This window comes from Micromys minutus (assembly GCF_963924665.1).
Source record: "Micromys minutus genome assembly, chromosome: 15".
NCBI classification, from domain to species: domain Eukaryota; kingdom Metazoa; phylum Chordata; class Mammalia; order Rodentia; family Muridae; genus Micromys; species Micromys minutus.
The window spans coordinates 31568860-31713038 of record NC_137984.1 but is presented as its reverse complement, the minus strand read 5'-3'; the positions used below and the strand labels follow the sequence as shown (position 1 = coordinate 31713038).

At 43.1% G+C, this 144179-nt stretch overlaps 3 protein-coding genes and 1 pseudogene across 9 annotated transcripts; 2 read left to right on the top strand and 2 right to left on the bottom strand.

Moving 5' to 3' along the window:
- Positions 1-9287: 9287 nt before the first annotated feature.
- Positions 9288-21393, top strand: KCNMB3 (potassium calcium-activated channel subfamily M regulatory beta subunit 3; the record flags this gene model as incomplete). Its single annotated transcript, XM_080929348.1, has 4 exons — positions 9288-9349; positions 18063-18236; positions 20477-20675; positions 21109-21393. The coding sequence occupies 4 exons, from the start codon at positions 9288-9290 to the stop codon at positions 21391-21393; spliced, it is 720 nt and encodes a 239-aa protein (XP_080785474.1).
- Positions 21394-26985: 5592 nt separating this feature from the next.
- PIK3CA (phosphatidylinositol-4,5-bisphosphate 3-kinase catalytic subunit alpha) lies at positions 26986-89448 on the bottom strand. Of its 4 annotated transcripts, none has more exons than XR_013975339.1 (22): positions 89138-89448; positions 54189-54616; positions 53407-53616; positions 52723-52973; positions 50855-51100; positions 50142-50227; positions 48053-48158; positions 47290-47442; positions 47071-47205; positions 43083-43207; positions 41603-41684; positions 41170-41334; positions 40881-40984; positions 40144-40315; positions 38096-38202; positions 37538-37659; positions 36059-36137; positions 32391-32561; positions 31229-31346; positions 30977-31128; positions 29207-30345; positions 26986-27966 (listed from the first exon to the last, which is right to left on the bottom strand). XR_013975339.1 is itself a non-coding variant. In XM_080929281.1 (21 exons), the coding sequence occupies exons 2-21, from the start codon at positions 54538-54540 to the stop codon at positions 30075-30077; spliced, it is 3207 nt and encodes a 1068-aa protein (XP_080785407.1). In that variant the 5' UTR covers positions 54541-54616; positions 89138-89448; the 3' UTR covers positions 26986-30074. The 4 variants fall into 4 exon arrangements, 1 of the variants encoding a protein (XP_080785407.1); XR_013975340.1 differs by having other exon boundaries at positions 26986-29359; positions 30024-30345; XR_013975341.1 differs by having other exon boundaries at positions 30024-30345.
- Positions 71303-82588, bottom strand: LOC308430435 (annotated as a pseudogene). Its single transcript has 2 exons — positions 82561-82588; positions 71303-71612 (listed from the first exon to the last, which is right to left on the bottom strand). The product of its transcript is annotated as an uncharacterized misc_RNA (transcript).
- Positions 89449-116933: 27485 nt separating the features above from the next.
- On the top strand, positions 116934-143611 carry ZMAT3 (zinc finger matrin-type 3). Of its 3 annotated transcripts, none has more exons than XM_080929475.1 (6): positions 116934-117129; positions 121160-121486; positions 133420-133539; positions 135153-135319; positions 135437-135537; positions 137099-143611. In XM_080929475.1, exons 2-6 carry the CDS (start codon positions 121217-121219, stop codon positions 137308-137310), a joined length of 870 nt encoding a protein of 289 aa, XP_080785601.1. In that variant the 5' UTR covers positions 116934-117129; positions 121160-121216; the 3' UTR covers positions 137311-143611. The 3 variants fall into 3 exon arrangements, with proteins under 3 accessions (XP_080785601.1, XP_080785599.1, XP_080785600.1); XM_080929473.1 differs by having other exon boundaries at positions 137096-143611; XM_080929474.1 differs by having other exon boundaries at positions 116934-117470; positions 137096-143611.
- Positions 143612-144179: the final 568 nt, after the last annotated feature.

Below are 144179 nucleotides of genomic sequence, written 5' to 3'. Positions count from 1 at the left end.
GTTTTTGAGCACTTGGGACTGGACCTGTAGCATTTGACATTCTGAGCATGTGGCACTGAGCTACAGACCAACAGGCCAGACCTGGGTCTCATTTTCCCCACAGAACACAGCTCAGATGTAGCTGGTGAAAATGTTCCTGTTGTAGACAGTCCCTTGTCCCTGTGGCCTGCATCTCTCTGCCCTTTCAGGGACTCTCAATCTGGGACCTGGTCATGGAAATTTATCTGATGAGACAATCAAGTTTAATTTGGAAGTTCAAGCACAAAGGAAGATTTGTCCTTGGGGATACTTCCTCTGGGTTCAGAAGCAGGAGACTAATTACGAGGGAACACCTCAGCCAACTGAGAGGAGACGGAACATATTGGGTAATTCGCATTTCCACCCTCGGGGAAGCATGAAGAAGTCTCATCTGACCTTTGTGAACTAATGTTCCCAAATCTTATATCCACGTTAGTACTAAAAAGATGAGTCTAAAGGATGCTCAGAGCACATGAGAGACTAAAGAGGGATCCTCCACTTGGCTTCTCAGAACTGTGTACCCGTTGAATTGTATATTCTTTCTCCTCAGACTCTCTTTATGTGTCTCTGGTTAATCTGGAACTCACAATGTAAAGCAGGCTGGTCTTGGATTTGTAAAGACCGTTTTGCTCCTGCCTCCTTAGTGCTAGAATTATAGGCATGTGCATGTCTTTAGTGTGCATGTCTTTAGTGTGCATGTCCTGGCCCTATTTCAGAGTCTTCTGATGAGAGGATTTGGGGCAGCTCTCAGCTGCCTTAATGTTAGAATGGAAACTCTGAAACAGGGAACTACTACAAGACACGTGCATGGGCAACATGGGCATCGGAAACAGTACCGAGACCTGACAAATGGATTTTAGGAAACCAGGAGCAGAAGGAACAGACCCCGCCACATGTGGGATGTGGGATGAACTAGCACACTGTGAATGATGCCATTTGTCTTGGTCCACATGCTATTGCTGCGAAGAGACGCCGCAACCACAGCAGTGTCGAAATACAAGCCAAGTAAACCCTTCGCTCGCCAACATAGCGTTTTTTGTCACAGCAGTTGACACCCCAAGACACGAGGGCTTGCCTTCAACCTAGTATCTTCCTAGCATTTCGAGTGTGCACAGCCCTGACAATTTATGTGCAGCCGGAAATGATGGAACCCAGGGCTTTCTGAATGCTAGGCAAGCACTCTACTAACAGAGGCCACCCCTCCCCAGTACCAACATTCTAGTAAAAAAAAATTATTAATTTTATGTGTGTATGTGTGTTTTGACTGTTTGCATGTATATACACCACAAGTGTACAGTGCCCACAGGATCAGATAACATAGAACCATGTTGGTGCTAGAATCTGGACCCAGGTCCTCTGCAAGAGAAACAGATGTTCTTAGCTCTTTCTATTTACAAATGTCAGAACAGGTCATGTACATGCAAGGTCCTCAGGGGAACCCAGAGGATGAACATTGCCTTTTAGTAGCTTTTTGGATTCTGATCCCAACATGCTGCAAATCAGCCCAGAGTCAGCAGTGGCTTTTGCCTGTTGGAAATAATCCCTAAGCAGAAGTGGGTGGAGGAGGAGAGCGCCTACTGTATTCAGCTTTAGGTACCTCTGCTGCTCTTAGTCACTCCTCTACTGCTATGACAAAACATGACCAAGGCCATTTATAGAAGCTTACAGTTTCAGAGGGTGAGGCTGTGACCACCATCATGGGCAGGGAGTATAGCGGCAGGTAGGCAGCCAAGCAGGCATGGGGTTGGGGCAGTTGTGGAGAGCTTTGCATTCAGGTCTACAGGCACCAGCAGGCAGAGAGAGGGAGAATGGTCTTGAAGTGGGCTTTTAAAATCTCAAAGCCCACCCTCAGTGACACACCTCCTCCAAGTGTGGCAGCCAATGGAAAGAAAGCTGGGGCAAAGTACAGAATGTTCTTCCCACACTGTGGCCTTCTCGAAAGAATTGCATAGACCGTGATAAACTAATGTACTTGAAAGCAAGAGCATAAAGAGGATGCCCAGCACACCCATATTATCCCTGTTGCAAAGGCAAAGAAAGGCCCAGGAAGAATATTCTTGGCTTGTTCACATGACCAAAAATGATAAGATGTAGCACCAGCTGCATCCCTCCAGCTCTTGCATTTACCTACATTTATAATAGGTTTCAACTCACGTTTTGCTTGCTTTATAATAAAAATGGGAAGTGATTAGCTTCGTACTATGTCTTAGGGCTTTACTGCTGTGAACAGACACCATGACCAGGACAACTTTTATAAGGACAACATTTAATTGAGGCTGGTTCACAGGTTCAGAGGTTCAGTCCATCATCATCAAGGCAGAGCATGGCAGCACCCAGGCAGGCATGGTGTAGGCAGAGCTGAGAGTTCTACATATTCATCTGAAGGCTGCTAGTAGAATACTGGCTTCCAGGTAGCTAGGGTGAGGGTCTTAAAGCCACAGTGACATACCTACTCCAATAGGGCCACAGCTCCCAATAGTTAAAAAATGAACAAAAAAAAAAAAAAAAAAAAAAAAAAACCCTGGAGTCCCCTGGTTTGTCAGATCTTTAGAATATTGGTCCTCAAGACTTAGACTTAGCCTTGCTGGACAAGGGGTGGGGTGACATCCAGGGAAGCCATACCTACTCCAGCAAGGCCATGTCTCCCTTCTTAAACATTCCATCTACTGGGACCCAAACAGTCATTCAAAGTGCCATTCCTGCAGTAGCACATTATACTACATAGACCTGGGTCACATCCACTGACTCTGTGAACCAACCCAGCAGGATTGGACTAAAGACACGGACATCTTTGGAAAGGGCGTAGATTGCTCGCTGTATCATGAACCTGTGGTAGGAGGTGAGCAGGACACCACGGGTATTTCAGCAGAGAAAACGTAATCTGAACATTGATGTTTTCCAAGGCATCTTATGGCTGCCTCCTTTCTTTTTTTTCTTTTTAAAGATTTATTTATTCTATATAAGTATACTGTTGCTGTCTTCAAACACATCAGAAGAGAGCATCCGATCTCATTACAGATGGCTGTGAGCCACCATGTGGTAGCTGGGATTTGAACTCAGGACCTCTAGAAGAGCAGTCAGTGCTCTTATCCACTGAGCCATCTCTCCAGTCCACGAACATGCTAAGAAAGGAAATTAGCTATGTCCTTTCTGTTGGAAAATGGAGCTAAACTTAAAGTTACTGGTATATAACACTAAGTTTTGTATTAATGGGAGTATTATTTAAATCATTACCTTTGACTAGTATAGTCATATGTGTGTGCGTACAGATACATACATACACATATATAAATATATGGAGAGAGAGTCTTAAGTAGCTCAGACTGATCATAAACTAATTGTGTAGCCAAGAATGACCTTGAACTTATGATTGTCCTTTCCCATGCATTGGAATTACTGGCGTGTGCTACTACAACAGGTCAATTCAGCTCCTCCTCTTCCTCCTTCTCCTCCTTTCAATGTTTTGAAGACATGTGCACACCTGTAATCTCATCACTTCAAAGATGGAGGCAGGAGAGCAAAAGGCCAGGCTCTTCTTGCAGACAGTTTGAGATAAGCCTGGGTGGGCTATATGAAATCCTGTCTCAAAATACTGTAAACTAAGATAGTGGCTACCAGTTAAATATATCATCCGCACTATCTTTTCCTGAACTGAAAGGAACTACTATCTCAATTCCTTACCAAGCCTCCTGTTAGGCTCATGTCTGAGTGGTGAGATTGTAAACTTGTGTGGCTGAAAGTTCTTCCCAGGGGAAGCACCGTGTACCCTTTTCCTAAGGTCCCAATGACGAACTGAGGCCCGATTCTGCCAAAGCTCACGCTAGAGAACCAGAGAGTTGATTGGACTTCCTTACAGAGCACAGATGAGGGATCATCTACAGGGCTCTGCGTGGTACTTTTCCAATAAGCAGCACCCGAAAAGCTTTACCTAGCAGGTCTAAGGGTCCCCCACAGCCATATAGATAGATTTCCCCCAACCCCCGGCCAACATACTTAGTCTCTTTCTGAACCCATGTACAATTAAAGCAGAGATGTACACAACAGGTACTCGGTAGGGGCTGGATCCTTGGGTGAGGGTCTAGTCACCCTTCCCACCCCTCGAAGAGCGACATAAGTCAAGCTGGGATGATTTTTTTTTTTTTTTTTTTTTTTTTTGTGCAAGGGGTCACAGGTAAATGCCCCAAGGTGGCAGCTGCTTGGCTCACTCACAAGAACTTCCAATTCAGAATAATGCCTTCTGGCAAGTGTCTTAATTTCATGGGGTTCTACTTTCCTTCTGTGAGGAACATGGGAAATCATGAACTTGGCACTTCAGCACTCAGGAGATAGCCAAATGGTAGAGTGCGTGAGGCTCCACATTTTGATCCCCAGAATAAAGGAAGGGTCTGAGGGAGGGAAAGAGCTAGACTGTGGTGTTGTACCGTGAGTTGGTTATTTATGTATTTTAAATGAACATATTTTACTACAGTTGCAACCTTTTGTATCTCAGATGGGCCTCAAGCTCTATATCACAATGCTGGGGTCACAGGCATATATCTGACACCCACTTAGTTTTTGTTGATTATTTTTCTGAGACAGTTTTTCTATTAGCCCTGGCTGTCCTGGGAAGTCACCATATAGAACAGGCTTGCCTAGAACTCACAAAGGTCCACCTGCCTCTCTGCCCTTCTGCCCCTCTATCCCTCTATCCCTCTGCCCCTCTATCCCTCTGCCCCTCTATCCCTCTGCCCCTCTATCCCTCTTCCCCTCTGCCCCTCTGCCCCTCTATCCCTCTGCCCCTCTGCCCTTCTGCCCCTCTATCCCTCTGCCCCTCTATCCCTCTGCCCCTCTATCCCTCTGCCCCTCTATCCCTCTGCCCCTCTACCCCTCTGCCCCTCTATCCCTCTGCCCTTCTATCCCTCTGCCCCTCTATCCCTCTGCCCCTCTATCCCTCTGCCCTTCTATCCCTCTGCCCCTCTATCCCTCTGTCCCTCTGCCCCTCTGCCTCTCTACCACTGCCTCTGCCCTGTGATAAAAGGCTTGGGCCACTACATCCAGCTCACTTAAGCTAGTTTTGATGTTAAATACTAACAGGATACTCTTCTGGCTCATCTTCAAGGTCATAAATGTGGCTCTGGAAAATAGACTGATTATTTCATCAGTATAAGCATCCTCAAGTTTTGGTCAAAGGATATTTACAGTATGTTAGTGGAGAAGGAATCTGGCCTCTTGTGTGAGGTGAAGGGTGAAGCCTGAGGTGGGAGGCTGGGTAGGATGAGGGTCTTAAATTCTTCCTGTTCCCAGCATCTGTGGCTAACTACTGTGTGTTTGCTTCTGCAGAGTTCTTCCAGAAATCCCCCTAATAACCTCACACAGGCTGTGTCTCTTCCTTCTCCCTGGGAGGGAGCTTAGATGCACAGAGTCTAGAGAACCTGCTACACACTCCACACAACCCCTAAACCTGCGATTAGCCAAAGCCAACTGATGACAGTCTAGCCCCTGCCCTGGCCCTGTGGGAGAAAGGTTGGCAGATCAAAGGGTTACCAGCTGGCTATAGTGACTCACAACTGTGGGTCTAGGGTAGTAAATAAAGAGACATGTGGTTCAGCCTTCAATTGAATGCAGGGAAACACTAAAGCCACTCATTAAGGCAGAGGGCAGGAGAACTGAGTCCAGCTAAATGTAACTCTCTGTTAGTGATGGGGTGCTCACGCGCTGTCCTCTTCTGAGACTTGGTCTTTTGAGCAGTGTCCTGTTGACCACATGAGTCTTGGACTCCTGATCCTCCTTCCTCTGCCTCCCCAGTGCCAGGAATCCAGAAGCCATGGCGTTGGATCTTCTTGCCAACCAAGCTCTTCCATCTGCCTAGTTGTGGGGTCTTGTCCTCTGTTCCATTGGCTGCTCCTTGCCCCTCCAGCTCACTCCGCAGGGCCTGGGGCTTCCCTTGGCTTTCTCCAAGCTTGTTTGCTTTCCTTTCTCCTCCACACTCAAGTATCTGGATTTACTGTGCTTGGGTCTCTATTTCTTTATGTCTCTGCAACCAGAATAAAAGGGTCCAGTGGGCAGGGATTTCTCTGCTTTTGCTCACAGTTATTCTGAGTGCCTGAAAAGTTCTGGCCAAAGCGTGTATTCAATAAACCCTTTCTGGAATGTTACTGTTTGGTCTGCGTTGCTGAGGCCACAGCATGTTGTGCTGACCACAGCCCCAGGGAGTGTGATGAATTAGTTATGCTGACTGAACTGGAGGCTCCTTCTCTAGTACACTCTGTTTTGTCTGTGGGGCAGACTCTATTCAGACCCCTCTTTTTGCTGTCCTAACATCTTTTGGGGGAGGGGGACAGGGAGCAAGGTCTCTACATAGCTCCGAGTGACCTGGAACTTGTTATGTAGACTACTCTGGTCTTGAATTCAGAGATTTCCTTGCCCTTGCCCTGCCCCTGCCCCTGCCCCTGCCCCTGCCCCTGCCCCTGCCCCTACCCTGCCCCCACTCCAGCCCCTGCCAAGAGCTGGGATAAAAAGACTTGTGCTACAACAGCCAATGCTCTCCTGACACTTTTGAGCTTTTAATTTTCCTCTTGTCACAAAGCACTATAAGCACTTTCTCCTTGCCTGCTTCCTCCCTTCCTGAACCAGTTTGCATTAGCAAGAATTTGGTGAGTCTGTCTCTGAGTCTTTGATACAGAGCTATAGTTATTTTTTTTGATAGTGAGCCTTTGGTTTATGTGTATTTTGAGACTTCCTGTATCTTGAACTGGCCTCCATTTGCTAAATACTTCCTTGTTCCCCTGACTTCCACCTTCTAGGCCCTGAGATTATAGGCACACACCACACCACCGCACCTGTTATAGGCACACACCACACCACTGCACCTGTTATAGGCACACACCACACCATCGCACCTGGGATGACAGGCACACATGACCACACCTAGTATACGTGGTACTGGAGGTTGAACACAGGTTTTGTGCGTGCTAGGCAAGCACACCCGAGCCACTTCCCCAACTCCATTCCAGACTTACTTGTGTGGGACTGTGTCAGTTGAGTTCTTCAGGAATCTGAATGTGTGACTGACATACAGGCATCAAAGCTCTGGCTTGTTGTCAGCAATAAAACTCGTGGATTTCAAAGCTATTCATAGGTTAAAAACCAAAGAAGAAATGCAAGGGGCTGAAGACCAGAGCCTTTGAGATTGTGGTTGGTACACTCATTAGTCAGGGTTCTCTAAAGAAACAGAAATGATAGAATGCATGGGCTGCATCAGGTTGACTTCCAGGGTGTCTGTGAATACCTTGGCCAGAAGATGTCATGATCTAAGAGAGGCAAAAAGGCAGTTTGGTTCAACATGACTCAGTAGCCGGTGATGCATCAAACTTCCAAAGTCTGACCTGGATTCATTTATTTTAGGCACATTTAAACACCTCACAATTTAGTTTCCTGGTGATAATTAGCTCAATCCCACGTGTACAAAAAAGTGACTATATCGAAACTTTCTGTGACGTACGAGTGACATCTTCCATAAAGATGGAGCCTACTGATTAACTAGGAAAATAAGCTCAAGTTAAGGGCCTCGGGGAGGATCTGGTGTGGCCTCTGCTACACAGGGAATGAAAAGGTCACAAGGCTTATTGACCACATCTGCTCCCGTCTTCCGGGCAGCAAACAGGTTACATGGCTCCCTTTGAAGAGACAGCCTGGAATGTTTAACATTCCCGGTTCTGCAAACGCTTATCTGTGAGCACATGGGTTGCCATGCCGTCCAGGGAGTCCAACAAAGACCGTCTCACACTGGCAAGGTTGAAAATCCAGTAGTTGCTTGATCCGCAGGGCTGGAAGTCTCAGCACTCCCAAGTCTGGCAAAGCTGGTCTTCGGTCTACACTGGAATCTCGGAGAAGTCGGTCCTCATATCGGCAAAGGAATGCCACAGTAGCCGGCTGGTGAAGGCCATCAAGAGTGAAGGCAAGCAAACTAAAAGCAAAGTTCCTTTCTTGAGTGTCCTTTTACTCGGCCCACCTCCAAAAGCACCACCAACACTAAGGGTGTGTCTTCCTCTTTCAAGTAATCCCTTACAGCAGAGCCCAGCACTTTGTGTTCTAGTTAATTCCAGATTCAATCAAGTTGACAACTAAGATTAGTGTCACAGTTGGTCATGTGCACAGGAACCCCCAGCATTCTTTATGGGCTGTTTCCTTAAGTTTATCTGTGCCCTCCCACCTCTTTGAGGTCAGTCTGAGCATTTGCTGCCTGTCTCTTTAAGCTGCCTCAGAAATCTAACAAATACACTGTGATACATCAACATGACCAAAACCAACCTGGGGAGACAGGGTTTATTTATACTGTCTACACTTGGACATCACAGTCTGTCACTGAGAGAAGCCAGGGCAGGAAGTCAAACAGGACAGGGACCTGGACGCAGAAAGGGGCCTTGGAGGAGTGTTGCCTACTAGTCTGCCTCCATGATTTAGCCTGCCTACTCTTTTATAGCACCCAGGGCTACCTCCCTGATCCTCCTGCCTTTAACTTCTGAGTGGAAACTATTATGTCTTCTGTAAAACTAATTTTAAAAATTAGACAAACTAATATTTCAATTACTGTGTGCACAGCCTGTTCCTGTCTGTGTGTGGAATTCGAAGGACAATTTTGTAGACTTGACTCTCTCGCCTTCTCCCTTCACCAGTGTCTGGACATGAAACTCAGGTCACCAGGCTTGGCCAGATGACCTTTGACCCACTGAGTCACCTCACACGTTTTGAAAAATATTCTTTTATTCAGAACAGACAGTTAACCAGAAAAGGCTACTCTATTAAGCCTAGCATAATTTTTGAAAAATGAGAGTATGTCTGGGACAGAGCATTTCCTCTTCTCATATGTTGTGTATTAGGTATGTCTGTCCCCAATTACACAGAGTCCCTGGGGGCTCAAAACTTTCCACAGCCCTTTTGGTCTCTATGACAATGCACCTGGTGGCTTCAGAGGAAACACAGGTGACAGGTGGAACAGACGCCAGGGAGGCAATGCTGGGGGAGAATTGTTTGGCTACCGAACCACCCAAGTCCTCCATGAGCATCTACTCCTGAGCTCTGCTCTGCAGCAGGCTGTCTGAGTTCCCTCCTCTCTAGGAAACTTCTAGAGGTCCTGCAGTTCTGGATACAACAGGGGTCTGGGCGGCTTTGGCTAGGCAGGGAGTTGGGAACTCCCTCTGGGACTCCACTTCCGATGACGATGACGCTTCCTGAGCTCTAAAAGGGACAACTCGGGCGAGGAGCATCTGAATCAGCTAGCCCCTGGCCCCATGCAGCCCTTCAGCATCCCGGTCCAAATCACGCTACAGGGTAGCCGGAGGCGCCAAGGGAGGTAAGTCCCCACCTGAGTCGCCCATCAGTGTACATCCTGCTGAACAAGGCCAGTGCTGAAAGCTGAGTTTGGTAGGTGCTTTGAGGAGGCCAGCCTGCAATGCCTCCCAGGTACCCCTACCACCCACCTCTACCCCACACCCGCCTTTGGTTGCTGTTTTGAGACAAGCTCTCACGTAGCCCAGACTGGCCTCATGTTCTCTACACAGTTAAGAATGATCCTCCTGCCTCCTCTTCTCCAGTGCAGGAGTTCCAGGTGTGGACCACTGTATCTGGATGCACAGGTGAGGTAGGCGGTATAGGCTATGGATCCCAGCACTCAAAGCAGTGCTCGGCAATATATCTTTTGTATGAAGGAACAAAGAGATGACAGCAGCTTTCGGTCCTATTGGTGAAGACTTACTGGTCCAGACCAAGATTCGGGTTTCAGCTCCCCATCTAGGCAGCTGAAGGGCTCTGGGTCTTTGCCCCTCATCTTATGTTGCTATAGAGATGCTTATCTTTGTGTACTTTAGTCAGTGGTACCTTCCTGGAATTCTTTATAGATAGGTCTGCATAGTTTATACACATTTTATTATTATCACCAGCATCATTACTATTACTATTATTATTATTATTTTGGGTTTTGTTAGTTTGGAGGTTCTGCTTGTTTGGGTGTTTTTTTGGTGTTTTTTGTTTTGTTTTGTTTTTTTGTTTGATTTTTGTTTGTTTGTTTGAGACAACATCTCATGTAGCCTGGGTTGACTGAAAACTGGCTATGTGTCAGATGCTGACTTTGAACTCCTGATCATCCTGTCTCCACCTCCCAAGTGTAGAGATTGCTGGTGTTAACCGCTATACCGAGTAAGCTGGAAGTGAAAAAGATTATTTTAGGACCCTTCTCCCCCAGCGTATGCAAAGCAGAGGGATTTTGAGGTTCAGGGAAGTGGGGGCCTGAACTCCTGTGCTAGGGTTGGGGCAGCAGGGCAGTCAGAAGTGGGTAGAGAAGAGGACAGCCATGCCAGGCTTGTGAGATAAGATGTTAGAAACGTCCTGGCATGTTCTCGGGAGGGGACACCTCGAAGCCAAGCTCTCCCACTATAGAACACGTGGATGGCTTGTTAGCACTGTAAAGAGAATTGGGAGCTGTACCCACTAACCTCCGGTTCTAACTGCCTCCCTGAGTAATATTTTAGGGCATGAAGGAGAAGAAGGAGAGGCATTGGGTAGGTTGGGAGTGGGCTCCAGGCTGGTAGAGGGGCCAGATCACAAAGTAGAGAGACTCCCCTAGTTATGAACTAATCCTTTTTATGCGCAGACCATTCCAGTGAGTCGCTTCATGGCAGGAGAACGAATAGCAACCAAGCCAGCAAGTGAAAGTGAAGATACTCCTCATGACACAGACAAGATGGAAGACAGTCCAGTCTGTCCCCAACACACCCCTAGTCTCACTTTCACCTGAGAGGCAGAGTTGAATAGCTGCTCTTTGCACCCACCCTAAGTTTGGTGGTGGTCTTTATCAGCCTCATTTACTATTTCAAAAAAAGTTGCTGAGCACTTTTGTATTTACAAAACAAATACCAGAAAGGTTTGAGCAATGACCAAAACCTCCTTTCAACGGAAACAAACTTCAGGGAGGTAGTCATTGAACACACATGCCCAGTGTTGCAAATGCGCAGGGATCCTCATTAGGTGCATCGTGATGCATGCCTGAGCTACAGCAAGTTCTTGTACAGTTCAGATGTCAAAGGGCAAGGCTGCTGGTTTCTGTCCCGACCACATAGGCAAGCTATGGAGCTAGAGCTAGTCTGTTCATGCTGTTAGCAGCTCAGTTTGCCTCTGGCTGAGGAGGTGATGTGAAAGCTTCTGTGCTAGGGTCTGATTGGAAAGTTACCTTCTGCAGGGAGGACTGGGCAGGGAGGACAGAGCAGAGAGGACAGAGCAGAGAGGACTGGATTGGAAGAATTGGGCAAGGAGGACTGGGCAGGGAGGACTGGGCAGGGAGGACAGATCAGAGAGGACAGAGCAGAAAGGACTGGGCAGGGAGGACTGGGCAGGGAGGACTTAGTAGGGAAAACTGGATAAGGAGGACTGGGAAAGGAAGACCAAGCAAGAAAGACAGGGAAGGGAGGACTGCACAGGGAGGACTCCACAGGGAGGAAAGGGCACAGAGGCTACTGATTGTTGTCTTCAGGACATCAATATTTCTGGTGAAAAAAATAATTAAAATTCTATTGACTCATCTCACTGACTAGAGAGCAAATGAGATGTTCTTAATTACTCAATCACTCTGAGATCCTGGGATAAAACAGTGCTTGTAAACACCACTGAGTTCACCACGGGCAGTGCTGTTACAGTCTCAGAACCTGGAGACAAGCCAGTGATGCTCAACTCTGAGGATGCAGGCAAGAACCGTTCGCATTATCTGACCGATGGACCGTGAAATCACAGGGCGTTTACAAGTCACTGTTAATAGCATGGGAATTAAGTAAAAAATACAAGATAAAAAAAAATCTGATAAAAAAACCTATGTCCAATGTGACCGTATTTGTTTAAAACAACATAAAGACAATAATAATCCAGGAAGGGGACTGACTGTACTTAAACCAACAGACGTGAGGAGCTGGAGAGATGTGGAGTGGTTTAGAGCGTTGGCTGCTCTTTCAGAGGACCAGGTTTTGTTCCCATACCCACAGAGTGGCTCGCAACCCTCTGTGACTCCAGTTCCAGGGAATTCAGTGTCCTCTTTTGGCCTCCAGGGGCACCAGGAATGAATGGGGTGCACCTAGTACACGCAGGAAAGACACTTCCACGCATAAAAGTACTTCTTTTAATGGCAGAGGTGGGGGTGGAGAGATGACGGTTCAGTGGTGAGCAGGGCACACTGGTCTTGCAAAGAACATGTCTCAGCTCCCAGCATTAGGTAGCTCATAACCGTGTGAAACTCCAGCTCCAATGGGATCCAAGTGCTCAAGCACACACACACACACACACACACACACACACACACACACGGGTGAGGAGTCTTTTAGAAAGGGCTTGTAAACATGTTTCTGGAACACTCTTTAGATTTCCTCACAGTTTCCACGTTTCCCACGCTGACGAGATCAAAGGCAAGCCACACTCACTGATGGATGCTCGAGTTTTTGCTGCCTCTTTAGGGTTCCTAAACCATGCGATCGGGCCCTAGCCACTCTGTCTATACTTAAGGAGAATGCACAGGCTACATTCATTATTTAGAGAAGCAATCGTTTTGCTCCCGGATGGTTAATTTTATTTTTAAAAGGGTTTTTTTTTTTAATTAAAAAAATGTGTATGAGAATATTGACTGCATATATGTATGTGTGTGTGTGTGTACCAAGTGTGTGCCTGGTGCCCTTAGGGGTAGAAAGTGGACATCAGATGTCCCGAAACAGGACTTATGGATTGCTGTGAGCCACTGCTGGGGGCTGAGAACCAAACCTCCATAAGGGCAGTAAGTGCTCTTAGTGACCAGGCCTCTCTCCAGACACACTCATCTGTTTCCTTAGTGGCCTGGCTGGTTGTGTTATGAATTTTCAGAGGGAGTTAAAAAGATGTCAAGTCTGACCGGATTTTGTCTGTTTATCCTCACACTTGGATCAATGAGGCTGTGATACTGGGTACATATTCATTAGAATTGAATCTTCCAGGTAAAGGAAGTTTTAACCAATGTTAGACCATATCTCTATATTTAATATAATTTTTTAATTTTACTTTTGTTGGATATATTTTATTTACATTTCAAATGTTATCTCCTTTCCTGGTTTCCCTTTCATAAGACCCTCCCATCTCTGTGCCTTGGCATTCCCCTACACTGGGGCATCGAGCCTTGAAAGAACCAAGGGCTTCTCTTTCCATTGATACCCAACAAGGCCATCCTCTGCTACATGTGCAGCTGGAGCCATGGGTCTGTCCATTTCTACTCTTTGGATAGTGGTTTAGTCCCTGGGAGCTCTGGTTGGTTGGTATTGTTGTTTTTATGGGGTTGAAATCCCCTTCAGCTCCTTCAATCCTTGCTCTAACTCCTCCATTGGGAACCCCATTCTCAGTTCAGTGATTGGCTGTGAGCATTCGCCTCTGTATTTTTTTTTTAAGATTTATTTATTATATATGAATACACTGTAGCTGTCATCAGACACACCAGAAGAGGGCATCAGATCTCATTACCAATGGTTGAGCCATCATGTGATTGCTGGGATTTGAATTCAGGACCTCTGGAAGAGCAGTCAGTATCCTTAACCACTGAGCAATCTCTCCAGCCCGCTGCCTCTGTATTTGTCATGATCTGGCAGAGCCTCTCAGCAGACAGCCATATCAGGCTCCTGTCAGCAAGCACTTCTTGGCATCAGCAATATTGTCTGGGCTTGGTGGCTGTATATGGAATGGATCTACAGGTGGGGCAGTTTCAGGATGGCCTTTGCTTCAGTCTCTGCTTCAAACTTTTTATCCCTATTTCCTCCTGTGAATATTTTTGTTCTCCCATCTGAGAAGGACTGAAGCATCTGCACTTTGGTCTTCCTTCTTCTTGATCTTTATGTGGTCTGTGAATTGTATCTTGGGTAATATGAGCTTTTAGGCTAAAATCCACTTATCGGTGAGTGCATACCATGTGGGTTTTTGTTTTTGTTTTTGTTTTTGTTTTTTGTGATTGGATTACCTCACTCAGGATGATATTTTCTAGTTCCATTTGCCTAGGAATTTCATGATGCCATTGTTTTTAATAGCTGAGTAGTACTCCATTGTGTATATGTACCATATTTTCTGTATCCATTGCTCCATTGATGGACATCTGGGTTCTTTCCATCTTCTGGCTATTATAAAAAAGGCTGCTATGAATATGGTGGAGCGTGTGTCCTTGTTAGATGTTAGAACACCTTTTGGGTATAAGCCCAGGAGTGGTATAGCTGGGTCCTCAGGTAGGACTATGTTCACTTTTCTTAGAAATAGCCAGACTAATTTTCAGAGTGGTTGTACCAGCTTGCAATCCCAATGGAGGAGTGTTCCTCTTTCTCCTTGCCAGTGTCTGCTGTCACCTGAGTTTTTTATCTTAGCCATTGTGATTGATGTGAGGTGGGATCTTAGGGTTGTTTTGATTTGCAGTTCCCTGATGACTAAGAATGTTGAATATTTCTTTAGGTTCTTCTCAGCCATTCAATATTCCCCAGTTGAGAATTCTTTGTTTAGCTCTATGCCCCATTTTTAATAGGATTTTTTGATTCTCTATAGTCTAACTTCTTGAGTTCTTTATATATATATATTGAATACTAGCCCTCTATAAGATATACAATTGGTAAAGATCTTTCCTCAGTCTGTTGGCTGCCATTTTGTCCTATTGACATTGTCCCTTGCCTTACAGAAATTTTGCAATTTTATGACGTCCCATTTGTTGATTCTTGATCTTAAAGCATAAGCCATTGGTGTTCTGTTCAGGAATTTTTCCCCTGTGCCTATGTGTTCTAAGCTCTTCCTCACTTTCTCTTCTAATAGTTTCAGTGTACCTGGTTCTAATATGGAGGTCTTTGATCCACTTAAATATGAGCTTTGCACAAGGAGATAAGAAAGGATCGATTTGCATTCTTCTGCTTGCTGACTGCCAGTTGAACCAGCACCATTTGTTAAAAATGCTGTTCTTTTTTTCATTGAAAGTTTTTAGCTCCTTTGTCAAAGATCAGGTAACTGTAGGTGTCTGGGTTCATTTCTGGGTCTTCAATTCTGTTCTATTGATCTACCTGCCTGTATCTGTACTGATACCATGCAATTTTCATCACAATTGAACTGTAATACAACGTGAGGTCAGGGATGGTGATTTCCCCAGAAGTTCTTTTATTGTTGAGGATAGTTTTTGCTGTTCTGGTTTTGTTTGTTTTGTTGTTGTTGTTACAAAGGAATTTGCAAATTGCTCTTTCCAACTCTATGAAGAATTGAGTTGGAATTTTGATGGGGATTGCATTGAATCTGTAGATTGCTTTTTGGCAAGATTGCCATTTTTACTATATAATTTTGCCAATCCATGAGCTTTGGAGATTGTTCCATCTTCTGAGATCTTCTTCGATTTCTTCCTTCAGAGACTTGAACTTCTTGTCATACAGATCTTTCTCTTGCTTGGTTAGGGTCACACCAAGGTATTTTATATTATTTGTGACTACTGTGAATGAAGGGTGTTGTTTCTCTAATTTCTTTCTCAGCCCATTTATCCTTTGAGTAGAGAAAGGCTACTGATTTGTTTGAGTTAATTTTATATCCAGCCACTTTGCTAAAGTTGTTTATCAGCTTTAGAAGTTCTATGTTGGAATTTTTGGGTCACTTAAGTATGCTATTGTATCATCTGCAAATAGTGATATTTTGACTTTTTCCTTTCCAATTTGTATCCCTTTAACCTCTTTGTTGTCTAATTGCTTTGTACCTGAGCAATTCTGCCCCTGAGATTCTCTCTTCCATCTCTTGTATTTTGTTGGTGATGTTTGCATCTATGTTTTTTGATCTCTTTCCTAGGTTTTCTATCTCCAGGGTTCTTTGTTGTTTCTATCCATTTTTAGATCCTGGATGGTTTTGTTCAATTCCTTCTCCTGTATGCTTGTGTTTTTCTGTAATTCTCTAAAGGACTTGTGTGTGTGTGTGTGTGTGTGTGTTTCTTTTTTAAGGGCTTCTACCTGTCTACCTGTGTTGTCCTGTATTTCTTTAAAGGAGTTATTTATAACCTTCTTAAAGTCCTCCAACATCATCACGAGTTGTGATTTTAAGTCAGAATCTTGCTTTTCTGGCTGTGATGGCTTTCACCACTGAGCAGGCACCCCTGTGAAGAAACTCACCACAGCTCCTGGGAGAGGAGAGATGAAAGGAAGAAGAGTTGATAGATGGGAGACACTATAGATAGATGGGTTTGTTTGCAGATGGAGGGATGGGGAGGGGGGAGGAACCTTAAACCTGTAGACCTGGCCGTGGGCCTGCTGTCTCACTCAGGTGATGAGGAGGTGGGGGAAGGGATGACAAGAAGAGCAGTCTCCCGTCCCAGGACATCACTCATTCTCAACGTGGCTTCTCTAGCTGTGCTTTTTCTAGAGAATTCGTGAGCGTATGGAGTAATCACACTCACCAAGGCCATAGAAATCACTGAAAGACGAACAGGCTCATGAATCTCACGACAAATGAGAGCCATACCCCATGGATAGGCATCCTGAGCTGTCACCAGGAACTGCAGTCCCCATGTGGTACAGTTTCTCCCTTTCTACCCCACCCTCGCTTCTTCTTTTAACAAAGGCGTTAAGAACATTTTCGTGCATGAGCACCTGTTTGTCCGTATGTGCACCTAAGCATGCAGGTGTCTGTGAAGTCTAAGAGGGTGCTGGATTCTCTGACGCTAGAGATTTAGGCAGTTGTGAGCCTACTGATATGAGTGTCAGGAACTGACATTGTCCCCAGCAAGAGCAGATGTCTCTTAATGGCTGACCAGTCCCCCATCTCTCTCTCTTTATCACAGGGTCTCTTGTAGCCCAGGTTGGCTGCAAGAAACTCACTATGAAGTCCAGGCTGGCCTTGAACTCCTAATCCTCCTGCCTCTATTTCCTGAGTGCTGGGATCACAGACATACACCATCGTCTGTTCTGCAGGGAGAATAAGCTAGCCACACTTTGTTTTAAATGAGTGCACTCACCACATGTGTAGTAGGCAAAGGCAAAAGATCGACAGCAAGCAACAGGTAGACTGAAAACGCCATCCCCTCAGGGGCTTGTGATTTCCAGAAGAGGGAGCAGAGGAAGGCAGCTCAAGGCAACATGCTGGAAGTTGGGCCTGAGAGGTTCCAGGTACAGCAGTCTTCCCTCATGGATGAGCCTTCCAGCTTCCGACACATCAGGAATGTTTATGTCACGGGACAAACAACAGTAACCTTCTCTGGAAGTTTTACCTTTCAGCTGCTCGGGGATGCAATGTGCTTTTTGTTTTCATTTTCATGTGTGTGTGTGTGCGAGCACACACACACTCGAGTTTGTACGTACATGGGTGCGTATGTATGTGGAGGCACTAGAATGATGTTCTGAATCATAGTATTCATTGAGGCAGGGTCACTCAACCAAACCCAGAGCTTACTGATATGGCTACTCCTATGGACAGCTTGTACTGGGACCACCACCACCACCACCAACTCCACCACCCTACCCTAGCCTAAAATTATAGGCAACTGTCATGGTTACCTAGATCTACTCACATTTACCTCGGATCTGGGAATAGGAACCTGAGTTCTTTAACTCTTTATCGACTACATTTCCTCAGTCCCAAGCTATTCACTGTTTTGTATAGTCTTATTTCGCCTTTCCTTCTGACACAGACTTAGGGACCAGCCTGACTCAGAATAAGGAGTCTGGGAATGTATTTGATTAAAATACCAAAACCAAACAAACCGAAACAACAACAAAAACTGGAGTCTGGGAAAAGGGAGTCGTCCTTGCTCCGAGTCCATTTTCAAACCTTCGTAAAACACACGATGACTTGGCAATGTAATATAAATTATGCTACAGTCAGTATTTTATAACTTAAAAAATATGACAATGTATCACTTTAGTTTATTTTGATAGCGCCCATTCTCAGCGCTGAGTGTGGTATCTGGGCCAAGCCTGGGGACCTGTGTATTACTCAGTGAATCAGACTCAGGTTTGCCACAAGCTAAATGTTTGAGCTCCCTTCAGTGCACACAGCTTCCTTTCTGGCTTCCCCCAAAGGACAGCATTTCCAGCCTCAGGCAAAAGCAATGGAGATCTCCTGAAGGTGCACCCAAAGCTGCCATCAAGTGCTGGTGAGGACCGGGCCACGCTGCTGGGCATCACCATGATGGCCTCCTCCGTGCTGATGTTCTTCCTGCTGGGGACCACTGTGTTGAAGCCCTTCATGCTCAGGTGAGATGCGGGCTAAGACCCAAAGCTCCCAGATGGGCCCTGCTCCGCACTGCAGAGCTTGCCTATCCGTGCTGGAGACAGTGGTGGTAGAGGAGGTGTGAAACAGTCGTTAGCTCCCTGATGTTCACAGTCCACTTCTGCACATGGTGGCCTGTCTAGCTGAGCACTTCCATCAAGTGCTGCAGGCTGGGAGAGGCCGGGAGAGGCCGGGCCAACACTCTCACACCTTCTGGGCTGGCCCACCCAAACCTTTGCCATCAGGGCCAGCTCCAACGTATTGCCCAGATGAGGTTCAGGACTCTGCCTCACAAGTGCTACAGCCAGAGAGGGGGCAGGACTAGCTGTCCTGCTCTCATGAACCCAGAGTCAGCTCTCCTGGCCACTGCAGGCAGGACATCAACCCTGCACTGACAGACCACAGGAGGAAGTAGTTCTCCTGCACTCACCCTCAGGGTCGGCTCACCCGTGCTCCCTCCACCAGAGTCAGCTTTGCTGTGCTGCCTGGGTCAGGCACTGGGTCTGTTCTCCGTAGTGCTCCCAATGGTAAAAGATGGAGCTAGCTCTCCAGAGCATCCAGTGAGGGACAGGGTCAGAGTCAGTCATGCACGGCCCCTGGACATCCGTGTGGTCCCTGGTGGCTGCCCTGGCCAGAGACATTGCCATGTTCTCTAATGGTAATGTGAGTCGTAGCCCCTTGCCACTGCATAGCCACGGACTCACACGTGGCCCTCGGTGGCAGTTTGGGCTGGGTCCTCTCCATGGCTCTAGGTAGCTGGGCTGGCCACTAAGAACAGACTTTCTACTCCCGAGTTTCCAGTTTCATCTCTTTTTAAAAATAATTAATTTTATTTATATAAGAACACTGTAGCTGTCTTCAGACACACCAGCAGAGGGCATCAGATCTCATTACAGATGGTTGGGAGCCACCATGTGAGTGCTGGGAACTGAACTCAGGACCTCCGGAAGAGCAGTCAGTGCTCTTAACCTCTGAGCCATCTCTCCAGCCTCCCATCTCTCTTCTTAATGTTCAAGGTGCTCCTCTTTTCTTCTCTCCCATTTGACCACCACATGTTTACATATTGTGGTGGCTCCTGCTGCAGCCTGGCTGTGGCCATTGTACTGGTGGGTGCAGGTCTGTGGGTGGCATGGTGGTCAGCAGGTCTGTTTTCTTCCTCTGGTGCCATGGCACCATTCAGTGTGGGTCTTCCCTCCTAAACCAGTCTAGAAACTTCCTTACAGACACATCTGGTGCCAGTTTCCTAGGTATCCATAATGCATGTTCTAGTTTTCTTTCGGTTGTGATTCAACAGCACTGCCCTGGTTCCGGCATCAGAAGTAAGTGTACTGAGATCCCCATGTGGAGGTGAGGTGTGATTCTGAATTCCTCAGGGTGCCAGACATACACATCTTTATGCTCCAGGGGGCGTGGCCAGATGGCAGGTGCCACAAGCACTAGCACGCTGGACCTAAGCTTGCTCTGCGCCATGCACAGATGATAGCTTAGGTGCTGTAGTGACCTTCCTATGGCTAGGACAGAGCACCATGACCAGAGGCAATGTGTAGAAATTTGGCTTATGGTTCCACGAGGATAAAGGCTGCCATAGCAGGGAGGCATGGTGGCAATTAGGGGCTGTGGCAGGACCAGGAATGAGAGATCACTTCCCCAACCGCAAGCAAGCACAGAGCAGAGATCAGACTGGAAGTTTTGATTCTTAAACTCTCAAAGCTCACTCCAGTGACATCCTTCTCCCAGCAAGGCCACACTATGAAAGTGCCAGTCAAGTACTCGTTCCTTTTCACCAGGAAGCTGAGAAACACATCTAAAAGTGGCCACATGAGAGACGGTGGTTATGTGACTCTTGGTGGCTCAGTATTTAGGGTAATGATATACTTAGTTCATTTTTCCTAATACGTGCATCTTAACTACTATTAGTTTAGAGATTCTCAGACCTCCTGAGCTAGAATCTCTGGAACACCTGGAATCCACACTAGCCAGTCTTGATGCTAACACATAATTCCAGGTTCTGATAGTATTGTGTCAGGGTTGGCAGAGAGGAAATACGAGCCTAGGATCAGAACTGAGGCAGTCACCACCCGGCTCTTTTCTCTGACCAGGATGTGATGTTTGTGCTAATGTTTGGGCCAGTGGTTTAGCATGCCTCAGAATGCAGAAACTGATTTTTCAGTAGCTTCCTCCAGAACCTCCCATCTGTACATTTTTTCTTTTTTGAATTTCAAAGCTCTCCCAGAGAAGAATCAAACTGCACCACGGTCCACACACACATTGCTGATGATTGGCTGGACTTCGCCTTTACCTGTGAGGGTAGCTGTCAGGACCAGGGGAGATACCCCTGCCTGCAGGTGTTTGTAAACCTCAGCCACTCTGGGCAGAAAGTGCTTCTCCACTACGATGAGGAGGCTATGAGGACCAACCCCAAGGTAATGTGAACTTGACAATTAAAAGTTCTCTGCTGCCCTTCCATAGTGCTGTTGAACAGGAGAGGTCAGTTTCTAGTGAACATTTCCTTTTTAGGAGGGCGTCGTGTAACCCTGGATGCTTCCAAACTTACCATGTAACCAAGAATGGCCGTGAGCTTTGGAATCATCTATTTCTACCCCCTGAGTGCTGGGATTGTCATGCTTTATAACAAGGAGCTGAGGACTGAACCAGGAGGGATCTGTGCATGCTAGGCCCCACTGAGCCAAGAAACTAACAGACATGGTCATTTCATTCTGTGTGCTCCTGCTGACCCTCCCTTCCCCCACACTACAAAGTGAGCATGTCTTTATTCTGTCTCCCCACCATAGCATTATCCTGGAGCCTTAGTGCTGGCCACTGTTAACAGAGCTTTTCTCTCCTCCAAACTCCTAGTGCTTTTACACACCTACGTGTCACGGAGACAGGGATGATCTGCTCAACAGTGCCCTGGACATCAAGGAATTCTTCGATCACAACAATGGAACTTTCTCCTGCTTCTACAGTCCTGATGGGCCCCTGGGAGTGGTCCTGAAAAAGTCTGGCCACAATGTGGTCTTTCACTGCTTATTTTGGCCTTTACTGACTTTGCTGGGAGGCGCTCTAATTGTTGGCTTGGTTAGGCTAACACAGTATCTGTCCTTTCAGTGTGAACGGTACAGCACAGTGGTAAGAGCTTAAGCAAGAGGTAGAACACATTCTGTGGGCTGGCGCAGGTCTACACTGAACAGTGTGGCAAAGACCCAGGGAAGGACCAGAGAGAACCGAAGAGGGCGGCCCCAGTTCTCCAATCCCCAGATGCTTGAGATGAAGACTTCACTGCTGCCAGGCAGACTTTGATCCTAGCCCTTGGGAGGTGTTCAAAGGCAACTTGGGCTATATACAAATCTTGTCTAAAAAAACCAAAACCCATAGCGGGGGCTGTAGAGCATTGTAGAATACCCACCTTGTATTCACAAGGCCCTGGGTTTGAGTCCCAGTCCTAGAAACAATCATCTGCTTACAGAGCTGCTATGCGAGGGGCAAAGGGTACAGCTTTCCACATGAGAAGTCTTCAAATGTTGACTATTTTCTATCAATTCTAAACAATATGTACCAATTCAACAGTTTTTCTTTTTCCAGTTTCCTTCACACAAGCCAAGGAAGCAGTCTTCTTGTAGGCAAAATGAATCCAAGGCAGTCCTTTATGTAACTTCAGCTCTCTTGGGGACTTGCTGGCACCTGATAAGCCACTGCTGAGTGTCTGCCCAACACTCAGCAGCCAGCGTATTCGATTCACACAAAAACCTGCCTCATAGGAAAAAAAAATATTAGGAGCTAAGGAGATGGCTCAGTTGGTAAATGTTTGCCAAGCAAGCATGAGCACCTGACTTGTCAAACACATTAAAAAAAAAAAAAAAAAAAAAAAAGCAACACCCAGCACTAGAGAGAGAAGAGCCAAATTTGTGAGCTCCTGGTCAGAGAGACCCTTGGCAAAAGTTAAGGTGGACAGTGACTGAGGACCAGCCCTGAAGTTGCTCTGGTCTCCACATGAACACACACATACACAAATTTATAGTTGGTAGTTCATTTACTACAAGTAGATAAAGCCATTAAAAAAAAAAAAGAGAAGTAAAGCCCAGGTCTGCCACATTTGCTTTGGTTTGTTCTTCATGTTTCACTGCAAGGGGAAAACCCACTGTTTACAGTTGCTCGTATATGACCTTGTCCCGCACCAGCTTTCTTACTTTGTGGCATTTTCTAGTTAATGATCCTTTCCCTGGGCTCCTTCCAGTCTCTGCTGTGTAGGAACAGGAGAAATGACTACAAGTGTGAAGTAAACTGCACCAGAGTACAGCATTCACCTCAGATGACCCACATTCTGGAATGGTCCCATGACGCAGTGTCCAGTTGCAGTCAGCCAGAGGCCTGGAGATGGCGCAGTGGTTAAGAATGCTCGTTTCTCTTGCCAAGGACTTGAGTTTGGTTTCTGGCACCCACATGTTAGCTCACAACCGTCTGTAACTTTGGATCCAGGACATCCAACTCTCTTTGGCCTCGGCAACCAGTACATGCATGCAGTGCTCATACATACATGCAGGCAAAAACAGTCATACACATAAAGGTCTTTTTAAAAGTCTCAGGTGTCACAAGACTCCCAACAGCCTCCTAGATGACAATGAGTGTATGAGCTGAGGAGTTTGCTGTTTTTCCAAAGTCCCTCAGTGTATCTTTACAGTTCCACACACACAAACCAAAACCCTTCATTATACATGCCGGAATGAGACTTTTGAAACAATGTTTGGCATGTTGGTGCAATCAAGCCATGTTTGATTCTAAGCCTGTTTAAAGACTGTTAGTAGTGTAGCTGTATAGACAATGGGGCCTTGTTACCTCACCTTCTGTGGGTGGGGTGAGCAGTCTTTAGACCCATTCACAATTTCTCAGGTGTCAGCTCTTGGAAATGTCTCTTTTGATGATTTTTAGGCATAAAAATTTAGTTTTTGGTAACTTGCAGAAGTGATCCAGACACCATGTCTGTGAAAACCTTACCCTACACTGAGCTGAAGCAGCCCACTTGGTCATCTTTGGTAGCAGTAGGGAGCAGGTAAGCTCTGACAGGTCTCTCTGCTACACCACCCTCTAGTCCCTTTCCTAACTGATCTGCTCTGAAAAGGTTGTGAATGTTGCTTTGTACAGACCTTCCCATAATAAAATATAATAAAATCCTAAAATAAAATTCATGTGTGCCAACATGTATTTTTTTTTAAAGTTCACCAAAATCCTGCAAATGGAGATTCCGCCATTTTCTCAAACTAAAGATTTCCTAGTAAATGTGAGTTCCAACTTAACATAGATTTTATGCCTTTGCTTTCCATACAATCTGTAACACTGAAGCCCCGGGTGTGTTTCATCCAAGCAGACAGAGACTAGTGGTTCATCCCAGGGAAGACAGACATCACACTGCAGAATAAAGACAATGTGAAGTTCAACTCTTGTCAGTCCAGTAAAAAGTAAGTGGCGGTAGGCTAAACTGTGAAAGCAGTACGTATCAGCGATCACTTGTTTTCTTACCAAGCATATCCCAGACTCACCGGCACCATTTACAACCAAGGGAAAGCAGTTCGCTTCTAAACTGATGCCATGTATATTCTCATTTTCAACAGATGGAGAAAATAGCCCATTTTCTACCCACTTGTGCACACACGCTCACACCTACATGTATGTATGTATACATATGTCTGCTTAAAATACAAGACTGTCTACTTCTGTTTTTAGTGCTCAGGCCTCTAATTTTTCCTTTGTTTTTACTACTGGGAATTTCTAGAGTCTTGTGGTAGGTAGGCACACTGCCACTGATGGATACTGTGAATGCTACTATACGAGCCAAGGTATGCACTAATATTCCTTATGCTTTAGAGAAATTCCTTCATCTCTCTACTGCTCACTGCCAGGGCAGGAAAAAAATTGGTCCGGTTTCTCTTATCTTTCTTCTTTTAAATTTCTGAGACAGGGTGATCTATGTAAGCCTGCCTATCCTTGAACTCAGAGAGGCCGTCTGCCTGACTCCTGAGTGCTCTAAAGGTGTGCACTACCACACCTGGCTTGATCCAGTCTTTAAGTCAGCGGTTCCCAGTTCCCAGCCTTCCTAATGCCGCCTGCTACCCTTTAGTACAGCTCCTCATGTAGTCACCTCCAACTATAACATTAGTTCATTGTTACTTGGTAACCGTAATTTGGCTACTGTTATGAATCGTAATGTAAATATTTGTGTTTCCCCAAAACCCCTGTGAAAGGGTCGTTTGACACTGTCCCCCACCCCCTCCGAGAACTGCACATGAAGCCTTGATGGGTTGAGTTCTTCTGGGGCCAGGGTTCCAAGAACAGTAAGCACGGTTCTACCTAAAGCCTCTTACAAAGAGCCTCAACTTGCTCAATCAACAAATGGAGAGAAGCAGTCTGGCTGAAAGGAGAGACAAGCTCATTGCACTAGTGTATGCAGTTGTCTTTTCAGAGTTCTGCATTCCTCAAGATGTTAAAGTGCTGTGCTAAAAAGCAATGCACTTTTAAAAGAGATTTTATTTAGCCGAGCTAAGTCCAAAGACTGAATGACAACAGACCCATGAGCAGCATTTGAAGCTTGGCTTCTTGGAGCCTGGTGTGGGGTTACTATAATCTTAGCACTATGAAGCTAAGACCAGAAAATCTTGAGTTTGAGGCCAGTCTGGGCTACAGTGAGATCCCATACCAACAATAAAAAGGACAAAACCCTAAGAAATCCCCCATCATCACCACAACAAATTTCTTTGGGTCCCATAATCAAAAACATTCCTAGAAATCGCAGTTCCCGGCTACTCTTAGGAACAAACATTAAATCTACTAAAGGATTTTTTTTTCTTATGCACCAACAGAAATAACTACAAATTTGTACTAGGACTAAGAAGTTTAGTAGGGACTTTTTGGAGACAGTATCACAGACATGCTCTGAACTGAGTAATGTAAGCGGAGCATAACTCTTAACTTCTGCTCTTACAGCCACTAAGTGGTGGGATTATAGGCGTGTGCCATCACACCACGTTTATGACATGCTGGGGCTCAAACCCGGGGCTCACTCTACACACACTTGTTGGGCTCTCCAACAACTGAGCCAAATTCTCAAACACTAGAGGTTTTCTACCTCCTTGCTAACCTAGAAGATCAACAAAAACAATATTTAAAAATAGAGTTCTGCCACAAACTTGTGACATGAGATGAGGTTCTAGAAAACCCATGTGGCCTATAAAATTACTTTCCTTGGTACTTACCACCATGAAGAATGGTGTCTACTGCTGGTAATGAGTGAAAATCAGCCAACAGCACACTGTAAGGAGACTCTTCAGTCCTGCTCACCAACACTCTTTCAGACACCTGAGAGGTCCGATAACCGCCATTCCCATTCCCTTTGTTCCAGCTGACACATGGCTGACACTCCGCCACACCCAAAAGCCAAGCAAAGGAGAAGGCACCTTGTAATAAACTCAAGCCCCTTCTGCGTTTTAGAACCTTGGTCTCAGTTTACACCTCTCATTACAGATCCTTGGCCGGTGCTAGCAGAGCAACATAGGGGAACACGGGAGTTACAAGGGCCAGACTCAGTGCAGGCCCCTTGTGCTGCACTGCTAGCTTTCCCAAATGGCTGGAGCCCAATTCTCCGACCTCTACCTTCTCCTGTACCACGAACAGCATCGTGTTCCACAGCTGACTTGTAAACCAAGAATGTAGGCTCTGCTGTTCTGTGAGAGCTAAGGCACAGGGTGGCAACTTGGCTGTTTCCCTTACAAACCTTTGGAGATGGCATTACCAGGGTTATCAGGAGTGTGATTCTTTTGAGCTGGAGCCCAACATCTTTCCAGAGAGTAGAAACCATTTTTTAATAAGGAAAAAAAAAAAAAAAAAAAAAAAAAAAAAAAAAAAAAAAGGCTTCCCAGGCCATGACACGATCTGTTTAGTTCTAATAACTGAAATGCTTTTTTTTTGTCTGTCTGTTTAAAACAGCTCAGCTGTACTCCTCTGTCATCAAGAGTTACTAATCAAAGATGATGTCAAGACTGAGTGAAGCCTTCGAAATTCCAAACTGGAAGTGATTTCTTTCCAGTATGTGAAAAACATCCCTGTAACTTCCAGGCTTCATGTGGACATGCCCCCCTGTGCTTGTCCCTGCTCAGGCCCTCCTCCACATTCCCCTTCCCCTATACATCTGAGGCATACATACTACAATCTATGATGCCACAAAAGGCCTTTGAATTTGGCGTTCTAGCAATGTTGTAGACATCAAACGTAACTCCTTAATAATCTGTAGTGTATGGGTCCAGTCCAGGTCTGCAGTTTGCAGAGACACAGGAAAAAAGGGGAAACTGTAATATTCAGAAAAGATTAACATATTGCTGGAAATTAAATTTCTTCAAAGATCTGGCAAGCATGGACATGGAACTTACAAAGATTATGTTAAGAAACATACCTAAGTTTATGCGCGTGAGATTTCTATTGTACCCGAAAACAGGTTCCTTATCTGTTTTGTGATGCCAGATCAGCTAGCTCCAGACGAGCAGAGAATAGACTGTGCTATGTGATAATTACCAGTCTCTTTCAGATAAAGTTCAAGAGGGCATACACATCTAATCAAGTAACCATTTCCTGATTAATAAGAACTACACTTTACACAAAATACTTTATGAGCAGCTGCTTTCATCAAAAAAAAAAAAAAACAAAAAAAAAAACCAAAAAAACAAAAACAAAAAAAAAACCAATAGTCAGTTTCACAGTTGAAAAGTTACACATTTAAAATATTTTACAATTCATATATATTCACCAGGTTCCCATCTCCTGATGGGCAGTGATATAAAGCAGAACAGAGGGACAGCCTTAAAGTTGATGACTCTTGACACCAGGTTTTACAGAGGACATGAAGAACCACAAAAAGTCTCAGGTTCTACCTTAAAATAGCAACCAGATTCCATTCTTCTTTTTTAAAAAATCTAATTAGAAACATCTTTAAAAACAAACAGAAGGCAAACAAACAAACAAATCAAACTCCACAGTAAAAACAATAGATTTCACATGAACAGCAGTCTAAAATCTTCACACTGAAGGTTTTTGTATAGCTGAGAATGTGGTGAAAACTGAACCATGATTTAAGAGTGTGTTTAGTTTCTTCCTTTAGAGTTGCTTTCTTTCCTTCCAAAAATAATTACTGATGAAACATCCTCAAGTGACTTAGTGAAATCATGGAGCCCAAGTCACTTACATGATTGGAAATGACAAGGATGGTCAGCTACAGAAGTGACTGGGTCCGCAGGACGTCCTGGTACTGAAGCACCTGGGAGTGAGTGGCACATTATTGCTCTCTGGAAACAGTTATCAATCACCCCAGCTTCACATCAAGTCTGGCTTTTGCCTTTTTGAATACAACCAGTCCTCCTTTTTTTTACTTATACCCTTTATAGAATATACTTTCTTTCAAATAAAATCAATGTGGTTGTAAAAGACAAAATAAGCTATGTGGCTGTGTTTTAACTGTACAGAGACCCTGGGAGGTGATACTGTGGCAACTAATGAACTAATGTTAAACACACACACACACACACACACACAATTCTATCAGTTTTGTGCAAGGAGACTCGCGGCTTTTTCTTTTCTTTTTGGCACTCGGGAAAACACAGTTCTCTATAATTCTTCAGTTCCCACCATCAAAGCTGTAGATTTGTACCATGTCACTGAGTTTGACTGTAATAATCCCTGATATAGAGAAGAATGGGATGTTAGTACCTAGCAACTGCATATCTAAGGAACACAAAGTGTTAAATGCCAAGTTTAAATAAGTTAGGAAGTTTTCTATATCTGTAAAAGAATCTATCTGGTTTTCTGCATAAAACAGAGTTAAACTCTGCTTAACTATTCCGAGACAGTTTACAGAACTAAGTTCCCCTAATGTTCAGGTTTATTTTTCTTGTTGGCAATACTATATACATGCTTTAGTGAAGTACCTAAATCTTCAGTAATTATGCCCTTTAAGGGTTCTAAAGTAGGCAGATACTAAGAGTATTTTTATTAGAGTCCCCTGTTCACTATTCAAAACTTCTACATAGGCGTCTGACCTCACAGTGAGCGCTTGGTTAAAGGGATCCTGCTTTCTAGAGTGTACAGTGTGCGCTCTTCATAACTGCTCTCCAGTAACGCCTAAGCTAGGAACGGCCAGTAAATTATTGCACTTTTTTTTCTTTTTATTTATTTTTTTCTTTTTTTTTCTTTTCTTTTTGGTGTGGCATCTGAATATCTGCTAAAGCTATTTTCTAGGACATGAATCATTCAAACACTGAGTAGAAATCTAGAGGGACCACTAACATTAGCCCTACATCTTGGATGGATGCTTGGCAGAATGCTCACTAATGCACTCTGTACCTGAATGGGGTTTAATGAAGCCGGAGTGAGACCTCACCACTTGGAAATGGGACATGATAGTAAAATGTGTTAATGTCCTACTTTTATCATTGAAATATGGATACATAGTTTACGAAGGTAAAAAAGAAAAATCATGGTTTCCAGTCTCTCATAATGTAAAAAGTCATTCGTTACTAGACCTCTGTCGAGGGATTTAAGAGTCAGTATGATAGTCTACTTTGTATTCGTTTCAGTAACTGGTTTCATATGACTGTGCCATCTCCACTGCAGATGGATGTACGATGAGGGCTTCATGTAAAAAACGGACAGCAGAGGAAGGAAAGCGTGTGCACTTCAATCTGTTCCTTAAGGAGTCATACAGGGGTATTTGGATAAATGAAATAGTGCCTGAGCCTCATCTACAGACCGAGAGATAAGCTAACCATGCTGTTACCAACGATAAAAAATTTGGGGTGCAAAACAATGCATGACTATGGGACAGATTATGTAAATAAAGAATATATATTAATGATAGTTTCTATAATATAAATAGCCTTTAATAAAAAAAAATAATCTTTTTAATAACATTAATACTCACTTCTATTTTCTGGAAAACATGCATGAAAAAAAGTATTCAATTGCAAAAGGAGAAACAATCAGCTTAAAGTGAATACTGTACAAGTCAGGAACGGGAGCTCCCTACTGCCTCTCCTCTGGTTACTGCTGTACTTGATGCAAGCCCAGAATTTCCCTAGGAAATAAGTCAGATCCTTGTAAATACTGTCCAGAGAGAAAAACAACAAAAAACAAAACCCAACAAAAATGCCTGTGTCTGCAGGTATCATTTGTGACTGCTTTCAAAATGGCAGGTGAGACCCCCCAGGTCCATCAAAGGGTTGTTTGTTCAAAACAAAAAGTGAATCCCTTCACCCCAAGAGTTGTTCCTCATTAAGCAGGGAGTCAAAATACCCACTTGAAATCGTAAGTCTGAACAGCAATGGGAAAATCAGAATTTTCATTCTTCTCCAATTTCATGTAACTTAATATAAGCTTCAGCTTACTCAGACCTACAGCAGTCGTAGCCTGGGGTGTGTCCACATCTTAGAACACTGGCAGACAAACAACAGCATTCTCTTTTTGTCTCCATCATTTGTATGTATTTTGGGGATTTTTGTTTTGTTTTTTTAAAAAAAGATACAAACAATCTTCAAAGTTTACCTTTTTTTGGACTTAAGGCATAACATGAAATTGCTCATTATTCTAAAGCTGAATTTTGAAATAACTAGTTTAGTGCTATCAAACCCTGTTTGTGTGTACAGTGTTTCCATTATTGAGCACGTTGTTTATGTTCTCGCTCGAGTCCTAATGTTCCTGACTGTGCCGTCCCATGCCCCCGTCCACCTGCTGCCACTCACTGCCATGCAGTGGAGAAGCCGGGAGCCAGCTTGCAGTTCTCAGCTCCCATCTCAGTTCAACGCATGCTGCTTGATGGTGTGGAAGATCCAATCCATTTTTGTCGTCCAGCCACCATGATGGGCATCATTCATCTGCTTTGTGAAATATTCCAAAGCCTCTTGCTCAGTTTTGTCTAAGGCTAGAGTCTTTCGAATATACGCAATGTCATCAAAAGACTGCAGTTCTGGCATTCCGGAGCCAAGCATCATTGAGAAAAGGTTGATGAAGAGATTGGCATGCTGCCGAATTGCTAGGTAAGCCTTGTAACACATCTCCTGAAACCTGTAAGCGAGAAGAACGTCTGGTCAGTGTGTGACTGATACACTGGCATTATAGGATCAGCACAGCTGTCTTGGACAGGGTCTAACAAGTAGTATTCCTCTCCCCAGCTCACACTACTCTAGAGTGTGCACTCTGCCCATCAGGCCCCTGAAACAGTGTTTGGAGCACTGGAATTCAGTATTAATTACATGTCTGAACTGGTCTGTACAACAGCAAGGTTTCAAGGGTTTAGGTACCTAAAATCAAGGGACTTACACACAACAGATTTCTATAGAAGACCTTTGAAATCTAACAATATAAACTAACAATATACCAAGGTGGTCAGAAAACCAACAAATATGGGTAAGAATTATTGCTTGCTGGCTTTATTCAGGTTGGAACCAAAAAACCGTGTTGTAAGCACTACACATTACTAGACAAAATAAAGTACAGTCAAATTATTTAACAACAGCCAATAATTAGAGTGTGTTTTAAGCTTTAAGGATTACTTCCTTTGAAGGCCTTGTTTAGCTCAATGAATGAAGTCCTCTCCACCCACACCCTCCACATCAGAGAAAAGAGAAAATCGAATCCTGCCTCTTCTCCAGTCAGCACCCCGCCCCAGTGTGCAGACAGTGCCCTTTGGGCTCACCTCTCAAACTCTCTTGTCTTTGTGTACTCTTGTGCTCCTTTACTAATCACTATTAAGAAATCCTGCGTCAAAACAAACGGCACACGTTCCCGTTTATAGCCAAATTTTTTCTTCTTGTGATCCAAAAAGTGACCAAAATCTATATGAAACAGCTTTTAAAAATAAGAAATTACATTTTAGTTTAACATGCAGACACAAAAAGTCTTGACTTAATATATCTTAAGATGCAGAAGGCAATCTAAAGGCCACTACCTGTCCATCATCTTTCACCATGATGTTGCTGTTGTGCCGGTCTCCAATTCCCAAGATAAAGGTTGCCACACAGTACCCAGCGCAGGACCGAGTGAACAGGTCAATGGCTGCATCATATCTACAGCAAGAAAATGCACACCTCATGGGTGGGGAGGAAACGGAGTGGCTGGGGCCAAACTGGGAAAATATAGCTGACATTTCTTGTTAACATAGGGGGTGGGAGAGTTGGGGAGGATTAAGTGTGTATGAAGGCCTGAGAAGTTCTGAGACTCTAAAGTTCTCAAGATATATATTTTTTTTTATGTTCCTTAGAATCCTAAGTGTAATTCTTACCAGAATAAAAGAAATATCCATCGTTAAGTCTCTTTCTCCATGGTATAGGTTTAAGGGAGCCAGAGTCTGAGCTTGGTCTTCACATTTGTGTAGTAGTACTTTCATCAGCCAAATTATCTGAATAGCTCTACAGTCCCCAGTATTTCTTACACTGTATCCCAGGCAACCCTTAAACTCACAGAGGCTCCTGGGTTAGCCTCTTGAGTGCTGGAATAAGCCACAATACCCAGGAGAAAATTAATTAAAAAAATAAAGATAAGGTCTCACTATATGCCCTGGCCAGCCTGGAACTCCCTATGTAGACTAGGCTGGCCTCAAACACAAGAGACATCTGCCTGCCTGTCTCTCTATGTAGCTCAGGCTGGTCTGGAACTGAAAGTCCACCTGCTTTTACTCCCTACGTAATGGGATTAAAGGTATATGCCACCACTGATAGCTTTGGAAATTTACTTCTAAAATATCATTTTGTAAAAAAAAAAAAAAACTTGAATATATAATATTACTTTAAAAATTATTTTTACTTCTAATTATTTATCTATGTAGTGTAGGTGCCAGGAGGTCAAAACAGGACATCAGTTTCCTGTGAGGTACCCATGTGGTACTGGGAACTGAAGTCCAGTCCTCCTAACTGGTGCACTAAATGTTCATTTCCTTATAAGGATTAAATGTAAGAGAATGAGAGACACCAGGTGAATTGATTACAAGCAATTCTTGTTCATTCACAATAGCCTCCAATGTTTCAAAAGTTCAGTCTATTTCTCCTGCATTCAGTGGTTTTGTCCTTAGTCACGAACCACCAGCATCCCCAGAAGCATGGGAGCAAACTCACATCTCGCCCTTGTTCTTGTCCTTGAGCCACTGATGCAGCGTGTGGCTGTTGAACTGCAGCGCCCCCTTCAGGCCTCCTTTGCACTGAATCTGCATGATGGTGTGAGAGTTTCTCACCACCTCGATGAGACCCACACAGTCCCCAATGGATAGACAGCCATAAGGTAGCATGCTGGAAATTGACAAAGGCAGAATTTTAAAATAGCAAATATTTCTAATTAAAATAAAAATATAATTTTCCTACTTCGCCCTTTAACCATTCCTCATGCACATTCTGTTGCTCTATCTCAAATTCACTGATTCTACTTTCTTGTTATGTTAAGTACAACTTAATCAGTCCATGTAATATAATGTCACTTATGTTTGTTTTCAGGGCAAACCACTCTGGATTGGACAATTTAGAAGCTCTTCCACCTGGGGACATTGTCTCCCACTTTGAGCATTTCTTAGTTGCCTACAGTCTGTGTCTAGGTTGAGGCCTCCGGTGATTTCTCTCTCCTTCATTAGTGTGTCAACTGGTGCCATCTTTGTTCATGTCTTGTAAAACTGAAAAGAGGCTTAAATCTCTACATTAATTAGTAAGTTTGCCACACAAATGACCTTTGTCTTAACATACTCTTTACTCTTTTAAATTGACAAACCTATTCCTAAAAAACTAGCCCATTTAAAATCAAATCATTGTGTTCTAATGTGCCATTTTTTATGGAACAAACCCACCTCTAGTAAGTAAAGCTGTGAGGGGAACTGGATAGACAGATGGTTAAAAGCACTGGCTGCTCTTCCACACAACCCAGGTTTGGTTCCCAGCACCCACATGGTAGCTCACAGACATCTGTAACTGCAGTTCTTAGGGATCCTTCTGCCTTGTGGTGGTTTGAATATGCTTGGCCCAGAGAATGGCACTATTAGGAGGCATGGCCTTGTTAGAGGAAGCATGTCAACATTGGGGGTGGGCTTTGAGACCCTTCTCCTAGCTGCCTGGAAGCCAGTCTTCTTCTGTTTGCCTTTGGAACAAGATGTAGAACTCTCAGCACCACAGTACCATGCCTGCCTGGGTACTGCCATGCTCCCGCCTTGATGATAATGGAATGAACCTCTGAACCTCTAAGCCAGCCCTGATTAAATGTTTTCCTTTATAAAAGTTGCCTTGGTCATGGTGACTCTTCTTAGCAGTGGAAACCCTAACTAAGACAGACCTCAATGGGTACCAGGAATGCATGTGGTATACATACATACATGCAGCAAACACTCATCTACATAAAGCAGAATAAAGTTAAAAAAGTGAGAAGACTGACTTTTACATTCTTTCAAAAAATTATTTTTGGGTCTGGGTTTGATGGCCAACTATATTTTTAAAAAGAAATTAATTCATTCATCAATTAATTTTTGTCTATATGTGTACCTGTGTGAGTTTATGTGCTGCCACTTTGGTCCTCCACAAGAACATCACCTGTTGTCAAGACTGCTGCATCTCTTCAGCCCCAGTGCCAGCTGCTTTCCTATGCATTTCTGTACGTAATACACATGAGCAAGTGTATGTGGATGCTCGTTTTGTTTTCCTTTTTGAAATAGGGTCTTGCTTGGGGTTTAGACCTCAAATTCAAGATGTTCCTGTCTCAGCTTCCCAGGTACATGGCTTACAGGTATATGCTACCATACTTAGTTTTACATGTGAAGCTTAACTAAGTACATGAAGAAGCATGTACATACAGGTAGCCAGAAAAAGGAAGAATAATGTGCTGGTTTTCCTTGATAGTATTCTATAGTTTATTAAGATACTGAGGTGCAATGTGGACTGCAGAGCTGCATCAATAAACTTGATGGTTACATCTAAACTGACTTGTGTTTGTGTGATTTAACATTAAGGACATTATGGGCTCCTGTACTACTCATTAAGAAGATAGGTGTCCACCTTCACCTCCTGCCAACCCCCTGCCTCAGTCTCAAGTATGGATTACAGCTGTGCACATCATGTCCGGCCACAAGTGCCAACGCTACTACTGATTTCATTTATAAAGTCTAAGCTGGGGAATATTTTTTCACAATTCTAATATTTCCTCTGAAATTCAAATTTAATTACTGGCAACAGAACTAACATAGTTGTTTCCTAAAAGACACAGGAAGGGTGTTTACTTTCAAATAAAACACCTGTCAAATAGCCAAACTGAATTACGGCTTGTCCTTAGATGTTTAAGTTTTGGTATTTTTGGAACAGGGCTTTGATATGTCCAGATTGGCCCAATTTCTCTGCCTTAGTAATCTGACTGCAGGGCTTATAGGCCAAGTCTCTGCACGTCATTATCAGCTGGTTTTTAAAGTAAAAATGGAATTCCATGAAAAAGCACTTAGTTCTTCAACTTACATCCATAAATGCTCTTCTGTGATCTGACCATATTTGTGCATATGGATGTGGTTTTAGGTACTTTTGTCTTGTACTTAGTATTAAAGAAACACACAGTGTGTGCAGTCAAGGAGTGGCCATTGACCTGACAGCTGCACATCTCTGGAGCCCTCTTCTTCTGTGGTCAGCACAGCTGAAAGGAGTTGGAGAGCTGAAGAGAGCTTTGACGTCAGACATAGAAATGCAGAGTGCTGGTTTTCAGTCTTGTGTTGGTCTAGTTTTTCCTCACTGTGCTCTCTTTCCTTCCTTTTAGAATGATAATGTATACTCTGTACTAGTGTATGTTGGAAGTATGTAAATGTGTTTTGATTGAAAAGGGGATTACAGTTAAGAGATTGCCTTGGGTCTCAGAAGAGACTCTGAACTTAAACAGTGGAGGTGGCAAAAGACTTAAGAAAACTTTGAAGTAAGGCTAACTGTGTTTTGCACTCTGATATAGCTATACACGGATGAAGGCCAGTGAGTGCAATGTCCTGCTCTGAATGTCCCTCAGAGGCTCTCATGTATCTGCATACTTAATCCCCAGTTGATGAGCTATTCAGGAGGGAATAGGAGGTGTGGCCTTGTTGGAGGAGGTGTGTCAGGTGTGGGTTTTGAGGTTTCAAATGCACACTATGAGAGCACAGAACATTCTGCAGTTAGGCAGGGAGAGAATACAGTTGACCACACACACACACAAAACCAAAAACTTGGGGAGAGCAAAGAAACTGATAAAAACTTCAGTTGCTTTCCTAAGCTTTGCTAAAAATTGATAAAATGTAGCTTTAGAATTAGTGAATTTCTATGATGAAACTAATTTCTGAAAAATATTTTTTAGGTTTGTGTGTGTATGTATGTATGCATGCACATATATGCATGTGGGTACTTGTGGAAAGAGGGTGCTGAATCCCCTAGAGTTGGAGTCATAGGCAGTTGTGAACCACCCAACTCCCAAACAAACTCTGCTCCTCTGCAGGTACAGCAAGTGCTTCCTAACCACGGCGTCTGTTCTAATCTTAATGGTGATACTCCAGGGATGGGCAGCCTTAAAAGCACTCATGAGAAACTTCTTTCCACTTCTTCTCCTCAGCTATTGGGCCAAGCAAGAGAACAAAGGAAGGCAGCCAAGAATGCCTCCTCCTCCTCCTAGTCACTACTGTGCAGCTTTGTTTTTTGTTTTATTTGCTTGTTTTTGCAAACATTTTTAATATAGGCCTCTAGAGGTTTCTACCATTAAGACTTCAGTTAATTCTCTTAAGATGATTTCAACCCATGCTCTGATTACCTACCGAAGGTCAAGGCCTTGGTTTTGCCAGATGTTCTCCATGATTCGGATGATCTGAAGGGTTAGCATATCTTGCCTTAAGTCTGAAATTCAAACACATGCCACCACTTAGCACCATGGCACCACTGTTTTCAGGTGGGAATAAAGAAATGTATTCCATCTTCATAAGATAGCAGTACTTAAATTTTTTTAATCCACTTCTAACTATTTGCACAATCACCTGGGTAACAAGATATTTCAGAAAGTTCCGAGTCTACTTAAAATATTTATCTTTATGAAGAACGGAGTCTAAATTTGGTTATAATGAAATATTGGGGGCAACAGCACTCACTGCTAGTTTGTTCTTCTTGTAAGTCACTGGTTAGCACACCCCCCCACCCCCCACAGCCTGTTCTCCACATGAATGGCCTCTCAGAAGACTGCACTCTTTTGTAAACAGCTGTGGAAATGTCTTCATCTAAACTTTAAGCTATAAGAGGGCAGGCTCTGCCATAGTTCAGTACACAGATGCTTAAGGAATGGCTGCTATGGAAACCACCCTTGCATACAGGAAGTAAGTCAAGGCAGACAATTCCAAGGCTCCTGATTCTGAAGGAGATCAAATTTCAGCTCAATTGGGAAAGAGTGATACTAGGCTGACCGTCATCTGAAGGTTGAGATCAGGTCCTGACTGCCAACCTATTTAAAGACTTCTCTGAGATGGTATTTTTTGAAACACAGTCTCAAGCAGCCCAGGCTGGCCTTCAATTTGCTATGTAGCTGTAGAAGACCTTGAACATCTGATCTTCCTGCCTTCATTTCCCAAGTGCTGATTACAGCTGTGTGCCTATGTCCAGCTCAAACAACTCTGATGGGGAGACTGTTTCAATGTAGTTTCAAGACCATCTTTACTCATTTTAGTTCTGCCTATTCCCCTGCCTCCATCTGGCCTTTCTTTGGGCGATTTCTTAAGTGTATACACACACATACACACACACACACACACACACACACACACACACACACACACACACACACACACACACACGTTTTTCTCCCACTAGTTTGGCTTCTGTCAGTTTAATTCATAGCCTGACCCAGGAAGGAATAAGGGCAGAGACCTGCTACTTTTGCTTTCCTACTCACTGGGGGAATGGGGAGGAGTACCAGACTCAGAATTACAGGAGTCAACTTTCAGTTATCTTACCTGGTTGCTAAGATTCAGAACAAGTGAATTCCTTATGGCAGGAGGGCCTACTTTCAAGGCAGATGAGGGGAGCTGAGAAGTGTCTGCATATGCCTACTCTCTGCAGACCAAAATCATTAAAGCATACATCCCCACTCCCCAAACTCCTTCACACACACACTGTAAAATACAGGACATCAATATTCTAGATTTTCTAAAGCACTCCTTAAACGGTTGACAGGTCGCCATGGCTCATAAATATTCTGTGTATAGAGACAGCAACATGCACACAGCATGAGCTCACTGTGCTCTCCTTACCATCGCCGTTTTTAAAGATGATCTCATTGTTCTGAAACAGTAGCTCTGACATGATGTCCGGGTTCTCCCAATTCAACCACAGTGGCCTTTTAGCAGAGGACATAATTCGACACTCTTCAAGCCTATAGAATAGTTGAAGACTTTACCAGGCACCATAACTTTTTATACTTTTGATCTTTGGGTTTATTTAAAATGCACACACAATATAACTTTATGAAGTGTTGTAAGAATTAAGACTTAAAAAAAACATTAATCTTAAAAATGTTTATATACATTTTCAGCCAGTCTAAAAATACATAATTGGTTTTATATAGACCATTCTCAACTTCTTGTCTGTGACAGAGAACTTCTAACCATAGAAAGATTTAAACTATTATGAAAGTAACAGAAACTACATAAAAGTAGCTCTAGTTTAAGGCTATTTTACTATTGCTGTTTTATAAGAATAAGAGGGTTGGATTGACATATGTAAATATTATATTATATGTAAATATATGTACATAAAAATTATATGTAAAATACTTAATAAAGCATATCAACAAAGGGCATTAACTTTACCTGAGGTTTCCTAGTTGGTGAGCAGGATTTAGAGGGGACAGAAAACCCTGCAAAGCATCCATAAAATCTGGCTGTCTCATCTGTTCAACCAAAAACTTCATCTGTACCTGGTAACAAAGCACAGCCCGGATGAGAAGTGCAGTTCTCAAGGGGAAAGTAGCAGCTGCTTCCTTTGACACTGGGAATGCAGCAGTGATGGGAGCTTCAGCTCCCTGGGCCAGGTGAACTGATGACTGGGAAGTCCATGATCCGAGCAGTTTTACTGGAGAACAGCCAGGGTAGGAGCATGGTTCTAGAAGACAAGCTCTGCCGGTTGACATGACTCTAAGCAAAGTTTCTCAAGTACTGCTTGCTGACCAACGGTGGCGTTTGTACATGAACGTGCATTAAAACCCTGCCTTGCCACTTGTACACTAGTTGCTTCCACAGCTGAGTTGAGTAAGTAAAGGCAGACTACTGAGAGTCTGCTGCTCCTTATTTGAGGAAAAGGAAAAGACCAGGCTACTTTAGATCTGAGCTTAATATTCTTACTTTTAGGCTCATTAAAAAACTTCAAACATTTACACAGGTGAAAAAGAGTGAGGATGGAAAAATCTAGAAAAGCACTTGCTGTAGAGAATCTCACACTCCATGTAGTTTATACTTATACTATGCAGATCTATTCATCTATTCAGAACTATTAAGCAGTATCTGACATGTTTAAAGGGAATGTTCATTTATTGAAAATAAAAAATGTGATGGGACAAAGGAGACTGTGGTAGGAACGCACAGTTCTCCCACTGAAGTCTGAGGAGTGAAGTTCCCCACTTCTCTGTATTAAGTGAATGGCTAGAGATTCTCACCACCAGACTAGGCAGCTCTTTTGAGTAAAGGTAGAAGGACTGAGATCCCTGTTCTACTGCAATGTCAGCACAGGGCCCTCCACCCTCCATACAAACAGTCAGTCACAGGAACTGTAATCAAGAGCATGACTCCAGGCCTTCACCACAACCTTACTCAGGCTGTCAATGAGTTGAGTTGCTTCTTCCTTAACGAAGCCGAAGTACAAGAGTCATCATGAAATATGAAAACTCGGGCACAGAGTAGTACATGCTTAAGAAATTATCTTTTTCAAAAATCCTGCAATATAACTATTTTTTTCTAAATTTCAAAGCAGTGCCCTGTTGTTCAGGATCACACATCAGAAAGAGTATAATTTTTTCTAATTTGTATTTTTTTATATTTATTTACTTACTCATTTACATGTATCACACAAGACAGTACACCAAATCTTGGTTCACGTGCTGCTGGGACTGAACTTGTGTGTGCCACTCATATGACGTCAACAGCTACACCCTGGCCTGTCTCATGTATTCTCTAATAATCTCTATTTCAATTGATATGCTGCACTTTCAAAGACTCAATTCAATCACATATTTTAAGGCCTCTAAATTAACACAGTAAGTTTCTTCTAAATTGATTACACTAACTTTAAAAAAAAGTTGTTTTTCTTTCCAATATTATTAACATAGATGTTGGGGAAAAACTAACTCTGTACTGCTAATGTATGATCTTTGGCATCGGGACTTGCTGGTAAATGGATTCTGCTACTTCACTGGAGGAAGGCAACGCTTGCTTTTCAGCAGGCAGTAGTGAGAGAAGAAGTGTTCTTGGGTGGAAAGGGCCCGAGAACCCTGAATGTGACAGGTGTTTACTAAGTCCAGTTAAACTCACTTCTACTGATTTCAGAATCATTACCAAGATTATAAATAAGAGAAAAATCATTACTTACAGATATATAAAATGGACACAGAGTGGCTACCCCTTATGCTCAAAGGAGGTGACAGGTGCTTTGCCTGTCATGTGATTAGCTTCTTTCTCATGAGCTATGTTTAAAGTATTGTTTCTATTTTAAAGTTGAGGAAAATGAGGCCTAGGAACCTACATAATATATCTACCACACAACTGGCAGGCAGTAGAACTCAAATCCAAACTTTAGGTACTAACTGCACTGGGCTCCAACCTCAAGGGAAGTCTTCAAAACCAATGCGACAGCCATTCACACACACCTTTTGTGTCTCATCCTTCTTCTCCTGCTTGAGGATGTCAGTTAGGTTGATGAGCTTCTCCATGGCCTCTACTTGTCTGTTCAGGTGCTTCAGATACATCCCACAGGCACGGCAGTAGGACTCCAACAGCAGGCCAAACCTCTGACTGACAGTCTTATTGTGCATCTCAGATCTACAAGAATAGACAAAATCTATCTATGTGTATAGACAGTCTTTTAATGTTTTGCTTGCACTGATGCCTGTGTACCATGTACATTCAATACCTGTGGAAGCCAGAAGAGTGAACTATTGTGAGCTGTCACGGGAGTCCTGGGGAGTCAACTCAGGTCCTAGGAGAGAGCCACTGCTCTAATACCTGAACTGTCTCTCCAGCCCTTCAAGTAGTTTTGTCTGTTTGAAGCCTGGTATTTGCCATTATTATTCTGAATTCCTAGGTAAGATTTTTATTTTGGGACAATGTCATCTATGTACATGGTGAAACCTATCACAACATTAATTTGCATCTTGGAGATTTTACTTGGCTCAAAATAGAAGTAAATCCTTAAAAAATATTTGTACAAATTACACAGAATTCAGTTCTGATTTATGTTGGTTATTTAATTCCAAAAAAAGCACTGTGCAACAGCCTGCAGCACAGAACAGCTTTCCAGACAAATGCAGTGGCAAGATTCACGTTCTTACTAGGGAGGTGAGGTGCACATATCTGAGAAACTTGGTAGGGAAATAATCTGACTTACTTTAAATGCCAAAAGAAAAAATGGCCAATCCTTTGATTTGTCAATGCTTTCTTGAGTAAAAATCTCACAAGCAGGTTATCCAAATATTGTTCATATTTTAAGACCTGAGGAATCAGAAGAAAAGCAACAAAAATTCAGATGAATCAGGCCCATTTCTCTATGGCTGGACTTAAAAGAAAAAAATTCTACACACAAAGTAATAAATAGATTTTAAAAAGCAAAGCTAGTGTTGCTAGGTTGATGAAGCGCACGGAGGTGGAGTGAAGTCTCTCAGTTTCTGGTGTCTTACCTGTACAAGCTGAATGAGGTACTGAGAAAGTTTGTCATCTGTTAAGTATTTTTCCAAGCACCGAACGGCAAAACTCCGAACCATAGGATCTGGATAGTTACAGTCCAGGAGTTCCATGGCTTGCTCTGGTTTGATTGGAGGCCAATCTTTTACTAAGCAGTACATCTGTGAACAGAGAATAAGAGTAAATCATATGTGAAAATCTAAAACATTGTTTTAACATCTTATTTAAACTTAGCTTATATCTTAAAATTTGCTTTATATTTTTCAATTCAACTAGTTTTATATATGAAAATGATTATGACTGTTTTCTTAATTATGTCATCATAATGATTTATAGTCTATTTTTCCTCTAAATTGATTCAGATTTTCTGAGAGTTGATTTAAGCAACACATGGGTTCTTTCTGCACAAGAGCCCCTAAATAATCTCACCTGGGCCACTTCATCTCTGGAATTCCACTTGACAGACAGAAGCAATTTGGGTAGGATTTCAGGAATAGTTACACAGTAGTGTCTGTTGGGGAGATAATAAAGACCATGGTGTCATGAAGAACTAACTAACATCTTATTCCCCATCACGCATCTGTATCAAGTTCTACGCTTACTATTACTACTAGCCTATATGAAAACCCAAACTTGTGCTGAAGACTATGCTTGTACATATATTTGCATATCTATGCAGACATAGTTAAAATGGTAAAGACAAGGAATTCAAATGAAGGAGAAAGATGAGTTGACAGTTAAGAACAATTACATATACATTAGTCTGCTCTTCAGGCATTCAAATAGTTTACCTCTGTGAATTCATGAGCTAACTGCACATTCTCTACAGAGTATGAACTGCAGCTCCTTCAGTTAGATGCACCAGTGTAGGGAGCCGGTAAGACAGCACCAAGCCTGATGTGTGCACACAGTGGAAGAGGAACTGACTCCTGTAGACTGTCCTCCAGTCTCCACATGCACACTGTGTCTTATGAGACCCCCACCCCACAATAAAAAGTCAATGTAAAAAAAATGCACCAGTGTCTTAAGTAGCATTCTTCCTTCTAAGGATTGCTTCTTCCATAAGAAAACACACATGCCAATAAATCCATGAAAAACTGGTCTAACACGCAGTGCGTGTGTGTGTTTATGTGTTCCTGCTTGAACTTCACGTTTAAAAAAAATCTAGAAAAACAAACTGTCAGTCTGAGGTTACAATGCAGTGGTAGAGTATGTGCTTAGCTAGTGGAAGGCTGTAATTAAATCACTACTGTCAATTAAAAACATTTTCTTCTATAAAAGCTTGGGGAATGGGAATGTACCTAGGTTGATGTATTTCCTTAGCATGCATGAAGCTCTGGGCTTCATCCCAATTTCCAGTACCTTGTAAACCAGGTGTGGGGACACATGACTGCAATCCTAGTACTTAGGAGGTAGAGGCAGGAGACTCAGATGTTCAAAGTCATCCTTAACTACAGTTTAAGGCCAGTTTGGGCTGAAACCATGCCCCAACAAAAAAGAAAAAAACAAACAAAAAACAACTTTTAAATGTATATGTACCAACATAGGATGTTTTTCCAAAAAGAAATATCTGTATCCATACCTTTAAAAAGGTTATCATCAATAAAGAAAATAACATTTAAATTATATCCTATTTACTCTACTAGGTATGGTAAAAATATGGTTAAAAGTAACCAGGAGTGATGGGGCACACCTGTAACCCCAGCATCGGTTAGGTGGCCGAGCTGGAGGATTTTCAGGTAGAGGCAGCCTGGCTATCCACTGAGTTCAAGACTAACCTGGACTAACAGTGAGAGACTCAACCTCCAAAACAACAACCAAGTGGTCTGCTGGGTCACTCACACGGGTTCTCTGACAGGAATAAGGTCCCTCGGCCTTCTGCCTTGAGAGCCTCAATCCTCACACTTGCCTGTGGCTCCATAGGAAGTCTTTCTCTTGTTCCGTGATTTCAGACAGTGGGTCCCGAGTGCAAAGTGCTCGGAGCTGTTCCTTGTCATTTTCTCTTAGCTCATTGTCTCTGGCTAGTCTGTTACTCTGTTAAGAAAAAAGAAAGTGTGATTTTATACGGATTTCTCTGCCACGGATTTCCCAAGATTCATGAGTACATATTTAAAAAAGCAAACTGATGTTTAATAACCTCACATAGCTTATTAACTATTATAAAAACAATCTGAACTAATTTAAAGTAGGATCTGTAGAACAGATGTAGGTATGTGGCTATTATCACCACCAAGCAGAAAAACAGTGACTCCCAGCCTAGACTAGGGCAAAGGGGAAGGAAGCCAGCCTCTTCCTCTCCCTGATGAGGCCCTTCCTACGCTCCACTAACTGTAGCCTGACAGTGCATGTGATGGAAGAGAGTAAAAAGCAGCAGTGTGCTAAAATACAAATGCAAACCTTTTCCATGTTCCCTGCTAAGTCATCCTCATAACTGTCGGCAATCTTTTAAACTTAAATGTAAATTAAGAAAGATGAAAAGATGAGCTCACTCATTAAAGACCTGTCCATTTCAATATTAAGGAACTAAACGGAAAGCAACAAACTTATTATGTAATCCTAGGAAAGAAATTTATTCTCTTTAAATACAGACTATTTGCCTCCAAGTCTTTCAACAGTAAACATCCCATGTAATCCTTGAGTGTTACCAAACAAAACAACTAAACCAAACCGAGAGGGCCCATGAGACCGGCACACCGATTAGAAAAAGACGCTTGCTGACAACCTGGGTTTGATCCCTAGGACTCATATGAGGGAAGGAGAAATCTACTTCACAAAGCTGTCTCTGAGCTCCACATGTAAGCTGGGGCATGCACACCCACCTCCCACCACTAAAAAATCAGAAGACATACATAATAGGTCATCTGAACAGTGGTTGCAGACGCTTATTCATATATTATACAAAACTGTATTATTTTCTAGCTTTTTGGAACATACAAATAGAAGGAGTCTTCCTTGTTAGCTGGTCTTTATGTATTGATGCATCCTGAAGTTATACAAAAGGATGAGGAAATTCTAAGTGAACATAATCATTGAACAAGCACTTTTAAGTATGTACTGTTCCCTGTTTCATTCTTGCTGTTCACGTTACAAAACAGATCCTACGCATTCTAGTAACTGAGGTTTCTAAACAGTCAGTCTGGTCTAATGGAGAAACTGGATGAAAGCAAGGGAGAGCAATGGCCAGTGGTTAAGAGGACAGAGACAGCAGAGGAGGGGTCCAGCATGTGGGCTGGCAGCTTAGGGTGACCTAGGGGATAAATGACATGCTTAGATCTATGTTTCATGATGCCCTTTGCAGCTATTCCAAAGAAGGAAAATCAGTTAGGAGGCTACTTACTACAAGGTTCTAGACCAGAAACCTGGTATCTTAAATCATTACTAATTATCATCAGCATGCAACAGACTCCATCTGCTTCCGTATTTTTAAAACATTTATATGTTAATATGAAATTTACAGAAAAATCAGGAAAAACAATTGTACTATGTATTTTAATGAGAATTTAAGCATAATAAATTTAGTGTTTGCTCACATGTACCTCATTTTGAAATATCTTTGTCAAACTGTAAATAACACTGTCATAACACAATGTTTGACACTGATGGGTCATAAGTTTGCTGAAGACCTCAAGATGGCCATTTTTTTCATGCTCAACAATTATAAATCATTTTCATTTTCATTATTTATTTCATAATTTCATTATAAATAATTTCATTTATAAGTCATATGATCAAAGAAAAACGTCTTCAACACTGTCTTACTTTAATGGGCCTTTGGCCATTTAGAAATGCATGGAGTAAATTTTGATGTTAACAGTGTGGTGCTCAGTTCGGATGCCCAACATGACTGGACTGAGCAAGGCTCTGTTAGTAAAGCACACTATGGCTGTGAGAAGCTCTAGAGAGGGGAGGGAGGAGGAAAGCCTGCCCTGAGGTAGGAGCATCAGCTAACAGAGGGACCTGGACAGAACAAGGGAAGGAGGAGGCCTGTGTTTTCCCTACAGCCACCTGGAGCACCGCCACGAAGCTGCTTTAATCCATGTACCCTCTCCACCACGAGGAACAGCGACCCTTAAATATCAGCCAAAACATGTCTTCCCTTCCTCAAATTTCTGTTTTAGATTTTTAAAAAATTATTTTACATCTACAAATGTGTATCTGTGGTCTGTGTACATGTCTTATGCCTGCAGGTCAGACAAAGACAATGGATCACCTGGAACTGGATGGTTGTGAGTCATGATATGGACGTGTGTGTTTATATATGTGTGTGTAAAAATATTACACACACACACACATCGAATATGAATATGGGTCCTCTGCAAGAACAAGAACAAGTGCTCTAATCTGCCAAGCCATCTTTCTAGCCTAACTTCCTTGTTTTTCTCAGTGTATGCTACAGTAATAAAAAGTGATACACACACACACACACATCATGGACCATGAAAGAAATACCACATATGGGGTAGAGTTTTTGACACAAAATATAGATATTGAATCACTCCTATTTAATTCCTGACTCTGTATGAAAACAGACTCATTGTCTGTCACTGGAAATACTCTCACTCATTTTATCCTACTGAGGACATATTGTTTGATACTGCACTTACAAGTCTCGCCATCAGAGTCTGAAGCTGTGGTTCTGAGGTGGGGTGACTTTCCCTGTCTCCCATGGACTTTTGGCTATTTCTGGAGACATTTTTGATCATTAGTTTGGTGCTAGTGGTTAAGAGGCCACAGCTGTGGCTCAGCACCTTGCCACACACAGCATAATCTACAAACAGGATGCACTTGGCATTCAGTGTAGGCTGAGCCTGAGAGACAGTGATGTCCACATTCTTATGATTTTCCCAAGGAGGTAAAGTGAGAAATTCTGTCTAAAGTCTAAAACGTCCACAAAGGAGGAAAAGGCTTTATAAACGTGGCATTTGCAGCTTCACTTCAGTCTCTACACTCTTTCTGAAGTGACTACTGACCTCAGTGCTGTTCTACAGCTTTGTGTTTGGTTAGTCTTCCTTCAACATGGAAGGAATGAACCAGAAGAGCACCTTAACATCTAGGAAGACTAAGGTTCCATATTTTTTTTACACTTAGAAACATTTCTTATATATCTAAATGACAAACCAAGGTATTCTCTACATTCTATAAAAATAAATAAAACACACTACTAATTCACAAAATCTCAACCCTTACAAAGTGTTACCATTGCTCCCAAAAGAAATGCTTTTCATTTATTTTGCTTTGTTTTTACACTGTGTACACAGAAGACAACTGGCTTCAACTGCCCGGCAGTGTCCTCGGAAAGGCGCTCCTATGCACTACTATCACTATGCCTGGCCATCTCACAACCTCTGTTCAGTATTAATCAGCAAGCTTAGTTAGCAGTTCTTGATCTGACTAACTCTGGTGCTCAGGCTTAGATAACAAGGTGAACGGTTACACTGTTTCTGGAGGCCTGGACTAATGTGGTGTCATGAAGAGTTGCCTCTGCTGCCTCAAAGTTCACCTCATGTTTAAACTTTAGCCTCAACTCCAGGTACTAACTCAGGTTTTTCCTAGGCTTGATTTCCACCAGCTCAGCTCTACCACCTCAGTTATTCTCATCATGGTATTCTTCTTCCCACCCTGTGTCCTCACCACACCATGCTGTGTAACCCCAAACTTCATTATAGCATCCACACCACTGTTTCATACATTGTGGCATCTAACAGGGCTTCAAATAAAGCAGAAATAAACAGGGACAGGTGGAGTAAGAGAATATAGAAAATGTTCTTCACTGAAGTCCTACTTCAGAGTTCAACAGTATCCTCACCAGGACTACGGAGCCACATGACCCTAGCACAGAGAAAACGTCCATCTCTAGGCACTACTGGTGAGACTTAAGAAGCTCAGAGTGTCCTCACCAGTCCTGTATGAGAGTAACTGAATCCAGCTTCCCGGGACACGGACCAATTGGCGTGCTCCTCAATCACAGACATGTCTGGAAACTTCACCACACTGCTGAACCAATCAAACTCCAACTCTAAGCATGGTGTTTCCTATAATAGAAAACAAAGGTTAATGCATACATATTATGCTTAGCTGTCATAAACAAACTAATTTCTAAAAAAAAAAAAGCTTACTTTATTTGGATTTGACCCAGTAACACCAATAGGGTTCAGCAGATCTTCTAACCCATGTGGTACAGGCCAAAGATTCAAAGCCATTTTCCCGGACACTAGGGTGTCTGTATAATCAAACAAGTTTATGTTTCCCCAGGCCAACGGACAGTGCTCCTTAATGAAACAAAGAAAATATTCACGATTCTGTGAATAAATCACACATTTCCAAATATGCTTCTTCTCTGGGAGGAGAATTCAACAGTTGTCTCTATAACCAAAGGAACACAAAGTCTACCAAAGACACACTGGTTTTTCAAAACTGAAAGGTTTTCTGTCGTGTGTTTACTCTATTTTCAAAAGGACATCTGAAGCAGCCCAAGAGTGAGGTATGTGGTTAACAAGTTATACTGATATAAACTCATGATGTACTTATTCATTAGAAATGGACTCGGGCTCTTCCAATGTACTCTTAAATGAGAAAGTCACTAATATCTCCCAAGGCTTTAGTAATTAATATTTTACTAAAAACAACAACAAAAAGAAAACAAAAACCAAACAGAACCCCACCATTACGGCACATAAATACTTGAGAAGCTAAGAAGAACAATTCTGTGTTCAAGGGAACCCTGGGTTACAGATATGGCACGACTAGGCTAAAACAACAACCAACCAACCAGACAAACAAAAAAGAGAGAAAACAAAACTGCCCATTTTTAAGTTTCAATCAGAGGCATCAGGATTTTGTAGGATGCCACAGTTAGTTATTTAACATGAAATACTTTACCTCCTTAGCACCCTTTCGGCCTTTAACAGAGCAGATTGAAAGGCAAAGGCGCGCAGCACGAGGAAGATCAGGAATGTATATGTCATAATTCAGCCATTCATTCCACCTATAGAAAATTGACAAGACAAAGCTTTATCCTGAGCGTACACATGTCTCCATAATTTATCAATACTAAAGACAAGGCAAATGACAATCAAACAAAGATACATTTCAGAACTGTATTAAAATGACAAAGTTGGGGTGGTGGCTTACAAACCTTTATCCCAGCACTCACAGGGTGAAGGTATACTATGACATAGTCTGAAGCCAGTCTGGCCTATACAGTAAGTTCCAGGTCAGTCAGAACTACACAGTGAGACCCTGAGTCAGAAGCTGGGGTAGGTGTGGGGTGGTGTCTGAGTCAGTATTATTGGTCAGACCTCAGGATGACAGTCTACAAGACCAAAAACAGGTGACAAGGAATGACTAAGAGGAAACCCTGTGCACTCTGGACTAAGTCCATCATTTGTTACAACCAAATGGGGACTGGAAAGGCCCAGAAAACGAACAGGTATACCCTATGACTCAGCTCCACTGTCAACAAAACACAGTAATATGTTACCCCATCCTCCAACTGCAAACAACCCAAATCCAACACTGAAATAAAGCTGCAGAAGCCAGGGTACTGGACAGACATACATTCAGGCAAAGACACAAAATAAATAAATAAAATATTAATATTTTTCCAAGTCTACTCTCCTATCTTTCAAATAATTTCATAAAACTTTCTGGTTTTTATTTTTATAAATGCAGAAAGTTAAAGAATTCACTAACATTTTTTACTCTGAGATTTAAGCTCTACTTTAAAAAGGTAATTTTTTAAAAGATACATTTTTGTTATTTGTGTGCTGTGTTCATAGGATGAGAGCACAGGTGCCTGCAGAGACCAGAGGAGGGTGATGGACCCTGAAGCTGCACTTATGCATGGTTATGAGCTGCCCAGCAGGAACGCTAGACACTGAATCTGGGTCCGCAGGAAGAACAGGACTGCTGAGCCATCTCTCCAGTCCTAACCAGAAACTTGGTGCAGTAAAGACTAAAGGTAAGAATTCTGTAACTTGTTTGCTTGGTCAGGGTGAGTGTCAGTGAGGCCCAGGCTGGCTCTGAGCAGCGATATGGCTGGAGATGCAGCTCAACTCCTGATCCTCCTCCTAAGGCTAGTAAAAGCTGGAAAGCTTGATAGATACTTTATTTTTCTAAGTGTCAACATAGTAACAACTACTATTAAGTCTTACTTTTTCCTTTTCTAAAGTGTTACTCTTGGTTCTTAAACAACCGCAACAGATTAATCTGGGGCCTCTGCTTGGGACTCCTAGAATTCTTTGGGTTAGTTCCTCAAAAATATTGTTGGTTTGAAATCTCCTACATCAGCTCACCCCCTACTCTAGGAGTATGAATAGGATATGAAACTGTTGTCATGTGTACCATCTACCTCAGTGACTGACTGACAGGCTCAGGTAGGTGACAACTGCCTTACCCTGACAGACAAGGGACTGTCACCTTGAACTTGTCCTAGGCTCTAGGACACTCATTGACCCTGGAAATGTAATAAATGTACATACATCTTTCTCTCTTTTGACTGTCAGAACTCAGTCTAACCTTGTTGTGGAATTCCTTTGAGGTTTCTACTGAATGCTTTACTGCACTCTGTAAAGTCCACCTTCACTCAAGGCGCTGAATCCTCAAATATCTTTCACAACAAAGACAAAGAAACAGGGGGCCTGTAAGCTCTAGACTACCTTCTACATCTCCGCACACCTAAGCAAGATTGAATCCCAGGGTACCCAGCAACCTGCTTTCCCACAGTAGACTGGTTTTTCTCAAAGACCCTCTAACTGAATACCTAAGTGTCTGTTCTTAGGAGTCATTTGAAGGAGATTGCCTTAAAGTTCCAGTCTTGAATCATTCATCAAGAACAAGACTTGACCTTGAAATAATTGAAAGATAGAAGCCAGTCACAAAAAGTCCTTATGTTCTATATGTAAATAATGGAAATGCAGATAACTTGCCTAAAGCTAATGACATGAAACATGTCTAAACACCCTCTTACCTAGGATTGGAACAAGGTACTCTTTGAGTGTTCACATTGTCACATAAGGGTTCTCCTCCATGGTAGATACCTGTTCGGACATAGATCTAAAAGAAAGGAAAATGTACACTATATACATGTATATACATACATACATGTACACTTTACACACACATGTACTTATTAGGCATATGAACAGGCAACAGAACCAATGTAAATGAGACACTCATGAAGTGTTCTGTTAAGATGGTTTCTTTATAGAGCTTTACAATTTACTGATGGAGCCTCGACCATTATGAAGTTAATGTAGCTACAAGCCGGTGGCACTATGCATGAAATGGAGACCTTCACTTTTCCAAGATAAGCTGGTATCTCGGTTACTTCAAACTCCTGAAGCTAGGGGAACAGTTCACAAAGACAGTAAAAGCTCCATCAGTATTTTCACATAATGAGATTCAATAAAGACTATAAAAAAGATCCTCTTTAATTCCAATCACTGTTTGACCAAACAGACTCTGAAAAAAGAATTGACTTTAGGAAGCATTATGGGCATTCTAATTAGACCGAACCGTAGCTTTGTGAAAGCTAAGGCAGGTATAACTCAAAGTTCATTTTCTGAGATTTGTGTTTTTCTAGTCACCTGAAAAACTAGAGGTCAATAGCTTGTATTGTGCTCAAAAGAGGCTAATTTTAAAAAAGATTTACATAGAGTAAACACCAGCATTTGACCTTACCTTATCAATGTCTCGAATATTTACATTTACATAAGTTGCACAAAGAATTTTTATTCTGAGTGCGCTATTTATAACCCAGAGGGATTTCGTAGATGTCTCTCCATTCATATAGGGTGTGGCTGTGGAGATGCGCCTGGAGTATGATGGCATTGTGAAGCTATCAATCGGCAGCTGAGAGTAGAGGCTTTCCTTGGCCATCAGCATCAAGTTGGGCATCCTCCCCAGCATTATACAGCTTCTTATATACTGTAAGAGATCACAGAGTGAGAGAAGCAGCTACTTCACATAAGGTTCTTCATTGCGATGATAACATGTAGTAATATATAAGCATTTACACATTGATTTACAAAGGTAATACATAGACCACACTTGATGGTAGCTATTTGTTTATAATGTAATTTAGAACCTCTGAATATATTTACATAAAATAAAAAATTAGGGCCAACTTTTGACACTATTATTTTAACTGCAAAATATTACAACAATATTAGAAGTGATCACTGTAATAACAGAAAAACTTTCTTTGCTAAGCCTGACAATGCATGTCAAACTTCACAATTAAGCCTTTCTCAGGGTGGAACCCCACCCTACTCTCTCCAGCAGCTCCTGAGAAACATTTACTTTATTGAAACAATGAAGCCCCATAAATCAACCGGTATGGTTACCTACACTGGCAATTCTCACACCTGGAAATGAATGGAGGAAGATGAGGGTTTATGTCAGTCTTAGCTATATGACCAGTTTGAAGCCAGCCCGGGCTATATGAGACCCTGTCTTGCACAAAAAAAAACCCAAACAATAAAAAAAATAAGTAAGCAAGACTCAAAATAACAGAGTTGAAAATGTTAAAATGGGTGGGTCTGAATTTTGCAATAGCAGATGTATGTCTGCACAGAGTTCAAGGTCAGGCATGGTCCTCAATCAAGTCTACTTCATTGAGAGAGGATCATTTCCTGAACAGGGAAGCTCACCAAGGGCCAGGATGACTAGTCAGACAACAGAGATCCTTTGGTCTCTGCCTTCAAAGTCAGACATAGGTTGCCCAGTCTGGCTTTTATGAAGTAAGTGCTAAGGGTCCAAACACAGGTCCTCCTCACACTTATACATACACCAAACACTTTACCAACTACTCCATCTTTCCAAGCCTAAGAGAGCCCAAGTACATATGTGTCACAAAGGGTACATAAAGTTCACAGGACACCTAAAGTAAAGTTGTCTCTCTTTCCACTATGAGTCCCAGGGATCGGACTCAGATTATTAGGCTTGGTAGCAAGTACCTTTATCCACTAAGCCATCCTGCTGGCCCCAGACATACATTTTCAGCCTCTGTTACTCTATATACCTCATAACTCCCTACTTTCCCACTTACCACCAACTAAAGACCAGTGTCTATTTTATTAAACAGTAACTGGTGTGCGTACACTACCATTGCTTCTTGTCAAGAATTATTCGGTGAACGGAGAGGAAGAAGGTTAGTAGTAAATTTAATAAACCAAGATTCTATGTTAATATTGTCCCCACATCCTTGCTAGGAGCAGGTAAGTCATAAAATGAGTACTTTGTAGTTAATAAAACAGCTACATCTTCCAACTCTAAAATAACTGCATTGCTTAAACATAAACTTAAACAGAAGGGGGACTGGCTAAGAACAAGGAGATCAGTGGGTGAGGTAAATTCATCCCAACGGGAGTGAATATGAGCAAATCACATAAAATACACATGTGATAAATGATCGCTAGAGGATATAGCTCAGTGGCTGGCATTCACTATCAGTACTAAGCAAAATTCAAATACGCTAATAAAAATAAGCTTACAAATAAAACTGTGCTAAGCACACATGCAGCTCTGGTGCAGGCACCGTCACTCACCTTGTACTGACTCAGAGGGTACTTTTCTAGGAAGTATTCATCACAGCCACACACTTTCAGAATATACTTGCCCTGATATTCTAAGACACAGAGTTTCAGCTGTTCAGAGGACAGCAACATGCTCCGAGTCTTTTTCCTGATGGCTTCAGCAATGACTTGCTCTGGCACACAGTCATGGTTGATCTTCAGAGTATACTTCTGCTTGTCATTGTTTGGAGAGACTATGACCCAAATCACCACTATGATTTGTCCTGTAACAAAAAGACATTGTAAGGTACATCACTGTGTCTATTTCAGTTCTCTGAAGACACATTTCAAGAAGTGTTCACTGTTCCTCTAAGCACAACCAGAAACTATGTCTAGTTAACCTAACTAGGGGTAAAGATCTGCCTAGCAACACAACATCCAAGGCTAGAGGATACCAAGGACCCAGGCTGAGTTTAACTCCACTTTAAACTTTAAAAAGATAGCTCTAATTCTGTTAGCATTCTATGCAACAGTGAATTCTACACTCAGTTCTTCAGTTTTAGTGAGATAAGCACAGTCAGTCAATAAGGAGTCACTGTCACCCAGAAGTTACTACTTCACACTCAGCTCTCATGGTGTAGCAGTCCTTGTCAGGCTCATGATTCAGCCAGCCAAAGGCAACTGTGCAGAAGAAATCAGCACAGGCTGCCTCCTTACCTTTATCTAACTTGTTGTAGATGTGCTTTGGCAGTTCTGGGGAAGACTCGACATTTGGAGGGTAGACATACATTGCTCTGCTGTGAGGCGAGTTGAGATCCCGCAGGTCCACAGCTTCTTTGCAAACATTCAGAATATTCCTTCGGAAGTCTTGGACTTCTGGATCTTTAACCATATCAAATTCACACACTGGCATGCCAATAACAAAACCTAAAAAATACAATATTTAAAAAGAATAGAATATAGGGCAGATGTGTTTTTTACAAACTGAGAACTGCACACATTTAGAAAAGCACAAAAGAAAAGTTCCTATGAGTTACAAAAAATCTTTGATAAATCCATTTTTTAAGAGGATAGCCAAAAACTACATAGAGAAACCCTATCTCAAGAAGGAAAAACAAAACAAACAAACAAACAAAAAAAACCCCAAAAGAATAAGGAAGCTTCAAGCATTTTTAATATATGCACTGCTCACATATCCATTAATACTATAAAAGAACCTTTATCAACGTTTTCAGAGTAATAAAACTTGGCTCTAAGAAATCTAAGTCCTCCTACTAAATGTATCATTAAGTAAAACTCTACAGAATATCAAAGTGTTACAAAATTCTATAACTCAGTAGTTAAAAAAAACTACTTTAGATTTTTAAATAGAAATAAATCTACTTAAAGATTACAAAGATAATAATTCAAAGTATCTTAATAATGAAATAAAGAGGAGACATCATGGTTATTTGCAGTTTAGCAATGACAGTGTCAATTAACTGAAAATTGTAACATACCAATTTCTCGATTGAGGATCTTTTCTTCACGGTTGCCTACTGGTTCAATGACTTTTAAAAAGGGTTGAAAAAGCCGAAGGTCACAAAGCCGTCTTGTTTCATCAAAAAATTCTTCCCTTTCTGCTTCTTGGGTAACACTTACGAAAATGTAAGAAGATTCATCTTGCAGAAGCTGATGGAGAGGGTATTTCCTGGCCTCTTTGAACAGTTCATGTTTGATGGTGACTAGTGTGGCCTCACGGAGGCATTCTAAAGTCACTATCATTCCATTTGGGAGTAAACATTCCACTAGGATTCGTGGGGGCATCAAGTGGATGCCCCACAGTTCACCCGAAGATGGTCGTGGAGGCATTGTTCTGACCCTCTGCAAACTTTACATAGGAAACCACTTTATGGAGTCAGAAATATGGCTGTCCCCAAACAGTGCCCTGAACAAGAAAAGAAAACCACTGGTTAGAGAAGCAATTCCTGATCACACAGAGACACTGACACTGAGAAGACAACACTTCCTGTTGTCTGACCAATCAGAGCAGTAGTAACTCATGTGTTTTAATCTATACGGTTGCTCTAAACTAGGCTACAAAGATTTCATTACAGAAGACACTAGAAAAACAACCTGCATTTAATTAGATTTAATGAAAATTTAAAAATATTGAATAGATTTTCTAAGCTGGGTCTCATAAAAACAATCCATGGAAAGAATTAAAAAGCAAGCTGTAACTCAACCAGAAATTACCATCTCACCAGGCTTGGTAGTGCAGGCCTGCAACCTCAGCTCCTTTGGCTGAGGCAGGAGGATTTGCAGGTTCAAGGCTTGCCTGGAACACTTAGCAAGTCTGTCCCAAGCACAAGCAGTCAACAGATTAGGGATGTGATGGAGTTGGTAGAGCATTTGCCTGGCATACACAAAGACTGGCTTCTGCCACTTTATCATTGCCACTCCATTTTATGATGCAACAGACATGGCAGACCTTTTAGGTAATGGGTCCTCACTTATTTAAGTACAACCCAGAAAAATCCAAATACTCCTCCTTTTTAGTCTTTCCATCTTAAATCTTTGTAATTTCTCTTAAATATTTTTGTTTATTATTTTAAATCTTGTATATGTGTGTGCGTATGAGTGCAGGTGCCTGTAGAGAACAGAGGTAACAGATCCCCCTGGAGTTACAGGCAGAAGTGAGTGCTTGATGTGGGTGACAGAAATAAAGTCTGGTCCTTTGGAAGAGCAGTATACATTCTTAACTGAAAAGTCCTTTCTTTGGCCCCTGTCACATCCTTCCTATTGGTAGGGGGATTTTTTTTTCCAGGTGATACTTTTAGACCACTCTGGGGTTTTGTTTGTCTGAGAAAAGGTCTAAGACAGTGCAGTTTGGCCTTGAATTTTGATGTAACAAAGACTAGCCTTACTTGATGCTCTGATGCTTCTAATCCCACCTACGGACTGTTGGGGTTATGAGTACACAATGCTTGACTTCCATTCTGTTTTTTGCATGTGTATGTAACTGCAGAAGCCAGAAGAGCATCAAATTCACACAGGTATAGCTGAAATTACAGACGATTGTGAAATGCCTGATGTGGGTGCTAGGAAGTGAACTCTGGTTCTCTACAAGAGCACCAAGTGTTCTTAACTGAAAATCCACCTCTCTGGACCCTCATTTGTTTTGGTTTTTCAGGAGAAGGCTTCTATGTAGCCCTGGATGTCTTGGAACTTACTCTGTAGGCCAGGCTGGCCTCTGCCTTCCAAGTGTTGGGATTAAAGGCTGGTGCCACTCTCAGCCTCCAATTTGGTTTTTAAAGTATATCGTTACATAAAAAAGCATGGTGATTAAGCTGTACCAAGTCTTAATATTCTCGAGATGGACTGTTTTAGATGCTGAAGGGCCTATGACTGACTGCTCACCTCACTTCTGGTTAAGTACTTATATTTTAAAAATTATAAATCATTATTAGCATTTGAAAGACTTAGTTTTAGATGACAGCAGTCTTGGGGATTCATTTGAAAGATGCTATTAAAACCTTTCAAATACACAAGCTTACAGTTGTTGAGATGGCTCAGTGGGTAAAAGTGCTTGCCATGAAAATCTAATGACCTGAGTTTAATCTCTAGATTCCACAAGAAACAAGCTCCCACAGCTGTCCTCTGACCACACCTGAGCCATGTACCAGTCGGTACTCAAGCCTCCCCATCCCCACACCTTCCAAGTCTCCTTCTAAAAAGAAAAGAGAAGGCAATTTCCTGTTGTTTACAGGGTGTCTTTCACTCAGTGAGACTGAGAAGTAAAGCAGGAAATTCAAAGTGAGAAGACAGGTGGAGGCGCGAAGTAAGAGTGCATGCTGCTCTCGCAGAGAACCCTACCCAGGTTCAGTTTCTAGCCCACAGAAGCTCATAACTATGGGAATCCAGCTCCCTCTTCCTCTGGCCTCCTTCTGCACCAGCCATTTATATGATGCACAGACACACATTCAGGTGAAATACTCATACACATGAAATAAAAGTGGAACAGTAGAAATGAGTAAGACAAGGCCCAGACATCCTGCTAATGTGATCACTCTATCATGTGGCACATGAAAGCACACAGGAGCTATAGATGATACTGGCTCCTCACCAAGGCTGTGGGGTGCTGGGTAGGTAGTTTCTTAGGTAGGGTTTTATTGTTGTAATAAGACACGATGAGGCTGACTTATAGTTCAGAGGTTTAGTCCATTATTGTCACGGTGGGAAGCATGGTGGCATGCCAGTAGAGTTGGTACTGGAGAGGTTGCTCAGATACACTTGGATCGGATTGGCAGGCAGCAGGACAAGAGTGACACTGGATCTGGCTTGAACATTTGAAACCTCAAAGACCATCCCCCAACATACTTCCTTCAACACAAGGCCACACCTCCCAATTGTGCCACTCCCTAAGAGCCAATGGGGGTCATTTTCATTTCAAATCACCATAGTAGGCAAGGAAGAATGAGACAGACTCCTCCTCTGGTCCTCATTAGATGAAGTCTAAAGTGTGGAAATTGTGTAGTATGTCTGATGGTAACTACACTCTGAATTCCAGAGCAAAAGAAAAGCTATGGTGGACAGATTCTATAAACAGTGTACCCAGCTGACTCAGTCAAAGTGGAGAGAGAAGAACTCCACAGAACATAGCATAGAAACAGAGGAATTAAACAGGGAAGGAAGGGACATGACACAATCTACAAACCTGCCACCCTCAGTTTCAGGTCCGCCAACATCTAACCCATCATAAGCTTCTTTAGTTTTCCTCTCCCCCTTCATTCCCACTCTCAATACCATGGGTACAGACTAGTGCGACAACCTAAAATAGTCTCCTTTCAATTTTGTTTGCATCTTCTAATTCATCTTCCATCACAAGGCAGTGTGACCTAGACTAAGATCCCAGACTACTTAGGTATCATCTGCACTATAGCAGTTCCCAAAGATGAACAATGACCATGAGCTGCTCCACAGTGACAGCACATCAAAGGTGGCAAAGCAGAGGGATCCTGCCATCATCAGCTTTCTGTGAACCGTGGGACACAACTGAAAGATCATGACTAAATATATATTAAAAACCATAATTGAAAATATCCTTCAAATGTACAGGAGAGATCCACTGGAGCAAGCAGATCTAAAATTCAATAACCCCATCTCCTGTGCTTTCACTGAAGTGTGTGCAGGCGCACACGCACCTGTGGGGCATTGCTGGTACTGCCAGCTTCCTTAGCTACTTTCCACTTCACTTAGACAATGACCTAGAACTCACCAAGTAGGTGAGGGTGGCCAGTCTGCAAACCCCAGGGGTCTGCTGATCATTTCCTCCCCATCACACTATACCAGAGTGTGTAGTTTATTGTGGTGTAGTACACAAACTCAGGTCCTCATGTCTGTGAGACTAGCACATTTACCACTCAGCTATTTATCCATGTAGTTCCTGTATTTTAAAAGAAAATTCACTGCCTAGTAAAAAAGCCAGATGAATCAAATCCATGTGCACAATTATTAACTGTGCACTTGATAGCGCTACAAAGTCTACATCACAGAATCACTGAACGCCTATTAAATGCAATAACTCAGAATCTCATTTGTCTTCTAGGAATAAGAGAAGGCTAACAGGACTGACAGCTTATTGATTTTATAACTTACAATGAATGGTATGGTTGTAACAGATGTTTCACAATTTAACTCTTTCCATTGGTAAACAATTCGATCATAGCCATAATCCCTTGAGGATTCTAGGAAACAGGGACCGACTAGCATTACAGAAATAACCACACAGCAGCCATGACATATGCCTTTCTATTTGTTTGATGATTTCTGCTTTTTTGTGGCAACCTCATTCAGAACAAAACTGTAATCCCAGAGCTCACACACAAGTGTAGAAAAAGCAAAGGGACCTTACAACTAACATCTTACTGCTACATTGGCAATAATTCTTTGGAGTGTAGGTACTAACACTCTACATTTAAGTAAACCAAAGATCTAAAATGTAACTATTAGAAAATAGACTTTTATTTAAGGAGGCTGCTAGAGATTAAATCCATGGCCCCACACATGCAAGTATTCTATCTTTTGCCTTTTATACAAAGTTAATGGCTGGCCATTAACTAGCTATGCAAACTAAGCAGACCCCAAATTCACAGTACTCTTGCCTCAGTCTCCTAAGTATTTGAATTACGGGTACATGCTACTACAGAAGGGGTAAGGTGCTGAAAAAGTCCATTGGTTCACAATGTTGGGACTCTATGTTCATCCTAATATAACAAAGAGTTTTTGAGGATAAGATATTAGCCTAGGCTGACCTTGAACTAACTACTCCTGCCTCTACGTCTCATGTGCTATAGTAGGTTCGTGTTATTATGTCCACCTGAAAAACAAAGAAAGGAAAAAGAAAATTGGCTTTGCTTACCCCAGTATTCTACTTATGTAAAGAAATGGTTCCATTAAGATGGTCTCATTTTCTTAGAACCGTGTATATGTAATTTATTACCTCTGTTGGTGAGTCATACTCTTCATTATCAAGTTCAACCACTGTGCTGTCCCATAGTTCACAGCCAGCTATGGGAACTGGAGAAATACCTCATGATGGTCACTTCTCAGCTTGGGCCAGCTGCTGGATCCCTGCAGCACATCCTTCTGCTACTCATGTCTAGCTAGATGCCATTTTACACCAGACTAGAAGCAAAACCATTACCTAATTGTAGATCAGGAGTTTATATAACAGGTGAACAAAGCAGAGACTATCTTTGACTTTAGAAATAAATATTTAAAACATATTTTAAAACTATATATATTCTATCTGTATCAGAAAGCCATGAGCAATAAATAAGTCATCTGAAAACATCTATTTGTAAGCTTAGGTGCATCTATGCTGTCTGAATTGGCAGCCTAAGCATCTAACAACTGCTAAAGCAAGCACCTTGTAGTTTCTGAACCTACATGTTCCACACACACAGAGGGTGCAAAAGTTTTCTGAATAACCAGTATGTATTTCTGATTTTTATGTATTGACATACACAAGGTACTTCCTACCTTTATTCTTAAATCAATGGGAAAATCCTGCTTAGTTTTATATCTCTGTAACATCTCTCTATAACATCTCTTTATTTGGTAACTAGCCAGAAAATAGAAATATATTTTCCAAATCTTTAAATTACCAAATAAATCTTTAGTCTGACTTAGAGCAGAAAAATTAAAGATGTTCTTGTAGGCTTGCTATAGAAGCAATATAATTCAAACACGCTTACTAATTCAATAGTCTGATTACCCTATTTGAAGATTATTGTAAACACTTTGAGTTAATTCTTTCTTTAATGTTACCAGTCTCTTGTGGGTGTTTATAACATAGCATTATACACTCATTAAAATAATTTATGCCTAACTTCTTACTAGACAGTGACTTTTTCCAGGATTTTTGGAAAAGGGGGGAAAAACAGAATAGAAAATTAAGTACAAAACTAAACTGTAAAAATTATTCTAGGAGCCCCCCCTGCACATACGTAGCAGATGTGCAGTTTGGTCTTCATGTGGGTCTCCTAACAACTGAAACGGGAGCTTACCCTGACTCTGTTCCCCACCTATGTATGGATCTGTCCCCTTGACTGGGCTGTCTTGACTGGCTTCAGTGGGAGAAGATATACCTAGTCCTGCAGTGACCTGAGGTGCCAAGGTGGGTTGGTATCCAGGGAAAACCTCCCCGTTCTCAGAGATAAAGGATAGAGGAAGGTAAGGAGAGGTGCCATGAGGCGGGACTGGGAGGAGTACAGGACTATAAAGTAAATAAAAAATTTGTAGGAAAAAAATTGTTCCAGAGAAATATCAAGGGCTGGAAGAAAGATACAGCAGTTGGGATAGTAAGCAAGAGGCTGAAGGCACCCAACGAGAATAGAGTGCTCTGAGGCCAGCTGCACGGGGATGAGATGTCTAATTATAAACACATCCCATGGAGTGGCGATTCTTGGGAAGCAAGTGTCCTTCAGCACCATGATCTGAGCCCCAGTGCTGGCCTCTAAGATTTCCCTTCTGTAAGAGCCACTGAGCAGTAGCTGGAATGAGTCCAAAGAGACAGCTGTGATATGCACAAGCTTTGGAAAGATGTTCCATCCACTTCCTTCAGAATGCTGTCCTTTGCTGACCTTTACAAGCTAACCATGAGAAAACAGGCTTTCAATGAGACAAAGATCTGTAGAGTAGAAAACAAATCCTCCTGACAATATGGAGGAAACTCTAAACCCTTAAGGGCTGCAGTTTGTTTTCATATTAAATTCACATTCACAGAGCTATATAAGGCGTTATGAAAATGTATTTCTGTAATTATTACAGCAATAAATCAAAGGTTTCCTGAATGAGGTCAACGGGTGGCTTAGGAGTGTCTGTGTGTTGATAACATTTCTAAATAATGACAATTAGGATCTAGGTGAACAGTGTGTACAAAATGTATATTGTACAGGGTCTCATGTTGCCCAAATTGGCTTCGAACTCATTATATAGACAAAATGACCTTGAACTGTTGATTCTCCTGCCAACAGGACACTAACCAGCTCATCCAGCTAAAATCCAGACTTTGAGGACCATGACCTGAACAGGCAGGTTTAATATTGTAATGTGTTAGCAAAACAAATTTCACTTCAGAGCCATTAATGAAGACGAACAGAGACTTGTTGAGCTGGAGAGATGATCAAGAATGCATACAGGGGCTAAGGAGATGGTTCAGATGTTAAGACTGCAGGCTGCTCTTCTAGAGGTTCTGAGTTCAATTCCCCGAACGGTGGCTCACAACCATCCATAATGGCATACAGTGCCCTTTTCTGGCACACAAACGTTTATGCAGGCAGAACACCGAAATTAAAAGAAGACGGTTGGGGGAAGAGGAGGAAGAGAAAGAGGAAGAGAAGGAGGCATACAGTACTTACAGAGGCGCTGACTTTGGTTCCCAGCATTCACATTGGCAGTTCACAACATTTCCTCAAATATAATGGCCTCTTCTGGCCTTTATGAGCACTACACTCAAATTCTCTCTCTCTCTCTCTCTCTCTCTCTCTCTCTCTCTCTCTCTCTCACACACACACACACACACACACACACACACGCCCGCATGCACGTGCACCATCAAAAGATAAATCTTTTTATTGCACTCATTTTGTGCATGTGTCTGGGTGTGAACATCTCAGAGCATGTGTGTAGTGGTCTGGACACCCTTGTACTGTGTGGGGGTCCCAAGGACTGAATTGAGGTTGCTAGGCTTGGCACCAAGTGCCTTTACCTGCTAAGCCATCTAATTTGGCACAAAAATAACATATTTAAAAACAAAATCAAACAAAAGGATTTACTTAAAAATATGAAGTGCTTCTCAAATATATCAATCAATCTGACACAGGAGAGAGCAGTCTAGTTTTCTGCCCAAATAAAAACCATTTAATGTACTTACACACAAAAGAAACCCAAACCCACACAGGAGGAAATCCTTGCTTTTAAATTCATTCATCTCAGGTGGGCAGCCCTTAGTTGTTGGCATTTTGTAAATAACACCAACAGTGTGATTCTCCGTCCAGAAGATTAGAATGAGGGAATCTGGCCCCACTAGTTCAGTATTCCTGTTCTTCACATCAGTGTTTAGCTCCTGGATATTCTGTCTAGCTCTTATCTACCCTGCTTGCTGTCTTTTGTCCCAATCACAATCTCAGCCTTTGTGCTTAACCCATCTATCTCCTCAGAGGCTGCTGAAGCTGTAATCCTTTTGAGTACTCTCTCCTCTTATGACTATCTGTTGACATATACTGACATTCTTAAAAAGAAAAAAAGGCGGCAAATACACTATGCACTAAAATTTTATTTTTACTAAAGCGGATCACTAAATGTTTAGTACTTACCTGCTCATCTCATATGTCACCGACACAGACCAATGTTCCCAACCCCAGTTCATGGCATAACTGTATAAAGGTCTATGTATCCCACTTTTTTTTCAGACTGCACTCTAACAAACATGAAAATTTATATTCACTTAGCTAATCTTCACAGTAACAACACTGAACAAAAGACATATAAAATGTAATAAAAAAAATTTAAAGCTGCTCTTTCCCACCCCACCCCCAGGAAGCTGGAGAGATTCTCAGTGCACAGATCACTTGGCTGTTCCTGCAGAGGTGAGATTGGTTCACAACTGTCTGTAACTCCAGTTCTAACTCCTACCTCCCCAGGCACCAAGTGTGGTACATATACATATATGCAGGCAAAGTACTCATTCATGTAAGTCTTTAAAATTTTTTAAAAACTGATTTCAGCCATAGGGAAACTACTAATTTATACACTTCCTAAATTTTACACACCTTGGCGGCTTGCCTCTATTGCTGAAGAGGCCATGCACTTCTCCAGGACAAGGAGAAATCAGTGCTGATAAGGACGTTCCTCCTTGCTGGCTAGCTCTCAAAAGTACTGGGGGTACCGTACAGGCTCCTGACACAGGGGCCATCAGTAGTCCTGTGACCTGTGAATCCTATGATCTGCAGTGGTGACCAGTGTAGCAAAATATGCCCAAGAGGGCAGATGTTATAGGCAAGACTAAGTGCTTCTTGATTGAACTTTCGGCACGTTGTGAAGAGGAAATGCATGTCGGGTCCTATAAACCAGCTGGGAACTCATGGTGGGGAGCTCATATGCAACAGGAGAGAAGGTACTACTATCATTTGTTAATTGTACCTACTGTCCTCTAAACTGATATTTTATACCTATAGATAAATGCAATTTGCAGACCTCTTTAGTGAAGCTTGTTTGTGCAGTAGGCAGTGGTTTATGCAGACATTTACACATGATCAGTGTGTAGAGAATAAGTGTATATAGAGTGCTCAGTTACAAATGAGACATCTGAATCACAGAGGAGGTAGAAAGACTGTTAGAGCCAGGGGTCAAAGAAGACCAAAGTGAAGCAGTGTCACTTTGACAGTGAACTTGTCATGCCAGTTTGATCTCATGAACTCATCACAGCTGTGGTGGCCTCCACACGATCAAGCCAATAAACATTCTAGCAGGGGGAGAGGGACTCACAGCCTTTTCCCTAGTTGAGAAGCTATTGACACTTGATGGCTTCTGGGGAAGGAAGAGTCAGCTATCATAAAGCCCTCTGGTAAGTAGACAATGTTTAGTGGTTGGCCGATTTTAAGAGTGTATGGGCAGCACAAAATGGACTCGGTAAGTTACCTCAAATAGGGGACTTGAAGCTGAAGGGATTGTGGGTACGGGGTCTGGAAGGAGAAGGGGATGAATATGATCAAAATACACTGTGTATATATGTAAAATTTTCCAAGAATAAGAATATTACAAATTTCTTAAGATTGCTCTCTTTTGGTCAAGGTGTGCTGGTCAATGCCTGCAATTCTAACACTGTGGAGCCTAAGGCAGGAGGATCATGAGTTTGAGGTGAGACTGCGCTAGAACAAAACAAATATTCTCAGAAACATATTCTGCCTGCCATCTGCCTCATTTCCTGGCAATGAAGGAAGATTATCACACTTGTTATGGCTGAAAACTCAACTACAAACTACTGACCAACTAGTGAGCCACCTTCTATCCTCAGGCATTTCACTAGAGCAAATGGGAGGTGATGGAGGGACCTGCTGGGCAAGCAAAGCACGAGATGGCTGAGGATGTAAGAGGATGGGGACTTACTGAGTTATATGAGTAACAGTGGCATCAATGTGCAGACTGAGTCTTTTTAATTTCCCTTTCACTTTCATGTTTACTGTTCAGACTTAGTAATGGACAATGCACTGATTATTTTGAAATGATAGTTCTGTACCTTAATGAATTGGTGGAGCTGTCGTTAAGCATCATGTCAGTAGGATATTTCCATCTTTACTGGCTGGTGTGAAGCTGACCAACTGAAGCAGATTGTTAACCAAACTAGAAGTTAAAGCGCTTGCTCACAGAATCTGTCATATGAGAAAATCCTCTCAACGGGCCATTGAACATATCGCTCTGCTGTTATCCCAACTGCTTCACCTGTTGCAGCACATCAGCAGACCTCTGCTGAGATTCAAATAAGGCACAGAGAATGCCAAGAAGTAATGTTGCACCTTCACTAGGGAGCAGCTAAAGAATAACTAAAAAAAGAATGATGCAAAGATTGCAGGGAAGAAATCCAAGTCCCCAGCTTAAGCACACAGGCTGAAAGGACAGCAGCAGAGGTTAACATGCACACACCAAATTTGGTGATCACAGGGATGAGCATGCAATGGAATATATTGATGGGGTCATATATAGTCAACTTCACCTAGCTAATACTATCTGACAGATCACAAGGTGTCATTACCATTTGAAAATCACATGCCAATTTTAAAGTATCTACATCGATGTACACATGCTAGCTCTCTCTCTCTCAAATATTTCCAATGCTGATTCCAGAGCACACCTCAATGATAGTGCACCTACAAAGCAGTGCTCTAGGCTGGTGGTTTACTTCGTAGTATCACAAAAATGTAAAAGGAAATAAATACCTTTTGATACAGACCTCTAAAATGATGAATAAATGTATAGTTTCTATTTTCATTGTATAATCCTTCAAATTACAATAACTACTTTATTTTTGCCTAAGTGTCTTAGAATCAGAGAAATCAAATTATCTTGGTTCCTTTATTACAACTGGATCTATACCACCCATCACTAGTCTCCCTACAATAATGCTATCACACAGTCCAAATGACAGGCCTGTATTTACAACTGGGCTTTAGTTTCCACAAAAGCAAAACTCTAAAAACAGCATGAGTCATTAGCCCAGAGTTTAAAAAAGAGAAAAAAATTCTTTAATCAAAATATGAATATTATTTAAATCCCATCAATTTAGCCTAGCAATTCCTCTCCTGAGAAAAAGAAACCAAATGGTTCTATTCTGTCACACACTCCAAAACCATCAGAGCTGACCTCTGCCTGCTGTTGCTGTCCCTATCCTCTGTATTGGTGCGTGATAGCAGGAAGATGACCTCAGCCTGGCTATTTTCAGTGCTGTTCTTTTCTCTTGTCAGAATGTCATCTTTCTAGGACATAATTCTGGCTCTTCTCCCTATCTGAGCGCATATTACAAAGTCTCGACAATACATATGCACAACAGTCTAACATTAAACACTTATTTCCATGATGTTAGGTGCTCCCTATTGAGGGATCAGCTCAGGAAGGTAGCTCTGGTTAAGCTTCTGGCACAGTGCATTCAGCACATGTGCAATCCTGGGTTCAGTCTACTGCACCCAGATAAACAACAGCAAAATGACTAGGCTCTTATGCTGCACTTCCTCTTAAAGATGCCCTCATAAACTACACCGGTTAAGGTGCAAATGAAAAGCAAAGCTGCTCAAGCCCCACCTCACTTTCCAACAGAAACTCAAAGCACTAACTTCTCTGAAGCGCACATGGTCAGTCTCCGGCAGAGCTGTCAGTGCTTCCATTAGTCTTTTTGGTCTTGTGTTAGAGGATGAGCCCAAGGCTTCTCATATGCTCGGTGGGGGCTCTTCTACTGAGCTACAGTCAATGAGTTTTATCACAACTAGGCCAGAAAGTTATCTGCAAAAAGTGACACATCCCTCATTCAACAACTCTAAAAGGTGCTGCCAGAAGATGGGTGTGGTGGCACACACCTTTAATCCCAGAATTTGGGAGGCAGAGGCCAGTGGATCTCTGAGTTTGGTCAACATGGTCTACAGAGGGAATTCCAGACTACAGGTCTCAAAACCCAAAAATACTGCCCGGCTGTGTGTATTTATATGTGTGTGCGCACGCTCATATGCACAAGTGCGTTCTTAAGAGTTCCAGCTTTTCTTATCTCACAACCTAAAATAATACAGTAATTATTGAATGAAGTCTATTTGACTGTTAACCTTAACTGTCAACTTGATGGAATTTAGAATCACTACAGAGACAAAGCTCTGGTGAGGGATTTTCTAAACTAAGTTAATAGGAAAAAACATCCTAGAAGTGCATTCCGTGGGCTGGGTCCCCAGCCTAAGTAAAGAGGAGACAGTGAGCTGCATATTAATCCCTGCTTCCTGGCTCTACAGCAGGGGTGTGAGGAGCTGCCTCAAGCTCTTACCACCGTCACCCCTCCTCCATGGTGGACATACCACCTCGAACTGTGAGCTCACATAACCCTTCCTTCAGCAGCTCATCAGGTATTTCTCTGTGTGTATTCATGCATGTTGTTTCACAGAAGGAAAAGGATTTCTGACAGGCTCTTCATTTTAGGAAGGCGGGATGAACTAAGGCAAAAATCCCTGAATGCACAGTACTCCGTCTCTCCCTCCAGTTCATTTCCTGTGGTGTCACTACAACTGGCCAGCTGAAAGTGGTATGCAATTAGTGACTCAGCTCAAGTGTAGAAGGCTGAGACTCAAATCATGATGTCACTGGCCCCTTTCATGCTGCCCTTCCTCACCACCCTGAGCTCTAGTCTTACAGGATCAAGCTTTCCCTTTGTAGTTTGTTCTGTCTGTGTAAACAGGAACCATTTTTCTTCCGTATCTCTTCCCATTTGCTACCATGCTAACTGTACTTACCTTCCAAGTGAGCCCCATGTCTCCTCCCAGTAAACAGCAGAAATGTTTTGTTACACAGAAGCAAAGGCCAAGCAGAACCACTTGATACTCTGAGTGAGAATATTTTAATTCACAGCCATTTAAGGAAACAGACTTAAGATTGGATGGATGGATGGATGGATGTGTGTGTGTGTGTGTGTGTGTGTGTGATGTGCATTTGACTGCAGGCGCTTGAAAAGGCCAGAGACATCAGATGCCCCTGAAGCTGCAGTTAAAGGTGGGTTGTGAGCCACCTTGACATGCATACTGGGAAGCAAGCCTGGGTACTCTGGAAGAGTACATGCTCTTCTGAACTATTTTCCCAGCCTGGATTAACTACTACTTTACAAAGCAGTTTACTAGCCAAGTTTGCATTTCTTTTTATCTAAGTCTTCCTCAGCAGTTAAAAACAATTTTTAAAAGGTTTCCATGTATGGATGTTTTGCCTGTATGTCTATGCATCATCTGTAGCCTGGTCCACAGAGTCCAGAAGATATCAGTTGCCCCTGGAACCCTGGAACTGGAGGTACAGTAGGTTGTGAGCCACCATGTGGGTACTGGAAATCAAACCCTAGCCCTATGGAAGACCAGCCAATGCTCTTAACAACTGAGACATCTCTTCGGCCCCTTCAGGATTTAAAAAGCCATTATAGTTAGTATCCATAAGCTACATGTAGTCCAGGCCCTAAACTCCTTTTTTTTTTTCTTCTACCTCCCAAGAGCTGGGATTACAAGTGAATATTACCATGCCTGTAAACAAAACAGACCTGTTTATAGATGTTCTGCTGTGGCCTAAGTTTATGTCTAGATACAACACCTATTCATTTTGTAACTGGGTTCCTATCTTCCATTATTATTTAATTGGTTATTACATAAAGGAAAGCTACAGTTTTATATTAAGGCCAAAAGATGAATAATTTTACTAAAGACAGTGGTCTGGTAGATATACCATAGATCCAAGTAAAAAAAGTCCCTGGGATCCTGAGAAAACACATTCTGTATCATGCACTAAAGGGTTGGCTTCTATAATTCACAAATATTCCAAAAACAAATTAAGCCAAAAAAAGAGAAAAAAAGTTAGAAATGCAGCTTACAGCAAAAGAAACTTTGTCAGAAACCAGAGAAAATAATGAGTTCACAGTGTCCTGGTCCCATTTTTATTTGATTGAAGAGCAAATTAGGCTTGAGGAAGTATAGTTGTTAGAAAGGTAGTATTCAGGTTGTTGTTGGAAGCTGAAACTCTCAAGAGACATAATAAAACTCAGATTCAATGTTTATTTAGTTACTTATTTTTTGGAAACAAGTTCTCACTATGTAGACCAGAACAGCCTTAAAATTACTATGAAGCTCACACTGGTCTTGAACTTTTGATAGCCTTCTTGTCTCAGCATCCTGTGTATTCCTGTAGTAACCCCAGTAAACTCACCACTCACCACTAGCAGCATGAGGATGAAACTGTCTCTCTGGTGTGTAGCTGCCTTTCCTATCTAAGGTGAATAGAAACCCTTCTCAGAAAAATTTAAATATCAGAATTAAACACAGAATTCTGACCATGTGACTAGTTACAGACATAAAGATGTCCTTGTTGTGTAAGTATGACTTGTTACTGCCTTCATTTGGAGAATAAGGATGATGTACAAGATACGCTTAGATGCCAAGATGACCTCTGATGATGGTATAAAGTGAGATTTATTGCTGGGCCACATGATACCAGGTACTATATGGCAAAACTTTTCCTAGGGTCATATAACACATGTCCACTCACCCCAGTTAGGGATCCCATGACAGACCAAAGTAGAGATATCTCTGAAGTCCAACTTGGTGATCCAATGAGCTTTACTGTAAGGGGTTACTTATAGGAATATGCGGGATTACTTGCAGGAGCATGACTCAAAGACAGCTGCATCAGTAAAGCCCAGCCCAGCATGGGTGACAGCTCAGAAAGCTGGGGACCTGCAGCACACTGCACAGCCTGCAGGCAGCTCAACAGCTGGAAAAACATCCTTTCCAGGTGCCTTAGCTGGTTACACTCTTAGTGGTATCTCGTCTGCTTTCTGGTTCTTCCTGATGGTTGGTCGGTATTGAGGTTTTTGTTTGTTTGTTTTAGCTTGGCTTGTCTGAGAACTTCTCCCTAGCTCTGTCCCATCAGTCTGATTGAGAGTGACTCCCAGCTTCTATTGCTTACTCTGGCAGGGAGGGACCTAAAGAATGTGGCCAGTTTCAGGGATTTCTCCTTTGAAATGTTTACCTTCCTGTTTAAGGAGCTCCCCTGCAGGATGAAATGTTTCAATCTCGAAGGAAACTGCTATTCAACTCATGGCCTAGAGGGCTTGGAAGTAGTTTTGGGAGGAATTCAGAAAAGTCTAGCTGGAAGAGCCCAAGAATGCTGCTAAGTGGAGTTTCATGGATGGCTCTGGCGGAAGCCTAGAAGGCCAGACACAAAGACAGAAAAGACTGCTCACTGCTGGCTAGTTTTATGTCAGCTGACACAAGGTAAGAGTTATTTGAGAAAACGTCCCCACCAGACTGGTTTAGGGGCAAGCCTGCAGTGCATTTTCTTGGATGAACATTGATATGAGAAGGCCCCGTTCACTGTGAGTGGTACTATAACCTTGAGCTTGTGGTCCTGGGTGCTATAAGAAAGCATGCTGAGCAAGACAAGAAACAACACAGTAAGCAGCTCTCCCTCACGGCTTCTGCTTGAGTTCCTGCGTATAGTTTCTCCCTGAGCTCCTTCAATGATGGACTATGATGTGGAAATGTGAATAAACCCATTCCTCCCACCAAGCTGTTTTAGGTCATCACATTTTATCATAGCAATAGAAACCCTAAGACAGATAGGAACAGAGACTCCATGAAAAACTGGACTATAGATATCTGATGTGACACACTAGCAAATAACTTGTACTCTTTGTCGATGCTCCAAGACTTCATGTTGAATTTAAAAGTATTTAAAAGAAGCTGAGCAGTTAAGAACACTGGCCGCTCTTCTAGAGAACCAGATTTCCAACAACAGAATGACAGTTTACAACTGTCTATAACTGCAGTTCCAGGAGATCAGATGCCCTCTTTTGGCTTCTATGGGCACGAGGCACAAATGTGGTGCATTGGAGAGCAGTCAAGAGAGAGATGCACATGGGAAGGAACATCTGTAAATGGCAGCATTGTAAACCAACACAAACACTGCTGCTGGTTGCCTTTAACTGCATTCTTGACAGGAATTTCTGTCCTCTTTTATAAAACACCTATTATTTACTAAGTCCAGGAACAGCTTTCCATTTAGTGTTCACTAAGGTGTGTGTGTGTGTGTGTGTGTGTGTGTGTGTATACACTCTCATGCTACCAAGCCAGTTCTTTAGCATAACCAATGCTTTAAGTGAAGTTGGTATATAGTTCTTTTTTTTTTTAGAACAACTCAGCAAAATAAAATTCCGGTTTATTGTTGAACATTGTTTCACACATATACCAAACAGGCCAAAAAATAAATAAATAGCAACTTCGTAGACAAAAAGAAAAAAAAAAGGAAAAAAACCTTTTTATCTTTGGCCTTTTTAACCATCTCATACAAACCAACTACTTATAGTACAGCTAGGTACATACATACACAAAGTTACTGGAATGCTTAGAATAAAATTGGTTTTTTGTTGTTGTTTCTGTTTCTTTTCTCCTTGAGATTATAATGAACATGGTCACACAAGCAAAGTCTGAAGTAGGACATAAACGCTCTGAAGGCTGGTTCTGTCACCGTGATCATTAAACATGGCTGCCCCCTAACAGTATGTACAAAAATATAAAATGTAAATAAAAAATACAAACAAATTTTCCTTTTAAAGTATTTTTAAGAAAAAAGCAGGGCCTGGGAAGTTCTGATTTTTTTCCTCCCACGTTGCCCATTCATGTTGTGATTTTGGTGGGGTGGTGGAGAGCGAATGTCATCTGTGGGTGGCACTGCCCGCTGTGGTTGGGCGGGGCCTGCTTCTCTACTTGAAGATGACCACGTTTGAATTCTGAAATGGGAAGTGTAGGGTGAATAGGTCCCAGTGCGTAAGGTTAGCTTTTCCTCTTGCTGTCTAGTCATCCTCTTCAGACTTCTGCTTCTTGGTGTCATCATCATCATCATCCTCAGCGACCCGTGCCCGTAGGAGCCTCAGCTTTCTCATCTTCATCTCCTCCTCTTCCTCACCATCACATTCTTCCTCCTCCTCTTCCCCACCTTCTTCCTCTTCTTCCTCTACTTCATTGTCAGCCTCCTGCTCCCCATTTTCCTCATTGTGAGTGTTCCCATTGGCAGGTGCATTCTTCCATTTTCTGCCTCCTCCACAACTTTCTTCTCCTTCAAGTCCTTGGTGGTGATCTCATAGCTGGTGTCCACTGCCACGTCTGAAATGGGGCATGCCTGTGGTCAGATGCTATGAGTAAGGGATTAGTCGAGTTCAAGGACTCTGGTGAGAAAGCTGCAAAGGTGGCTGCAGTGAGCACGGAGCATGACCAAGGAACAATGCAGAGATGGCTTTCCGGAGCAGCCAGTGGTATGTAGTTCTGAGTACATATTGCTTATGTCAATTTCTATGCAAGGAGTTCCACAATAATGTTTTGTATATCAAATGTTTGAAAGGAGAGAAAATTGAGAAGTCAGATTTAACATATCTTACAAACTCACAAAAAAAACCCCACATATATTTATAATCATACTACAGGAAGAACTCTAATTGAAGCAACACAATTACTTATGGATCAGTGGTTCTGGCAGAACTGACCAGCCACTGAAGTAACTCAACTGACTTTCTTACTACTTTAAGATGAAGAATTGTATGCCTCTAATAGCAGTGCTCAGGAGTCTACAGGAAGACTACCAACAATCAGAGGCTAGCCTGGGTTATATAATACCAGGCCAGCTATACTATAATGGAACAAACAAATGAATGAATAAGTAAGATGCTATAAAGTAGCACAGAAGACTAAATAAAAACACATTTCTGAACCAGAAGATATATTTACAAAACCATCAACTCTCCCAAGATGATTTACACACTGATATAATGCAGATACAATACCAATAATAATTGTAGAATTAAGCATGCTGTCACCAGTGTTTCAAAAAAAAAAATTGAAAGAAGGGCTGGAGAGATGGCTCAGCAGTTAAGAGCACTGACTGCTCTTTAGTTGTCCTAGATCAATTCCCAGCAACCACAAGGTGGCTCACAACCACTGTAATGGGATCCAAAGCCTTCTTCTGGTGTGTCTGAAGACAGCTACAGTGTACTCATTTAAAAAAAAAATTGAAAGGAAACAAAAAAAAATAGAAACTGTGAGAAGGGTCTAGCTGGAGATTAAAGAATGTAACAAAAGTAAAGTCCATACACTCATGAGCTGGGCTTGAGGTTGTCTGTAGTTCCAGACACTTTGGCAGCCCAGGCTGGAAGATCATTTACGCAAGCCTGGGCAACACAGCAGGACACTGCCTCAACCAGCACCACCAGCACCACCAAGATACAATGATTGGGGCTGAAGAGAGCAAACAGTGGTTAAGTGAGTACTGCTCCTGAAGAGGACCAGAGTCCAGTTCTCAGCACCGGCATCAGGTCTAGTGGCTCAGAACACTCCAGCTCCAGGGGGATCTAATACCTCTTCATGTACACACAGATGCATATATTGAAGATAAGATGGATATTAAAACTGCCTTAAAACAAATAGAGAGATACAATGTGTCACTTCAAATCAAAAGGAAAGACCACCTAGAACTAGCCAGACACTAGGGGATGATAGTAGTGTGCAGCTGGGGCCTACATGGTGGTGTGTGCTTGTGACCCCAAGTTTGGTGGGCCAACCTGGACTGTAGTGTGAGACTGCTTCAAAATATGAAAAAGAACTATGTCTTTTTTATTTAATTTTACATTAAACTAAGGCTTCCTCTGAATAAATTGTATAACTGCAAGAAAACATGAGATAATGCTTTTCAATATGCATGAAAAAGATCTTCCGAAATAAAAACTAAAATAAAAGGGAACAAATGTAACAGCATATGGAAATAAAAACTGTTCCATGAGGAGGGACACACTAAAGGAAAAACAAAGAACAAACAAGTAAAATTACTTGCTACTCATAACTGACAAAATCAGAAACTATAAATAAGAACGAGACACAGAGTATGGATTCAGAGTTCATAGAAGTAATGCTAATGGGTAATTAAAAAAACTCATCTTTACTCTCATCTACAGATGCAAATTAAATAATACAACAGTTCACCTATCAGACTTGCCAAATTAAAAAACCCTTAAGGATACCCCAGCCTCACAGACACAAATGAATAAAGGCTCTGGACAAACAATTGTTATTGCCCAGATCTCCAAAAGGTGGAAACTGGTACAGGAATTAAAGGACCCCATACAACAGGAGGAGACTAGATCAGACAACAGACGGCCCGGCTTCTAGGAGACATGACAAGCAATGAACAAGGCAGGAGACCGCTGCAACGAAACCTGCTGGAAAATAGCCAGACTGGGATTTTTATGCCCAGCAAACTATGGTGATAAAAGGAAAAACAGGTTATTTCTGGACAGTGAGGATCTCAGAGCTTTATTTCCCCTGAACCAAACCCCAAGCTTAATCAGAAAATAGCCTCAGGTTAATTAAAGGTGAAGCCTAAGAAACAGCTAAATGTAAATACTACTCTCTTCAGCTATTAAAATCTTATAACCAAAGCAAAGACTTCAGAGTGGGTACAGAACAAAATGTCACCATCCCTTGTCAGTGTAAAAAGTAAGTGTAAGAGGACTGGGAAGGGAAACCTGGGCATAGTTAATATAACACAGGAAGCAATTAGAAATATTACTGAGTTGATATTCTGGGAATGGAGAGTTCAGCACCTTAAACACAGAAAGAGCCTGGGAAATGGCTCAGTGTAAAACTGCTTGCCCTGTAAGCATGAAGATTTTGGATCCATAGAACCCAGGTAAATAAATGCCAGGTGGGTGAGGTGCCTGGGGAAGCAGATAGGAGCTTCAGAACAGCTAGCTAGCCATACTGTCAAGATCTAGATTTGACCGAGACTTACCTCTGAGGTATAAAACAGGCAGATTGGGGATGGTTCCTCACATCAGCTACACATGCATGTACATACAAATGCACACACAAAGGAAAGAAAAAATACCAAGGGGAGGGCAGAGGCAGAAAGAGATTGAGAGGGGAAAGGAGGGAAGGAACAAGGGAGAGGGAGAGGGGGAGGAGAGGGGGGAGAGGAAGGGGAGAGGGAGGGAGGGGGGAATGAAAAGCAGTGAGATGTTGATTAAGCAGGTTAATAAAATCAAGGCAACAGGCCTGTTAAGATGACTCAGCAGGTAAAGCACCTGTCACACAAACTCTCAATCCGGGATCTCAGGTAAAGGTATAAGGAGGACTGACTCCACAAAGTTGGCCTCTGACCACTCTATGCATGCATCATGGTGCACCCGCACAGAAAGACCATACACACGACAATAAAAATTTCAAAGATTAAGGAAGAGTAGGGTTGAGTGTAGTGGCATATACTAATAGCACTCAGGAGTGAGAGGCAGATCTATGCACTCTACAAACTGGAGGCCAGCCTGGTCTACATAATAAATTCTAGGCCAGCCTAGACTATATATGGAGACCCTGTCTCCAGAGAAAAAAAACCCAACCCAAACAAAACCATAAAAGAAACACTAGAAAATTTCAAAACTAGGACTAGGATGCTCACATTAATATCCCTTAAGTCCAGTGGCTACTAACAGTAGCCATCCTGTCTCTCAAACACTTTATTTTGTGAGCATGTCAGTCTGATGTACACTTGTCCATATGCATGTACGTATACTTGCAGGTATGTGTAAGCAGGGACATGTGGAGGCCAGAGGTCGATGTTGCCTGTCTTCCTCAATCTCTCTTCACTTTATTTTAAAAGACAGGTCTCTGGCTTCATCTGGAGTCCACCTGGTCTCAGTGCATGCCGCACACTTGCACAGCTTCCTATATGGGCTCCCAGACACCATCCATCCTCATGCTGGCACTGCCAAGTGAGTTGTGGACTGTTTATGTGCCTCCACTTAATACTGGGGGCGGTGAATAGATATTTGCTCTTTATGCATCTTTCTAGGTACTGAGGAACACTGTTGGAAATCTTTTAAGATAGAGCAATTTCCAGTGTCTGGCTTATTTCAAAACATGGTTCCCTAACTTCTACTTTCTTGGTTTCAGTTCCAGAAATATTGGCAGAAAAAGTTGACAGCTGGATATCAGGCTATTAGGAGATGATTCCAATTATCCAAAATGTTTCCTTTAAAAGAACAGATGCTACTAAATGTTGCATTGCTAGCATTTGGCTTAAAAGCACAGCTACATGTCCTCTAGGCTCCTAGGATCTCATTCCACAGCTGGCCTCTGATTTCCATCAACACCTTGGGAACAGAATCTTCAGCCAGCCTACAGAGCTAAGCTTCAGATGCCCACTTGAAAATGTACACATATGAAGGCCTTTGCTCTAAGTGCTTCAGAATAAGAGGTTTCCGTGCATAAAAATGTCAGCTCAGATTAAACAATGATTTTTGGACATCCCAGTACTGAGCAGATAGCCTGCTTTGTCAAAGAAATAAATACACATTATAGGCAGAGTGGAGAAGACCAAGTGTGAAAGAAGCAGGCAAACAGTTCAGTATGTACCCATTCCACATTCAGTCCTATCTAGAACAATAAGCATTATTTTGTAAAGTATAAGTACGATAAAAAATACTTTTACTAAGTATCTCCTCCTCGAACAAAACAGAATATACACTATCCGAAAGCCACAAGAAAAATGCTCAAAAAGAAAGATTAATTTTACAATACTATGTTGTATTCAAGTTCCTGTACTTACAAATCTGGGGAACAAAAAGCAGATTAATTTCTCCAGACTTTATTTTCCTCCCTTAAAAAAAAAAAAAAAAAAAAAAAAGATTATGCACTCTTTCCCTGACATGCTTACCAAACAGTTCATCTGGAAAAAAAAAATTGCTGTGCAATGATTTTGAAGAAGCTTTATGACAACATCCAAGATTTTAAATAAAATGCAATGGCAACCCCCAGAGGCTCTCAAGTCTAGAGAAAATATGCAAATAAATGAGTGTAATTTAGCATGTATGACTCCATGGAAACATTAGGGGAGAGCCTGCCTGCCCATGAGTGCATTTAGGACTCTCTCACACCGACTATACATAAACAAGACCCAGAGTGCCAGGTCAACAAGCTATTAGGAAGGTTCAGTCAAGACAGCTGGGAAGCAAGGCCCGATGAACTCATGTCCAAAAAGGCCTTTGTGAGCCTGAAGCAGTTCAGAGTGTCCAGATAGAAGGCTGTTCTGTGAGACCAAGGTAGAGCATGAGCACACAGAAGTGGGCGAAGGCCAGTCTGTGAGGGAAAAGGAGCAATAGCAGACAGAGCACCTTACCCCAGGGTTGGCTTCCTTCACATCCTGGCCTGGAGTCCTATGTAAGGGGCACTCACCAAAACCCATGGAGACCCACTGAGTGAGCATTTTGAGGATCTGGGGGATTTAGATTTTAACAAAAATTCCCTACATGTGTAATGTCTTGCTAAAGCAAGTAATAAGACTTTAAAAGTTAAGAACTCCCAAGTAAATGAAGAGTTCCTGTAGTTATTCTCATGAAGTCCATCTAAGAGGAGCATGCAGGTCCCCTGTAGTCACTGAGCTTCAGGTAGGTACACTTGGCAGTTGAGGATGCTCACTGCACGTGAACAAGTATTTCCCTCTCTCCCTGACTTTCTTCTGTAAAACCCATTCTTGATTGCCTGTTCATGAAATTCTGCCAGTTATTATACTGACAACTCTAACAATGCTTAGAAAACTTAAATAGGACAGAAAACAAAACCTGGGTGAGACAATCCAGGAACAGCATAGGGCTAAGGGGGTATTGATTATGAGATGAGAGACAAGGGATTTCTAGCAATATGCAAATCTGGTATTCAGTTCAATCAACTGGGCACGGCTACTGAGAAACAGTAATTTAGGCAAGTTAGCACAGTAGAACAGAAAAAGATCACATGAGAGATGAGGAGACATTATGAGAACAAAACTGATAATCCAGCTCCATTCTGGAGTATACCCCACATGTCCAAACATGCACATGAAAGTGACTTGTTTGTCTGCATGTAAAATCCACCTATGCACATTACAGAACTTCATTCACATTGGGTGCTGACACAGACATAAAGTCCTGTGTACAACAGAAACACAGCACAGAAGAGAAAAAATGTACAAGCTGCTTAAGACATAATCTACTCTCTAACATCTTTGTTTTCTTTACCTAATTTTTTCCCTTAAATTACTAGAATTTCTTAATATATAGATATTGTGTGTGTGTGTGTGTGTGTGTGTGTGTGTGTGTGTAAGAGAGAGAGAGAGAGAGAGAGAGAATAGGAATGTGCAGGTGCACATGTGCACCGTGGTAGAACTCAAATCCAGACTTTGCACAGTCTACCAGATAAAAGTTTATATAACTACTTATTTCTATAGGATATGGAACATAGTTTATTTGTTAAATACTTAAGGTATTACAAATGACAATATATAGGTACTGCAAATGAAAATCACTGGGTTAAAACTGCTAAATTAAAATAAAAAAAACAAAACAAAAAGACCCTATTGATTTTAAAAGTCTAAAAAATCACCCACTTGTGTTCCAACAGCAGCCAGCAGAATTAGAGGGGCAAAAAGCCCCTCCCCAGCAAAAGCCTTAGAAACATAATGTTGACTTCAAAGTAAAGACACCGACCACTGCCCCTGATGCTCACTTCCCATTCCCTCTGGGGTTTAAACAACTCTCCTGTGTGTAATGTTGAGCTTTGTCTCCTGGATCTGTTGCCCATCCACTTCTAGGACAGGGACTTTGTGCTTTTGAAACATATGTATTTTAAACCATTTGTCTCTTAATTTTCTGCAAAGTTCTGGTTATAGCTTTATTTTGTTTTTCATTCTGATGAGAAAGGAATGAGAAAAGAGAAAATGTCAATGTTTAAGAGTCAAACATGAATTTCTACTTGCTAAAACATTACCAATTCTTAGTAAGTTAGTTCTCCTAGATGTATATTATTTTCCAAAATATAGGTCTTTTCCTCCGTACTTCTGGTGAGTCCTTTCTGGAATAACTGTTTCTGGGTTCTCAATGCCTTTGGATTATCCTGATGGTCATACTCAGGTCTGTGTTCAAGCCTCAACTTTATCTATAATGCATTTTGGCATCTAGAGAGCTGGAAAATTAGATGATCTTGACTTCTGCCTAAAGTTGTCTTTTACCTACTTACATAGTCTCAGACAAAACTAAGAATTATCCTAATTCCTCAAATGTATTTTTAAGATCAAAATTATGCTGTATCTATAAATCAATTGGAAAAACTGATTCTTGTAATAGCTGAATTTCTCATCTAGGAACATTCTATACCTCTACCGTACATACAGTGTATGCTTAACCACAACACATACATTTTTCATTAAAATAATTTTTCTTACTTTTATAATTTTTCAATATATTTCTAAACAACTATTATAATCAATATATTTCTAGACAACTATTATAAAGGAGGAATTACTGATTTCTAAATTGTTTTACATGGAGTTACTCTATATTCTAATCTAATAATTTCTCAGTTGACTCCCAGTATTTCTAAAAATACAGTTATACCTCAAAATAGGAATTATCTAGCTTCTTTCCCAGTACTTCTCTCTCTTCTAAGTCATGTCTTACTGTACTGAAGCAAGCAAATGACTACAATTTAGAAGCCAAGTATCAAGACAAGTATAAAGCAAGAGCAAAGACAATCCGACCATCCATGGCACATATATTTTATGATTAGCAACTAAGAATTGCCCTAAGAATGAAAAAAAAAAGGCCTTAGATGACTACAGCAAACTGTTATCTGTGTTTGTATGTTCTGACAGATAACCCACTTTTAAATACTACATATATTTCATATATTACACTTTAATACCTTTAAGTTGTTACTTCAACTGTACATATCTGTATGAAATGTGTAGTGATCATTTACCATAGACTAAAAAACAACTAAACACACACTATACCTTCAGAGTGATGAGGCTTCTCGGGTACAGCAATCACCTTTATTCTAAGGATGCCAAGCCAAGGGTGAGCTTTACACACAGTGATCTTTTCTCAGGCTAAATTGTGAAAGCGCTTTTGAAAAATGGTTACTCCCTGGCTATCAAGAATTACAGTTATCTTACAACATCTTGTCTTGTGACCCCTGAACTATTACTCTCCTTTTCCTCTGTCTCTTCTGTCATTTTTAAGACTGTGAATTTACTAAATTAAACAGTTTTAGCCATATGGGGCAGAACTTACTTTACAAACACCAACCTCTTTTGTCTACAGAAATAGACTAGAAGAGAGGCAACGTAAGCAATCTAAGACGTCTATACCCACTATCACACTGTCCCTTCCCGTGTGATCCCCATGCCCTTCATACAAACACACAATGTTCATCCCAGTGGGAAAAGGAGTTCTTCCATGGTCTTGAAAAGAGAAAAGTATACCCTTATCTCCATGTGCTAGTTTTATAGCTGGCTCTGGCTACCTAGCCAAGGAAGACTCTTACTGGGACTGGGGTAAGATGAGAGGTGTTACATTTCTAGACCATAACCAGAATACTATGCTCCTTACTAACTATGTGACCCAAGATAAGCCTAAGTCTCTACTATGTTACTTGTTAACTATGTGACACAGAAAAGCCTAAGAACACTTTATTGAATGGTGTTGTGTAACAGTTTTTCGTCTGAGATTGAAACATTCCATCCTTCAGGGAAGCTCCTTAAACAAGAAGGCAAACAACTCAAAATAGCTCCAGGAAGTCCTTGAAACTGATCAAATTTACTAGGCCCCTCCCTCCCAGAGTAAACATTAAAAGCTGGGCTATGCAGAAGATTCTCAGACAAGCCAAGCTGCAAAGATTGAAGAGGTTTACATCAGACTCACTTGAAAGGACTCTCCAATTCGTTGAGCTGCCTGCAAATTACACTGTATGCTCCAGGTTCTCAGCTTTTGGGAGTGGTCACCTGTGTTGGGTAGGCCATGGTAATGCATCTGTCTTTGAGTCATTTCTGCTTCTATAAGTAACCCCAATAAAACTCAGTGGCCCACCAAGTTGGACTTTGGTGGTACCCATACTTTGGTCTGTCAATGGATTTCCTATCTGGAGTGAGTAGCCATGTGTGTTGTGTCTCGCCTCTTCCCAGGAAAAGTTTTGTCATACAACAAATGGCTACTGACTGAGAAAGGCATTTCCAGTCTTGAGCAGTCTGTCGATGAACTCAACAGTTTCCTCCCTACCACTATATTTGGCAAATATTTTGATTTATGACTGTCTTTTGTTCTGTGACTATACTAGTTTATACTTCTACCTACAAGGCAGAATACATCATTCTAGACAACCAAACTCTGTGTTCCCAAGACTTGCTCACTCATAGTTGTCTCAAAATAAACTCTTACTCAAAACCACATTTGCTTGTTTATTATTCCTGAACAATCTCTTAAAACAGCCACAAAATGTACAGTGTTAAATGCTTTGGTCTATCACCTTATATTCATGGTTTATGCTTAACTAGTATTCTATGCTTGGGAGAAGGCAGTATGTATTACCTACCCAGAGCCAGGACCGAGCACAACATTCTCAGAATAGAGTTCAATTCACTGCACAATGTCACAACTCCAAAATAAAGGAATAAGATGTGGTCCCTACTTTCAGCGTGCCCAGGGACTGTTACTGAATGCCCAGTGTGAGCTGGGCACTCCTAAATGCTTACTTGTTTTATTATGATGCTGGTAGTTATGGTGTGAAAAAAAAAGGTTGCTTGTGTTTGTTTGTTTTTCATTGAGAACATGTATCGCTCAAGAGAATCTGTAGCAGAGACAGACTAAATTATTTCCCCGTGTCACTCCTCTGGTCTAGAGATGTGGTCTTAACCAAGCAGCCCAGCACACTGGCTGTTCTCTCACTTTTTAAGCTGTCCTGACTTCCATGTACCTCAGCTTCGCTAGATTACTCACCCTACTCTTTGCTGGGGAAAACTTATCTGCAGGAGTGCACTAACCTGTACATTTGGTATGCTATCCTCAATAAAGACTACCAGTAAATATATCCAACAGAGAGTTTCAGAAGTAGTATATGAGCTTTACTTAAATAAAAATGGTTTGTGGTAAGATGGCTCAGTGAATAAAGGCATTTGACATGCAAACCTGCAACCTGATTTTAATCTCTAAAACATAGTTCCCTAAAAACATAGAAGGAATAGAACTGGGACCATAGGTTTTTTTATTGACAGGTGAATTCCATGTATGTCTGTATGATGGTGTAAGAACTGGAATTACAGACAGCTGTGAACTGCCAAATGGGTGCTGGGATTTGAACCTTGGTCCTTTAGAAGAGCAACCAATGTTTTTAACTGCTAAGCCATCTCTCCAGCCCCAGGTGAATGCTGTTACACAGTGCACAAGAGATACACTCTACAAGGGAAAGAACCGACTCCATCAAGTTGTCCTCTGACCCCACATGTATAACTTAGCATGTATATCCACACATGCACAGTAATATATTTTCAGATTTTTAATTAAAAGCCAATTTGGCAGACCTAGGAGTCTTATAATACTACTAAGGAAACTGAAAGCTAGTCACTCCAGGAAAGAACCACTGCTTGGTTTCTTCCTAGCATTCCTACTACAAAGTGCTTTGAAAAGTCACATTCAACTTTTACAGTTGGCATGCTGTTGGAAAAATCAATACAAAAAGTCCATTTCACAAATGCTTTAATGCACCGCCTCTGAGAGCATCAGCTGTAAATAACAAGAACTGTTAAACTTTCAGGAAACCTTTGCAAGGACTCGTTGATTCGAACCTTCCTCCCCCTGCTGCATAACACATGGTTTCATTTCAGATAAAGCCGGCTCAGTTTTCAATGTTTTCCCATAATTTTTCTATTAACATGCCTTACAATTGATGCTGTCTGTATTTCATAAACCTGAATTCACAGAACAGTAGCTAAAAAGAAAACAAAAAATCTCCAACATTTTCAGAGCTGCCAGCAGCCTTCCTAAGGAAAAAGGAACATTTCAATCTCAGGCTAAAGGCAGTGAGCAAATTGTGAAATCCAACAGTATTTCAGTGTCTGCAGCAAGTCCATCATGAAAGGCACCCAGGAAAGCAAGAGCTCTCAAAGAAAAATAAGCTCCGGAAATCAGCTTAGCATGCTGAACACAAGTATACATTCAAACAAGGGCAAGCATCACACTGCCTGTGGCTCACTGGCACTCACAGAAACGAGCCTGCAGCAGAAGCGGCATGCCTGACAGAGCGAATAGCCACTGCTATCTTCCCATGTGCTTGTCTGCACAACTGAGGATAAGACCTAGAAAAGCTTGCTGTGCCTCTAAATTTATTTCCAACATTCAAAACTGCCCGGTGCCATCGGATTACCAAGAGAAGCTAGGGAACATATTTCCTAGAAGTCTTTAACAGTAAGATGATGTTCAGTAGCTATTAAGAGTGCTGTGACTAGCTTCCTGGCTTCTTGCTTTGGTCACTGGCATACACTGGTGACCTACTCTCAATGCCTGTCACCCATCTGATGGCTCCCTGTGCCAGTGAGTGGAATGACCACGCCTGCCATAAGCTTGGTTTTCCAGAGTTTCTGAAATAGGGAGGGAAGGTTTTTCCAGTGACAGCCACAGAATTTCACACGAAAGCTTTCAAATATGTGCAAACTTACAACCGTACATTTTTTAAGCTTCTGAAAAATAGAGGAACTAAGAACTAAACTCCCTCCAGGGAGTGGTTTGCTCACTCTGAAATCTGAAACAGGCCTTGAGTACTAGGAGTCTCAGAGTTTGTGAATTGTAAAGCACTTCAGACATTTTCCAAATGTAAAGAAGAAGCACTCTGAAAAGCCCAGATCTAAGGTCACATGGCCGAGTAAAAAGCTGCATTCAGAATTCCAGCACTAGGACATCTGACACAATGCTGTCTTCCCCCAGCCCAGCCTTCCCTAAACTATCAACCTTTTTTTTTTTTCAAAAAAAAACCAACTTCCTCCAGACAAAAATAGAAATATAGAAATATGCAATTCATCAACAACTTACACAAGTGTTTCTCTTTCTTTCCAAGTTGTATGTGCATGTCTGCATGTGGGTAACCAAAGTAAGGGGCCCCAGAAGGCAGCAGTAAGCATTCTTAACTACTGCCATTTCTCCACCCCAAAAGTGCTTCTGAGATACTTCACACACACACTGAATAAATGGCCTACAACTGGCATAATTTTTTCTTAAACTACCTTTTCAAGTGTAAGGCCTAATTGATAGAAATGTAAAGAAAGGTATTCTGATTTTCAAATGTCCCTAAATTTTAAAACCACTTTTTTTCCCCCAGACAGAGTCTCATTAAGTGGATTTGGCTGGCCTGGAACTCAACATACAAACCAGGCTGGCCTTGAATGAAGACATCCTCCTGCTCTGTCTCCGGAACCTAGAACAAATGCATGAGGAGTTTTCTCCTCTGTCCTGCTGATATCATTACTACCTGGTGTTTCCAAAGGCAGTTTATGGAACAGTTCTGTCAGTCTTCCTGTCACCAGTGACTAGAGCCAGCATCACAACATAATGGTCTGCCACAGTACAGACTCTCAGCACACACTAACTTCTCTACCATCTATTAGACAAACAACAACCTCAACTGTGCCTCCTATGTGTGCTCCCTTAGGAGTTCGTAAGAGTTTTAAAAATAACTTATTTAAGTCTACTGTGGCAGCTTATACCTATTCTAGCATTATGGCAGCTGAGACAAAAAAATCAAGGCCGACTGAAGGCTGTGTGGTCTACATACTGAGTTCTACGTTACGATGAGCTGCACAGCAAACTCTTAAAACATTAGTAACATAAAATGTACAAATAGACCAAACATTTTATTTCAGATGGCAAAATGAACCTTAATAGAAAGACTCCTCTGTTATAAATCCAATTATATGCTAAAGGTTACTAAAAGGTAACTGTTTATCAACAAGTATAATTTAGACAAATTGTTATGCTAACTACCAAAAACAAGTACTTGAATTTCTAGGCCAAAAAGAAAACACATTATTCTAGCTTTAGGTATACATTTAAAATAATCATTTGTGTATTATCTCCTAAAAGGTTTTATGGCAGAGCTTGGGAAATCACTTCACTTCTCTCCTAAATATATTAGTGACTCAGCAAGCAGCACACTATACTGAGTGCACTATTCTACTATACTGAAGCTCACAAGTCTGTCCCCACGGAGTGAGGCCATCAGGCATTGAGACCAGAGCTCTTTATTTATCTTTTATTATTTTTAATCACACGTGAGGATGTGCCCACAAGGACTAATGCCCACAGAGGATCTGGCCTGAGCTGGAGTTGCAGGGGTTGCTGGGAACTGAGCTCTGGAAAAGAGTACAGGCTCCTAACTGTTGAGCCATCTCTGCAGCTCCTGCAATCAGAGTTCCTCACACCCAGCAGAAAGAGACACACTGACTTTGAGGAAAAGATTGATATACCTTTGCTGTATTCCACCTCTTTCGCCATTAACTTTAAAACTCTTCATTACAGCATTCTAAGTTTCAACTCCCTAACGGGTGCAAGGAGGAATGAATACCTCCAAGTTCCTTAACTAGGGTCACCCATTCAGACATTCAAGGTTGAATCTTGAGGTGTACCTAACATGGAGCCTTGAATGACAGTAATCCTAGGCTTCAAGGTGGATCCTCAGACTTAGCTGTCATGTTGCTTTGTATTTATCTGTTACACACAAATACCTCAGTTCCTCCTAACCATCACTCTTTTTATTTCAAAAGTTTCTTCCCACTCTGTTCTGTCTGCACAGTGGAAACATGCTTAGTGCCTAGCTTCTAGAATTAGCCCAGAGATCAATTTCTCCTGTATTTCCTTTATTACTTAGAAATTACTCAAGAATGGTCCCTGGACTTCAAGGATTTGTAAGATTTCACCAGTCTTGGAGACTTATTTTTTAAGTCACTGTTAGTTTTAATTTGTTCCCTTTTAGTGACTATCAAATCTGATTTTGCTGTAAGCTCCTCACTTCACATACTAATCAATAGCAGTTTGGCACTTGCTATCTATGCACAGTGGTTTTCCATTCAGATCTGAGAGTCTAGAAATTGAATGGGGTTCTAAGGAAACAAAACCAAAAGCCACAACAGTTTGGGACCCTAGTCACACTTGCAGTGCCATCAGTTGAAAAAGTGGGAAACAGAACTTACTATACAGACACTTTCACCCTGATCAGAGAAGATACCTTCTTCCCTAATGGAAATGAGTCCAAACTCACCTGGATCTGAACTGAACTCACCCTCTCTACCGAGCAGTAACATCCTCATTACACAGCCCAGGACTTCTGTCCAAAGTAGTTCCGCCAGGAAGCACTGACAGGAGCAAGGCTTGGAACACATCAGACTTCAAGGCTATCTTTGCTGCCATGAATTTTTAGCCTAGATCACTGAGTACTCCAAAGAACATCCAACAGTCTTTCTGAGACAGGATGACAAAGGCTAAAGAGTTCAAGACTTCCCTTGAAACACAACATTTAGGTGGAAGATCTGAATTCATGAGAATCTCTAAGTTTCCAGTCCAGTGAACCTAGTACTGGTCCATATGCTGCTAGTATGCATGCTCGTGCTTGAAATGGAGAGCTACTTTATGTAATTTATAACATCTCAAATGTCTCCAAATGAAATCCATGTGAGCAGCAGCTTCAAGGATGCATACTTTTAGGGGGGAAAAAAGTTAAGTGCATTTGGCAGCAATAAAAACTTAATTGGTACTTATGAATTATTACATATTATAAAGAAACATCACCAAAGTGCTGTTTACCCAATTGCCTACAATGTGCTACTGTGGCTGGCTTATCCAGAACTGTGTATCTGACAGACCCAGTCCCCATCCTCCTGGAATTCACATCCTGGTGGAGGACACAGACAAACAGATGACAATGCAGTGAGGAAATTTGGTTACAGTGAGGGACTAGATGCCATGGGAACAGGAAGCAGGAACACCTAACCCAAACTGCACTTTTCAAAGGAGGCAGTGTGAAAGATGAGAGGAGTCAGTGAGCCAGGGGAGCAAGACTGAGGACCAGTGTTGCAGGAAGTGCAAGAGGCATCTGCACAGGAGAGCAAGGAAAGGTCAGGGAGCTGCAGTATGGGAGGGAAGGGAGAAACCAGCAGCAAGTCAAGTCAGACAGGCCCTTGAAAGACAGGGCTTCACAATCCTGTCCATTAGGGTTTCAAACTTTAAAACAACAACAAAACCAGGTCTGCTCCATGTAAGACAAAGTATATCAGAATCTATCATGATTTTAAAATGTTCCCTAGGATGACTGTGTATTCAGAACTGAAAAGTACTGCTGAAGCTTCAAGGGGCCAAGCAAGGTGGTGGGTCTCGGTGACGCTAGCAAAGACACAAGTACCTCATTCAGGCCAAAAACTACACTAGACCCCAGGTCAATAACAGCAGAACTAATCACACAATCACCCCCCCCCCCAAAAAAAAAAAAAAAAAAAAAAAAAAAAAAACAAGCAGACAAAAACCTGGAAGTACACATAATTACACCTTTACTACTGCAAATCTGAAAAATAAAAGGTGATCTTAATTAAACCTCTTTGGGCTCTGTTTCCCAGCTCTATTAACTGAGCAATAACCTCAACAAGACTGGAGGGAGAAGTAAAAGTAGTCAGAAAATGCTGGTTTTGTCTCTTCCGACCTGTCTGGCCTCACATTAGAATATCACCTCCTAGGGAAACTGACCATTGCTCTGTCTTCATAGGACAGGTTTTAAAAAAATACTTAAGAGAAACCAGATTTTCTAAAAACCCTTTTGGGTTGGAGAGATGGCTCAGTAGTAGAAAACATTGACGGCTGAGTTCGAATCCCAGCAACAACACAGTGGCTCACAACTATCTGTAATGAGATCTGGTACCTTCTTCTGGTGTGTCTGAAGACAGCTACAGTGTACTTACATATAATAAATCTTAAAATAAATAAATAAATCTTTAAAAAAAACTTCTTGACTCTACCTTACACACAAACTGATATTCTAAAATTTCTGAGGGTGGATAATTTTAAAGATCTTAAGTATTTTTGTGGAGGGGAACTCTTTCTTGATAATTCATAAACACTTCATTTAAAGACTCCCCCACTCTGGAATTCGAGATATAGAACAGTAAAATAGAAAGAACTGATCCGACTAATGCCACTGGAGCTACTAAAGAGATCAAATAGGATTAAGTCTGCTCTCTTCAAATCAACAGACCAACAGAGCAAAGGCTCTGTACATGACTGCAACTGTTCAAACTCTATTCGTAAAGCAAACTAAGACAGTAAGCTATCTTTAAAAAGTTATCACCGCCTACTTTATATGAGTATTCGCTTTCTAAATTTAGATGGTTTTTGAAGGGAGTAGTGATTGGGGATAGAGGACCTATGACAGGAAGGAAGCAAGGCCTTTAGGACTCGCTGGTGCTGTTACCAGTCTTCTACAAATCGGGCTCTCAAGGGACTACATTCTGACAACAAACTCACTGTTCTACTTAGCTACCTGTGCTCAACGATAGGTCTTTAATCTACACCCAACTTGCTTCAAATTTTAAAAGCCTTAGGTAAACTCAATGTTTTTGTATCTGTGTGTTCATCTTTTAATTCCTTCCACTTGGGCAGGCACACTTTCAAGTATTATGCAGTCACCAGTAAAACAGCAACATTTGTTACCTTATTCCCCTTCTGATGTTACTATTCTGATGGGGTACCATTTGTTTCAACCACCCGTTCTGTAAGTTTTTTTTAATGAGCAAGTGCTATTCTGAAAGATATTAAAAGGTATGGATGACCACATATTTCCTATTGTCTCCCTTATAAAAGTCCCACAACACCAGATGAGGAAAAAAACAAAACCTAAAAAGTCAACAAAACCCAAACCCAGAAAACAAAACCAAACATCAATACCAACCGTACCCTTTCAGATAATTTTGACTGAGGATACTGCAGAACAGTTAGTTAATCTGGTAATTAAAAATTTCCAGAACACGTGATGTTTATTTAGACCGTGATCTACGCTGTCAACCAGAACCCAAAGCTTTAGTTTGAGACAAAAATAACTTACAACTTGAATACACAGACATGGTGGTTAATTCTTGGTGGAAGCCCACTAATCAAAACACCCTGTTTTGATTTGTCCAAATTAATTTAGCAACACAGTGCCTTTTATTTTTATTCAATTTTCTTGGCCCAGGACTTTTCTTACAACGCATCATTAAGCACACAGATTCGACATCACACGATGTCAACAAATACCAAGAGAGGCTAGCCTCCAATATGGTCCAAAGTGGTTTAAAAGTTACAGTGGGAACGGCTGCTACCTGGGCTCTACCCAAGCCGGTTTCCCCAGGGTCCCGCGAGCCCACGCCCCGCGTGTGCACAAAGGCGCAGTGGAGGCACAAGCTTCGCAGTCTACTCTGTTCCCACAGACGCAGGCTGCACAAGCCCTCCGCTCGTCCTCCATCTACCCACGTAGAGCGGAGGCTGACACTGTCCGCGAGCGGCGGCAGAGGCCGCACGGTGCCTGGAGCGCAGGGGAGGCACGGAGAAGACGCGCGCCCGCGAGCCGACACCCGGCTCCGGGAAGGAAGGCCCGGCTAGGGTGAGGGTGGCGGGGCTGGCCGACACCCGACCCCGGGGAGTGCGGCCCTGCGTGCCCTTCCCGGCCTCCCCGCGACCGCGCGATGGAGGAGGACCGGGCGGAGGCCGGGTACGAGGAGAGGGGCCGGGAGCCCGCCCGCCCGGAGCCCGCCCTCCCCGCCATCTACTCACGCTTCGGCTTCTCTAGGCTGCGCGGCTCCCGCCGCATCGGGTCCCGGCCCCGCGGGCGGCGGCGGCGGCGGCGCCGAGGGAGAGGACAGCGGGCGGCACGGCGCCCGCCTCCCGGGCCCTCTCCCCCGCCGCTGCGGAGCGGCCCGGCCGGGCCCGAGCGCTGCCTCGCCGGCCGCCCCAGCCCCAGCCTCGGCCGCCGCGGCACCGGAACTGCCGCTCGCTCGACTGCTCGCTCCGCTCGGCGCCGGCCCCGCCGCACGCCCCCACCCCCGGCTCCGCTCGCCGGCGCCCGGGCTCTTTTTCCTTTTGTTTCCAGAATAAACTTTATTGGTCTCTCTTTCCGCTCACATCGTGTAAACAAACAACGAACTCTTCCCCACCCCCTCGGCTCCCCCCTCCTGGGGCAGAGGAGGGTGAGAGCTGAGGAGGAGCCGAACTTGCAACGCCCCGGAAACAGATCTGCGAGGACCGGAAGTGAGACGGAGAAGAGGCCGGGCAATGGGCAAGTTCGGCAACAGTGACTCACTGCGCCTGCGTCCTGCTCTTCCGCCCCAAGTGGCAGTGCGGCTCTGCGCTGCAGTAGCTCAGGCTGAAGTGTCATCCTGGGACGGCGGACGTGTCAAGCCTATTAGTCTCTTCCAGTCTGTCTTGGGAGAAGCAGACAGGAAAGTTGGGAGCTAGGGACGCCCAAAGAGAAAACGAAAGGAGGGCAAGATGAAGGGCGGCTATCTCAAATTGGATGCCGATTTTAGAAGAAGTCTTTTGTAAACATTGGTTTAAACTGTAACCTACTCCGATAGCCCTCTGCAGTCTTTAGACTCACTTCGCAGAGACATTTGGCTATGTCCTATCCTTTTTCCTTGTATCTCAGCTATAGAAGCTGTGTTACTGTTTTTCATTTTGGGAGCTTCAAAATAGTTATTCTGGCTTCAAATTAGATTCAACGTGGTGATCTGGTACTGCGTAACGTATGGTTGAGAGGGATTAGATATGTTGATTTTTAAACGATATAATCCCAGTAATCCCAAACACTCACGAGGCTGGCAGATCTCTGAATTCCTTAGTTCAAGGCCAAACTGATCGAGAGGCGGGGGATAAGGGGTTGGGGGGAGGATGGGAGCGGGAGCGGACAGACGGACAGACAAACGGACGGTATTCTGCGTTCCTCTCCTCCTACAAGTCTTTGATTATATTGAAAAAGCCTAAGATTCAGAATCAAAGTCAGAGCCAAGTCCGGCAGCCTAGTGCCCCCTGGAATTTTTAAAGAGTAGAAGACAGGAAATAACACACTCAAAACCGCCACGTGTCCTCAACCCTGTCTTAATGATTCATTCCTGTGTTTCACTGGGCCGTTTCTGTATTTCCCATTTTCTTTTCCACCCTAAGGCCTTATTTTCGTCTCACATTCCAGGGAATCTGAGGTTTTAAGTATTTAACTAGTCTTTTCCAGCAGCTTCAGAACACCCTTACCACAGGTCAAGGAATTAAATATAACCTTGGATTTCATTGTCAATCCCGGGACCTAAAAGCATCTACTTAAACGGTGCTTTCTGTGCGATATTACTAGGTAGTACTTGGTGAAGAACTTTTATGTTGGGAATAGTTTGCCTTCTAAAATTTATTTTTTTAAATATGCTAATAACATTATAACATATGCCATAGAAAATCCTCTTTGGGGTACTGAAGTGCATAATACTTTACGATGAAGCAAATATTATTTGTTTAATTCATAGTTGCTACTTTTGACCTTATCTGGTGACCACTGATGTTATGTGGATTGTCTTACTTTCAAAGACACTTCTAAGTTTTGTTTTTGGCGAAGCTAGGGGCCAAACTGGGGACTTTGTGTATGCTAGCAAATCCCCTATCACAGAATTACAGCCTTATATTCTGTCTGTAGTATTACTAAACGTTTAAGGTATATTACACATCTGTGGGATAAAGTCATCATTCAAACACTGAAGGAAAGATGCTTTAAAGGGAAAGAAAAGTTAGACATTATTAGACTGTGAAGCCAACAAAACCAAGATGCATCAGAATCAAGAAATTTCACCCTAATTCTTCCTTTATTGGAATTATCCTATTCGTTTATTTATGTGTTGAGTCAATAGGAGCACACAGGTTGTCCTGTCTCAGCAGTCCTCCTCCTTCATCATTCCGAGTGCTGAGATTACAGGCGGGAAACACCACACCTGGTTAATACCACCCCAAGCATTCTGAGGTCCACTAAAATTATGGCCATAGTTATTTGTTTCTGGATTTTTTTTTTTTTTTTTTTTTTTTTTTTTTTTTTTTTTTTTTTTTTGATGCAATGTCTTAGTAGCTCCTGCTGGCCTTGACCATTCCGGACTTCTGTGGATGACTTTGAAATGATGATCCTTTTGTTTCTGCCTTCCAAGTGGGGAGTTACAGGCATGTACAATTATATTCTGCTGCCTTTGCATTTACTACCATTGCTGAGGTGATGATTCAAACTGATTTATGAATTTCACTGCATCAAGAAACACCAATGGCATTGCTGAGACTCACCTCAGGGTGTGCCTGGTGGCATTTGCCAAGACAAGCAGATCAGGAGGGCTCTGAACAAATCAATGGATTGATCCTTTGATGGATTCATAGTATAATGATGGTGTTGAGTGGTGGTGAGAGGGAAATGATGGGGCTCAGAGTTCAGTGGGAGAAAGTAGATCAGAGAGCTTAGGGAAAGGCTCTACCTTGTCCTGACCTCTTCCTATATTTTCCTCTCTCTGCTTTGTGCTCCAAGAAGTGAGAAACAGTCTACTACATTCCAACTTCCATGATGTTCTGCCCAAGCCCAGGGGAAGGCTACAATAAGCTGATTCTTCTGAAACAATAAGTGAAAGTTTGGTGCTCTGGGCAGGTACTGGACCTACGAGGAGGTAAAGCCTAGAAAAAGGAACTTAAGTCACTGAGGGACTGTTCTTGAAGATGATATTGGGCCATGTCTCCTGAAGCTGGATCCTGGAAACCTGACTGGGAGCAATAGGGGATTAAGAAAGACAGACAGGTGTAACATAAAGCTGGGGTCACTGCATGTGTGCTTGGCTAGAGACACACTAGCAGCCCGTGAGTCTCAGGCATTGGCCTTGGCATGGCCATGCTTATGCCATATGCTCTTGCACCCTGGGATACACTGGCTCCCCACAATACTATAGCTTAGGTTATGTTTATCTCTGCTTCCTGGAAGCTGTGAAATCTGCTTCTTACATAAGAAACTGCTAGAGGCTCAAATTAACATCATCCAACAGCCATGAACTGAAACTTTAGAAGCCAGAAATCAAAGTAAACCTTTTTAAGTTGTTTATCTTGGTTTAAAAAATTTTTTAAATACATTTGTTGATTCAGAAGGAGGGTCTGCATGTACCACTGATGAGTGTGGAGGTCATAGAACAACTTGTGGAAGAGTCTTTCCTTCTGCCCTGTGATTCTCAGGGTTAGGACCCTGTTGTGAGGCCTGAGAGTTTGTGCCTTTAGCTGCTGAGTCACCTTGCTGGCCCCTGTTGTGTGACACTATTCCTGGAAAATGTGTACAAACATCGACTCATCTCAGATAGGGAACTGCTGACATACCAAAATAGAGCTACCCCTAAGGTCAACTTGCTGGATCTTACTTATGAGAATTTAGGTGCGGTGTTACTCACAGGAGCAGAAATGACTCAAAGACTACTGCATCACCGAAGCCCACCCCAGCATGGGTGACAGTTCCCACAAGCTGGGAACCTGGAGCTCACTGTACAGCCTTGAGGCAGATCAGCAACTTGGAGAGTGTCCTTTCTCTCTGCTGGCCTTCATTTCTTCTAAGCAGCCAGGCTGATCCCTGGGTATTCCAGGCAATGCCCTCAGGGTCATCCTTGCAGGTTGGTTTATCTGAGAATGATGTTCATCAGTCTTTACTGTTCATGTACTCCTGTTAAAGGAGCAGCCTAGAGAATCTGGTCAGCTTCAGGGGCTTCCTGAGGTATTTTTGTTCTAATGTCAAATTACTTAATTCAAATCCTACCGAGTTGATTTTGGGAATTTGTAACAAAAACCAGCCAACTCAGTTAGAAATTAAGTTTCCAGATGGAGGTTAATGCTCACTGTGTTGACATTTCCTATAGTCAGAACTTTAAAAACTATTTGGTACTGATGACTTTGAACCAAAGCATGTACTAGTTAATCATCACAAAGTTGATGAGAGTCAGAATAATTGGACAATGGGAAAGGTATCTGACGGTAAGCCCAGCCTACAGAAGGCTCTATCTATCTTGTGAGAACATACACGCATTTAAAAGGAGAGAGCTTGAGTTGAGAAGACTGGTTAAGGGACTTGCGTGGGCCTTAAACATAATTGCATGTAATATAGTTGATGCTATAGGGACCCAAGGTTAGGAAATTGTCAAAAATCTTTGGAAAACCATGAATTTTAAACTTAAAACCATGTTGGGAGGATCACAAGATGATGCTGAGACAAGAAGGTGCTTCTCACCAAGCCTGACAACTTGTGTTTTATCCCTAGGACCCTTGTGGTGGGAAGGAGAGAACCAACTCTAAATTGTCCTCTGACCTCCACACATGTCTGGCACACACATGCTTGTCTGTGCACACACACACACACACACACTTAGGGTGGACCATGCTGTCAGCTGAGATCCCAGAGCAAATGGAAAGAAGAAAATGAGCTGAGACATTCATGTCTCTCTGCTTCCTGACTGCAGGTGCAGGGTCACCAGTGCCTCAGACTCCTACCAACCATGAAATCCCCACCATGATTGGCTGTACCGATGAAACAGAGCAAGATAAGCTGTTCTTTAAGTGGTTTTGACAGATACTTTGTCACAGCAAGGAGTAGCATAACCAGACTTAGTCTATCCCTATTATTTGCTTTCTCATGGTTACTGTCTGTGTTTCTACTAAGGTCATCCCTCCTATTCATTTGTTTCGATATGGATCTATTACAAATCTTTCCACACTCAGTCATTACATACAAGGCGAACCTGTTAGATAATTCATCTCTTCCACTGTTTTTTCCCTCTCATGGCCTTTCATTTTTCTCCAATTGTTAAGTTTTTCATCTAAGACAGCATACACTTTTGTTATTTTGAGACTTGATTTCATGGATTTCCTGTGTCAAATCCCCTGAACCTCCTGCATTTTTCTTTCTCTTGTTTTAGTGAAGTCTATCCCGAGACAGTGTAAGAAAGGGAGCACAAGACATAATTTTACTATTCATTTAGCTCCTTTAGTTTTATGACTGTATTTAGTACTTTATGATGCCTGTATGAATATATATATTCAGTGTATTATAACAGAATGGTAATATGGAAAACTTTCTCAAACTAAGGCATCCCAGCTACACCATCTTTATCTACACTGTCACTAATGAGCTTGTCTGTCACCAAGGAATGCAAAATAGAATGGGAGATTCTTTGACACCAACCACCACCTTTACTTCCTGACATTTGATAATTGGCCTTTGATGTCTTTCCATTTTAAGAGTAATTTCTTTCATAAGTTTGTCCACTGCAACATCTTACTATTCTGTTACCTTAGTTCATAGTGTTACTTACTACTGTCCTGTAAAATGAACCCAAGAGGAAGTGCACGCTGTTCCTACCTGTGCTTTTAGCTCCTATAACTTCCTGGTTTAACCCATCCCTCCACTGACAATGTGCTTTTATCTCTATTCAATTTTGGTTGCATTTCATTCATTCCTGGTAGACAGAGCACTGGGGATTCTTTTATTCTGTATAATGACGTAACAGTTGATACATGTGATCATTCATCTTCACTGACAACTGACTAGGTTTACAGTTACCTAGGAGACTGCCTACAGGCATGTCTGTAAGCATGTTTCCAGAAAGGTTTGACTAGGGAGAGAAGACTCAACCTGAATGTGCACAGCACATCCCATGACGTGGATTTATTCAGGGGTTCCAGAATAAATGAAAGGGATAAAGGGGGGCCCGTAGGGTTAGCTGTGGGTAGGAGCACACACTGCTCTTGCAGAAGACTCAAGTTCAGGTCTCAGCTCAAACACCAGGTATTTCACAGGTGTACAACAATCTCCTCACACACACACAGACACACTACACACACGGGGGGGGGGGGAGAGAGAGAGAGAGAGAATTTAGAAGAGAGACTAAAGAAGGCTGAGGACCAGTAGTTATCTCTGCTTTCTGACTGAGTAAATCCAGTCACCTCATGCTTCTGCTGCCATTCATTCCCCATCATGATACACTGTATCCCTTCCAACAATGAGCCAAGTTAAACTTTTCATATGTTGCTTTTTTTCTGTTACAACAGCAAGAAATCATCCTGTATGTGTTGAGACTCATACCACACCAGAAGTGAATCCTAAACTAGGTGGGTTTTTCTTTTTGTTTTGTTTTTTTTTTTTTTTCCAGACAGGGTTTCTCTGTATAACCCTGGATGTTCTGGAACTTACTTTGTAGACCAGACTGACCCGGAACTCAGAAATCTGCTTGTCTTTCCCTCCTGAATACTGGGATCAAAGACATGCACCACCATGGCTATTTTTTTTTAATAATTTATTTTTGTTGCTTAATTTTGAGATTGTTTTAGTTACAACATTTTTCTCTTCTCTTCCATCCCTCCAAACCACCCCATAACCCTTCCCCACTCACCTTCAAGTTCATAGATTCCCTATTCACCAACTATTATTGTATGCATATATGTATTATATATTTTTTAACAAACATAACCTGTTACATCCATAAAACTTGTATGTATATTTTCAAGGCTGACTCTTTGATACTAGACAATCAGCATGTGTTCTTGCCTGGTGAGGGCCATCTGTCCTGTTTCCAGCTTTACTCAGTTGCCTATAGTTCTTTGTGTAGAGCATGTCCCTGTCTGGTTTAGCATGTTTGCTGCTGTCCTCCTTGTTCAGGTCATATTTGGGCAGTCATGTTGGTGAGACTTTATGGGTGTAGCTCCTGATGTTACCAGGAGACACAATCTTACATCAAACTCCTTGATCCTCTGACTCTTACAGTCTCCCTCCCCCACTGTTCCCTGAACCTTAGGCAAGGGAGTGTTTGGTAGATGTATTCATTAGGACTGGGATCCACAACTCTGCATGCTGGTGTGGTTTTCTGTAATGGTCTCTGTCTGTTGCATAGAGAAGTTTCCTTGATGAGGGGCGAGGACTACACCTATCTGTAGGCATAAGTACAAATGATTATAGTTTGTTGTTAGGGATTATGTGGTTTGTAGATTCTCCTCCAATAACCATGATTTCACTAGCACTGATTTGTTTGCTTGGTTTCCAGTACTAGGCATAGTATCCCTCGTGTTGAGTAGGTCTAAAGTCCAATGGGAGACATTGGTCACTACCAAGGCTATGTGTGGCACTGCTCACTGTATCTGTAGGGTTGTTGTGCCTTGCTGGTCACTGAAGTGCTTCATAGGTGTCAAAGCTGGGCAGGACTGTTGGTTGCCCCCCTCTTATCTCTGCAGCTTTCATGGTGCTTTCATGGGGTGTTCAGTCAGTTCTAGCTCAAGGGCCTCTGAGCCCTGTTTCTGAGGTATAAGATGTCTTCAGCAACAGGGACTTACCTTCCCTTTCTGGCAGGTTCCCAAGGGCAACAGCAATAGGCTAAATGTTTTGGGAACTACATAGCCCTCGCCCACAACTCAAAAGAGGGCTTCCCATTTATGGTGCCGAGTTTTTGTTAGGTGGGAGGGAACAGGAATGCTATCAGCCCAGATGACAAAAGTTCACACACACACACACACACACACACACACACACACACACACACACGCACAATTGTGTACATTATAGGCTTGTTTGAGTTGGTTTTATAAAACTAGTAGTTTGGTTCCTTATGGCTTTAGTCACCCACATTGTTATTTTGTCTCGGATGCTCCTCCTCTAATTTGTTTGCCTCCTTTCCCTAAGGAGCCTGCCTCTTCTCAGATCAGATCAGTTCTAATCTACTACTATCCCCGTTACCCTCCTCCTCCATTCTTTTGTATTAACCCCGTTGTCCCCCTTCCACATGGGCCCACTTCCCGGTTTCCTTGATCGTATTACTTGTACCCTGTTCCTTCCCTCTCTATTGCTCCCACCTCCCTTATCCTGGCAGTGGTCCTGTTTTTCCTGTTTTGTTTTGTTGTTTTTTTCTGACAACTTTATTTTAAAAAGGAGAGATACATGTACAGATTTTTAAAAGCATTTTGGCATAAAACTATATGAATATATTTTCATCAGTACTTGATTTTTTTTAAAGGTTTGATAGTATACATTGAAATCTTACTAGTTACCATAAGCATAAAGTACATGTAAAACAAAACGTAACATGGAAACAGTCAAAGTTTTCTTTGTGTATATAGATTAAACATAATGATTTTTAAATACCAAAAATTGCCACAAGGCTATATCTTCTTAGCTCTTGAGTTATTAAAGATTTAAGGTCTAGGTGTACCCCACTCTGGGTGGGTGAGTGGTCCTGTTTTATTTTCCTGGTTTCTGTAGTTACTACAGGCTATGTATTCACATCTCAAGGTTTGGAGCTAGGAGCCTTCAGTAAGAGAGAACATGACTTTACTTTTCTTGACCAGTGAGTACTGTTCCATCGTGTATATGTACCACATATTCATTATATATTCATATGTTGTAAGACATTTAGGTGGTTTCCACTTCCTCTGTCTTAGTTAAGGTTTCTATTGTTATGATGAAACAATGACCAAAAAACAAGTTTGGGGAGAAAAGAGTTTTCCTGGCTTACACTTCCACATCACTGTTCACCCTGGAAGGAAGAGAGGACAGAAACTCAAACAGGGCAAGAACTTGAAAGCAGGAGGTGAGGCAGAGTTCATGGAGGGTGCTGTTTACTGGTTTGCTCGGCCTGCTTTCTTATAGAACCCAGGACCACCATTCCAGGGATGGTGCCATCTACAATGAGCTGGGTCCTCCCCCATCAATCACTAATTAACAAAATACCTCACAGCTGGATCTTCTGGAGACATTTTTGTCAGTTGAGACCCCTCCCTTCAGATGACTCTGGCTTGGGTCAAGCTGATATACTCCATTTGATCCTTTGTCAGCTTGACACACAAATGTATACTGTTAAGTCATAGCCTTTCCTTTCTTGTTCTTTCTATATGTCCTTTCTTCTTTCCCCCCCTTCCTTCCCATTTCCTTCTTCACAACTCCCACACACAGTTTGAATTACTTATGGTTGCGAGTCAAATGAGTGTCCTGGGAATTGAACCTGGGTTCTCTGGAAGAGGAACCACTTCTCTTAACTACAGAGCCAGCTCTCCAGCCCCCATGCTGTTTTAAAGAACATTCAAGAGTCAGACTATGAACTTCTAAATGTGGATTTTCCTCTTGTTCTTTCCCTGCTTGCTGTTTTGTTTTGTTTTTGAGATATGGTCTAATCTATAGCCCTGGATAGCCTGGAACTCTCACGAAGTCCGAGCTGACCTTGAACTCATAGAACTGCTTCTGCCTCTACTTCTGCCTTCTAGGTGCTGGAGGTACAGGCATAAGTGACCACACCCAGTTCATATTTTAGAGGAGACATGTAATAATTGTACAAGTTTATGAGGTACAGTGTCATAAATAGAGCCACAGCTTTGGACTTTGGACTTATGGAGAAGACACAGGAGATCATCAGACCCTTCCACATGCTGTTTGGTGTTATGACGAGTACCCTCAGGGCCAGGGAAGCATTTCCCCCTTTTTAGGTGGTTTCCACTTCCTACCTTTCTTAGTTAGGGTTTCTATTGCTATGATGAAAAACTATGACCAAAGCAAGTTGGGGAGGAAAGGGTTTATTTATTTGCCTTACACTTCTACAGCACTGTTCATCTTGAAGGAGGTGAGGATAGGAACTCACACAGGGCAGGAACCTGGAGGCAGGAGCTGATGCAGAGTCATGAATGCACACTGCTTACTGGCTTGCTCTTTATGGCTTGCTCAGCCTACTTTCTTATAGAACCCAAGACCACTCAGCACATACAATGGGCTGAGCCCTTTCCCATCAATCACTAATTAAATGCCCTCACCATCCAAGCCAGAAAACCTGGGTTTGATCCCTAGAGCCCATGTAAAAAGCCAGATGCAGTGGTATGAATTTGTGATCTTGGTTCTGCCAATGGATGAGACCCCTAAATGGTTATTGAATACCAAGTAATCACCTGTGTAATTATACATACACGAGTAACATTAAACAGAGCCATCATGTTGTATTATACATTTATGTGTTTATTTATTTTAAATTTTTAGGTTTATTTAGATTTTATGTGTATGGGTGTTTTTGCCTGCCCACATGTATATATACCACAAGTGTGCCTGGTGCTCAAGGAAACAAGAAGAAGGTATTATTAGCCCCTAGAACTGAAGGTACAGATGTTTGTACTCTACCATATGGGCACTGGGAATCAAACCTTCGTCTTCTGCAAGAGTAGCAAGGGGTCTTAGCTGGGGCTCCATCTCTCTAGCATGCCTGAGTGTGTGCATGTGCACGTGTGTGTGTGTGTGAAACAATAATAATTAAAGAAAAAGCATCCATAGATTTGAGAGAAATCACAGGAAGAATATGGGAAGGAAAAGAAGGAGGGAGCAAAATGCTTTTGTTTTTCTTTAAATTTTAATGTTATTTTAAAAACAATAAAATGTTTTCAGATTACACACATACATTTTAAATGTGCATGTCTTCTAAGTGTCAAATCTCACATATGTAAACTAATGGTGGTTTTATTTTTTTCCAGTTGCTAGTTTCAAAAATAACTCCCCTGGAATGAGCATCACTTTAAAAGCTTTTGAAAAGAGCCCTTTGAAGCTGGACGTGGTGATGCACATCTTTAATTCCAGCACTCAAGAGTCAGAGGCAAGAGGATCTTTGTGAGTTCAAGGCCAGCCTGGCCTACAAAGCAAGTTCCAGGACAGCCAGGGCTACACAAAGGAACCCTGTCTCGGTGCCGTGCTGGGGACCAGGATGATGTCAGTGGCACATGCAATCAATTAAGGGCCATGCAGTTGTCTGTGGTCTGTGCTGCAGCCTGAAGCCACATCAATGTCCCTAGGCCAACCTGCCTCAGCAATCACATTGATGGAGGTGACCTGTGCTGCCTCTTGAGGCCATGGTGATGCCCAGGTCCTTGCTGTGCCAAAGGCTGTACCTGAGTCTATGGTCCTACTGCAGCAGGAAACTGTGTTCATGATCTGTGCTGTTCCCAAACACTGTGTGGAGTCCCATGATCTGTGCTCTGGTTGACTGTCAAGAACAAGGAAGCTACTTTTGCTGGGATGTTGATGATTGCAGACACACAGTCAAAGAAGAAGACTTCTGTGACAACCCTTACCTTCTAACTTTCCTGCCTCCCAAAGTAACAGCCTAGACAAGAAGCCGCCAGAGAGAGCGTGACAGAGATGCTGAAGTGTAGCTCTCCACAACTGATGACTTCTGGCAGAGGTGTGGGAGGGGAAGGACCAATTCTTATTTAAACAAATAAGGGCGGGCACTACTGAGTTTGACCGTATTGATGGAGTATATAGATATACACCAATCGTACATAGATAACACAGTCATTTTTTTTTCTTGTTTGGGGAATCTCACAAGGGAGGACAGACATGGAGCAACTAGGAAGGAGTTGTGATAGAGGTGCATGATGTGAAACTCCCAGAGAATCAATAAAAGTGTTGTGTGGGGAGAAAAAAATAAAAAGCCTGTTAAAATGTGGGGTATGTGGTAGAGTTCGCCTGTAGTCCCAGTATGTGAGAGGTAGAGGCAGGAGGATCTTGAGTTCATCCTTAGCCAGCCTGTGTTACCTGAGACTTTGATTCAAAAAGAAGGGACAGGGAAATAAAATGGTTTGGAACCACTGGTCCTAAATGTTGTTGAGGTGATTACAGTGGCCTGCAAGTAGAAAAGGAAGAAAAGAAAGCTTAAGAAAGAACTTCAGTCTTCCTTTTCATATTACAACCCCTAGGAAATGTGCCTTCAATCAGATACATAACATTTTAAAATCTTATTTTCTTTCTTCATGCATGAATGCATTCTATTTTATTAGATCCATCTTTTCCCTACCCCATTCGGCTCCCTCTGGCTTCCTTCCTACATACCTGTTTTTCACCTTCATGTCTTCTTAAAATACACATGTATTCACCTTACTGAGTACTTGGTGCTTCCCGAATACACATGAATGTAGAGCAATCCACTGGACCAACCAACTGGAACCCCACCCCCTTAAAAAAAAAAAAACCAACTAGCTTTCTCTCCCACAGAAGCAATCACCTGTGTGTAGCTTTTCAACTAGGAGTGAGGATTTATGAGCTCACCTCTCGCTACCATACTAGAATACTGACCAGACTGAGCTTGTGCTGGTCTGGTACAGGCAACCACACTGCTGGGAGTCCCTGAGTGTAGATTCCTATCATGTTCATAGGAGCCTGTTTCAAAGTAGTCCACCTGGAGCTCTGGCTCTTATCCCCATCTCCTCCTCCGTGACGTTTACTGGGCCTTGGGGAGAGAGATATAAAGCAGATTTTCCACTTAAGGGTGAGCATTCTCCCATCGATTTCTCGCTGCACTTGGGTCATTTGAGGTTCTCTGAGTCAACCTCTGTCCATCTCAAAAAGAGGTTTCTCTGAATGCTGAGGAGTGAGGGTTGTACTCACATATGGGTAGAAGTGAAGAGGCAACCAAGAGGCGCTGAAGGGGGCTGTGGAAGGATATATTTGAGAAAACACAATGAATTCATGTATAGAGGGAGAAAATAAAATTTTGAAATGTAGAAGGCCATCGGATACTATATCAACCTAGCAAAATGATCATAGTTCTCCTCTAGGGCCTATAACCCCTCTAGCCATAAGTTCTGAGCCGTGTAGCTGTGTTTACAGTGTTAGGCATGAGTTCCCTTCTGTTAAGCAGGCCTTACATCCCTTCAGGCAGCTGTTGTTGCCCCCCACATCCCAGACATCCATGACATCATTATACCAGTAAGCATATCTTTCCAGGTTATTATATCCAGCACAGCAAGATTTTTGGCACTTTTATTTGTCCCAGCTAGATAAGCACTTGCCAAGTCTATGAAATTGGTCAGTCATCATGGCAGATTGTTCTGGTACAATACCAGTTTGATTTCTCTCAAGTCCTATGACCAAAGAGTTTGGTATCTTCAGTCATAGGTACCCGCAGGCTCTGGTGGGCAATAGCACTAGCTTGCATTGTTTGGGGGATTCTGGGAGGAGGATTCTCCAAGCACTGGCTGCTCTTCCAGAGGTCCTGAGTTCAACTCCCAGCAAACACATGGTGGCTCCCAACCATCTGTAATGGGATCCAATGCCCTCTTCTCGTGTGTCTGAAGAGAGTGACAGTGTACTCACATAAAATAAATAACTACATCTTAAAAAACAAAAAAACAACAAAAAAAAACATCCTTATGCCTGATGTTGGGCCTCTTGGTTGATAGTGCATTATTTCAGGGAGAAACATTATCCTCCACGTGAAGTAATTCTGATGAAATTAATTTATAAGAAAAGAGTAGATTTCCGTATGGCTTTTCCCACACATCCTCAATGTATCCCTTCTTATACCCTCACCCCACGATTCACTCTCTTATCTCCTTCTCCACTCTACTGCCTTACCCCTGTTACTTCTCTCTCCTCACACCACCCATGTTCAACCATCCACCATCATTAAGCTCCCCCATTCCCCAGCCCACCAATGGTCTCTTCTGCTTTGTTGGTTTCTGTAGGGTCTCTAAGTCACACACAGAAATCTAGGGATTCAAAAAGGTGCGTGCTGCTTTGGCCTTTGATCAATCAGTGTCCTTAGTTCTTTGTAGACCAGTTATCAGAGGGTCATTTCTTTTCTTTTCTTTCTATAGCCTCTTGAATCTTTCCCCCTCTTCCATTCTGAGTACCGATTCCAGGATTTCCTGTGGGGCTGAACTGGTGGATATGAAATCCTGTAGCGGGTTCACAGTGTGGACAGTTTTGTTTGTTTTTGTGTGTGTGTGTGTGTTTTTTTTCTCTTCAACTATGAAAGTTTTGCTCAGAAAAGGAGTCTGGCCTAGCATCTGTGGTCTTTAGGCCTTGAAGTACATGTACCTAGGCTCTTGTGGATTTTAAGTTTCTGTTAGGAAAGCAGCTCTAGTTCTAAGTGTCTTACCTCTGTATGTGACTTGTGGCCTCTCTTGGATCCTGCAGTATGGCTTCTTTATTCTGTATATTCAAAGACTCATCTATAATGATGTGGGAGTTCCTTTGATGGTCCTGTCCATTTGGTATTCTGTTTGCCTCTTGTATCTAAATGACCTTTTGATTTGAGAACATTTCTCCCATTAGTCTACTAGAAGAACTGATCTATGTCTTAGACCTGGATGACTTCTCCTATGCCCATGATTTCAATATCTCCAAACTGAATTTCACTGAGTGGCCAGTTCTTCTTCCGCTCCAATCCTGATATTCTGACTTCTATGTGATCCACACTGTTAGTCTTACCACTGAGGTCTTTTGTTACAATTTTAAACTTTTGTTTTTAATTTAATTTTTAATCTGGGTTGTTTAATTTTTCATGTGTATTTTCATGTCAACATGCATTCTCTTCAATTTGGTTCTGTTTTCACTGTTACAGTGTCTTGTTGTTTTCAGATCAAGTAGGAAGGTATCTGAACTTGGTTGTTCAGGTCCTCAGTGACGATTGGTGAGTGGGGAGGGTAGGGCAATTTCATTTCAGTGGCTGAAGGGAGGGGGCTGTCTAAACACTGAGAGCCATGTGAGTTGTTGCTCGGGCAAAGTACTGGGGCAGGTGGCACAGGGCCAAGGGGACTTACCATCAGTTACTTTGGGCTTGCTTGCTGCTGGAGCTGGATCCAGGAAAAATGGGGCTGGGGCTGGGGAATACAGGGACTTACCAACAAAGCCCACAGGTGCAAATATTAGTCAAGCTGGAACTGGTTGGGCAGAGTCTATCTTTCTTTATAGAAGTAAGTGGTGTCCTGCTGCCATTGCCAGATGAAGTGAAATTGCTTTACCTCTAGAACTAAGATTCTTCTCTTCTCAGTTTAGCCTGACAATTTGTTCATTGAATTTAATGTGGTATTTATGAGCTAGCAAACCTGATGCTCACAGACACCCTAACCATCAGAAAGACTTCACTAAAGAGGTCCACCTTTCAAAACAGGCAGAGATTCCAGCTACGGCCTCCGGTTGGGTCAATATGTTCTTTCTTTACCATTTGGCATTTAATTGTGCACAGGCGCTTTCCTGAACGCCCCACCCCGTTGATATCACTTGAGCATCTCTTTGCCCTGGGAAGATGAGTCACTATGGACACAACCCTCCTCTAATCCTAGTTATCACAGCTCTCTGGGGAGGATAAAGAACATAGGTCTGAGAAGATGGGCCTCTAAGAAGAATGGCCACAAGCTACCCCGACAAACGCTCCAGCAATGATGTTGCTCTTCCTGCTGCCTCAAGAGCTGCTTTGTAATCACAGGTTGCTTTCTCCTCGGTCCAGAGGTTAGACAAAGCTAAGAAAGAGGAAAGTCAGATATTGTGGGGATGGTTCAGTATGGAAAGTGCTTGCCAGTCAAGTGTGAGCTCAAACCCCCGACATCCATGTCAAAGACATATGGGTGTGGAAGATGGAGACCGGCAGATTCCTCAGGCTCACTGGTCAGCCATCCCAACTTAGTGTATTTGGTCTGAAGCCTCCATATGCAGCCAGACATATGTGTATCATATACATGGGACCACTCACATGTGCACGTGCGCACACACACACAGAGCATACTGACAGGAGTGTGGCCAGTGCCTATAATTTCAGCACGTGGGAGCTAGAAGCATGATTTCAAGAGCAGTCTTGATTACATAACAATTATGAGGCTAACCTAGGCTACAAGAAACTGCCTAGGAGGGTGGGGGTGGTGGAGGGAGCACAAAAGAAATAAAGGGAGGGAAAGAAGAAGAAATGAAGAAAGGAAAGATGGAACTCTTAGATGTAAAAGGGAAAGCAAGACCCAGCACACTTAGTCCGACTTTAGAAAAGTGTTGTTCAGAGTAGCCTGTGTGTATTTGTAGATTTAGGGATTTTAAAGACACAAATTGTGGAAAATTGAGTGGAAAAAAAAAGAGAGAAGAAAAAAAAGACTTTTCCTGGGCTGACTTGACACAAAATAGTTTCACTATGCTCTTAAAAGCCTACTAATGGAGGCCTGGAGAGATAGCTTAGAGGTTAAGAAGCCTCGCAGCTCTTCCAGAGAACATGGGTTTAATTCTAGCATCCCAGGGGAGCTCACCACAGACTTTCATTCTAGTTCGAAGTGATCCAGTGCCCTCTTCTGGCCTCCAAAAACACTGCACTCAAGGGTTGCACAGAAACAATTACACACCATATATATATTAAAGAAAGTAAAATAGCACTCTTTTTATTAAAACATTTTGGTTAGGTAACCCTTAAATATACTGATCTAGGTCTGGCAAGATGGCTCTGTGCGGGAGGGAAAAGTGAACTCTGGTGCTTGCCACATAAGCCTGATGACTGCCACATGGGCACTGCGGCACTGTGCTGGATGTGGACATTAATAATACCACAGGAAATAAGATAATTAAAACTGTTCATGCTGGGGGCTGGAGAGATGGCTCAGTGGTTAAAAGCACGGGTTGTTCTTCCAGAGGTCCTGAGTTCAATTCCCAGCAACCACATGGTGGCTTACAACCGTCTGTAATGAGATCTGATGCCCTCTTCTGGTATGTCTAAAGAAAGCTACAGTGTATTTATATACATAAAATAAATTAATTTTTAAAAACTGTTCATACTGATTTAGGGAGCCAGCAGTCTCCTACATTTTGGTGGCACGATTTTATAGTATTTGTGCCTGCCATCTGTCTTAGAGTTTTACTGCTATGAACAGACACCATGACCAAGGCAACTCACATAAGAACAATATTTAATTGGGGCTGGTTTACAGGTTCGGAGGTTCAGTCCATTATTATCAAGGCAGGAGAATGGCAGCATCCAGGCAAGCATGGTGCAGGAGGAGCTGAGATTTTCCATCTTCATCGGAAGGCTGCTAGGAGAAGACTGGCTTCCAGGCAGCCAGGGTGAGGGTCTTAAAACCCATGCCCACAGTGACACACCTACTCCAACAAGGTCACACCACCAAATAGTGCCACATTCTGAGCCAAGCATATTCAAATCACCACTCCATCTTATCCTGTAGCTTATCTATCTGATGGCTCTCTCCTTGATGACTTAACTCTATAACTTACAGTGTATAGTAAAAACAGACAACTAAGCACATTGCATACTTTTGTGTAACAGTGACACATATTTTAGAGTGCCTGAGTTGACAGAAGGGAGGAGAGATTTGTTTTGGAGCCCATCTTTAGTGTTCAGTTACTTACTGTGCAGGAGTCATGGAAACATGGAGTTACAGTACTGCTCCCACTGTGTGCCACACCATTCATATCACTGCAGACCAGGAGACAGAGAGCAAGGTAGGAACCAGGGTCTTTCAAAGACCTAACCCTCATGACCTACTTCTGGGAGCTCTACATCCTGAAGTTTGTGGAACTCAAAAGATATCATTGTAACCAAAAAGATGAAACAATCAAAACATAAGCTCGTAGGACATTTCAGATGCAATGTTTTTTTTTTTCTTCTTCTTCAGCTTGATCTACATGTTTAGAAGATTCTGAAGGACTGTTAGTCAAGAAGATAAAAAGTAATAAAATTGAAATGGGTTTGCAGCGTAATTGTTTGTATTCTTTGCAAAATTGATACTTTGTTGCGATGGCACCCTGTTCATTTTCCACCAGACTCGGCTTTTCCCTTGTGGTAAAGGATTTAAAACACTGTTTCCATGTTGGAGGCACTGTTGGTAATAGAATGGTTTTCCTGTGCTGGAACTCTCAATGGGGATCGCTAGACTGTAGGGTTTCTTTTGATATCTGGAGGCTTTTCTGTTTATATCTGCTTACTTCTTCATTTTCACACACAGCTCCCTAGGGGCCATTGAAACCCCAATGTCACCTTCAGTATCTGCTTACTGCAGGATCTGAAGCCAAAATAGCAGTAAAGGCTGAATGGTGGGCCAGCAGGTAAAGGCCCTTGCCACAAATACTGACAACCTGAGTTTGAGTTTGATCCCTAAGACCTATATGCTAGAGGGAGAGAACCAACTCCTGGAAAGTTTTCTCTGACCTCCACACATGAATACACACACACACACACACACACACACACACACACACACATACACACACACACACACACACACACCACCACAAATAAATGTAATCTAAACAGAAAGTTTCCATGGTACACCATGTACAGGGCTGGGGGTTTGATCTCCAGCAATACACACACACAGAAGGCACACAGGCAGACAGACAACTCTAGATGGGATGTGATACACAGAGTTTCTGAAACAAGTTGACAAATTGCTGAAATGTATATCAGTGGTGTGAGAATAAGTGTCTCTTGTCAACTCCACAGAATCTAGAATTAGTGGAAGATGAACCTCTGGGTTAACCTGTGGGTATTATCTAAACTGAACCAATTGAAATTGGTATGGGAACATTCATCTTTTTTGTTTTAAGACGGGGTGTGGTGGTTTGAATAGGTATGGCCCCATAGACTTACATGTTTGAAGGCTTGGCCCATAGGGAGCGGCACTATTAGGAGATATGGCCTTATTGGAGTTGTTGTGGCCTTGTTAAAGGAAATGTGTCACTGTGGGCGTGGGCTTTGAGGTCATATATACTCAAGCCATGCCCACTGTGAAACAGTCTCCTTTAGCTGCCTGTAGAGCAAGATGTAGAACTCTCAGCTCCTACTCCAGCACCATGTCAGCATGTTCCCACCATGATGATGGTAGTACTGAACCTCTGAAACTGTAAGCCAGCCCCAATTCAATGCTTTCCTTTGTAAGTGTTGCCTCGTCTTTCCACATCAGTAAAACATAAGACTCAGGGTCCCACTATTTAGACCCAGTTGGCCTGGAACTTGTATTGATCAGGATGGCCCCAAACTCATAGATATATGCCTGCTTCTGCCTCTCATATGTCCAGCTTGAAAAGTGTCCTCATTAGGGTTCCTTTTGCTTCGAGAAAACACTATGCCCAAAACCAAATTGGGGATAAAAGGGTTTATTTGGCTTCTATACTGTAGTCCATCATTGAAGGAAGTCAGGGCAACAACTCAAACAGGACAAAAACATGGAAGCAGGAGCTAATGCAGAGGCCATGGAGGGATGCTGCTTACTGGCTTGCTCATCATGGCTTGCTCTGTTTACTTTCTTATAGAACCCAGACCACCAGCTCAGGTGTGGTGCCACTGACAGTGTGCTGAGCCCATCTCTATTAATCACTAAGTAAGAATATGCTTTATAGGCCTAATACTGCCTGATCTTAGGGAGGCATTTTCTCAACAGAGGCTTCCTCGCCTCAGCTGACTTTAGCTTGGATCAAGTTGTCATAAAACCAGCCAGTACAGCAAGATGCATCTTAACTGTGAGTTAAGAATCAGTCCTTGACTGAAGTGGGGGGAAAGAACCTAAGCAGCAACAGGTATCCATTTGTGTCCATCTTGTGATCATGGACATTATGTAACAAGCTTCTTCAGACTGCCTTGACTTTGAACCTCACAGACTCTCTTGAAACCATTCTCCTATAAATGGCTGTTGTCACATCAACAGGAAAAGGGGGTGGGGGGAAGACACTGGTGATTTAGAATGTTCTGGTGGAGAGCCTCTGGATGGCACAATAACTCAGGCTTTGAAAAGCGCCCATGTGGAAGCAGGAAGACAGTCCATCCGGGCACGTGACACTGGTTTTAGTTGCTCAGTGCTTTGGTACCCTACAGAGAGTTAACAAGTGAGCACTATAGGCAGATGTATAAAGAGTGACTGTGATGTCCATAAAGCTTTTGGTAGTTATGAAAGCCTTTATTGCCAGCATGGAAGAGCAGAAATAAATGAAACTCACACTCAGAGCTCAGAGTCATCACATTTCAAAGACAATTGCATACTCCTCTCAGGCAGGAATGCTGTGCCGGCGGCACGGGCTCTGGGTGGGACGGTGGGGCCCTGACCTATGGATGAAGATATCTGTAGTTAGGATCCAGCACTTGTCCCCAGACTCCTAATCTCAATACCTGTTTCTACAAGAAAAGACCCTGAAGAGGTCGCTTCCAGGTGGACACCAGGAGACCTCTCAGGATATGTCTTTTGTTCCATTCCTGGCCAGGTCAGGAACTAAGGTCTAATTACATACTAACTCATCTGGGACATGCTTGAAAACGGAATACTGAAAGGAACTAGGTTCTGGACCAAGGTCATTGAGGTTAAGGGTGCAATGTCCTTCTTGTCATGGTTTAAGTTCAGGCTGAGTCTAGTCTGGTGTCACTACATCCTGTGTAGACAGTAGCTTTCCGCTGGATATGAGAGTGCACTCTAATCCCAGCCCTCTGGATGCAGGGGCTGGCAGATCTCTGTGCATTTGAGGACAGCTTGGTTTATATTGTGAATTCCAGACCAGTTAAGACTACAGTGAGACCCTGTCTCAAAACATAAACACAAAAGCAGCAGTTTTAGGGTTGTACTTGGCTCTGAGAGATCCTGCTTTACAAGCAGCCTTTAACCCTGTTTTCAGAGCAGGATGACTGCACCTCCTCACGCATATCAACACCACTGTCTGTCTATCTGTCTGGAACCATCCATGAAGTAATAAACTCACCAGGCTTGAGTGGGATCACATGTGCCCCAGGGAAGCCAGGCCTGATGATTCACAGAGCACACCAGAGGGAAGAAAGGGTTCCACCTACTCAGCTGAACCTCACTAAGAGAAGGGCACCTAACTTCTGGCAGTAATGGACTGATAGGTAGGACTCCTGATGTACCAGGGGCTCTAATTGGTTACTTCAGCTGACTTGGCTGACTCCAGCTGCTAGTCTACCTGTTCATTTTGTGAATCTTGTTCATTTCGCCCTCCATTGCTATGGTCTCTGAGGCACCACACCTCACTTCTGCAGCTTGACTGGACAATGGAGCCTGATTCTATAGCAGAGCTCCAGAGATCTGTCCCAGTTCGTATCAGCCCTCTCTGCCTGTGGGTTAGGCCTCCTGAGACTCCTGAATTCCACCACAGCCTTTACTCTCCACAGCCATTCTGTGATGTATATATATTCATATATATGAATATAAACAGATTTACTGTGTATCAAGTAATAAATGGCCTGAGAGTTAATATTAGTAATTAAGATTGAAATTACACCTGTGCCAGCCTCAATCATCCCTTTGGATTACACTTTGAATTTCCTTTTTGTTTCTGAGACTCTCATGAAGTTCAGGCTGGCCTGTAGCTCACTGTGTAGGTGAGGATGACCTAGACTCCTGGTCCTCCTGTCTCCACCTGCAGAGGGTTTGGTTCATAAGCTGTTTTAGTAAGGTGAGGCTTTAGGGCTAAAGCGAAAGTATGAGGCTTTCAGTCCGTAGGCGTGTTTGGGAAGATTTAAGGTTGGCAGATTCTTCCCCACTTCTGTGTGTGTGTGTGTGTGTGTGTGTGTGTTATATAAATGAAACCTGTGCCTTTTGACTATTAAACTGCTTTACATACTTTTCTGTTTTCTGCACTGAAGTTAGACTGTTCTTATAAGACTTCCTATGTGTATTATATGGCACGGTGTCTTAACCTGTTGTCTGTTCTGAGAGCAGAGTACCTGATAATTTATAAGGAGAACAAGTTTCTTTAACTCGTGGTTCTGGGGGTTGGCCGGCCAAGATCAAGCTTTCTGAAGGCTGTGTACTGCATCACCAACTGGGGCAGTGGAAGGGAGAGTGGGTAAGACTGATGAAAACGTCTCAGGGTGGGGCTTGTTCTATGACAACCTGCTCCGCTGGTAATAGACCCAGCCCTGTGAGAACTGCTTTAGTCCCTCTTCGTGAACTAGTCAGCTGTTCCACCTCCCAACACTGTCACAGCAGCAACAGAATTTCAGTGTCATCTTGGGAGACAAACTATGTTCTAAGGACGTAGATACAGATAAAGAGGATAAAGGTGGCTTAATGAATGTAAGTCAGATTTCTTCATTACAACCTATGTCAGGAACCAAAACTCCACTGGTGAGCCCAGAAGCTTCCCTTGTCCCTGTCCTAGTCACACCCATCCCTTAGGTACACCCGGAAGCACCTGTTCCCTGATCTCTGTAATAATTCATCTTTGCTTTTCATTATGCCGTGTCAAATATGTATGTGTGTTTAAGCTTTATAATTACATCATGTCAGTCTTTAAAAATCAGTTTCGGACTTAAAACAAAACACCATCCTCTTCAGTCTTTGTTCCTCCTTTTCTGGGTTACTTAGTAAGAAAACTAGGTCATTGTCCCGCAATCTGGAATTTGCTGAGTAAAGCCTGTGCATTAGCCTTTCCTTAAAAACAAAGTTATTATTTTGTGTGTTTCAGTGTTTCACCTACACACGTATGTGTACCACATGTGTGCCTGGGGCCCGCAGAAGCCAGAAGAAGGAAATCCCCTGGAAATGGAGTTCTAGATAGTTCTGACATGCCGCATGGCTGTTGGGACTTGAACCTAGGTTCTCTGGGAGAGCAGCCATCTCTCTAGTCACCATAAACAGCGTTTCCATGCCCCCTGCATTTCTTGTGTGTGCAAATGAATGTGGAGACCAAAGCCAGCCTTGGTTGCTGTTCCTCAGTCATTGCTCACCTTGTGTTTTGAGACAAGGTCTCTCTCACTGGGACCTGGGCTTCCCTGACTCAGCTACACTGATTGGCTACCAAGCTCCAGGGATCTGCCTGTCTCTGCCTCTCTAGTGTAGAGATAGCAAGCATGTTCTACTAGGCTTAATTGTTTTTCTAGGCGGTAACATTTGAACACACTACCCCATGCCTGTACAATAGGCGCTTTACTACCTGAGACATCTCCCCAACCTTGACTTTTACATTTATTTCCCTCCCTCCCTCTGTTCTCTCTCCTTTTCCTCTCTCCTCTCCCTCTCTATTCTCCCTCTCCTCTCCCTTTCCTCTCCTTCTTCTCTCCCTCCCTTTCTCTCTTCCCTCCCTCTCCTCTCCTCTCCCTCCCCACTTCTCTGAGACAGGAGCTCTCTACACACCCCTGGCTGTTTTAGAACTCACAATGTTGATCAGGCCAGCCTTAAACTAACAAAGTTCCACCTGCCTCTGCCTCCCAAGTGCTGGGACTAAAGGTGTGTGCTGCCATGGCCCTGTTCCAGTTCTTGTACTCATGAGTTGAATCTTCAGGGTTGACACAGCAGGGTGGGTTGGTAAGAGTCTCTTGGCTTTCCCTTCTTCAGTACTTCTGTGGTGTCCACGGTGGTCCGGCATTCACTGTCAAAGATCTCCTGGCTTCACTTCTTCTGTTCCTCCCCCTTCCCCTCCCCCTTTCCTATTATACATTTGGATCCCAGTGCCGGCATTTTCTCTACAGAGAGCAAGTCTGGGCTTGGTTTAAGAGCAGGGCACACCCATCAACTTCGTGTGTCCCCTGTATCAATCCGTATACATCTGCTCTGTGAGTCCTGACAGATCCTGCAGTCTCAGCCTGACCACGCCGCATAGGTCTTTAGCTATGGCTGATTTGTCTCCATCGTCAATTATATTTTGAGCCTGAGAGGGCATCTCAGTGTGGTAATTGGGTACAGCCTGAGCTTTGCTACCTAGACTATCCAGCTTTTAATTAGAGGAATGAAAAGCAGTTGGAAATGTATCTCTGCTGATGAGATCTTGCTACTGTACCCCCCCACTTTTTTTTTTTTTTTTTTTTTTTATGTTCCAAAGACACTTGAGAAACTGTTTTGCTTGAATTGAGGCTTTTGGTATATTGTGTTGCTTTTATTATAAAGGAAGAATTGTGTCTAAAAAATGCAAAAATAATTCTGAAGTCTTTCTCTGATGCAGTCAACGAAACAGTAACACTGGAAGGCACCAAGCTCTGGTGTTGAAAGTGAAGGTACGTAGCATCTCCAGACTGCATGCAGATTCCCTCACAAGAGGGGGAATTGACCTGACATATGCACCAGCCCTTGAAGATCATACATGTCTCTTCCCTTCTGGTCATGTGTCCTCATGAAGATTCCTGGCATAGACACCCCAAAAGCTCAAGCCAAGCGAAGCCACCCAAAAGCTTGATAAACAAACCAACACAGTAGATTTTTGTTGCATATAATTTAAGATAATAAAAATAATTCTCTTTGTTGTATTTTCAGCCAGTCTCTCACATAACCAAGGCTAGCTTTGAAGTGGCCACATTGATGATAATGTCCTTGATTGCCTGTGTCACCTCACGTGAGCATACATGCTTTACCTGCACAAGTAAAGTAGGTGTATCACATCATGTGTGGTTCTTGAGGAGCCAGAATAGGGCATTGGATTCTCTAGAATTGGAATTACAGATGTTGGGCACCAGTATCTGGGTTCTGGGAAGTGGACCCTGGTCCTCTGCAAAAGCAGCAGGTGCTTTTAATTGCTGAGCCTCCTCTTCAGATCCTTTAACTTTGTATTAATATTAGGAGTTTTCTCCTGGTAGATTAAGTGTTTCCTATATAATAGTTACAGTGAGAGAGAACTTTTTTTTTTCAAATACAACTGTCAGACACTGTAATCCTATTTAAAAAACAGAGGGACAGAAATTTCTTGTTCACCATGCATCTGTTGAGTGGTAGTCATTATTCAACTAACTGTGGCCGTCCAAATACGCTGCTTGTGCTGTATCAGCTAACAAATTTGAGGATTTGTGAGATGATTTTTCCTCTAGTTCTCCTCCTCTTCCTCCCTCATAATTGAATTAGACATGGTGGTGCAGGTCTGTGATCTCACCATCCAGAGAGCTCAGGCCAGCCTGGAATCATAGAACAACCATGGATCAAAGAAAACAAAAATGTAATGAGTCTTATGATGAGAGCTTCTTCCCTGAAAAAAACAAAAAAACCCTACTGTAGTCAACTCCCCACAAATCTCTTTTGCCCTCAAGACAGCTGTGGTCAAATGATCTACTTCCCATTGCTCCCTCCTTGGGGATCATTTGAGAGGGGCAGGAGCAGGGCGGAAAACAGCAAGGAGAGGTATTTTAATGGGTCATTAGGTACAATCTTGCATATCATTGACTTGGGCCCCAAAAGTTCACATCTTGCCCACTGCTTTGGGGTGACTGATCTGTACCTTCAGCTTTATCCTTTCCTCACTCTGAGCTGTAAGGTCAGCTGCCATCTTACTGCTTCTTGCAGTTCTTAAGAGTGGGTTTTAAGGCTGCAGGTGCTAAAGAAATAAGTTTGGGGACATTCTTCTGGCTCTTCATGACCAAATGCTAAGCTTGAGCCACACTGCTCTCTCTGTGAGCTTACCTCAGCTCCCATCTGCATCTTCCTGAGGTGTAGGCTCAGGTGTCTGGGATGTAGATCTCAAAGTCTGTGCAGAAGTTTCACTGCTTCTGCGTCCACATTCCTTCCCAGGAAACCTTGAAAAGGTCTTGTTTGGGGGAGGGGAGTATAAGGTCTTTCTTGAGGGTTATAACAACACCTCTAAGCGACAAGATCGGCTGTCCATATTTGTGTTAGGTTGTTCTCTCTCCTTTTTTTTTAAAAAATATTTATTTATTTTTATGTGAGTGAGCTCACTGTCGCTGTCTTCAGACACACCAGAAGAGGGCATCGGATCCCATTACAAATGGTTGTGAGCCACTATGCAGTTGCTGGGATTTGAACTCAGGACCTCTGGAAGAGCAGTCAGCTCTTAACCACTGAGCCATTACTATGGCTACTATTCTTCCATGCAGGATGCAGACCTGCTGTGGAGGTCAAAGGGCAGTGTGTGGGAAATCAGCTCTCACCTTCCACCTTGTAGCAGGGCCTCCCTTGTTTCTACTACTGAGGTGCATGCTCCAGCTCAGCTGGCCTGAGAACTTGTGAGAGGATCTCCCGTTTCTGCTTGCATCTCACCACAGGGATGCTGAAATTTTGGATGCACATCACTGTACCTAATTACCGGGCTCGGTGGCTAAGCATTTTACCGACAGTCACCTGGCTGGCCCCAGACTGTATTCTTATTTGGAATGACCCATCTCCACTGCTGCCCATTACTATGACAGATGCCTGTGAAGGCAAAGAGGACTGCACTGGCTTACAGTTTAGTGACAAAAGTGGCTTTGGCCTTTGGAATCTGTGTGGATGGGCCATAACACCTCAGTGTCACAAGATGACACTTTGGAGATACAACTTTAAATGGCTCCACTAGTTCCCACTAGCTCGATACCCTCATTTGCTTTAAGTCCCATAGAGGTGTGCCTCCGTCAGCTGACCAACAACACACAATCACACAAGTAGGTTTCAGCCACAAACCATTGAGGTTTGTTTTTCTACTATAGTAAAGGTGATGAATATGACCTGTTTCTTTTTCTTTCATTTATGTTATTTTTAAAATATATTTATTTATTTTGGGGGGGGCGAATCTCATAAGACTCAGTGATTCACGCTGAAAGTTCTAATTTGTGAGGCCACTTTCTCTGTTATGAGATTTACATTTCTATGAAACAAGAATCTTGGGATTACCTACATTTTTTTTTTTTTCTGGACCAGGAAAGAAAGTACCTTAGGTGTTTGAAGTTAAGTGTCGGGTCAAGGGTAGCAAATATGGAATACTGAGTGTATGCATGTGTATGAGCAAGGGTGTGAGGTCTCTACTTTCAGCTTTTAGCTTTTATTCTGACATGCAAATACACACAAAACCATAAAAATATAAGCTGAAGACTCCAAGACCTGTATCTTTCAGTACTCGGGGAGTTTAAGGAAGATGGTATATCTAATAAAGTCAGACGTGAGGAATGGAGGCTGTGTTATGCAGTGCCTGAGAGGACTGTGATCTTATGTCAGATTGGAAAGGTCAGCCAGGGCCCAGCAATGGTCCCAGTTAAGAAACCTGAATGGCAAAGTTCTTAGACTGGCTGAGGCTTAAAACAAGGGCTGGGGAATTTTGTTTCTACCCCACTCTTTTAAAAACAATGAAACCATTTTATATTTTCACACATGAAGCACGTACACCGAACTACATCCGTCTGGTGAATTACTTTTCCGGATGGCTGGTGCACACTGGCCTAGTCCGCTGAACAGCCCTTGAATTTTCGAAGCCAGTACCGGGCTGTTGGCGCACGCTCCTTCCATTTCAGTGTAAGTTGGTTGGCTACTAGGCTGAGCTGTGGCTCACCGATCTTGGCATTTTAGTTTATGATTACACAATAACCACACACAATGTGAAAGTTCTTGATGCTGCGAAACCATACTCTTCGGATAAAATGGAAAAATTGTGTCATGTGGTCCAAGGAGAAAATCCCCAGCAACTATACAAGTATTTGCATGCAGAAGTTGCAAGCCGGCGGAATCCTAAGGCTGCAATCCATCCCAGCGCCTCTCTTGAAGGTATCCTGGGGGCTTCTGCGGTCCGGTCGGTCCTGAGGATGAGCGGGCTCTGCACCCTTGGGAGACCTTGGCAGGCTGCTTCCCTATGTCTCTGGGCGGGGACGCAGGGAGCGCAGTTTCCAGGTCTCAGAGGAGAACCTCCGTCCTCCTACCAGGCAGTGCCAGGCTTCTGCCCTCATCGCTTTCAGGGTAGGCAGGGGCAGCTCCGAGGAGCCATCAGTGCCTGTGTAGTGCACCCTTTCGCGTCGCCGTCCCGCACCTGCCCTGCGCCCGGGGTCTGCGGGAGCAGCCGCTGCCCATGCACATGCGCAGTAGCGCCGCCGGGAGCCCTGCCTCCTCCTCCTTCTCCTCCGCCTCCGCCGCCACCGCCGCCACCGCTGCCGCCGCCTCCCGGTTCCGCAGTCACTTCCTGCAGCTGTTTCCCTGTGGCTCAGCTCCGTCCGACTTTTGACAATCAACCTCCAGCAGCGGAGCGGCCGGTCGGCGGCGGCGGGCGCAGAAAGTGGTCGTGGAGCGGGCGGCGGCGCGCGCAGTGGCGGGGCGGCTGCGGCCTGCCGGTTCCGGTGAGTGCGGTCCTCGGGTCCGCGCGGCTGCGTCCGTGTGCGCGTGTCAGCCTCGCCCGCGGCGTCCGGAGGGCCACCGATCCCCGATCCCGCAGCCCATTTCGCACAGCCGCCTCGGCGACTCGGTGCTCCCCGCCGGCATCCGCGCGGGACCCGAGTGCGTGTGAGCGTGCCCAGCCCAGGAATGGCACACGCGGGGGCGATGCTGCAGGGGCGCAGCTTTGAGTCCTAGATGCTGAGCCTGGGTCGCCACGGCCTCCTCCCCTTCTCAGCTTCGTTCTGTGGTGAACAGCAGCCTGCCAGGGCTCATTTTCTGCTTGCCACGTTTTGGTGACCTCTGAGTAAGGTTTTCTCTTTTCTTATCTTCTCTTCTCCGGAATACCCAGGGGTAGCCTTCCCTACTTTACCCTGACTCCAGGAACCTGTTCCTGGATTCTCTTCTTTGCCCTGGGTCTGTTTCTGTTAAGGGGAGGGCTGTTGTTTGCAGTACAGCCGGTGAGGAGTAGGCCCCAGCCCGGCCATGGAAACGTGTGCTGTGGTCATTCATTTCCCTCAAACCGGTACATGGTGGAGCCGTGATTTTCTTTAGTGTCTTCTGAGCTCCCTTCCAAATTAGGACATCAAGCTCTGTGCATCCGTCGTGTATGCCATCGCACGCGTCCAATCGGATGGATTTTAAGATCTGAGAAGTATTTTTATATCAGTTTCTAAATTAGTCTCTTAAATTAATGCAGCACTTTGAACGGATCCGAGTATGTTTTTGAGTCTCTGTATTTCAGTTTGTGTAGTCACTGAAGCTTTGGTTTTATTTATTTTAGAGGTTTTTTTTTTGTTTGTTTGCTTTTGTTGTTTTTTTGTTTGTTTGTTTGTTTGTTTTAAACCCAAATGTAATACCTGTTGTGACTGTCGCCTATAGACTTTTTGGGGAAGGGGTAGCTTTATGTTGATTGTTAAATATAACAGTATTTTTGAGGTCTCCATTATTTCTTTGAACATTATGAAAATAAAATGTAATAATAGGTAAACCTGCACTGTAAACACCCCACCCCACCCTGCCAGTGTTTTGCTCTGGGATCAGGCCTTTTGTGCCTCCCTTCTGTTTGACTGCTGCATGACACTGGGGGCAACCCATGCTGTGGTTTCATCAGGTGGGAGTAAGTATGTAAGAAACAAGCCCAGGCATGTCTTGGTAGCAGGCTGATGCAGTTCTCTATGGATATTGCTGATTTTCTATATCCGGATGTTTTGGTATTCTGCTCTGTCCTTTCTCTACGACCTAACAGAGACTCTGGATGACAGGTTAGTGTCAGAATGACATAGACGGTTATAACTGAGTAGTTTAACTATTGAAAAAGATGATTTAATTACCCGCTTCAGATATCCACAATCGTCTTTACTCTTCAGATGTTTTAGTTGGGAGAAATAATATTGATTCGGAGAAACTTACTGTTTAAATGTATCAGATTTGTATCACTTTTCTTTGTGTTTCCAGAGATATGGGTAGTTGATTATTATCCTTTTCTAGCTATTATGATTAACAGAAGGTATTGTTAAATAACCAGGACTCGCCACCTTGCTTTTAACTGTGTAAATTCCTAGTCAGTGGCTCCTCCTCACTGTGTAGCTCCCAAATGAGCTTAATATTAATATTCTTTTACTTTTTAAAGCTTCCTTAGTCATTTTATTAAGTCTGTTAGTGTCCTAGCCAGGAAACCTCAGCGGCTGAAGACACTGATTTCTATTGACCAAGAAAAGGAGTTTTAACAATACTCCTAACAAGAGGGAAGTGTGGACTTTGTTGTAGTTGTTTGTTCTTTTGAGTCACACTCTCTCTACACAGTGCCTGCTGTCCTAGAACTCACTCTGTAGACCAGGTTAGTCTTGAACCTAGAGAGATCAGTCTGCCTCTACCTCCCAAGAGCTGGGATTAAAGGCCTGTGCCACCACTACCTGGCTGGAAGTGTAGACTTTGAAATAAGGATTCTGATCTGGATAATTAGAATCTGAGGAACTTGACAGGTGTTCACTGTGCGGTGTTTTTTTAAGTAGTCAGAACTACAAGATGCCATCTGACTGAGGAGCAGGAGGAATCAGGGATAAAGATGTAGAGGAAGTGGAAGATGGTGGGTCTATTCTGAGGAAAACAATAGAGTCTTGTTTTCTTTTTTTATGGTATGATAAAATATCCTGGCAAAAGCAACTTAAGAGAGAAAGGGTTTGTCTTATGGTTCAAGGCACTCCTGTCATGGTGGGGCAGCCTAGGCAACAGGAGCCTGAAGCAACTGGTCACGTCAAGTCCATAATCAGAAAGAGCAGTTCTGGTGTTCAATTCTGTCTCCTTTTGATGCAGTCTAGGACCCATAGAGTGGTGCTACCCACATTTAGGGTGAGTCTTTCCACCTCATCCTATTTAAGAAAATCCCATGTAGGCACGCTCACACCCAACCTAACCAGCATCATTCCTTATTCAGACTCCTTTTCTCGGAACTTCTAGATGCTGTCGAGTTGACAACTGAAACGACAACCGTCACTGAGTGTATGTTTAGGAAGAAAGGAGGATAGTGCAAATGGCCTAAAGTCACCGTAGGACTTAGATAGTGTGGTCCATTACTCGGTTGGACATTTTCAATCTGGACGCTTTATGGAGTAGAATACATTTTGATTTTTGCAAGGGCTGTAATCTGAGGCTGCATGGAATAGAGTCATCACACCAAGTCAGTGCCCTCAGTAGGGTTGAGGGGGCTTGGCGAAGGCTGGCCTGGGTATGGAGTTTGGTGCTCTTGGCACCAAATAGCTGGCTGGAGGAGGTGGGTGCGGTGTTGTCAGATTATCCTTTCATTTCTAGATTCTGTGAAGCTTTTGGTTTTTAAACATTGACAACTAATCCAACTAAAAACAAAAGCAAAACAAAACCCTGTCTTCCAGACAGCAGGTCAGTGCCATCTGAGGCCCACAGGCCATTGCTGTCCTTTCTGCCTTCCAGAACCGCTGGCCCAGTTACTTAGCTACTGTTGCTTTGAAGTATCAACTCATTTACACCTGTTACATTTTCATGTCCTCTTTCTAGATTTCACCTACCTTTCAACAAGTCAGAGAAAAGCCTTGAATATCTGACTAGTGGTTGGGTGTGGCTATGCAGGCCCATGATTGAAGCACCTGGGAGGTTGAGTCAGGAAGATGAAAAAGTTAAAGTTGGTAATTAATGAGTTATCAAACACATTTTTCATGTTAAAAGTCTCATAAGCCCTGTGTTTACTATTTATTTAGCAGTATTACAGAATTTAAAGGATAAGAAAATAGTTTGTAGTTTGAGACATTAAAAAAAATAAGAGTTAAATCCTTTCTCAGTACATAGTAGATTTGAGGCATTCTTGGCTATGTGACACTGTGCCTTAAAAAATATGCTGAGAGAAAAAGGTGACTGATGGGTACAATGCCTTTGCCTCTTAGGTACACACATGTGTGTAAAGGTGGGAAGAACTTGTGTCTCGATTGTACACATGTATACAGTGAAAATAAACAAACCAAGAACACCAAAAGGAGAAAAAAAAATAAGGAAAAGAGGAAAGGAGATTTGGAGAGGTGATAATCTTCTACTCTTTGACATCCTTTGGCTGGAAGAGTTTCTTACCTGGTGGCTTTTTTCTTGTTTACATGTTTGCTTGTTGTTTGCGTTATGAAGATTACCACCATGAGACCCCAGAGGAAGGGGTCTGGATGACCTTAGATGCTGAGTTCCAGCCATGCGACTTTTCAACTTAATTGCCCATGGATGCGGTGCTGCTAATTAATGCCCATGGCCTGAGGGATGGCGTTTGGAACTGAGCCAGGCAAAATAAAGGCAGATCTCCGAAGCTATTCTCAGGGCTAAGCCTTATGTTAGAGGGGATAACCGGGCAGGGAACGTCTGCTAGGCTAAGATTAAGGAGAGATGCCCCAAAGGTGGGTTTGGAGAGAAAAATGACTTTGGTTTCATGTCTATGTCATATTGCTGAGCTCTCCTTTTAATGTTCTTCCCTGGTTGTTTTAGGTTTGAAGACTCAATCCCTCGTCACCCATTGGATTATGCTTGTGGCTTTCCTGCCTGATGATTCTTTTGCAGCAGGTCTGGCTTCCTTTACCTAATCGGCCCTCAACCTCTCCTCCTATGTCAGTGGCTGCCAGGTCTACAAGGACCTTGCAGCTCCCACCACAGAAGGCTTTTGGGCAGGAAGCAGCCTTGCCTCTGGCAGGGGAAGAGGATTTAGCTAAGAGAGGGGAGCCAGACTCTGCCCTGGAGGAGCTGTGTAAGCCCCTCTTCTGCAAACTCTGCAATGTCACCTTGAACTCTGCTCAGCAAGCCCAGGCACACTATCAGGTAAGAGATGGGAAGGACAGCAGGTGTCAGCAGGGTGAGCATTTTGGGTGCTGGTCGGTTAGATGGTATCAGTGGGGTGAACATTTTGTGTACCATCTTGCCACAATTTGCCTCTCCAGATATGGCCACTTGTGCCTGGAAAACTCAGACGAGCTAGAGAATCGAGTACCATGTTTCAGACAGTGGGTTCTGCCTGTAATTCGGAGGAGAATGTGTAATGTGCTACATTAATTCACTGTAAAATTGTTCTCAAGTTTGTACAACTTGCGTCATTTCATTGCTACCTACCACATGACTCTTACACTTCCTTTTACTCAAGACTTTTACTATGCGCCCTATTATAGCTGAGGCAAATACAGGTGACTATTTGTAAAGAGAATAATGTATTGTATTACTGAGCCCTACCTTCATCATAAACATACCTTAGTTTCTTTTAGTATTCTGAGTGAACTGATACAGAATATTAAGATTTAAAGTATTTTATCCCTCTGTAGAATAGATTGTGGAAAAAGCCATTCTAAAGGGTATTATTGCCTAAGAATAAATGGGGAACTAGGAGAGGGCATAGGGTTTGTTTTTAAATTTTTCCTTTATTTTTAGTTATGTGTTTTTGTGTGTATGAATGTGTGTATGCACACGTGCATGTGGGCAGACACAGAAGCTAGAAGAGAATGTTGGATTCTGTCTTAGTTAGGGGTTCCGTGGCTGTGAAGAGACCATGACCAAGGCAACTCTTATAAGGACAACATTTAATTGGGGCTGGCTTACAGGTTCATCATTGTAATGGCAGAAAGCATGGCAGCATGCAGGCAGACACGGTGCTGGAGGAGCTGAGAATTCTACACCTTGATCCAAAGGCAGCCAGGAGGAGAGTGTGTCACAGTGGCCAGACTTCAAAGCCCCACCTCCACAGTGACACACTTCCTCTAACAAGGCCACTCCTCCTAATAGGGCCACTTCCCATGGGCCAAGCATATTCAAGCCATGTTGGAAGTATGTGATCTGCTTTTTTTATTTTAAAGGGGATTACAGTTAAGAAGTTGCATGAATTTCAGAAGGTATTTGAACTTGGGACTTATAACATTGTTGAGATTGTTACAGACTCTGGGACTTTGGACATTGGACTAAGTGTAGTTTGTATTACACTACAGTTAGATATGGGCCCCATAGGCTCATATGTTTGAACAAATCTATGGGGGCCAGGGAGTGGAATGCGGTGGTTTGCGTCAGCTGTTAGTTATAAAGCATTTCTAATGGCCTGAAACTACTTTTCTGTTATGACCTTTACTACTTTCAGACTGAGGGGACAGGAAAGCGGAGATCCGGTGGGCAGTGACCGGGGAACTCAGCACTGTAGCAGGGGTGAGGAGGAAAGCCATGCCATTCCCATGAGTCCCTGGGCTCTTGGGTGCCTGATATAGTTCATGTCAGCAATGTACATTCACTCAGGAGTTTGCCAGCTCTTCACACTTTCCTCCATTTCAATGTCTTTGTTTACTCAATTTTGCCTTTGATCCTAAAGATGGATTATCGAACAGTGTGTCCTGCATTTGAAATAATTCCCAGGGAAGAAAAGCTCTGTCCTGCTCTGTCCTGCTCAGGTTTGTTTGCACCTATCAGAGGAGTGGAATTCCTTCTGCTGCAGAGTGCAGCAGACCTAAGCACAGCCTTGGTTCATCAAAGCTTCTATGGGTTTTCTCATTTTTTCCCACCTCTCATCCCTGAGGGCTACTCCCCATGACATAGGCCAGATACTGGCTATTTTCCTGTTCAGGTGGCATCTGTTAGGATGACCCATCTTAAAACAGATACGAATGTAGCTTGCTTTGCATTTATTCAGATGTTTGGTTTTGTGCAAGACTCACTTTGCAAAAATCAAGGACGAGTTGGGTAGTTAAGATTTTTAGCTCTTTGAAGCCCTTCTTAGATCATTCTTGGGCATAAGTCTGCCTTTTGCCTTTTGCATAGTTATTACTTTTAGGGAAAATCAGGTAATGTGTGATTTTATTTTATTTTTTGTTTTTTTAAGACTGGGGTGGGGGCGGGTGGAGGGGAGGGGGTTAGGAGGCCAAGGAAAACCGCTACTGCTGATTGAGTTTGAGGTCAGCCTGGGCTACATGAGACCCTGAATCACACCCTGCCCTCCCCCACCCACGAAGAGAGTAGAAACCAATTAAATAAAATTTGAGGTTTGGTTGTGACAGTGCATATTTGTAAGTTATCTTAGAAGCAAAGGTTTGAATAAAGCCAGTGATACTGGTAATTATTGAGGTGAATTCTCTTCCTCCCTTCTTACCTCCCTCCCTCTTTCCCTCTTTCTTTCCCTCCCTCCCTTCCTCCCTCCCTCATTCCTTCCCTTCTCTCTGCCTTTAAGGCAAGGCAGAGGAGTTTGTGTGTCTATCAGAGTAGTGTGGAAGAGAACAGATCTAAGAAGTGAACTTTGGATTGTGTGTTCATGGTGTATGTTTCTGTACACATTCCTGTGTTTGGGTGCACATGTGTGTGACTATATTTGGGGGACAGAGGTCGATGTTGGGTGTCTTCTTCAACCATTCTTTACCATACTTTCTGAGACAGGGTCTTTTGTCATACTCAGAGCCTAGTGATTTAACTAGGCTGCTGGGCCAGGGAGAGCGCTAGGGTTCTGTCTATCTCTGCTTCCTCTGTGCTAGCCTGGTCTACACAGTGAGTTCTGGACCAGTAAGTGCTACTTCTGGACATCCCATCTCAAAAACCAGGAGGCAGAAACTGAATGTATATTTTAGAGCTCTGAACTCAGGCCTTTCTGCACATGCACCAGATGCTTTATCAACTGAGCCATCTCTCCAGTGTCTGAGATTTGGATCTCTGTAAGAGAAGTCCTCAGTTTGAGAGTGTATGGAAGAATAATCAGAGCATGATCATGCGGAACCAAGAACAGGTGATCCATCATGGAAGGAAACTGTAGCAATGTTAGCCCAGAGCCAGTGATTCTAGCACTTGGGAGGTGGAGGCAAGTAAGGTGTACAGTTTTTTTTTTTTTTTGCTACATAGTATCCAGAAACCCCAGAACATCCTGGGGTATTTGAGACCCTGTACACATTAATCAGGAAAATGTCTGACTGAAAGATGCATAAACGAGTAGGCCTGAGTGCTAATAAAAGAAAACTATTAGGGCTTGGGACACAGAGAGCCAGGACTCCCTAGCACTAGCAGCAGGCTGAGGCAGTGAGTGCAGACCAGTAAAGCCAATGGTTTATGAGGAAAGGAGGCTACAAATGTGAAGCTTTGTTGCAAGATAAAAAAACCTGCTTTGTAATTGTTATTTCAGGGTGATATCATGACAAACAGCTGTTATCTCAGTCACGAGCTTGTAAGTGGACAGGCCCTATGTGGATGCACTGTTCACCCTCTGTGTTACCTGACTCTCTTTGGTGAGCTGCTGTTGTTGACTTTGGAGTTTCATATTGCTCAGTGTCGTAAGCAGCCATTGTTAACTGGAGTCTGACTGTATCACATTCCAGTTCTCAGGGTACAGTAGATTGCTGTCCCTCAGCCTCACCTCCATTTCTTCTGACTTCTTGATGTTCCTCACTGGGGTCTGTCTTCCCCAGCCATGGGTGACCATCACTGGTGGTTTATACCCCAGGCATTTTAGCCTTGTCATTTAACTGTGAAGCAACCTCAGCTGAGTCATTTAGTTTTTAATGATTCTGCCTAATTTTTCAGTTTTAAAACTATGGGCTTGATTATAACTTGAAGTCAAAATTTTGGAAGAGAAATGTGTCTTTATTTTATTAAAATGTATCTGCCTGTTCAGATTCTGTAGTGCAAGCCTGGCATGAAGAAATATAATAGGATCTCATCAGCGTAAACACCCAGAGGAAGAGCAGCTTTGAAAAGGAAAGTAGCAGAACATTTGTTTATGTGTGTGTATGGGGTCAAACTCGGGTTATCAGATTTGGTGGCAAATGCCTTTATCTGCTGAGCCCTCTTGCAGGCTACATTTTTTTTCCCCAAAGCAAATTACATGAATAAAGTTTACCAAGTGTCTACTTCGAAAATTAGAAACTTACATGCTAATTTGCATATTGATATAAAAAAAGAACTAGTTACATAAAGCACTTTTCTAAAGTTCATCATACACATAGATTGTGTTTGGTATCCAGGTGTGTGTCACATTAGCCATGTTGATGAGAGAAACTAAGCTGTTTTAAACCTATGATGCGAAATGCAGTGGTCTGCAGTCATACTAAAACATACTAAACATACTAAACAGAGTGTATACATGCTGGAGAGATGGTACATCAGGTAAAGTGCTATGCGAGCTCAGAGTTCCCATCCCAGGGAAAAGTTGGGTGTCACTCTCAACCATAATTCTAGCCAGCCCTTGGGGGTCAAAAGAGGGGAGATGGAGGAGTCAGAGACAGGAGGATGCTAAGGCCTGTCAGTCTAGCTGAAGGGGCAAGTACCAGGTTCAGTAAGATGTAGATGTTTGGCCCCGTGCTCTCAGAAATAAGACTCAGACAAGGTATTTACAAATACCTTGGCTATGTAGCTAGCCTCTCCTCTGACTTTCTAGATCATAACGTAGATAACCTGATTCTTTTAACCTACATTCTGCTACGTGGCTGGTTTCTTGTGCTCAGGTACCACGCATCTGTCTCCTCACATCTTCCCGGGAGGATCTTTCTGTCCCTGGCTTATCCTAGAATCCTTTCTGCCTCCCGGATGTCCCACCTTCCCTCTCCTGCCTAAGCCACGGACCATAGGCTTTTTCAATAGACAGGTGATGCATCCACACAATACACAAGATATTCTGTCTGCAGCAAGAGACAGTATCTCAAAAAAAAAAAAAAAAAAAAAGTTAGAGAACAGGAGAGGAATACACTTTGTGTCTGCTGGCTTTGAATGTTCACACTGTGATTTCATCTTCCCATATAAATTAAAACAGCAGTGACTTTTCCTGTGTGTCTAGTCCCTCCTCTTAGCTTTTCTCTCCTTTCTGCTATTTTCAGAGTTTGGCCTGGAATAATTAGACCATAAAAGGTCATTTCCTGTCCTTTCTCAGCCGGCTGTACTTTGGTGTCTATTACGGTGCTCCACTGATTGAGACACAGTTTAACACCATGTATCCAGGTTTGCATGGATGTCAGCATTTCTAATCTCTGCTTATTTTTCTTAGTGAAGATTTAACTTTATTTATGGTATGTGTATATGTGTTCTGGTTGCATGTATTTCTGTGTACCAAGTGTGTACCCACTGAGGTCAGAGGAGGATGTGGAATCCCCTTGGGACAGGTGAGTGTGAGCCACTGTGTGGGTGCTGGGGACTATGCCTGGTCCTTGGCAAGAGCAACCACTTCTATCTCATGGATTGCTCAGTTTGCTTTCTTATTCACCCTAGGACCAACTGCCCTGTGTTGGCACTGCCCCCGGTGGCTGGGTCTTTCCATATCAGTTATTAATTAAGAAAATGCCCCCAAAGACTTGCCTTAAGTTCAAAAAAATTTCTTTTGGGGTGCATTGAACTTTATTGATGGTATTCAAGAGAACAGGCTGTCATAGGCCCTTTCTGTTATTGTGGGAGTCTGGGATGGAAAATAAGGGAGATGCTCAGTGTTGGGGGGTGAGTTGGGGCTCCTCAGCGGCCGAGGGCTTCTCTCTTGCTCTCTTGTCTTTGCTTGGGTCCAAGTGTCCTTATTCCTTGAGGCCATGTAGGCCATGAGGTCTACCACCCTGTTGCTGTAGCCGTATTCATTGTCATGCCAGGAAATGAGCTTCACAAAGTTGTCATTGAGAGCAATGCCAGCCCCAGTATCACAGGTGGAGGAGTGGGGGTTACTGTTAAAGTCGCAGGAGACAACGTGGTCCTCAGTGTAGCTGAGGATGCCTGCTTCACTACCTTCTGATGTCATCATACTTGGCAGGTTTCTCCAGGCGGCATGTCAGATCCATAATGGATACACTAGGGGAAGGAACACAAGAGGCCATGCCACTGAGCTTCCTGTTCAGCTCTGGGGTGATCTTGTCCACAGTGTTGGCAACACCAGTGGATGTAGGGATGTTGTTCTGGGCAGACTAACGACCATCATGCCATAGCTTTCCAGAGGGGCCATCCACAGTCTTCTGAGTCATGGTGATGGTACAGACTGTGGTTGTGAGTCCTTCCAACCAGAGTTGTCATGGAGGACCTAAAGATCCATTTTAAGAGGCTTTGTTTTAGTAAGATTCCCTCTCAGATATGTCTAGGTTGTATCAGGTTGGTAAAACCCAGCCTACACTAACATGCAGAACCTCATCATCCTGTTGTTTTAGACAGCTATGCAAAGTGAAGGAATGTCCCCCCACCCCCATATTGCCTCTTCAGTCTGTCTCTTTGTTGTTCATAAACAGTTTCACTGCATGAAGCCCACTGATTCCTGCTTTAGATCTGTGTTTGTTGTTTCCTGTTGGATCATCACTCCTTGTGTAGCCTTTCCTACTTTGTGGAATTTTAGTTGCTTTTCTCTTCTTTTTTTTTCTTCTCCTATATCGTGTTTGCTATAGTGCCACCCCTCCACCACAGACTTCTTCCCACATCATCACATGGAGTGCCCCTCTGTACCTTAGGTCTTTCCTTCTTACCCCATTTTCCTGTTTGCTCTCTGGTTTGTTTCACACCTGCCAACTTTGTACTTCTCTTAACTGTTCTTTGGGTGACAACTTTCTAAACATTGTTATCTTCTTCCTTGTCTCTTCTCCCCTAACCCCCTTTTGCTTAATGAGAGTGTAGTTTGGTCATAGTACTCTAAGGAAGAGAGAACAAATGTAATTTTGTATCTTAACTGTTGCTTAGTTTATGTTGTCCCAACAGAAGCTAGACTCATTTGGGAAAAGGGGCTCAACTGAGAAAATGCCTCTAATTAATTGCCTGTGAGCAAGTCTGTGGGAGGGGGCATTTCCTTGATTCATGATTGACATGCAAGGGCTCAGCCCACTGGGTGCAGTGACACACCTGGGCAGCTGGTCTTGGAGGGTATAAGAAAGCAGGTTGAGATGGCTCAGTAGTTAAGAGCGCTGACTGCTCTTCCCAAGGTCCTGAGTTCAAATCCCAGCAACCACATGGTGGCTCACAACCATCTGAAATAGGATCAGATGCCCTCCTCTGGTGTGTCTGAAGACAACAGTGTACTCATAAAATAAATAAATCTTAAAAAAAAAAAAAAGAAAGAAAGCAGGCTGAGCAAGTCACAGGGAGCGAGCCAGCCCACAGCATCCCTTTGTGGCTCGGCTTTACTTCTGCTGGCTTCCGCAGTCATGGAGTATAAGCTGTGAGCTGAAGCAAATGCTTTCTTCTTTCAGCTGCTTGCTCTTGGTGTTTTTATCACAGTAGTAGAAACCCTAACTAAGACATCAGCAAACCTCACTTTTAAATTATGTGAAGTAAACATTTCTCAGCTCTTACGTTTCAAAAAAGTGTCTGTATTGGGCTGTACTAGAAACCTAGCTCTGGGTAGAATTAAATGCTGTTCCCCATTGTTTCCACTTGTCTGACATTGAAGAGAAACCTTGCTCTGGGTTTTAGGTCTTCGTAGGTAACCTGTTTTACTTTTCTCTCCCTTTCTTTCCTTCCCTGTAAGGTTTTAGGCTCCTCTTTTATTCCTTGAGCCTGAAATTTCATACCGATTGATGGGTCTGGGTCTTTAAAAGTTGCTCTGGTCAGCAAGCGCACAGGAGATAACTTTTTGTCTGTCTTCATCTATTATCTAAGCTCTGGAGACTTTAAACATTTATTTAAAAGATATTATCCTCAGGCTGGAGAGATGGCTCAGTGGTTAAGAACACTGACTGCTCTTCCAGAGGTCTTGAGTTCGATTCCCAGCAAACACATGGTGACTCACAACCATCTGTAATGAGATCTGATGCCCTCTTCTGGTGTGTCTGAAGACAGCTACAGTGTACTTTTATATAATAAATAAATAAATTAAAAAAAAATCTTCTGTGCCCTCCCCAAAATAATCTGGAAACCTTATAATCACAGTCTCTTGACTAAGTTTCTTCTTGTTCCTGCCCAGTTTATTGAAATACAGTGATGGAATAATATACATGGTTTTGAACTTTTGACTGGGATTTTTATATAGTAATCTCTTCCTATCCCTGGGGCTGGCTCTCATTCTGCGACCCTCCTCCAGAGGCTGTCTGATATTCTGATGTATCACTGCACACGCACATGCATTCCCAAGTTTAACTGAGCACGTGTGCACATGACTGTAACGTGTGTGGTCTGAGGGTGGCCATGGCCCAGCATGGACTTTCCATCCTTCACAATTCATGCACAAATCTGTCCTCAGCATAGACTTGAGTCACCTCAGCAATTTATTTTTTCCTTTATTAATTTGAGAACGTTTACCCTTGTACTTGAAGGGAGTGCTTGCCAGTTTCTCTTTGTCACGTACGAACGCCAGCAGTGTAGCACTTACCCCACGCCACCGTCATCACAGAATGTGGTGGTTCCTGGCACACAGGTGTTGTGATGTGGAGATGTCCATCTCCTGGTTGGTGACTAAGGACTGAGGAGGTAGCAGGTTGAGCATAGGTTTACCAGGAGAAAGGATGGGCCATATCCAGACAGATGAATGACATTACATGCGCTTTTAAAATGTGCCAATTATGAATCTTTTTCTGTCTTTTTTTTTTTGTTTTGTTTGTTTTTGAGACAGGGTTTCTCTGTAACAACCTTAGCTGTCCTGGAACTACCTTAATAGAGCAGGCTGGCTTCGAACTCTCAGAGATCCACCTGTCTCTGCTTTCTGAGTGCTGGGATTAAAGGAGTGTGCTGCCATGCCTGGCCAAAAACGTGTGAATCTTTATTTCTGGAGTTTTCTGTGTTAAACAGTGAGACACCAGGACTGAAACCGAGGGGTGAGCTTCTTTCCCCTCCCTTCTAATTATTAGTTCGTTTAGTTTTAGTTTTACAAGTAGCCTTCATTTGAAATACCATATTGATTTTATTTATTTATTTGTTTTTGATTTTGGAGACAGGGTCTCCCTCATTATTTAGTTTCGGTTGTCCTGGAACTCACTCTGTAGACCATGCTGGCCTTATATCACAGAGAGCAGTCTGCCTCTGCCTCCCAAGTTCTGAGATTAAAAGCCTGTGTCACCACACCTAGCTGCTTTTTTTTTCTTTCTCTTTTAATTTGATAGCTGTTCATTAAGCAGCAAGGCTCTTGATTTTTTTACTCCTCCCAGAGCATCCTTTTAAAACAGGAAGTCAGTTAAGAAATCATGAACTTGAGTATTTATTCTGTAGTGTTACGACCTATCTGACGTGCAGTTTTAGAAATACATCCTGTTTCTGCTTTTGAGGACAGTGATTTTTGACAACCGGGAATGGTCCCTGGGTGCAGTGGGGCATGGTGTCATGGGTTCTGCAAGTGGACAATTATCTCCTGTTATGGCACTTTTTTAAAGATTCGGAAAACTTGGTTACTGCTTCTAGTTTGAATCGTCTTAGATTCCCAGACTTGAGCTTCCTCCCGTCTCCCAAGTGTGGAGGTCTACATAGAAGTACAATTTTCAGCTCTCAGGCAGATCCTGAGCTGGGTGTTTGGCATGTAGACAAGCCCTTGGGAGGTGGTGGGAGGAAGGTAGGGTGGGCAGGTGTTCTACTGGGCTTTATAGTGAGTTCCAAGCCAGTCTGAGCTGCCTAGATTCTTTCAAACACAGAAGCAACAATAAACCCACCCCAAGCACACCCAAGTGCCAACAGGGATGAAGACTGCGCCTTCTCTGTGCTTTGCAAACTGTTGTCATTCGCCGCTGTCTACCGAGAGCCTCTTTAGCCTCTGGTGCTTTAATGTTTCCTTTAACTTAGACGGGCTATTCCTCCATCACCTTCTCTTCCTCCTCTTCTTTATTCTTGCCTTCTTTAATGCTCTTACAGGTTTTGGAGAATGGTTTCGTTGAATGTTGCAGATTGTGCCTGGTTTACTGAGTTTTGGCTGTGTGGGTTTTGGTAAGAGTACCACAGACATGCTGTGTCCTTTCTGCTGCGTGAGTCAGGGGTGCTTCCATGATGCTAATTGTCTCTCAGTCAAGGTGGTGCCTAGGATCTCCTTGGAAAAGACTGTTGCCCTGTTGAGTAAGGATCACGTGGATAGATATTTTGAGACGGCATGTGTGTTTTCATTTCTCACCACACTTTTGCTTACTTAGTGATGTTATTCATCCGCAGTGACTATTAATTACAATGGGGTTTGCCAAAGAGTGTGGGAAGGGTGGTGCTGGGCGTGGGACCAGGGCTTTGCTCATTGAAGGCATGTGTTCAGTCACTGAGCTGTGTCCCTCACCCCTTCTCAACTCTTAATTTTGCGATAGTCCCGTGTTTACTGCTTTTGTTGGTGGCATGAACCTGGGACAGCAGGGCCTAAAGATGGGGTGGACTGCAGTCCCGTGCACTAGCCGACTTTATTCAGAGCATCAGGCACTTCATACTCTGAGGGTTAAGGAGAGTCACCCAAGTGAAGTGTGCAGTCACGGCAACAAGCCCAATGTGGTCAGACATGTTTTTCTATAGAGGCATACGAAAAAACAACCGCTGAGATAAACCCACTCCTGTCTGCTACATATGCCTGCAGGAGCACCAAAACACACTGTCAGAACAGTCCTGTGGTTTTTAAAGGTACCGAGGTTACAGGACTGTGTCTTGTTTTTTGGAGTTTTCTTACAAGCACTGGGAATTCTCCTCAGTACCGGTGTACTGTGTTCCGAGACACGTTCAGGCAGGCCTTGAACTTGTATGAACCTCCTTCCTCAGCCTCCCAACTAGCCAGCACTGCAGGTGTGTACTGCCATGTCTGTTGCTGTTTACTTGTTTATTTGGTATAGACTCTCACTGTATATAGCCTTGGCTTGGATGGAACTCACTATGGAGACTAGACTGGCCTTGAACTCATAGAGATCCACCTGCCTCTGCCTCCTAAGTGCTGGGTAGGATAAAAGGAATATACAGCCACAACAATCCGCTACACCTTTATTCACTCTGCTAATGTTTCCTCCTGAAGGTGTGTGCCCAACCCCACAACAGTTCCTCCACTGTGAGGCATGCCTATCAGCAGATTGGTACAGGATTTCTGTGAGCAGCGAATGAGCTGAGGCTCACGCACAGTGACCTCTGTTTGAAGTGACCTTCTGTAAGGACTTTTTTTTTTTTTTTTTTTTTGGTAAAAGTGATTAGCCATCTCATTACTTGATTCTGAAGCCAGTTAGATCAGAGCCTCTCTCGATTCCTGTTGAAACAGGGGTGTAAACGGTGACAAGCCAAACACAGCACTGGGGGAGGGGTGCGAGTCTTCTCCGGTAACCGAGAAGAAATTAATTTCTTTTGGCTGCATTCTGTTACTGTCTCCAGATAAAGTAAAATACAGTGGTTCTCTTAGAACCAAGTGACAGACTGCTCCTGGTTAGTCATTACTGTCAATCTGACACAACCCCTTGGGAAGAGGGAACCTTCGTTGAATGATTGCTTCAATCAGGTTGGTTTTGGCCACTTGTGTGAGAGGTTGTCTTGGTTAGTAGTTGATGTCAGAGGGTCCAGGCCACAGGGGGTGTTACCATCTTTACCTAGGGTGGGTCTGGGCTGTATAAGAAAGGCAGCTAAGCCTGAACCTTCGAGTGGATGAGGAAACAGTGTTCATCCATGGTTTCGGCTCGGGTTCCGTCTGTCTTGCTTAAGTTTATGCTCTGACCTAGTGACCCAGAAGTATGAACTAAACTAAACCTTTTCCTCTACCAAGTTGGTCATGACATTTACCATAGCAACAGAACATGGAGCAAGCACTGACTCTTGTTCTTTAAGATGGAGCCAGAGCTGGCCAGTGGTCTGTTGTCCTGGGTGCACATCAAAGGTGGGTGCATCCGGTGATTCCCTTCTGACGGTGTCCTCTTTGTAATTGTCTGCTTTGTGTCTAGGGTAAAAACCATGGCAAGAAACTCCGAAATTATTATGCCGCGAACAGCTGTCCTCCTCCAGCCAGGATGAGCAGCGTGGCAGAGCCTGTAGCCACGCCCCTCGTTCCTGCCCCTCCGCAGGTGAGGCAGTGCAGTACAAAGAGGCTGTCATATTCCTGTGGTCCTGAGTACAGTTGCCTGTGCCCCTGTCTGTCAGCATCAGGCTAGGTAATATCCTGAAAGGTTCTTGGTATCCCAACCCCTGTAGCTCTGTCTGGCAAACATTTTGAGCCTTGGGGTCTCTCACTGGACTTGGCAGTGATGTGTGGGATGACGGAACAATATTTTTATGTTCATTGTTCTTTGTCTTCAGATTTTGGTTAAATGACCACGTGATGTCTATGCTATGCTTTGAAAAACAACAACAACCAAAAACTTTTAAGGCTGGAGAAATGGTTCAGTGATTTAAGAGCATTTACTGCTCTTGCGAGACCTGGGTTTTGTTCCAAGCACCCACAAACATCTGTAACTCCAACTCTAGGGGAAGTTAGTTCTTCTGATTTCTGAGGGCTCCAGGTCCACGTCTTGTGCATACATACATGTAGACAGAAACTCACGTGCAGAAAGTAAAATAAACCAAAAAATTTCATTAAAATATTACACGTCTTGATTGCTTTGATGCTGTCTTAAATCCCGCACGCTAGATAAGTTTATAATTGGCTTTGTTCTAGTCCTGGACTCTGGCCTCATTTAGCATTTGCTATTACTTGGAAGTGTCAACCTTATTATTCAAAGCTTGGTCCATGGGCCGGCAGCATGAGCCTCATGGGGGCTTTATTAGAACCCTGGGAAAGCTAGGGAACTTTCCATGATGTTGCATTATTTTGAAATGTTCCACAGCAGCATTTTGTTTCTTCCCTGCCTGATGCTCCCCACCACCAAGGTCTAATGTTACTTTGTGGAGTGTTTTCCTCCTTCACATGGGTACCCTGTGGAGTCTCCTCAGACTCCTGGGAAAACGGGATAGTAAAAGTAGAAGCAGAAGTGCTTCCGGCTAGGTGGGATGCTCTAGAGTCAGGTGGCTGTCCCTTTCCTCTTGGGAAAACAGCACAGGCTTCTTTGTTAGCACAGATTCTGTGAAATACGGAGATGCCACGCTGTCTCTGGAGAATCTTCTCTTCCAGGTCAAACAATGCTAGTTTTTAAAAATTTTCTTTCCCAATGGGTGTGGTCTCTACAGTCTTAACTATACTCTCTTTTAGCCAAAGTTTACTTTATAACTTTTTGCTAGCACACTGAAGTTTAGGATCTTACATTTGATTTCCTGGTGTGGTCCTTGGGTTTGTATGCACAGGTGGTTTGGAGAGGCTGTAGGACTGGAACTCTCAAAACCTTGCCACTTTGAGTCTAGGTGGGCTGCTTAGTACACAGTTGGTGCTCAGTAAGGTGGGTTGCTTAGTACACAGTAGGTGCGCATTATATATTGATGGACTTTGAGTAGACTTATTTATTGCCTCCTGCCCTAAATGTCCACACTTGAAAACCATTTTTCCCATGGACAGTAGTTAGTGCTTTGGTTCATAGGTAATAGTAATCCAAAAATGGGACAAATGGTCTTCCAGTCTCTCCACCCCTGGGCTTACTTTCTTAGTACCTGTGGCCATGCCCTAGGCTTTGGTTATATCTCAGGGCTCTGAAGGATCTTGGAGGAGGAGGGAAGGTGTAACTTGTGTGCTTCCCGTCTCTGCTGGCAGGTGGGCTCCTGCAAGCCAGGGGGCAGGGTGATCCTGGCCACAGAGAATGACTACTGCAAGCTGTGCGACGCCTCCTTCAGCTCCCCTGCCGTGGCACAGGCGCACTACCAGGGGAAGAACCATGCCAAGAGACTTCGCCTGGCTGAGGCTCAGAGCCACTCTTTCTCGTAGGTATTGCCATTGCCTCTGAGGACAGATCATTATGTGAGAGCGACTGTGGTGGATGGGGTGCTGAAAGGGAGCCTTGTTCGGCTGCCTCGCTCATTTCAAATTCCTTTCCGCAGGGACTCTGCGGAGGCGGGGCAGCGGCGGACCCGGAAAGAAGGGAGCGAATTTAAGATGGTGGCCACCAGGAGGAATATGTATACGGTCCAGAGCAATTCAGGTAGACTGTGTGTCCTGGGTGTTTCCCTGAGTTGCTCTTCTGGCTGTTTTATGTCTGGCAGTCTTTATTTCCTATTCAGTAGACTATTTATCTTGGTTTTAGTGTTTTAGCGTCTCTTGTAAGTCCTTTTTGAAAATTGTGTTCAGATGAAATATGTAAAGCCCATTTAGAAGCAGGCTCCCTGGGGGATGGGAAGAGGGTGCAGGTGTGCAAGCATGAAGACCCGAGTTTGATTCCAGTCTGAAGTGGAAAAAGCCAGGTGTGGCGATTCACGCCTCTTAGGTGGAGATGGAAGGTCCCTGGTGGAGCTCACTGGCCCACCAGCCTTGCTGGATCAGCAAGCTCCAGGCTCAGTCTCAGAACTCTGAGACTCTGGCTCAAAATATAAGGTAGAGAGTTATTAAGGGGGAAACTGGACACGTGTGTAAGCATGTACGCACACTCATGCTTCCTGATTTTAAGTCATACCATGTTCAGTGTGGTCTTTCTACAGGTAATAAATGAGGATTGTCTAGGAAATTCTCGTGATGTGTGCCTTCAGTGGAGAGCCACGTGTTCATGGAAGTGTTCTCTGCTTATTCTAGTCCTGGCTTCATAGCCTGCAATCCCATGCGTGCCAGCAGGGGCTGTTTGTACAGGCAGGGAGATAAAAAACAGACTTCACTGAGTAACAAGAGACAGCCAGATAACAAAATACAGAAAGTCAGAGAAACCTTTTGGTCTGATGAATGTAATCTCAGTGGATTGCTAGTTACAGCCAAAGTCAACTGAAAGACAAAGATGGTCGGGCTGTATTAGAAAAGCTAGCTGAGATGAGGCAGCATCTCCTAGCTGTTTACAGTCAAGGAAAAGACATTTTCCGATGGGGATGGGGATGGCACAGATGAGGTTTTCTGAGCAGAGTAATCTAAATACAGAGACTGGGCTGGAGCCCTGGGTTTTACCCTGCTCCTCACACTGGCTTCAAATTTGTCACAGTCCTTTGCCTCAGGCTCCCAAGCACTGAGTTATAGGCACAAGCCACCATGCTTGGCTTCAGCCTTTAAGCATTTAATTTTAAGAGCCATGAACATTTAGAACTCAACCACAGGCTTGGTTCTGTGCCCTGGCAGTAGCTGGACAATCATTTTATGTTTGTAATTGCATTTCTCTGTACATGTAGAAAGAAATCCAGTCACCTCTCCGTCTGAATTTGAATCTAGAGTTACAGATTACAGTGAGGACTGGTGGAGTGTTTTAATTAAAGGGACATCCTGAGGATCTGCGTGTGTGTGTGCGTGTGTGTGTGTGTGTGTGTTGAGTGTGCAAAGGCTAGAGGTTTAATTTTGGGGTGTCTTTCTCTATTGCTTTTCACCTTACAGTTTAAGACGGGTTCTCTTGCTGAACTTACAGCTAGGCTAGCTGGCTAGCAAGTTCCCAGCATCCTCCTGTCTCTGCCTTCTGCACTGTGGTTATAAGCCGAGGCCTCAGTGCTTTTATGTGACTGATGGAGACCTGAACTCAGGTCCCCGAGCCCCCTCTCCTCCCTTAACTACCTCCCTTCTGTCTCTTGCATCAGCAGGTCCTTACTTCAATGCCCGCTCTCGGCAGAGGATCCCGAGGGATCTCGCCATGTGCGTCACCCCAAGTGGCCAGTTTTACTGCTCGATGTGTAACGTTGGAGCTGGCGAAGAGGTGGAGTTCCGGCAACATCTGGAGAGCAAGCAGCACAAGAGCAAGGTGTCCGAGCAGCGGTACAGGAGCGAGATGGAGAACCTGGGCTACTTTCAGTGACGGCCGTCCTCACAGAGAAGCCCGTCCTGCCTGTTTGCCTCCTGTTGACCTGCTTTGTTTTGTGGCCCTCCATGAGTACATCCCTCATTTCTCTGCTTAGTGCGAGCAACCTGCAGTGGTGCCATGAGCTGTCAGGTCGGGTGGACGAGGGAGGTGTGTTTCTTAGGTAACGACAATGCTCTCCTGGGCCAGCTGTGTCAAACAACTCACAGTAGTGTGTGATCTTCCTGCCCCATCAAGGTGTGACTTCTTTTCTTGGCCAAGTTCTGATTAAGCAGAACTAGCCTGACCATTTAGAGCTCTGATGATTTAAAGATGACATCTACCTTTGCAGTTTTAGTTTTACGCACACTAGACGCATTGACTTGAGTTCTTACTTCTAAAGAAGACAGATAAACAGAGATTCCCATTTCCTGATGCTCCTGGGAACCGTTACTGCAGTGTGGTGTTGGTAAGATGTGCTGTTATGGTGTGTGCTTGGGTCTCTCGGCAGCACCTGGTTCCCTGTGGCATATCCCTCCCTCTGTAATTGACACATAGGTTTTCTTGAATTCACATATGTTCTTCTGAACATGTAACTTCATCTCCGGTTGTGAACTGCACACGTGTAATTCCCATCTCCTCCCCTACTTGGCTCAGCTTCTCTGCTCACCCTGTCATGGCCTGGCTGTGCCGGCAGGTCGGAGACCCAGGTTAGACTGTCTAATGAGTCAAAGATGGATATTCTTTTAGAAAATATATTTTCAGATGATTCAAGGAAATGCAAGGAGGTGTTTGAGATTTCAATTTGGAATTCTATTTTCACTGATGATTATGTGAACTCATGGGATAGTCATTATTTTGTGGCTTTTTGACGATTGTATCCTGACAGACACTGCCCCTATGGGTAATGGGCATGCCTGGAAAATACCCCTGTCTGCTAGTTCTTAAATGGAACATTTTCTCCCCCTCTCTTTCTTTCCTCCTTTCTTCCTTCCTTCCTACCTACCTTCCTTCCTTTCTTTTCTTTCTTCCTCTCTTTCCTTTCTTTCTTCCTCTCTTTTTTTAAAGCTGATCAAGTTTCAGTGCCATTCCCAATAGAAAAACATATACAAACCTTGCATTTTCTTCTTTGCCTCTGTGAAGAGACTAAAAACACAGATGACTTTGGTGTCTAATGATTATAATGGGATTCTTATTTTTTAAATAAAAAGCCATAGTGTATGTCTAGATGGACTGATGGAGTGTTGTGTGAACTTGTGTTCACGTGTGTCCTTTGTCTTCTCTTTTTTCCTTCACGTGGGTAAGGCCAGCACGTCTGTGCTTCTTAGGGAAGCATGCTTCTGCAGAAGGCTTATAGCAAGCAGTATTTTGCACTATGACAAATGCATATTTCATTACTCACGTCACCTGAGAATCCTCTGGGCAGATGGAGATGGAGGAAATGCTCAACTCCTTCCTTTCCATTCTTGCTTTAGAACAGTCGAGGTTCATAATTAAAGGTTAATTTTATGACTAGCTTCTGGAACAGTACCTGGCTACTTTCTTCTGGTGAAGTGCTGGTTTCTGGAAAAGTAGAGCGATTAAGTATTTTTCCCCCTTGCAAACAGAAGAAAGTACAGTGTTAGCTTAAGTTTTGATCTCCATTTGTAACTCTTCATGCCAAGAATTCCTCCTGCGGCTATTTAGGGCAATTTATGGTGTATCTTGTTAGCCATTTGGTTGCTCCTTTTGCTGCTAAATATAATTCTTCGGTAGACTTAAATATGCTGCTGGCCACTTGGTTCTGTGATTGTTCAACAGTCTCATCTGTTCTGTCTGCAGGGTGTGCATCTGTGTGTCTCTGTGTTTGTGTCTGAAGGTACATTACCCGCCCCATCCCCACACCCCCAGTTTTACATGATATCCCAGAGAGAATTTCAACTCATCTTTATCTCAGATAATAGTGAAAGATTATGGGTATGGGTTTAAATTTTATAAAAGTGACATTCATCTGCTTTGAGTTTTTTTCCCCCCTCTGGGAATCAAGTCAAAGGATGTGTCTCTCACTCCCCCCACCCCCAGTAAGCTCCTGTATATACAGAAAACAGTGGACTTAAGGGCTTGATGTGTTTTCAAGCCTCATGAATTCAGGTTTCTAGTCTCCCAGTGCCCTTAATGGATGTTAGGGACGCATAAATGTGGTTTCTTTTAGAGTGGAGTGTTAGATTTATAGTGTTATTTCTGTATTCCTTTGCACTAGAGAGAGTGATGTGTTTGTTTTGTGACACTCCAGTACCAGGTTGCCTACGATAACTCAGTTTGTTTCCGAGCTCTGGAAGTTTATAAGTAACTGCTATGGTCCCTGCTAGAGGCGACGTGGATGTCTGAAACACTTCCACGTTCCCTGGCTGAGGCTGTGGTGCCCTTTCTTGTATTCAGTGGGTAGGGCAGGGGCTATCAGAGTTGCACAGCGCAGTTTCTTACTACATGACCTCTGTATGGTCAGTGTCCCTTGTCTGATTAAGCTATGGTGGTATCTGTGTCAGTTAGGTGAGCTTTCTGTTGGCTTTGTTTTGCTGTAGGATTGGCCCTCTGTTCCCGAGGAATCCTGTACATTATGGTGTATCTCAGTCGTGGATGGACTGAAGTGTGAACAAAGGGAGACCTTAGTCCAACATTAAGTAGATTCTGGTCTCATCAATTATTTGTGGCATTGTGTGGCTCTCTGCTTTGTCACGAGACAGAGGCTTCACCCAGATCCAAGGCTTCAGGAAGAGTCTGGTTTCTTCCGGATGGTCTGGATCCCAGATGCCTTCAGAGGGCATTAGCTTTGGAAGTTTAGCCTGTGTCCTTTGAACTTTTAGACTTTATGTTGAATAGAGACTTTGCTAGTCTGGGTTGATCTGTGTCCTGCCGCTTGTAAATGCATGCCTATTGTTTTATACCTGTCTGCTTGCCTCTTACAAACTGAATTCTGCATTTTTCACAACTCTTTTTCCACACTATTTGTCTTGATTAAAAAGCTCCTCAATTTTTTCCTTTTTAGTTCGCCATGGGCTTAGAGAATTAGTGAGGAGTTCTGAAGCCCAGGAGATGGGTGAAGGACCGTGCCTGAGAGCTTGTGGTCTGCTGGGGTGACTCTTCCACCCCACCCCACAGAGCTGCCCTACGGAGGTTTGTGTAGCCCTCAGTCTACAACCCTGCAATCCCAATAGGGAGAAAGAGGCTATACATACATATGTATACATACATATGCATATCTGATGAAGTATTCCTGTGTGGATAGGATCTAACAGTTGACAATGGCACTTGGAACTATTCTCAGGGGGTATGAGCAATGGTATTCTGAGGGCAGACAAGTAACTTCCTCTAGTGCTTTCTTTGCGGAGATGCTCAAGAACGGCGGGTTTGGAATGCTCTGTAAACGTCAGAACTTGGGCTGGACGTATTTACCAGAGAAATTGGTGGGCTGGGTACCCAAGCAGTGGAGTGTCTTTAGAAATGGGGAAATATTTTGTTGGTGTAAGCAGAAGCTCAGTGTAGATATTTGAACAGGTGTTGAAAAGCATTCTGCCTGGCCCCTCCCCTGAAATCTCTGTTAGGAGTTTTATATGTGAATAAAAGAAAAAATGCTTTGTTGCTTTTGTTTTCCGTTTGGGCGAGTCTCCTGTGAGCTGCTGTGTCTGTAGCGGAGTGGACACTAGCTGTGTGAATAACTTCTCAAGAGACATTTATATGGAAAGCTGTGAGGCATTTCCTTCCATTATCAATAGGGACTCTGCGAACGCCCTCTGTAGCTACCAAAAAAAGAAAGTCCTGGCTTATGGTCCCATGTGACCTTGTGTCCGTTAAACCCAGAATGAGTGCCTTTAGCGAGCGTCAGCATTTCACAGAGGGTAGCGATGACAGAATTTACTGCCATTAACCACTGTTCATGAAATAGCTTGAAAAAGCAACGGTCCATGTGAATTCTGTTCTGTGTCCCCTCCCATTCCCCACTCCGTTTCTTAGTTGCAGTCTCGGTTTGCTTTTGGGTAAAGTGTGTCCTCTGGGTGGGAGCCTGGCTGCTGAGGCTGGCTGTGGTCATCTCGGTGGCTATGTTAGATGTCACGGAGGACTCAGATCATGAGATGCTGATGCTGGAAAAACTTCCTGCACTGACCATGCTCCGGCTTGGTTCTTCTGTAGAGTGGAGAGAATTATGTATACAAACACAGTGTGTTGAGAGCCCGCCTGGGACAGTAGCCCCGGGTCATGTTGTACTTCAGCTCTGCAAGGATGGAGGGGGAGGAGGGGGAGCCTTTCCAAGCAAGCTTGAGGCCTTTGAAAAATGACAATTTCCTTACTTTGATTAACTAAGAACACTTAATTTCCCGAGGTCTTTACGATGAAAGATTAAACCAGTCTTCATGTAGAAATAGTAACATTTGCCTCAGAATTTTATTGTGAAGAATTTTGGACATTTGTCGGAGTGGAAAACGTTTTGCAGTGCACCTCACTGTCTCCTACCGCTGCCATTTCCCCACTCGGGTTTCCTCACATCTCCCATGAGCCCAGTGCTGTGTCCTTCTCTGCCCATTAGCACAGATGGCTCTGTACACTTCGACAGCATCCTGAAATATACTAGGATTAATACTTAAATGTTAATGTCTTAGGACGACCGCATGTGTAGGTCATAACCTGAGCCAGTAAACAGTGTCTGTTCTCTCCTGTGGATCTGTCTTCCTTGTCTCTGTTCTTGAGTGTGTTTAGTTTCCAACAAGTCTACACCAGGCTACCTGGTCCACAAATGTCACGTTCCAGACAGGACTTGCTGTGAACTCCCAGGCGCTGTAACCACTCGCCTCCTATGCCTGTACGCAGCAGAATTAAACTCCAAGACAATAGTACTGTCCACTGAGGGGTGGGCAAGCCTTAGAGCAGTCTGCAGTCTTCCTCCAGTCCGCCAGGGAACACTGCGGTCTGCCTCCATCCTGGGCCCGCCTTCTGTGGCCAGCTCTGCAGAGCTGAAGGAGTTTGCTCAGGTCGGATAGATTCGATGGGTAGAACCAAATCGCAGTCCAACCTTGAGTGCTTTTAGGCTATAATAGGCTTCCTTTGTGCCCTTAGGAGGACTGTATTTATTCTTTACCAGTTAAGAACTTCAGTTTTAGACATTTCACAGCTCTCTTAACACAGAGATAGTCCTGTGGTCATTTGTTGTTTTGTGATGTCTCATGTAGCTCAGGTGAGTCAATTTTATGTAGCCAAGGATGACCTTGAACTTCCCCATCCTCCTGCCTCCACCTCCTGGTGCTGGGATTACAGGCATGTACCACCATGCCAGGCTATAAATTGCAGTTTTAATTAAGTCCAAAGCAATTGCTAAAATCTCACTGCACTGTCGAACACCAACTCATGCAGGGTCTGATTGTTTCTGTCTTTAAATGGCGTTTACGATCACTCTTTCCATGTAAGTGCTCACGCGGCTCCTTCACTAGTGAAAATGGCGTTCTCCATCGCCGACCCGTCCATGCACTCTCTACCTGATGCTTTTTCATTTGTTTGAAGAAATGACTCCACGTGTCAGGGAGAGTGATGCAGCATCAGGGCACAGCCCTACCGGGGACAAACCCGCCTGGAGGTGGCCGGTCGCTGTTCTGCCTTCTTTTGGTATCTGATCACCTGCCAAAGGTTCTGTAAGCCAGTGTGTCATTTTGTAACTCTCGTGTCGACTCTGCTCACCTGTGGTCCTCCCTCCTCCCCGTCAGTGGCAGTGACCTGGCATGGGTTTTGCGTGTCGTCTTCGAAATGCCTTATTGGGTATGCCAGCGTCTGCTGTCAAGCATCCCAGCTGCCTGCCGAGACGTAACTGTCCTCTCTGGGGTATGTGCTCTTGATCCGGAAGCAAGGCTGATCTCGCTCTCAGCATCAGGGGTGCATTTTAATCCACTTGCTGTCTTAGTTAGAGACGAAGCAGGAAGCCGAGAGACAGTCATGTGATCAGTGTGGCGTACTGTAGCAAACGTGCTTTTGCTGTTTCACTAGAAAGAACTCAGCTAAGAAATGCCCGTCCAAACCGGGAAGTGGGGCCGTGTCATACCGCAGGCTCCACTTGTCGCTTGGCCGCTGAGAATCTGAGCAGGCTATTGGGCAGCGGGCCAGTCTATGTTCTGGGGCTACGGAGCTGACTGACGTCACCGGATTCAAACCAATCAACTGTGAATTGTGAAATTGGCATTGCTCTTTGGGTTTTTATTCCCTTCAGCCTATTAAATATAGAAGTCTGAATGTTATTTAAGCTTGTACCACTTAGGTTGGCTCATCCTGGCTGTGTATTCCATGTATGTACTGATTTCTGATAAAGGCTTGATGATAATGTAATGGACTTCTTGTGTTCAGTTCAATAAAAACAGTTTCTGAGTCTCGTCTCAAAGGCGTTTGGCTACGAGTTGGAGATGAAGGGGGCTCAGTGGTTGGCACACGGGAGTTCGAGATGTGAGTTCCCGTTCACAGTGGCATGTGGTCTGCAGTGTGCCTTCCGAGGCTTAGCACACTGCACTTGCACGCTTACTGTGGAGTTAGTCCAGCTGTCCGTCCACCCCACCTTCCTTCTCAGCCAGCCTTGGACTGGTGTGTATTCTGTTCTGTGATCCTGATATTTATGTTCCCTTCAAATTCTGAGAAAATGAGCCCAGAAGAACGCTGGCCTCTGCTTCTGGAAAGGAACAGGTAAAAGAGCAGCTGCTCACTGGTCTCTTGGGCGTTTCACCTATAAAATGGGGTTATAGATATAATTTCTTGTGACATACAGTCTTCACAGAGTCTTTGGAGTGCTGTGAGGAGGGGCATTGGCCGTACCTAAGTCACAGGACCCTTGCAGTTTCTCTTCCTGTAGGTGTTTCGAGATGGGGACCTTGGCTCACACT

Excerpts from the sequence above, each read along its gene's own strand:
- PIK3CA (XM_080929281.1), bottom strand. The coding sequence starts at position 54,540 with ATGCCTCCACGACCATCTTCGGGTGAACTGTGGGGCATCCACTTGATG. Across the intron at positions 52,974-53,406 it reads CTACAACAAGTTAGATAAAG|GACAAATCATAGTGGTGATT; the intron begins GTAAGGAGGCAG and ends TTTTTGTTACAG. Across the intron at positions 40,316-40,880 it reads TTTTTCTTTTGGCATTTAAA|ATCTGAGATGCACAATAAGA; the intron begins GTAAGTCAGATT and ends CTATTCTTGTAG.
- ZMAT3 (XM_080929473.1), top strand. The coding sequence starts at position 121,217 with ATGATTCTTTTGCAGCAGGTCTGGCTTCCTTTACCTAATCGGCCCTCA. Across the intron at positions 135,320-135,436 it reads GCTCAGAGCCACTCTTTCTC|GGACTCTGCGGAGGCGGGGC; the intron begins GTAGGTATTGCC and ends TCCTTTCCGCAG. Across the intron at positions 135,538-137,095 it reads TACGGTCCAGAGCAATTCAG|CAGGTCCTTACTTCAATGCC; the intron begins GTAGACTGTGTG and ends CTCTTGCATCAG.